A 110,186-nucleotide genomic window follows, 5' to 3' on the forward strand; every position below is an offset into this window, starting at 1 on the left:
AGTGAGGATATACTGGATGTATAAGCACCTTGATGAGTTAGGTGGGACAGAAATTAAGACGTCTCCACATTCTGAGGAGCTTCCAGTTCTGCAGGTCAGCGTAACTCCTCAATCAGGACAGGGCTATAAGGAGCTAAGGAATTTGAATTCCATGGGTCTGACCACCAACCAGATTCCCCATTTAGTATCATGATGTAATCACTCTCCAAGTCCACCTCCTCATGAGGATTTATATTACCAGCAACTTGCTACCCCAGATCCAGTTCCATTCTCCAACCTACGATTTATGGTAACTTTTATCTTAAAAAAATTTTTTTTTAAATGTGAACCATTTTTAAAGTCTTTATTGAACTTTTAACAATATGGTTTCCATTTATTATGTCTTTTTTTTTTGGTTGAGAGGCATGTTCGATCTTAGCTCCTTCACCAGGGAGCTGCACCCCCTGCGTCGGAAGGCAAAGTCTTAACCGCTGGACTGCCAGGGAAGTCCCTATGGTAACTTTTCTTACCTGGTTTTCCTCCAGTGGTGTCTTACCTGGTTTTCCTCCAGTGGTGCCAAGTCTTTTTCTAGATAATTTGGTCCCCGAAGCCTATATATTCTTCTTCCACAAACAACTAACTCAACATCCTCCATCCCTTCCTCCATGAACCAGAGGTCTCAACCTAGGCTGCATGAGGTTGCTGGCTGCAGTCTTCAAACTCTGTGGTTTCTCTGGAGTGGACCCTCCTGTAACTAGAATGCCTCTCTGAGAAAGACCAAGCCTTATGTGGACAGGTGCCAGCCTGTTAGCTTTCATTTTGGTTTTTAATTGTCATTGTGACTGAACTCTAAAAACGATGAAGTACTTCATCTGTAAGGATGTGACGCCCTCCCATCTGAACCCTACGGGAAAGCATTCTGGCTGAGATTAGAGAAGGCTGGCCACACACTAGTGACACGGGGTCTTCACAATGAGATTCTGGAAGCCTATCAAAGAAAGCACATCACTGTAGCTGAGTTTGACTGCCTAATAAAATGACCACAATATGGCATTCATATCCTTCCACTCAAGATATAAACAGTTTGTGTGGAGGTCTGGTTACAAGGTAATATCTCTACTAAAAGTTTACTAAAACTTTCTTTTAAAAATTGAAGTATAACCTCCATGCAGAAAAGTACACAAACCATAAGTCTACAGTCCAATGAATTTATCCCAAAGTAAACACACTCACCAAACCACCACCCAGATCAAGAAATTACCAAGATTCCAGAAGCCCCTCTGAGGCGCCCTCCCAGCCACTGTCTTCACCCTCTCCTTAAATGTAACCACGCTCCTTTTAGTCTTATGACCTCCATACTTTTTGTGTATCTGATGGCCCAGATAATTATCTCTGGAGGCCAGAGTTAATCAGAAGCTGGGAGGACTGTTTCCCCATGAGTCATTCCTCTTAGGGATAGTTTATCAGTGAGGATGCTTCCAGCTGCAAGTAATAGAAACCCCGACTCAAATGGCTTAAACAATAAGAAAATTTACAATCTCTGCCTAAATGGAAGTCTTGCTGCAGGGTGCGCAGGCAGCTGGCAACAGTCTCCTGTTCACTGTGCCAGCAGCTGGCAACAGTCTCCTGTTCTCTCCTCCACTCAGCCATCCTGGTGTGTTGCTCTCTTCTCAAGATGGTGCAAAACAGCCATAGCAGTTCTTTCTGTGACCCTTGTCTTTGGAGAGAAAATTTCTTCCACAAGTTTCATCCCACTGGTGAGAATTGGGTCATATGTAGAACCATGCGGGACAGAAGACAGGCCCAACTGTCCTAGACTTATCAGCTCGGGTGTGATTGATGTTGAGAAGCCCATGCCAGTGCTCCCTACAGCAAGCCACAGAATGAAAGCGGAAAAATGCCTGCCTCCACTCATGTATATACATGCTTTATACTGATCAGTGGTAGCAAGGGTCATAAACAGGGGAGATCTGTGGCTGAATCTAATGTTAAAGAGATTCAAGGTTAGAGGTAAGTAACTCTCTGGGAGGAGAGATTAAATTGACCGTGGCAAAAAAAACACAGCGGCCTTCTGCCCTCTCTCCCTCTGCTCTGAATGTCAATGATCCTTCCTCTTGGAATTGCCCATTTGGGCACTGAGTCATTAACATTTTTTGACGTTACTGGGATGGTGTCTGTTACCAGTGATGTTGAGCACAGAACATAATGCTTCAGTATACTCTTAGGACAAATCTTACCTCTTTACAGATCCCATGATGGCAGGCAGGACTTATATAGGTAATCAAGGCTGACCTGGTGATCAAGGACAACCTCGTCAATCATAACATCTTATTGATAGTATATACCCTTGACATGACACAATAATAACAAATTACATCTAGAGCTTCCCTGGGCCCCAACCAGACCTATAACCCCAGTCTAATCATAAGAAAAACATCAAGTTCCAATTCAGGGCATCCTTCAGTGTACCTGGTCAACACTCCTCAAAACTCTAAAGGTCATCAAAACAAAAGTCTGAGAAATTGTCACAGTCAAGCAGAGGCAAAGAAATGATGACTAAATTTAACAGTGGAACAGAAAAAAAAATTATGTAAAAATAGGAAGTATGAATAAATTGCAGACTTTGATAATAATGTATTGATAGTGGTTCATTAACTGTAACCAATGCACCATATTAATGCTTAAGCTGCTAGTAATAGGGGAAACCAGGTGCTGCTGCTAAGTTGCTTCAGTCGTGTCTGACTGTGTGACCCCATAGACGCAGCCCACCAGGCTCCCCCGTCCCTGGGATTCTCCAGGCAGGAACACTGGAGTGGGTTGCCATTTCCTTCTCCAATGCATGAGAGTGAAAAGTGAAGGTGAAGTCGCTCAGTTGTGTCCGACTCTTCAAGACCCCATGGACTGCAGCCCACCAGGCTCCTCCATCCATGGGATTTTCCAGGCAAGAGTACTGGAGTAGGTTGCCATTTATGTCAACTCTTTGTATTATCTTTGCAATTTTTCTAAATTTAAAACTGCTCTAAAAAATAAAGTTCAGTTAAAATATATCTATGAAACCAACAAATGCTGGCAGCTGAATTCATTTACAGAGAAGACAGAATCGATTTGTAGGGATGCAGGAGTGAATGGGATTCTTGGTTGTTAGTGATGTGGGAAGAATTAGAATTCATCTCAAAATTCTACCTGGGAGTCCTAGATACTTCTGCAACAAATTTGGATAGGTTGCTCATTTAGACACAGCATGATAAACCATACGGAATCTACTTAGTCCTTCCTATGGCCCAGTATAAAGCAGAACAACTTGAAGGATGCAGAAGATGCTTCCTTCAGGGGGCATATAGTCTATTAATGAAGGCACTCACACAAAATACACAAAGCATATAACAGTACCTGCCTTGGCTATCTGCTTCCCCCTGATCTTTCTCCCTTTCAAACCTGAGGAATGTGTCCCATTGTCTTTGATGGCACCAGAAATGGACACTCTGATACTATCTGGCTAATTACATTCTCACTTCTAAGAGTTAGTCTTCCTCACAGGTTTGGACTGGAAACCAAAACCTTGATTCCTACTGGTTCTAGCACACATAAGGTTCAGTTGTGCTCCTTACCCCTAGGTCCCATCAGATGCTCATTCATAACTGATTCATAACAAGTGAAGTTCCCTTTGCAACTGTTATCTTAAATACATTTATGTATCTTATTCTATGACAAAAATAAACTTGCATATATTTTTTGAATGTGTATCTTTTTAAAGTAATGAATAGTTCTTCTTTGCAAAGATACTTAAGACTTGGCACAGAATAAGAAAATGAGTCTCTGCCCTACAGGAGTTAGGTATACTTGGAGAGGCTGAACCTTTTCAAAGATGCTACCGAGGCAGGCATTTTAAGGTCAGGTAAGCTGCAGGGGCCACTGTATTCAAGATACGTTTTAGAAACCAAGTTTGAACTAGCTTGAGACAAAAACCAAACATACTGACTCAAACACAAAAGGTCCACAGGTAGAATTTAGCCCTGAGCAAGGTCAATCAAGATGTTCCAACAGGACTGCACTAGTTCACATGGATGGCCCAGCTTAGAAACAAATCAGCTTTATTTCTTCCAAATGTTTTCTAAGACAGGCTAGTGGGTATATTTTTGGACCATAATACGTAAAAATGAAGGGACGCGTAGCTGAGGTGTAACCTTGTCACTTATTAGTAAAACATTAGTTTAAGGGGGCCAGATGGAGCAGAATGAAGTGTAGAAAAAGTCTAAAAACTAAAAAGCTTTAAAAAAAAAAAGATTCAAGGAAAAAAAATCGGGGTGGGGGCAGTGTGTGTGTGTCAGATTGGGAGTCTTGGAAAACTCATTTTCCTGGACTGCTCTTGATTAGATTTCTTGGATAATTAAATCAGAGTGGACAGGTGTGTGAGAGTTCTTTTTATTGTGGACATCTATTGTTCTGTAAGGTAATGCCACCTTCCTTCCTGAAAAACTTAAATGAGGAAACTGGGGGGGAGGGAAAAAAGATCCCCAAAGTAAGCTTCTCGAAGAAGAAATGAAATTCAGGCTCCTGGGTTCTTAAATTTTTCTCTTACCAGGTCCATGTGGTTCTGAAGTTAACATCACATTGATGTCTCAGGCACAGAGCTCAGGACCAGGAGCAAACAATAGGAAACTGCTCTGAGACTGGCACTGATGAATCAAAAATGCCACTTGTCACACTTGGAACAAACAGTGTTTGTTTTTGCATTATGTTGTGCTTCCTCCAATGACCTTGAATCATCTTTTGCAATGATATAAGAAAAAAAGTCAGAAATGACAGCTTCCCAGTCTTGTGTGCTTCACGGCATGAAGTGGAAGACTTTCATTTTTCGGATTTCCTCATGATCTATAGTTTCAGAAGAGGCAAAGGTCAAGCCAACGTATTAACAATCACTCATCATTAATAATTGTAAGTTTACACATAAGTATATGTCCAAGTTAAATCTCATCCAGAACCCTAGACTGGGTTATAGGATGGAAGAAGTTACGTAAGAACTTCTCATCTCTGCTGCCTAAGGATTTCAACAGTCTTTAACTGTTTTACAGACTACCTTTTCTCCAGAGTTGACTCTAATAATACAGTTCAAATCTAAATTCTCATTAACTAGCATCAAGAAACTGTTTCGCAAGGAAGGGAGTGAGGGTCATTTTAAATTTTTCACACTGAACCAACAGGATTCTCTTCAACAATGAAGACTTTGGGGGTGGACTCCTAAGATAGTACCTACTTTCTGGTATCTACTGATTAAGAAAAATGATTGTATTATTCATGATTCTATTTTATTGACCATACACAGAAATATCTATATATATATATAAGTGATAATCAGTAGTAGAATACCAGGCATATTATTTCGGTACAGCTAGAGCTCAGTTTTGGGGTCTTTTTGGCCATGATGCATGGCCTGTGGAATCTTAAGTTCCCTCACCTGGGACTGAACTTGTGTCCCCTTGCAGGGGAAAGCGCAAGCAGAGTCTGAACCACTGAACCAACAGGGAAGACTCTAGAGCTTAGTTTTCATACGGGAACAACCAACACTAGAGATTGAGAGCTGTGGGGCTAGATTTGGGTTTAAAATCCAGCTCACCTCTCAGTTGTGTGGCCTCAAGTCACTGGTAAAATTTGGATATCCTCGATTTCCATGTAAAGACCCTGCAGAATCAGAAATGTGTGGAAGTCGTCTAAGATGCTGCACGGCAGATAGGTGGCACATACATGAGTGTTACAACTGTGTCCTCATGTTTTGCCTGAAATCCAACCCTAGTCTCTCCTGAATGCTTCATGTAAGAATTGTTTTCTAAAATGTTACGTTTGTGATTAAGCTGACTGGCCCTGAAAATGCAGTTCCAGGCTTAGCGTGGTTTAACTTATAGTTTCTCTACTTTATGACAGTGGAAGTGATATGCATTCAGTAAAAATCATACTTTTGAATTTTGATCTTTACCTGGGCCAGCGATATCCAGTACGATATTCACTACTGGGGTGTAACCATCTCATAAATGGAGGAAAACCTGCAGAGTATACAGATATCTATTAAGCTAATTAATGTTAGGTTACCTATGTTACCTGCAATTACCAATCATTTAGCAGTCTGTGTGGGTGCTTGGTCCCTTAAATTTACACAACTGAAATCACAATCTTCCATCTCAGGTTTTCAGGAATCAACCAGGATTTGTCAAATACCTGCCAAATACTCAGCATCAGGAACAGTGAATTATTAGGACTGAAGATGAAACATTAGACTCAAACACTAGCAACAAGAATGGGACTTTTCTATTAGTAATCCTCAATTCATATGATAGTGAAATAACTACACCCTAGAATGATGTCTCATGGTACTGTTAGAAGGCTATCAGTGTGTTTTAAAAGGTAATTGTAAAAATGGCTTATTTACCTTGTTCTATTGTCACTAGAACTTCGATCTCAATGCTTAATTTCCCCCAACAGTTTAGCTATTTCCAAGAAAAACAACCATTTGAAGACTGACATTATAGATAACAAATACTATTACCTTGAACTGGTTTCTCTTTATCAGATGGTTTCAGTAAAAACCTGTCTACCTCGTTGCCATATCATATCTGTTAACACAGCAAAAGTCTTGGTTTGTGCCTCTCGTGATTATCAAATGAGCAACACACATCAAGGGAAGAGCAACAGCAGCAAGAATCCTGAAGAACCATAGAACTCTCTTCAGTTACACTAACCCCACTATTAGCACAGATACCGGCGGCTTTTATGCTCTCCAGTTCTTTTCTTCCAGAACACCTGAGAACTACAGAACCAAAATTTCGACTAAAAAAAGAAATTAAAACAAACAAACAAAATAACTGTAGTCAGGGCAAGAAATGGAAAACAGTATCTTTATTGTGTGTCGTTCTAAACAAACACTCACTGTGTGCACATTCCAGCAGACAAAGATCTTTGTTCAAAATATGCTGATAAAATAGGTAAACAAACTCCATTTATTGAATACACAAAAGGAATGTTAATATTACTTGCTCAGAGTGGAGGGTAAAATCAAAAGAAAGAAAGTGAAATCATCGTGCTTTGCCTGAACAGCAAAGGGAGAATCAGGTGCAGGTGCCAACTGGGCCCTCAAGTTCATGAGTGAGAAGCTAGGTGTGGAGTAGGTCATCTGAAAAATACCTCTCTGCTTCTTGGAACCTCCCCTCTGAGATCACCCCCAACAAATTACAAACCCAGCTCTCTCAGAGCACAGCCGCCAGATGGGACTAAACTCATCACTTTCATGATATTTGGCAAAAGAACAAGATGGTTGAAAGAAAGAAAGAAAAAACAACAACCGTCTCTGTTGACACAAGACACATGTGAATCCATTTCTCCTGGGGAAGGAAGTAACCAGTATTACTGTTCTGTGTTTCTAAAATGGAATTTAATCAGACGGGTATCACTTGAGATTTTAAACTTGAGATACTCTGTAAGTAATGATATATCTGGCCTGAAAAGCATTTTTCTTTGCTCCACATGGGAACTGAGTGAGTGTAAACACAACAATGTTCTTATTTCACAACATGTGCATTCATGACAATTGCTGAAAGAACTTTACAGGGTCAAATTATAGGTTCCAATGGATTTTTGTTGCAGCTTAAGTGGTCACATGAGAACTAAACACAGTGTAAACTTTGTCCCCACCACTTTCCTGTCTTTACAAAAAGTAAGTCATTTGGAAACCAAAACCAACTCCTGAGAGAGAGAGGCAGGAAATCTTGGGACCCGGCACTAACATCCTTATTTGGGGGCACTAATTTCCCCTCATCTCCTCTCCTGTGATCTCCAGCCATTATGCTGACAGTATGGTGGGCGCCGGCGGTTAAGTCTTCCTTGGGAATAAACAACCGAACACTCCAGACACCCCAGGAGGCTCGGGACAACAGGGACTGGCTCCACTGGCTCTGCAGAGGGGTTTTTTACAACCCATCAACGTAGAGGCTGTTTCAAGAATTCCCATCTATGTCTTCAAACAAAAGTCCTTTTTGATAGATTTGGCTAATATACTGTATTACTTTATTGTTTAGATAAAAACCTCTGCAAGCTCTCACACAAGCTCTACCTTTCACCTGGCTGTTTATGTAGGCAGCAGAATAATAAGTGGACCCAAAAGTGGTTTTTATAACATAAAGTGACATCACATTAGCAGATCAAAAGAGAGCCCTGGGTATTGGATGGATTTCATGGCTGGCTGAGACAAAGTCTGAAAATCTTTTCCTCTGGCTCTGAATGAAAACAAGTCCAGATGTAAACAGGAAATGACAATCAATATGAAACAGAAAAACATACCTTTTGCAGTGATCTTCACCTTAAAAAATATCAAAAAACACAAATTTTACTGAAGAATATTGTTCTTTAATATTTCTTCTAAGCCAGATGTTTTCCATTCAATTTTGAGGACTGCCAACACATTTTTAATTGATCCAAGTTATCTTCTGGCTTAGTTTTAGCTTGAATGTTCCTTTTTCCAGCTCCTCAATACTCCTTTGTTCTTCATTTCTACCCCAGTGTGGGCCCATGTCATCAGGTGACTTAAATGATTACAGCAATTAAATATCAATTCTTATTCAAGGCAACCCTTCGTTGCCTTCAAATTGAGGAGTAATCAAGTCACACCACCCCTGTTACATAATCATCAAAGATTTTTCTTTCAGTAAATTGTCTTAAATTGGCATCTTATAATGCATACAAAATATTTTCTAAAGACGATAAAAATTTTAAAGTTAAGCCCACATCCCTGACATATAAAAGCTGGCCAGAAATCCCCTAAAATTACTCCATAATGTCATAACCAAGTGCACAATTACCAGGTTAATGTTATTTTTATGAATCCTGAATTTGCTCAACTGCTAAATCACAGGATACGAGACCTGGGCTGAACTTTTTCTTAAGCAGTTTGCATGGGCAGACCCTGGTTTGCTGTGTAGCTTCCTGTCCTGTCAAGTCTCTGGCAAGCAGGAAGAGGGGAGCAGACGCTGAGCAGTGACCATGGTCCTTCCTGAACCACGAGGTTCCCTGCTGTACGTGACAACGGCTCAGAGCAGACTGGTCACCCTCAAAGGACAGGGAGGAAGAATCACCACAGTCGTCAGCAGAAAACTACCAGTGGACGGTCTCCTCAGGTGCTTCCAGAGAGGAAGAGAGCAGCCAAATACGCCAGAGAAACGCCTGAACTGAGAAGAAACAGTAATATAATTCTGAATAATAACCTACTCCTCACGGAAACAGTTATCCAAGGGAAAAAAAAAAGTAACTACCACTTTTTTTCCCCCCCTCTCAATGGAAAAACAACAAAACCACAAATTGGAGCCATGGAGGTAAAATACAGATGAAGTGGAAAACACTCTTGTCCCACTCTCCTGCTTCCAAATGCTGCTTTACCATGGGAGTTACTTTACTGGGGCAAACAGAAGATCAAATACTGTATCTTTTATCAATTTGGAGTCTCTTACTTTTAAAAAATGGGGGATAAAACATTGCCAATTAATTAAAAAAAAACAGCAAAATCCTTCATAAAACTGTAAAGCTCTAAAGATACACTTACTTGCATTTTACCCATAAAAGATGGTAACTTAAAAAGAAGAAAAAAGATGGTTAGGAACTGGTGCCAAATCAAAATAAAGGATGAAAGTTTTAGTGCTTCTTCTGAACTCTTGCCCTTAAAGTAGTATTTTTCAATATTTTTCAAAAGAAAGATTACTGTGAATCCACTCTGTCACCCTAATTCATCTCTCCCTCTCCCTGTTTCTCTCCACTCCCAATGAACAAAAGGGAAGCAGCGTTCTGCCCAGCACCATCTGATGCCTTAGAGGGTGGCAAGGGCTCCTTGCTACACTTGGGCAGTTTTAACAAATACAAACAAGGAACAGGATAATTCTGCAGTTGCATTTTAAGTCACAGATGTGCAACCTGATGCCATGAATTAAAACCTCTTATGATAAATAATAAAATTAAGTCATAATTTAAAAAATAGGAACATTTACTTAAGAGAAAAAGGGAAAAATAAAAGCTTCAAAACCAGAACGTGACAAGCTGTTAAATATGTCTAGTGTGCGTTTGAAGCACTGGAAAGCAGGCCATTTTACCAAAGGGAATGCCACAATGACATGTGGACTGTAATCACAGAAGACAGTCCTGAAACATAAAGGCGCTCCTGGAAAAGAGTAAAGAGAGGAAACAAAGGCAAGGATACGGAAAAACGAGCAGGTGCTTTGAGAGTAAGGCTCTGAGAGATGACTTGGACACGGCCGTGGAGCTGAGGTGGACGTCTGGCCAACTGTCTGGGTTCCAAGGGGTAAGAATACAAATGGCAGGACTCGAGAAGAGGGCACCGCTGCAGGCTCCAAATAAGTCTCTAGTTCTTGCTCCCAAGTGGAAATGCTTTCCAGACTTCAACAAGGTCTCCTCAGGAGGACTTGCTCTCCGCCATGTAGTAACGATACAGAAAACCTAAGAGAATAGCACCCACGATGGGGAAGATCCAATACGACCAGTAGCTAGATGTTCAAGGGGGAAAAAAGCAATAAAATTGTGAACATTTCATACCAAATGTTCCCTATCATTCAACATTCACATTTTAATACTGAAGTATTTAAATACTTTAATATTTAATATTCTCCAAATCAAAAAATTTTGATTTGGAGAAATTAAAAAAAAAACAAGATTTTAATTAAAGTGAAAGTTCAACAATAATTTTAAAAGGACTAAAAATGGAACATATAGCATGATACCAAAAAAAGATAATACATACACACACACACTATGTTTTCACAAAGACATAAATGGTTATTTCTGGGTTATGGGATTACAGATAGTTTAAATTTTTCTTCAAGCCTTTTCACATATTCTACAATTAACATCCTTAAACAGGAAAAGGCCACCATTTTATGTATATAATTATCAGTGTAGAACCAATGATACCTAATACAATTGCTGATATTATATCTGCCCCAAATATATTTTTAAAATTTAATCCTCACAACAATCCTATGAAATGAGTACTATTATTATTCTCATTTTACACATAGAAAACACAAGGTCTGCACCCAAAATCACAAAGGGAAGTTGGTCAAGCAGCTTGATTCCTATCCTCCTTTGGACACTAATAAGGACAGACACACACACAGAACATACTGACAGTGCTAATGAAGTCAGGCAAATGGTAGCCGGCTTAAGAAGTCCTACAAAGAAATTTTCCTCAGTTTAAGGACAGTCATTATTCTCTTCAAAATAAAGAGAATTCCCTGGTGGCCCAGTGGTTAAGACGACACTTTCACTGCGGTGGCCCTGAGTTCAATCACTGGTTGGGGAACTAAGATCTTGCAAGTTACATGGTACAGTCAAAAAAAGAAAAAAAAAAAAAAATCCTTCTTCGCTATTAGAACTTAATTAACGCTGCTAGTTTTAATCCAAATGACCTGGCTGCCCCTCCACTTAAGACATATGCAGTCTTAGTATTAAAAGGCTTTGAAGTCCACAAAAACCAGCTGCCGTTCAATAATAAAAATTATTCTTTTTGCCTGAACATGCCAAGTACTTGTACATTAAAGTATGGCAGAAAGCTATTCTCCACAAGTTTAGAATGTCAGCCAGGTAGCTTTGCTTAAAGACACAAGCAAGTTGGTCAGTATGTACAACAGCTATATGGCACAGGGAAACATAAAAGTAATCTCCCCAAAAGAGTAATGATTTCAGGTACCTTTCAGGGCAGCCCAAGAGGCAAAAGAGATCAAAAGCAGGACCCTTGACAAAACCCAGAAGATAAAGCCTTCCGTGCAAAAGACTATGAGTGGTTGACCATCAGTCCTCAGATAATCCTCTGTAACTTTATGACCACTGAGAACAGAAGCAGAGGAAATGCATCTATACTGCAGCAAAGGAGATACAGGTTCAACAACAACCTCTTGCCCACAAGACAGAACTCTATTCATTCAGATTTATCCAGGTTATTGCCAGTAGCTGTGACTGTTATATTTTTGTTGGTTTGTAGTATTCCACTGTGTGAATATCCCAGAATGAATTCATTCATTTTACTAATGAATGGTTATCTAGGTCGTTTCCAATATTTTAATATCTTGAATAATGTTGCTATGAGCATTCCTGTAATGTGTTCACTGGTATATATGTATACACATTTTTCTTGAGTGTGTGTGTGTGTGTATATATATATATCTCCCTAGAAATGGAATTGCTGGATCAAAAGTTACTATATTATTAAATTTACTTGATATCAACTGTTTTCCACAGTGATTGTACCCATTTACATTTCCTCAAGACCCTAAAGGGCCTAAGAATATTGGTAATTCACTTCCTAAACAACTCTTCTTATTTTTAGAATTTTTAATTTTGGCCAATAGGTATGAAATATACCCTATGATTTTAATTTACATCTCTCTGATGACAAATGAAATCAAATTTTTTTTAATATGCTCATATTTGTGCTTCCTCTTCTGTAAGGTGCTTAAATCTTTTTCTCATATTCTATAAAGTTATTTTTTAATTGATTTGTAAAAATTCTTTATGTATTCTACATAATAATTCTTAACCAATTTTAAGTGTTGTAAAAGTCTACAGCAAGTTTATGGCCTATATTTTCAAATTCTTTATGGGACTTTGGGCTGAGTATAAATCAGCTGAATTTACTAACAGTTTCCTTTAATTTCCACTTTCTAAAAATATTCTGACCATCATATCAAACAAAAACGACATGGTACTTTTATAGGGGCGGGGTGGGGGAAGACACATTTTCTCTTTCTATGAAATGCCTTAAGTGTGATCTCAGAAAGATGAAACAGCTCTATATAATCTCTGTAAATTTTTATAAGCCAAGGATTCTACAATTATCTCAAGCAGAGACACTATTTAAGGGATGCCAAATGCATACTTTTCAGGGCTACCACTACTGTATTAGCAACATTACTGCAAGGGACATTACTAGGTAAACCTTTGAGAAAACTCAAACTCCTGAATATGACTGCAATACACAATTTTTTTCTTTTGTAAAATGTAATAATAGCACCCACATTATAGGTGTGTTGTGAGGATTAAAAGAGAATAAGTTTTTAGTGGAAACTGCATAGCTGGGCTGAGCTGCAGAGACTGTGGGTCTGACTTAGGAGTAATACTTGTCCGTGCACTCTTGCCTCTTACTACGTATAACTCTGATTTATGTCACAATGAGATTTAAAAACTACTCAAGGCAAGAACTTTTTTGAGATTATTCAAGATGACTGAAACTGGAAAAATTAATTTTGCTAAAGCTAAGAGATTACTGATTTGCAGTAATTCTGACCAAAAATAAAGAATGAGCTGTCGAACTACACTCTTAAGTTATGTTACATATGTATATTTATGGAAGGCACCTCTTTGCCACGTAGTATGTTGGAGCATAAAAAAGTCTATTAAGGGAATACCAACCTTTTGCACGTATTGCTTTTCGGAGGTTCCTGAAGAAGACGCATATTTAAAAACAAACAAAACAAAAAAAGATTAACACAGAGTATATAAAACTTCTCAAAAATATTCATGTAAACTATGAAACTAAAATAACAACTTCATCTTTCATGTAATTTGATGTTCGCAAGTATCCATATGTAATGGGAAGATGGGCAATTCTTTTTCTGATAATATACTGGCATTCTCTAGTAAAGAATCACTATGAAAGCACACAGAAATGACCTAAATTCTTTTTATTTATTGGAAAAAAAAATGCCATTGATACAAACTATATTACAATAAACTAATGAACTAATTTGCAGTCACAATGATATGCCTAGTTTAGCTGGGCTTGCCACTGGCAGTAGTTAAAATCACATTTCCCGAAAACATATTTAAAAAATAAAAACTCCTCTGTCGTAACATAGAGATCAACTGGGAAATGCTCAAAAGCATGCATATGACTGCTCTGTGACTTAGAGAAGCAAACTGGTTTACTCTCCGAAATCATAATAATTAAGATTAGAGATCTTAGGGCTTATTTCACACCGAAAACAGGAAAAATGGGGTTAGGGTTAAGAAAATACCAAAATAAATTAAAAAAAAAAAGTGGCAGCAACTAATCAAGAGGTACTGATACATCAGTGACAACACAGATGAACCCTGAAATTGTTACTTGACAAAACCAGACAAAAAGACCATGTATTACATAAGTCCATTTACATGAAATGTTCAGAACAGGCAACCAAAAGGCAAGAAAGTAGATCAGTGGTTTCCTAGGGCAGGGAGAAGAGGATCTGGAGGGACACGGAAAATGACTGCTGAAGGTTATGGGGTTTCTTTTTAGAGTGGTGAAAATGCTCAAAAATTGATTTGTGATTATGGTTGAACAACTCTAAATATACTAAAAACCCTTGACCTATACATCTTAAATAGGTGAATTGGATGAAATGTGAATTACATCTTAATAAAGCTGATACCAAAATTTTAAATTCAATTTATATAAACATCAAATGAACTTATGGATTTCATTAATTAGTTGTAGAGTACAAAAAAGCATGCTAACTTACCGCCAGAGGACAGTAACTCATTAGCATAGGTTACTGCTGCCCGAAAGATCATCTCTGCCAATAGTCAGCAGTATGCCAGGGTATGAACACATAATTACAGTTCTCCGTAATCTCCAAGAATTCCAACAACCCTACATACATATTGGCCTAGATACTTTAGAGCAGACCATGAGGTGAGTTTTAGCTTCCTATATCCAGAAGACTGTAATTCAAATAAGACCATGCCTCAAACCTGAAAGAAATTCACCTACAGCCAAGAAAAACCTCTAAAAAGTTTTAGATAAATCTTATTACTTTACTATTACATTTCTTTGCGATCCCGATAATAACAATCTGGGACATTTCTCCTTGAGTAGAATGAGTCAGGCTAGTTAAAACATGTTACTGTCAATCTTTGAGAAATACAGCAAATGTTTTGCATAGTTGAAAGGTGGGAGTGGTACTGACGGTTGTGTCTGCATCTCATTTATTACACTGCCTTTCAAAATATTCCACTACAGTAACCAAAAAGTGATTGAATTCTATGAATAAAATGTCCATGGTCTTTTATGCTTTCATTATCCACAAATATACCAATGATTTATAAAACAATGTAGAATTAGCATTTTTTTAAAAAAGAAGGTAATCTGAAAGGCTTACATGAGAGCATAATGAATAATATATGTATCACTTAGCTTAACCTATAAAAACATTAAAAGCCATTAGTCCATATAAAGGAATTCTCTAGAAGTTTTTAGCTTCTTTTACAACCACAAGCACTGGGTGTGTGCTAACTCGAGTGAACCTCAGACAATGCAGTAAGCAACCCAGAGAAGAAAGAGGGCGGGGAAGAGAGGAGACATACCGAGACTGTAATATACTGAAATGGTAATAGTTCCTAACAAGCAATTTTTAAAAATTTAAATATATATGGTTTCCATCCTTCCTTCCCACTGCTCATTCCTCCTTCTAACCAAGTACCTCAACCCGTTTTAAGATCAAGCTTTCCCTGAAGGCAAAAAGAACTACCACCCTAACACTGGAGGAAAGAGAAGAGAAAGCAGCATATCCTCTTTAGAATACTGACAGCCAAATAAATGCCAAAGGACAGTTACTCTGCTTTTAATCAACTATAAATGAAAGAGTTGTTTAAGGCCCACTGCTCATGGTAGCCAAGTGCCTCAGCCAACTTCAGAAAGAAGCCAAAAAAGTTATTTTTAATTTAACAAAATTAAAAAGAAAAAAGTTCTATTAACACAGAATCTTTCTTCGAGTCTACCTTTCTGTTCTCACCGTGCACAGTTCTCATTTCCACTCCAGAGCTCTGTGCTGAGTCTAACAGATGCTTAGGTGAAATTCCTACAGTTTATGATTGACTTTAATTTACCCCTGTGGGTGTTCAGGCATATCTTGGCTGCTTATGTTCTTGCCCACATGTTAATTTACATGCAAGATTGGTCAGGAGAAGGCACTGGTCTCCATCTTTGGCACAGACAGTAATAACTACAATACCCTATGATTTTAGTTACAAAAGAGCAGTTCAAGTCCAGAGTTTTTCTACGAAAAGCTTTCTCAAGTCATTAACATCCATGTTTTCTTTCTCCTCCAACAAGTCTGGAATATACTCCCCAACAACCACATCGTTCTAAGTCTACTCTAACTTTAATTCAAAATTAACAGAAATTAACTGTTTAAACAAGGTGGTTCCTCAAGTTCAAGATTCACTAAGGCTTTAATTCCCTCATAAAATAAATATGTAAATAAATACATGCACATACATATAAATACTAAACAAAGGAAATAGTTCATAATTTTTGAGTAACCTTTTAATTAATGCTGATTATAACTGAAATTACACCTGGTATCTTCGGGCTCCATGCTAAATCAGTTTCCTCACTTGTGAACTGAAAAGCTCAGATCAGATGAACCTGAATTCTAAAGTCATATTCAATTAACTCAACACATTTCTCTGAGCCAAGGGCATTGTAGCAAAACTTACAAGAGCAGACTTCTAAAGATTAGAGAAATGTTAATACCATGCTCCCACATCCAGGAAGACTGAAGGAGCACAACCACAAAGAGATGCTTCGATCTCACAGATGCTCTTCTGATATGCTTTCATGTGGTTAAAGGAATGATAAAGAAATCTCAAAACTGGCAAACATATGGGAACAGATTTAGGGATCAGTGGGGGGTGATTTCAATATGAATCCTGTTTAGAGAAAAAAACATAGGAGAACACATTCTTAAGGAATGGTGTATTTTGTCACCAGAATATACATAGGAAGCAATGAGTCAAAATTATGGTTATGAGGCATTCAAATATATAGACAGGGCATTATACATATACTTCAAGCCTAAATAGCTTATATTTAGACTTTCAGAGATTTAAATAAAAGGGAAACATAAGGTATATAAGAAGCTTATGTGTTAATTCCTAAATTGAATATTTGCCATTCCTAGAGGATTCCAAGTATTTAAAATGGGAAGAAGTGGATTTTAAGCCACAGGACACCTTCAACAACTTTAATGAGTATTTGGGCAGCCTGGTAGTTTTTGTAGCTTTTTATTTAGAATAGTTTGGTTTGTATGTGGCCAGAAACATGAAAAACAACTTGGGAACTTTGGGGTTCAAACTATTGCAAAGGGTTCTCCCCTCAGAACACAAAAGACTATGTAACATTAGCTATCACTATATGAATTCTAACGTTAGGTTCATTGTACAATCTAGGAAGTCTGAGTTTTGAAAGTACATGATGTCAATATATTCATGGGCATGGGGTATGGATCTTGAGGACAGCCTTCTCAGGAAGCTCCAATGTACTAAGATTTCTTTCTAGATGAGAATACAGTTGTGACAACTACTGTCTTGTGAAGCACAAATGCCTGGTCAGCCCAGTCATACAAAAAATAGTTCCCTGTACACAAGGGCAAATGCAAACATGAAAAACACCCGCTGAGGCAAATTTCTACGTGACTTTCTCAAGAACCCACTGTGACAAGATATAGAAGATAACACGGAAGGAAAAAATTAAAACACTCAGAGACTATTCTACTTATCACCACACTGGAGGGCTGATTTGAAAAAGATGTTACCCTTGTCCTTCTGACATCCTGCTTTGCAAAACTACCTGTCATTCCTAAATAAAGCATTACAAGGAGAGACACTAACCCTTGAGATTTCTCAAGAAGGGTGTTTTGTCTTTCAAGAGTGACCTTGCCACCATAGTCTGCTTTATTTCAAAAGATTATGTTACAAAATACAAATGTTAGGTAAACAAACAGTCAACAATGAAACAACCACACAAAATTCTTTGATAAATAGCAAGCACTACTCATCCAAAGGCATATCCATTTCAAATATTAATAAATTGGGTTGTACGTATGATAGGAATATTTAACAATTCTTAAAAGGAAATTTTTAGTATGATGCAACCAACTACATCACAAAACTATAAAGTACATGTTCTTTTTAGTTTCCCTCTCATAAAAGAGAAGGTAAACGGAACATTATGTATGTTCCTGCATGTAACTATAATACAAAACTCTGTATAACAAAAGTCTGTAATACCTGGGAAAGAAAAATGTACTTGCCTTTAAATGTAATTTACAAATTACTTCTAATATAGACAGAACTGACTAGATTTCAAGTTAAATTTCTTAAGTTGAAAAATGAAGTTTAAGAAACATGCTAAGCTTTTATAGAGACAACCTTACTTGCTTAAAAAGATGTTTATAAATTGATAGGGAACAGTCACTAAGGTAAAATGCTTTAGGAGAAAGAAGCAAGGCTCAGAACAGCATGTGCGAGATTTTTAAAGGATGGGGTAGTTGGTCTGTTGGTCAATCCATCTGCCTTCCACCCATCCATTTACATTTATGTATGCACAGAATCCCTTCAGAAGAGTAAACGAGAAAATGGCAGCTGGCTACCTCAGGAGAAGGGAACCCGGGAGACACAGCTGGCGATGGGAATCATTTTTATAGTATACTTTTTCGTACTATTTGAATTTTTAACCATGTACACCACAAACTTCCCATTCAAAAAATGGAAAAACGGTCAAGTTATTAGGTCTATTCACTGCAATGAGACTTGACTAGTGAAGCAGTTGGGAACTGTAACCTAGAAAATACCTTCTGAATAAATGAATGAAACAGTACCACATTTTTTGGTCAGGTTGCATATGTATGTTACCTCATCTCCTGAACTAAAGGTAGACTCTGACTGATCAAGGTTCTAGCCAAGAATTAAATGCATAATCAAGAGACATCACTGACCACAAATGTATCTTGGTTACTTGCAGCACAGTAGGCAGGCAAATGGGCACAGAAAACAGCTTCTAAGGTGAGTTTCCATAACTCAAAAGCAGACCAGAGAAATTTTAACTCAAATGTGAACAGAAGACTGGTAGCATGGGGACTAATTCAACTGAGGAGAGATTTAAGAGAGAAAAATGTTTTTAATTCTAGTTATTTTCAACTGAAGCAGGTAAGAAAAACATCCGCAGTCTCTAAGCTTTTAAGCTTTGGTATTATAACAAACACTTCAGGGTCTTGAACCTCAGGCATTACAAGGAAACAATGGTGACCATCAGTGTCAAAGCAAAAGTAGTATGAAGAGCAGTTTCTAAAAAACTGGGAAAGTTCCTGATTTGCAGTTGGGAATAGCATGTTTCAGGTGCTTTAAAAAAAGTTGTTTGTTTGTTTTTTTTGCAGGGGTGCGGAGGTAGTTTCAGACGGGGAAGAGGTATGGAGTTGTGGAGGGAAGAGAGAAGCAGAGAAATAAAGGAAGAAGGGAAATGAAAACTCTGTCCATAAGGCAGAAGAAACCTCTAAATGAGGCATTGTAAAAAAAAAAAAAATCAATTATTTACAGAGGTTCTGAAACCTTAACTGAAAGCACAGTAATGAAATGAACTTGACATTTACTTCTTCATGGTAAATGTAAAAAAAATTAAAAGAGATAGCTGGAGCCTAGATGCAGAAGGGCTTATTTAAAACCTATGTAAGAAATAAATCTGAAGGCTCAAGAATTTCTTTCTGGAACTAAAATCAGGCTGGACTATATAAGCTCTATGACAACCTATGTAGGTGGTCTTGAAATTTTTCCCAAAGGTTTCCCTTGGCTGGTCTGCCTGAAGTACAGCAGTGTGACTGGAAACACTCAATAATCAGACTCTCTATTTAAAGGAGACTGTAGACTTTGAGTACAGCAGACATGAGGAAAACAGAGTCTTGAAAACACTGCCCTTAATCACTGCTTAATTTAAGCTGGGCTAGGGCCAAACTACATTTGGAGACTTCTAAATTCTTACCAAATTTCAAAAAATCTCACCAGTTAAAAGCGTTTTTCTTTATTTCTTATAAAAAGTTCAAGGCTCAACAGTTTTACCTGAGACATCTCTAGTTACTTCTTTGGGCTACAGAAGGCAGACAGCGCTTTCCACAGACAAGAATTAAAAGCTCCCTAAAAGTTTTCACATGAAAAGATGGGCATGTCATTCAGCCAAATGTCTGGCGCTTGGCTACCTGGGTTACTTTAAATGCAAACTCCCACCTCCAGACAGCATGAATCAGTAGTAGTAATGGAAGCCCAGGGAATACGCACTTTGGAAAACATGCCAAGAGATTCCAATACAGGCGGTACAAGGAACAGAACTGGAACAACACTGCTCTCCATTCCTAAGGATGGTCCTAACTCCATACTATACCACCAAGGAAGAAAAATGGCAACAAGAAGCAATTTGTAAGACTTCTGGACACTGGAACTTCTCCCCTCACAGATTTTGTTTTAATATAGAAAGTGCTCTCAGGGTGCTATGAACAAGTGGGTTATGGTTCCTGAATTAAGGTACATCTCCTGTACAAACAGGCATATCCCTCAAATCGGATGTTGACCTCTGAGAGCAATGGTTTCTGGACATGTTCAATATACCAAACAAGTCATTGCTTAGTTCAAATTTTACCTTAATTACACAAATGAAGATTCAAGAATGGATAGTACACGTGTTAGGAGGGGAGGACAAACTACCAGAGCTCACAAAGCCTTTAAGGAACCACTTCACATCCCCTTCATAAACAATTCAACAGTTCAGAGTAGCAGAGTGCAACGAGATGGAAGAGTTAATTTACACAAACACTCTGGATGGTGGGGGCACAGGTGGCAGAATCTGTCAAGCAACCTCTAGAGTTGAAAGAATCCGTGTCTTGGCCAACTTTACTGTCACACAGGTTCAGTAATTTCAGCTCAATGCGGAAAGGGAAGCTAGAAGGAGGAAAAGGGGAAGGAGCATCGCCTCCAAGAAGTTCTGGTGACAACTAAGTGCTGCGTCTTTAAATTAAGAGAGTAGAAGAGTTGAGGAAGACAGAAAAAAAATGAGGGAATAAGGGAAGTGAGGCATCCCGCTTGTGGGAAACAAAAAGGCATTCAAATTTTCTTCCTGGTACATTATGCAGTACACATTAAAGTTTTCAAATATTTAATCTTCTACTTTTGTGGTAGAAGAATTCACCGAGTGAATGGGAAGGGTGTGTAGACCTATTTGAGCCCAGACAACAGGGTAATGGGGACAGAAAGGCCTGTTCCAGTCAGTTACTCAATTATTCCAGTCTACAACTTGTTCTAAGACTTGCAAGAATAAATCAACTTTTCAATTCTTTTTCCAACACAGAAGCAATTCTTATCACCTATACTATTGAATGTAAGAACACGAGTCATAGCTTTAGAGTTTCAATTTTTTAAAAAAATGAACAGGGGCCTGAACAAAATGTTCCTATTGTTCAAGTCTCCACTACTTTTTTCTGAGATGGTACTGGATGCAAATTCCTGAAAAATGAGATTTTTGCTTGGAGGGAAAAGTAAACATTGCTCGTTAAAATACTTCAAAAAAAAAAAAACAGTAATTCCATTTGAGTAAATAGAAATATAAACACTTGAAACACACAAGAGAAATAGAAGACTTCTTACCTTGCTACCACCTCCAGGTTTAAGGTCATTCTGTTTAAAGAGGAAAACAAATAATATTTTAAGACACATCCAAACAAACTCTCATTACGTACTTATTTCTAACTTTGGGACATGAGACTACCTTCTGGTAGCAATTCCCTAGGAGGTGCCAGGATCTATAGAAAGGCCCTGCCCACTACCCCCGACCTCATCCCTGCATCCCTGACTCTGAGCACATCACGGTCCCTTGTTAGAATGGCATGGTCCATAGTTACCACTTTTAGCAAAGAATTTGTAAGAACAATCAAACCACTATTTTAGATCATGATATTAACCTCATTACAAAGAAATTAATCAACTAAAAACCCACTTCCAAAATCAGTTCCTTTTCAGAGATACTCTATGTGCTGATTTACAAACAAGAAGCTCCAGCTTAGCACAGTAAGGCCGGATGATTTTGGAGAAAATTTAGCCTCATGGCTGGGCTGAATGAATCTCCACTTTAGTCATTCATTCCCTCATCACGACCTGTGGCTGCTAGATAGCTTCCTCTCTCTACAAGCACTCCTAGCTCGGCTGGTTCTTACCGGGTGCACGTCACCAATGTAGTACTGCTTGAGCATTTCTCTGGCGTCTGAGGAGTGGCCTACATCTTCAAAGCTTTCAGTTGCATCTCCTCCAGCTTGTTCCATCAGAACCTCTTCTCCACCAGGATGCTACAAGAAAAAGATATTTATTAAAGTAAGGGCTCTCTAAAAAGCTAACTGATATAAGCTCCTCCCCTGATGCCCTCCTCTTTTCCCTTTTCTCCTTTAAATGGCAGCAATGGGATGAACCAGCACTGTATACCCTGTGACAGGAGCAGTGGGGAGAACACTACGTAATTACTGTGTCTTCTGGCCAAAAATGCATACTGTGAGTTTATGAGGAAACCTAGGAAAATCGCAAACTGAGAGACATTCTACAAAATGATCTGCCCGTGATCTCCAAAAATATCAAAGTCAAGAAAGCCAAGGAAAGACGACTTTTCTATTCCTGGTCTGGGATGATTCCACATGCTGCGGGGCAACAAGCCCACGCGCCACAACTGATGAGCCCGCAATTACCGAGAAGCACAAGCTCTAGGCCCATAGGTTTCAGTAGATTAGTTATTGCCTAATGGTTATGAAGTTTGTTTGGGGAAATGAAAAAGCTTTAGAAATAGATAGCAGTGTTGGTTGTACAGACTGTGAGTGCAATTAATGGCACCTAATGGTACAGTTAAAAATGGTTACAATGGCAAATTTTATGTGTACTTTACCACACACACATACAAAGCTTGGTTTACATACCTATAATTAATGTAACCCAAAAATTTACTTTTGTCTGAATCATAGCAAAATAAAACAAGTAAGACCAAAAGAGTCTGGAGGTTAGTGAACTAGATTGGTTACCAGTGCTATTCAAATCTATCACACAATCATAAATTTCTCCCTGTTTTTATTAAGTAGACCTAACATAAGGTGGTACACATTTCCCATTTTTTTCTGCTTTACTTTTAAATCTCATATGAATCTGCAAAAAAGATTCTTCTGAATTTGACAGCCTTTATGTTTTAAGACTAATGGATCTTGTCTTAGCTTTTATTGTATAAGCAATTAAATAACATTACAAATATTTCAAATAAACTATATGGCAGTCAAGATCATAAAACTTTCAATTGATGAAACAATGCCTGTGATGGATTCATTTCTATTTCAGTCCAGCAATAATCAATTGAAATACTTCATAGATACAAAGGAAACTTTGTGATGTTCTTCTGTGAAGGGTTTTAGTAAATTCACGAAATATATGGCAGGGAGCAAGGGAAATCTTTCAGCTTTTCATTAAGTTCATGTACTAAGTATTATTGAAAGGAGGACAGAAAATTTATATTTTAATACAGAAAAGAAAGAGGACAAATTGCTAACATAAAATAATACTTCTAGATTGCTAATTCTATGGAATGGATAAGGAACAGACGGACATAAAAGAGAATGTGAAGAATGACAGTTACAGAATAAAAATCTTGTTGGGAAAAAAATTACACAAATTCTCTGTGAATGGAAAAAATCTCTGTGAATGGAATAGTGATGTAATAAAAATGTAACAATAGGATATGCTAAAGACCACCTGACTTGGAAAATGAAATCTAGAAACATTAAGATTACGGAAGCTGCAAAATTAGGCCAGGTTAGCCAAACAGATTAGCAGAATACTAATCATCAAAATAAGATATGGAGGTTAAAGTTTTGGAGAGGATAAAAACTACTTCATAAAAAATAGTCTGACAACTCAAAGAAAGATAAGAGACCTGGGTGGTGAACAGCAGGAAATGGTGCAGGTCCATAGGTATTTGCGTTTGGATTAGAAAGAACCTAGTAAGGCAGGGGTGTCACCTAGGAGAGGTTAACTTGATGGCTGCCAGAAAGGGTGTAACTCTGGCAGTTCCAACTGCTCAGGGTCTAAATATCAGGTCTGCAGATCCAAACGTAACTCATCCCCACCAGATGATACACCCGTATTCCCCACCATGTTAGGTCCTACTGCTACAGATTCTCACAGTTCCTTAGGCATCTTCATGGTGTTTATCACAACTGCAATTGTTTATTTAATATCTTCTTCCTGCACTAGACCATAAGCTCCCTAAGAACAGGAACCATGGCTGTCTTACTCATGGCCATATTCCTGAATATCACAGAACCTGAACACAGTGAGATCTAGGGGGCGCTCGCGGTGCCCTCCTCCACTCCCACCTGCCCCCTCTCTGCCTCGCTGGCATGTATGCCGCACAAATACACACGCCAAAGTCAAAGTGTCCATCAGGGCAGCTCACCTGGGCAGTGCTGGAGGTTAAATTTTGCCTCATGTTATTTCTAGCTTTCCCTAGGACTAGCCACATGGGCCTGTTTGAGAAAAGAGAGCATACTTTCTATAGATTTGTTAATTCCACAAGCTATATAACGACTGAATTGCACTTTCATTTGACCAGCCTTGGAGAAAGACAGTAAGAATTGTGCGTAGTCAAACTCTGAAGCTTTCAGGGGATGGCACCAAGCAGAGCCCACATTCTGTCTTTCCTAAAGCAAGACTACTCTACCACGCACAACAATTGCTTGTGCACAGATCTCATCTTCCTGGCAAGTCCAAAGCATCTGATTCACCTTTACATCTTCAGGGCATGTGCTAGTTACCATGCACTCAAAACCTTACTGAGCTTTTTATATCAGGTACCATGATAAATCTTTGTATGAATTACCTAAACTAACTGTCTCAACAACTCTGTGGAGTAGATACTATAATCTCCCTTGAACAGATGGAAAAAGGTCTTTACAGAGCACATTTTCCTAAAGTTATAGTTAAGTAGGAAACTGAACAAGACTTTTTAACCCCACAGCCCACATCCAGTCATTAGAATGTTTTATATACCAAATGTGTGTATATATATATATGTGTGTGCATGTATATATATACATCTCACCAAATTCTCTTCAAAAGACACCTAAGAAAACGAGAAGGCAAAATACAGACTGTGAGAAAATATTCACAATACATACTTGCATCCAGAATATATAAAGACTGCCTTCAAGTCAGTAATAAGAAAACAATACAATTAAAAATGAGCAAGACTGAACACACCCTTTATAAGACACACACAAGGCCAATCAGCCCTTGAAGATGCTCAAAATCATTAGTCATCAGGAAAAACAAGTTAAAACCATTGTTATGTACAGACACACATCTATCAGAACGGCTACAACTAAAAGCACTGAGAACACATCATGCGTCAGTGAAGATGGAGAGAAACTGGAAGACTGACACATTGCTGATGCGACTGTAAAATGAGGGGGCCACTCTGGCAGAAAAAGTCTGTCAACTGCTTCAGATGTAAAACAAAAACAATAGAAAACAAAAAATATGAGCTTTAGGAATTCCCTGGCATCCAATGGTTAGGACTCAGCTTTTACTGTCAAGGGATCCCTGGTTGGGGAAATAAGACCCCACAAGCCATGTGGTACAGTCAGAAAGGAAAAAAAACAGAACAGCAATCTCACTTGTAGGTATTTCCCCAAAAGGAATGAAAATGTATCTACACACAGATTTGTACATGAAAAGTTCACAACAGCATTATTCATAATAGCCAAAAAAAAAAAAAAAGAGGAAACAACCCAGCATCAGTCAACAGGTGAACAGCTAAATTTTAGTACAGTTACAATGAAATAATAAGCACTAAACAGGAACATGCTGCTGACACATAGAAAAAATATAGATGAATCTCACAGATACATTAAAAGATGTCAGGACAAAAAACAAAGTGTGAGAAATCAATCACTGGCTGCACAAGAACACAGATGGTAGAAATGTTCTAAACAGTGATGGTGACGCGGACTATACAGGTGAGACTTCTGTCAAAGCTCATGGAACTCCACATATAAAATCTCTACGTTCTGTTGTATGGACGTTAGATCTCAATAGAGTTGACTTAGATGGGGGAAAAATCTACACAGCAAAATATTACTAACAACCCAAATGCTTAGAAATAGGAGACTGCTTGAATACGTCAGAATCAGTTCAACGATTTCTATGAATAATAAGAAAGTGTTCCAGATGTGGATGTGGAAAGACTCTTGAGATATATAGTTATGTGAAAAAGGCATGTTATCAGTTACCTTATGGGGGAGGGGGCGAGAATGAGAGGAACTACATTCACTTTTGCTTACAGGCACAAAATAAAACTCTGGAAATATTCACAAACAGTAGTAGTTAACTTTAGGAGGAAGTGGAGGTGGGCAGATGGGAAGAAGGCTTTGCACAGGATACCTATATGACCTACTCAAAAAATTAAAAAATTACCTGGGTTCCAGAAAAAAGGTGCTAGTTCTAACTTCCCTCTAACACATTCCCACCCTTCCAAATTACATCTAAGATATCGAAGAAGGTGGCTGTAAAACAGACCTAATTCTATATTCTATAGCCATGAAAAAAACAAAAAACAGAGGCAAATCCTAATGTCATGGGCACAGGCTATCTGGTCAGACTGCTTGTATCAGTGAGCATTATGACTTTTTTAAAGTTATTTCTCTGCTCCTCAGTTTTCTCATCTCTAAAATGGGCTATTAAGTGGATTAAAAAAGAAATTATATGCAAGCTGTTAGAATAATAAGCACCTAACACATACTATTACTATTCTGAATCAATTAATAGACACTATAACTTGATTACAGAGAAGGCAATGGCACCCCACTCCAGTACGCTTGCCTGGAAAATCCCATGGACAGAGGAGCCTGATAGGCTGCGGTTCATGGGGTCGCTAAGAGTCCGACAAGACTGAGCAACTTCACTTTCACTTTTCATTTTCATGCACTGGAGAAGAAAATGGCAACCCACTCCAGTGTTCTTGCCTGGAGAATCCCAGGGACGGGGAAGCCTGGTGGGCTGCCGTCTCTGGGGTTGCACAGAGTCGGACACGACTGAAGCGACAGCAGCATAACTTGATTAAGGAATACTATGATTCTATTTCTGTTTATCAGTCAGTTCAGTCTCTCAGTCATGTCCGACTCTGCAACCCCATGGACTGCAGCACTCCATGGAAGATGGAGAATTCAAATTCTTGGGGTTTAAAGAGTTCCTTTCTTCCCTTCTGTATTGTTTTTCCCTTCAATCTAGTCTCAAAACCTCAGCAAAAATAATATATTTGAAATAAATTCCTTCAATGTCACCCCCATGTTAAAACACATCAGTGGTTTTCCATTTACCTATGGTATGGTTCACAAATCCATACCACCTACCCAGCCTTGCCTGTCCTGGCTCCTGCCAAGCTCTTCGGCCATTCTTGACCTTCACTGGATACACTAAAGCCACAGCTGCTTTCAGTCCCACCAACACGCCAAACTCTTGCTTGACTCTGCAAATGCCGTAGGAATGCTCTTTTCTTTCATCTTCCCAAAGCTAGTTCCCTCTCATCAACGAAAAGTCATCTTCACAGAAGCTTTCCCAGATCACTCTTATTAAAGTAGATTTCCCCACCACGGCCATTTTACTTTCTCAACTTCTTGCCTGTTTCCTTCCCAGGAAGGAAACATTTGGCTGTTTTTGCTGTGTCTCCCTTAGAAGGGTAGCTTCAAGAGGGCAGATCTATGTCTATTTTTATACTACCAGGACCTAGTACCACAGCACTTGAGAAGAGTCAGCACTAAACAAATGTTTGCTGAATGAATAAAATGCTATCCCATCTGTGAAGCAGATCCTAAAGCAGTATACCCACTCATCCCAACAGTCACTAAAAAAGTACATAGAAAGCTTTAAAACAGCATAATGGGTTATTTTAGGTTACTGTTGTCAGAAATGGTTAATTATACATAGGACAATGGTTTCCCAAATTTTCCCACTTATGATACAGTAATAAGAATATAAACTGAAACGAAGTTCACAAAATCATATTTACCTTTGCTAAGATGTACTTCGATATTTCAGTCAATGGCATAAGATATTGTAACCATTTCTACATAATTTTTTTCAAAACCACTAAGTAACAGAAATACAATGTGTACGATTGCAATGTTTTGGTTTTTCATTTGTGATTTCAATAAATTAAATCAATACCACTGACTGAAAACTATGAAATTAATCTATTAGAAGATAATTCAATTATATTACCAATCCTAAATTATCACATTCAAAGTCCAGAGTAACACTCTAACCATATTCATTAATCAAAAAAGAAAGCAATCTATAAATGCTATATACTCAAATGAGGACCCTCTTTCTGAGGAGGAGCCCCAAAGCGAATTCAGATTGGAAAGAAAAGGATGAAAATTGATGTTTCTTCCTGATCTGATCTAACAGCAACCCAGTTCCTCCAGACCTCAAGGCAAAAACCTCAGTCACCCTTGACTCTCAAATTTAAGGCATCATTAAAAAAAAAAAAGGCATCATTAAATTTATTGGCTCTACCGTCACAGTACATCCAAAATCTGACACTTCTCACTACCACTACCACCACCCTAGCCTAAGCCACTATCTCTAGCCCAAGTTACCGTCACAGCCTCCTAACTAGATTCCAGTGTTCCTTCAGTCTCTTCTCAACAGTGCAGCCAGTGATGCTTGAATAATAAACCATTAAGTCACATATTACTGGTCCTCTGCTCCACTATGCTTGGGAGAAGGCAATGGCACCCCACTCCAGTACTCTTGCCTGGAAAACCCCACGGCTGCAGTCCATGGGGTCGATAAGTTGGACAAGACTGAGCAACTTCACTTTCACTTTTCACTTTCACGCACTGGAGAAGAAAATGGCAACCCACTCCAGTGTTCTTGCCTGGAGAATCCCAGGGATGGGGGAGCCTGGTGGGCTGCAGTCCATGGGGGTCGCACAGAGTTGACACGACTGAAGTGACTTAGCAGCAGCAGCAGCAGCTCCACTATGCTTACCCATCTCAGAACAAAAGTCAAAATCCTTTCTAAAACCAGCAAAACTGTACTTGACCTGCTCCTCACCTTGATCATGCTGACCTCATCTACTACTCTCCAACCACCATAACCTCCCTCACTGTTCCTCAAACACACTGGACATACTCGCACTTCAAGGCCTTTAAATTTGCTTTGAACAAGCTCTTCCTGCTGATATCCACAAGGCCAGCTCCCTTAACTTCTCTCTGACCTTTACTTTAGTCATCATCTTAATAAAGCCATTTCTGGCCACCACACCTAAAATTTCAACCCCTCATCTTCATGCTGTCACTCCATACATGTCCATAGTCCTCTTCTCTGCTTCATTTTTCTCCTTAGCACTTGACTTGGAATGAAGAAGAACACAGGGACAGAGACTCTGGAACAGGGTAAGTGAGAATGGCGAACTGCAGGTAAAGATCTGCAAGTCAAGCTTGAGAGGCCATGCTGGCACACCTATGGTATCTCTGGCTTCATCAGCACGTGGTGAACCACGCTAGTAACTGTTCAAGATTAAACTAATGTCCACCACATACACTGAGTGTTCCTTCCAAGTTCATTATCTATTCTGAATTAATCAAGAAGAAACTGGAGGGGAATGAAACCACAAAAAACCCCATACTGGCTACCCATTTTGAACTATGCTTTACTGTGCTATAAGCCACACTGGAAACTTACGAGGCATACACCAAAGTACAGCTAAGACTAGAATTCCAAAGCACTGCTATGTAGACAAGAGAAACCAAGGAATATATCTAAGACACACCCTGCCACTAATCAGTTGCCTGACCAAAATCTTTCTGAACCTGTTTCTTATATTCTTGCTAAAATAAGGATCAATACTATCCAGTGAAAGTGAAAGTGAAGTCGCTCAGTCGTGTCGCACTCTTTGCGACCCCATGGACTGCAGCCCACCAGGCTCCTCTGTCCATGGGATTCTCCAGGCAAGAATACTGGGGTGGGTTGCCATTTCCTTTTCCAGTACTATCCAACTCACTCTCAATTAGTTACTTCGAGGCTGAAATAACAGGAAAGCACTTTTAAAAGCATTTAACTGCCATAAGCCCCACAAATACAAGAAGTTACTAAATGCTAAGATGTTAACTTCTTGGCCACTAGAAAGATTTATTAAAATCAATGTTATTTTGGGGGAACTAGGTTTAAAAATTTTTTTAGAGATTTATGAATCAGGATGAAGAGCTTTATGCCCTAGGCCCCAAATTAATAGAAAGAAAATTTTTTTTACTAGTATATTTGTTTCATAAAGAGAACTAAGAGAAATAAAACTTTTTCTCAGTGTTAGTAGGTTTGCTGCTGAGTCACTTCAGTCGTGTCCGACTCTGTGCGACCCCACAGACGGCAGCCCACCAGGCTCCCCCATCCCTGGGATTCTCCAGGCAAGAGTACTGGAGTGGGGTGCCATTTCCTTCTCCAATGCATGAAAGTGAAAAGTGAAAGTGAAGTTGCTCAGTCGTGTCCGACTCTGAGAGACCCCATGGACTGCAGCCCACCAGGCTCCTCCATCCATGGGACTTTCCAGGCAAGAGTACTGGAGTGGGGTGCCATTGCCTTCTCTGGTTAATAGGTTTATATTATACAAATATGCCCAAGAAATTAACCATTAGATTATTAATCTACTGCTCAAAATAAAAACATACACATCAAAAATAAACCACCAAACACATTTACACTTAAAATATCCCAAACCCTCAGGGATTGGGATTGAGAGGAATGACTGCAAAAAAGCACAAGGGAAATTTTTACTGTAATGAATATGTTCTTTCTCAACTGGAGTTGTGATTACATGGATGAATATATTTGTCAAAACTCATCAAACTGTACATTTTAAACATGCACGATTTATTGTATGTAAATTACACCTCAGTAGAGTTAAAAGTGTATTTCTTAAAAAAAAAAAAAAAAAATCAGTTGCAGCAGTCTCAAGGAGAACTTGTAAAACCTAATACACATGCTTGATTTACCAAAGAGGTAACAGTCTGAGTCAGAAGCCAAAAATAAAAAACCCCAAATCAGCTCATAACCTCTGGCCTCAAAGTCTGCTCAAAACAGGAAAAAGAAACGCAGCATAATGGTAAGAAAGGAGAAGGCATCTCAGCTCCTTCTCAAGAAAATTAAAACCAAACAGTGGTATTACTTCAGAAGGCACAGTGAAAAAAAATGAGTAGAGATTTTGCGCTTTCAGACCTAGGTTCGAATGACTCTAGGCTGTTAGGTGAGAAACTCTGAGGCTCGGTTTCCCTTTCCGTAAAATGGTGATACCGGTGACTCAAAAGTTTAGCCAAGCTAACAGTAAGTGCTCAATATGTGGCAGAAGCATAGTATTGAAGGTACCAGCACTTAACGGCGGAAGAAATCCACGCAGACCTAAGGTCCCCCCTCAAACCCACCAAACTCCGTCTCGAAGGGTCTCGGTCCCTTTTCGCACGTCTTTTCGTCCTCAGCTAGGCCTCACTTCCCTCCCACACACCCTACCAGCGTTTCGGGGCCCGTACCCCCTCAGCGCAGTCCACCTGCCGGGCCCCACCTCGTCAAGAAAGCGGCTGACATCGTAGACTCGCCCGTGGATCACCAGCCATATGTCCTTCGGGGAATTGCGCTTCGCCACCTCCTCCAGTCGGTAATAGGTGACGGAAGTCTCGACTCCTTGCTCTTTTCCATCGCCGCCGCTTGCTACCACAGTGGCCATTGGGCCTGAGATAACCTCTTTTCCACCGCTATTCCGGTTTCCACTACCAACTTCCTGGAAGTCGACCTCCCGCTCTGTCCTCACCAGCTTCCGTAACCGGGGCCAACCTGTCAACAGCCAATCACGCCTACTAATAGTTTCTGGTTCGTTTTCTTTTCACCAATGAAACGAGGAATTCTATTTCAAATCCCACACACTCCTCACCAGACCCTAGGGGCGTCGGCCTGGTTCGAGGTAAAACTAACCAATCTGGATCACCCATCCCCTCCAATCTCACCAATAAGATACCGTGATTTTGGAAAGGCGCCTAAGAGACACGTCTGTCTAAGAGGTTTCTTCTTCAGTCGGTTTATGTGTTGTGCTTAGTCGCTCAGTCGTGTCCGACTCTTTGCGATCCCATGGGCCATAGCCCGCCGGGCTCATCTGTCCATGGGGATTCTCCAGGCAAGAATAGTGGAGTGGGTTGCCATGCCGCCTCCTCCAGGGGATCTTACCAACCCAGGGATGGAACCCAGGTCTCCAGCATTGCGGGCGGATTCTTTACCGTCTGAGCCACCAGGGAAGCAGCTTACAGACCTGCAGAATTCTGGAAGACGAGGCAAAGTCACCTTTTTCCCATTTTCCTTCACCTTGTAAAGGATCCGTCTTGAGTCAAGAGTAACTTGTTCTGCCCCTACCACCACCCCAACTCCTGAACAGCTTCTGTTCCAGCCCCAGATGTACATTTTTACTTTGCACTCTCCGGGCTGTGACCTGTCTCTTTAAGGCTCAGTTTCCTCTTCACCAGTAAAACGGGCATGATAATCCCTACTTTATAGAGAAATTTGGCCGATTGAGAGAGAGAGAGCGTGTACCTGCAGAGCGCTTGGTGCCTAGTATTCAGTGTATAAATGACAGGCGGTGAACCGGCACTTGAGACAGTGTTTGAGGGTACGATATGGAGAATCCCAAGTTTGTGCCATTACTGAGAATCTGATTTTCTTGTATGTCAGTTATCTCTAAATAAGGCTCAGGGCGGGGTGGGGGGAGAGATCTGTTTTTAAGTGAATTATTAAGTAACCAGGACAACTACACTGTTTCTACGTGTCCTAAAATAAAATTTCGCCTCAACTGTGGCTGGTTAGAGGTCCCAGCATTTTGGAATTATAAGTATAGTTAATATGCAATATTGTGAGCTACGCATTAACTGCCATTACAAATGACAAACTGGTCATGGTGAGATGTTATTTTCATCATGTCACTCTCCCATATTCTCCATGCATTCATGTATGCTAAGTCACTTCAGTCATGTCATTACTCTCCATAATCCATCCCCAGCCATTCCCTTTTACAAGCCTTGTGCACCAGTCCCTGACTCCTAAACCAACTGGTATAAGCCCACATCTGTGATCATATCAGGTCCACCCACTTATGATACCCTCTTCCTTCTGATGCCTACTCACCTTTCAAGCTCCTCGAATTCCTTCTTTATCACAAACTCTGCTACCATCCTGAGCTCCAGTGATCCCATCTCCATATGGTACTTAAGCACATTACTATTTCAGAAATTTCTGAAAGGAACAAAAACATTTACATATATATATATAAATTTAAGTGCTAGCAATAGAAATTTGTAGCAAATGCAAAAGGACACAGTTCTGTAAACATATTTGTTAAATGATGATTCATACTTAACCCTGGTGTGCGTGAGTCAACTAGAAGGCTACGTTAAAGATGCAAATTCCCAGGAATTCCCTGGAAGTTCAGTGGTTAGGACTCTGAGCTTTCACTGCGGTGAAAGTTTGATCCCTGATTGGGGGAGCTAACATCCTACAAGTCACGAAGCTCAACAACAACAAAAAAGCAGATTCCCTCCAGTCTAGACTTAGAGACTTTCAGTCACTCAGTCGTGTCCGACTCTGCGACCCCATGGACTGCAGCACGCCAGGCCTCCCTGTCCATCACCAAATCCCGGAGTTTACTCAAACGCATGTCCATTGAGTTGGTGATGCCATCCAACCATCTCATCCTCTGTCATCCCCTTCTCCTCCCACCTTCAATCTTGTAGGTGAGACTTTTCCTCACCTTAAATCTTGGCTTTCCTTGTTACTTACTTTGGCCAATACATTGTGACAGAAATGGTACTGTGCAAGTTACAACATCTAGACTTCAAGAAACCTTGAAATTTCCATCTTCACCATCTTAGAACACTTCATGATGCTGTGAAGAAGTCTGGGATTAAAGATGTTACCTATATATTGGCACTTGCCACCTACCTCTGCTGCTGCTGTTGCTGCTAAGTTGCTTCCGTCGTGTCTGACTCTGTGTGACCCCATAGACGGCAGCCCACCAGGCTCCCCCATCCCTGGGATTCTCCAGGCAAGAACACTGGAGTGGGTTGCCATTTCCTCCAACGCATGAAAGTGAAAAGTGAACGTGAAGTCGCTCAGTCGTGTCCGACTCTTCGCAGTCCCATGGACTGCAGCCTACTAGGCTCTGCCCTGCAGGCTCCGTCCATGGGATTTTCCAGACAAGAGTACTGGAGTGGGTTGCCATTGCCTTCTCCGGCCACCTACCTCTACAAGGACCAAATTATAAGCCACTGCAGCTGCAGACCTTCAACACCCCATGAAAGGAGTTAAGGTGGAGATCAGGAATGAGGCACTCTGTGCTCTGGGAAAAACTGGCAGAACAAGTCTTCAGATAATTAGGGACTTTCAGGAGATGATTTTATGAGCCCAATTTTTGCATCTCCTTGAATCTAGAAATGCACTAAAATCCTTCATGGTGACACATGCTCCTCGTGACTATCAGTAATCTGCAAAAACTATGTGTTTCATTGCATGCACTCTCCCTTCACCAAAATCACATATATATATATTGACATTCCCCCCTACCTCTTTGTTGCAGTTTCTCAGAGCTATATGAAATGCTATCTCTTGGGCTATAGAAATGGTGTCTTTTTGGGCCTGCTGCTGCTGCTAAGTCGCTTCAGTCGTGTCCGACTCTGTGCAACCCCATAGACGGCAGCCCACCAGGCTCCTCTGTCCCTGGGATTCTCCAGGCAAGAATACTGGAGTGGGTTGCCATTTCCTTCTCCAATGCATGAAAGTGAAAAGTGAAAGTGAAGTCGCTCAGTTGTGCCCGACTCGTAGCGACCCCATGGACTGCAGCCTACCAGGCTCCTCCATCCATGGGATTTTCCAGGCAAGAGTACTGCAGTGGGGTGCCATTGCCTTCTCTGTTCTTTGGGCCTATTTTGCCCCAAATGAGACAAAACACAGCTCACACATTGTGCTTTTTTTCCCCCTAGTCGACAAAGATGAGCTACTTAGGGTGTCTCAGCTGAGACTGCCCCTTAATCAACTTAATACAAACCATGACTGTGTTCAGGCTATATCAGCAGGTCAGCCCCATCAACCCCAGCATTATGAGATAATAAAACATTGTTTTAAGACAAAAAATTTTAAAAAGCCAATTCCCAGCCCCATTTCCAGTGATTCAGGTCCAGCAAGTCTGGATATATAATCAGAAATTAACATTTTTAGCAAGTTATTTTGAATGACGCTGATGCATGTGATCTACGGGTAACTTTGGGAAACACTGAACTTTTTTACACAATTTTTAAAGGTTTCACTCATTTACAGTTATTACAACATACTTGGCTATATGCCCCGTGGTATACAATATGTCTTTGTAGCCTACCTTACACTCAATTATTTGTACCTGCCACTCCCCCCAGTACTGCCCCTCTCCCACCCACCTGCACCCACTGGTAATCACTAATCTGTTTTCTATTATCTGTGAGTCTGTTTTTGTTTTTTAAGCCATTCTATTTTGTTTTTCTTCTGGCCACACCTTGAGGTTTGCTGGATCTTTGACCTCCAACCAGGGATTGAACCCTGGCCCTTGGCAGTGAAAGCACAGGGTCCTAATCACTGGACTGCCAGGGAATTCCCTGTGAGTCTGTTTTGAAGCATATTTAATATGTGTTTATCTTTCATACAGTAAATTAGCAAAATCACATGGCATTTCCTTTACTACCTCCACCTCTAGGAAACTGAGTCCAATAGTGTTTTTGAAGATCCTAAGAAGCTAGCAGAGGATGAGATGGCTGGATGGCATCACCAACTTGATGGAGGTGAGACTGAGTGAACTCTGGGAGTTGGTGATGGACACGGAGGCCTGGCGTGCTGCAACTCATGGGGTCACAAAGAGTCGGACATGACTGAGTGACTGAACTGAACTGAACTGAAGAAACTAGCATGGAAGAAACTCTCCACCAAGGGAGGGGTTGGACAAATATATTTGGAGTACCACAAAAGCTAAATTGGGCTTCCTGAGTCTGGGAAGAAGAAAGCAGTTTGGGATTCCTCCAGTAGCAAGAACCCTATAAGCTTTGCCAAAGGGACCTAGGTTAGTGACAGGATTTTGAAGTGGAAGGGTTACATGATGCATGCAGAAAGGCTGGACCCTTGTTGCCAGTGCTCCCAGCTAGTAGACATATTTGAACATCAGTGCAGAGGCTGCCAGCTCTGCCTGGTCTTCAGGAAGTGACCAGTGTGGACTGAAGACTAGAGGGCCCCTCCTGAATGTTCTGCACTATGTAAAATCCCTGGGGCAGAGGAGAGAAATGTTCATAAATGACTGAGACTCAATTTGCCACCATCATGGCAACTGGAATTAGAATCAGATTAAAGTGGTTTTTAAAAAATTAGTATTTAAATTTCTTTTTTAGAATTTCAAATGGTTTTTCCAGTAGTCATGTATGGATGTGAGAGTTGGACCATAAAGAAAGCTGAGCGCCGAAGAATTGATGCTTTTGAACTGTGGAGTTGGAGAAGACTTTTGAGAGTCCCTTGGACTGCAAGGAGATCCAATCAGTCCATCCTAAAGGAAATTAGTCCTGAATATTCATTGGAAGGACTGATGCTGAAGCTGAAACTCCAATACTTTGGGCACCTGATACGAAGAACTGACTTACTGGAAAAGACCCTGATGCTGGGAAAGATTGAAGGCAAAAGGAGAAGGGGACAACAGAGGATGAGATGGTTGGATGGATAGCATCATCAACTCAATGGACATGAGTTTGAGCAAGCTCTGGGAGTTGGTGATGGACAGGGAAGCCTGGCGTGCTGCAGTCCATGGAGTTGCAAAGAGTCAGACACAACTGAGCGACTGAACTGAAGTTGAAATAATAATTTAATCAATTCCCACTTTAACTTAGATTCACCAATGGTTATTATTTTTCCATATTTTATTTCATTTATATTTATTTTTATTATTGTCATTAATATTGTTAAACCAAACCATTTCAGAGTTAAGTTGCAGACCTCATGACACTTTACCTCCAAATAATTCCGTGTCTTCTATGAAAAGCCCCTGTATGATTTTCAAGTTCAGAGAATTTAACATGCAGATAAAACTATTATCTAACAGGCTGTCCACATTATTTTCCAATCATTATAATACTGTTCTTTGTGAAATTTTGGTATATCTATGGGATCAAGGATCCAAGTCAGGATAATGTATTGCATTTATGTATGTCTCCTTGGTTTCCTTTAATCAGGCATGATTCTTCAGCCTCTGCTTTTTTTTTTCATGAAAATAGATATTTTTTTAAAGAATAGACATGACAATAGACATTCTTTTTTAAGAATATGGCTTCAAATTTAATTTGATTCAGGAAAATACTATGGCTTAAATAAATTAATATTCACAATGGTAGCCTGTGATAGCCAGAAAGTCTAGCTTGAAATCTGTGTCCCTGCTACTCACAAACTTGGTGACCTCAGCTGGCTTTCTCAATCTCTTTTTTCCAAGTGGATACTTAGGGTCTCAACACTATTTGATGAAAACAGTTCCCCACTGAATTCTTTTCATGTTTGTCGAAAACTGACTGACCATGTAAGTGTAGGTCTTTTTCTCAACTTGCTAGTCTGTTCCAGTTATTTGTCTAGCCTCATGCCAGTCCCACACTATCTTGGTTATGATCGCTTTGTAAGGCTGAGAGTCAAGCTTTTGTGAGTTTTCAAAATTGTTTCTGCTATTCTAGACCCTTTATGTTTTCACCAAAGTTTTAAAATCAGCTTGTTGAGCCACGTGATCAAGGTTAACATCACCAGTGACAAATCATGTTGATAGCATGTACTCCCTGGTATGTGCTACAAAAGCACTTCCCCACTCTGGCATTCTTCCCCCAAACCCATAATTCAGTCTAAACAGGAGAAAAACATTAGGCAAACCCTAATGTTTTAGGCAAACTGAGGAACATTCTACAAAATACCTGACCAATAGCAATCAAAACCATCAAACTTATTTAAAAAATAAAAACAAGGACACAAGGAGAAATTGTCACAGACCCACTTTGACTAAGGAGACAGACAACTCAAATGCAAAGTGGCAACCTGGACTGGATCCTAGAACAAAATAAAAAGGATATCAGGGGAAAAAACAGTAAAATTCAGATTAAAGTGACAGTAATGTACCAGTGTTGATTTCTTAGTTTTGACAAATGTACTATGGTATATTCAAGACGGTAACATTATTGGAAGTGGGGTGAGAGGTATATAAAAACTCTGTACTATTTTGCAACTTTTCTGTAAATCTGAACGTATCCCAAAATAATAAGGTTACTTTTAAAAATCAGCCTGTTAATTTCTGTAAAAGCACTTATAGATGAATTTACAAAGAATGAACACCTTAATAATCCTGAGGCTCACAATCCACCAACATGGTACACTGCTCCACTTATTTGAATGTTTTTTCAATTTGTGGTTTACAGCACCGAGGTCTTCTACATCTTTTGTCAAAATTATTTCTAAATATTTTATGGTTTTCTGCTATTACAAATGGAATTATTTCATCTTCAATTGTTTGCTGCTATAATAGAGAAATATAATTGATTTTGTACATTGACTTAGTATCTTATAACCTTGCTAAACTCACTTATACTTCTAGTGATTGTAAATTTCTTAGAAAACTCTACGTGGCAATCATATCATCTGCTAATAGGGATGGTTTTACTTGTTCCTTTCCAATCTATATGCCTTTTTCCTTGCCTTATTTCACTGGCAAGGAGTATTTCACACTAGCATTTCTAGTAGAACACTGAATAAAAACGGTAAAATGAGCATCTCTGGCTTGTTCCTAATCTTAGTAGGAAAGCATTCTGTCTCTGACAATTAAATATGATGTTTGTAGATTTGTCAGTAGATACTCTTCATCTGATAGAATTCCCCTACCTACATTGTTTCCTGAGGTGTCTTTTTTTTTCTCTTTAAATCATAAAAGGAGACTAGAGCCTGTAAAATATTTTGTCTGCTCTATTAGGATGATGTTTATATGATTTTATATGATCATCTAGATATGCTATGCTAAGTTGCTTCAGTCGAGCCCAACTTTTTGTGACCATATGGACTGTAGCCCACCAAGCTCCTCTGTCCATGGGATTCCATATGCAGATAAATAAATGTGTATGTGTCCTTACAATGAAATATAATTCAGCAGCAAAAAAAAGAGCATGCTAAAACATGAATGTACCTTGAAATCATCGTGCTAAGTGAAAGAAGCCCATCGCAACAGACCACATACAGTATGACTTCATATATATATAATTTCACGAAAAGGCACATCTAGAGACCTCCCTGGTGGCCTGGTGGTTAAGACTCTGCACTTCCACTGCCGGAGGTGAGGCCTCGATCCCTGGTCAGGAAACTTAAGATCCCACATGCTGCAGGGCAACGAAGCCCACCTGCCACAAATAAGACCCCACACAGCCTACTTAATTAATCAATTATTTTTTAAAAAGGCACATCTGTAGAGACAGAAAGTACATTTAGTGGTTGTACATGGCTGAGAGGGTTGGGAAAAATGGTGAATGACCACTAATGGGGATGAAGCTTCTTTTGTGTATGGTGACGATGTTATAAAATTAGATTGCAATGATGCCTGCACGACTCTGTAACTACACTAAAAGATACTGAATTGTATACTTTTGATAGATAATTTGTATAGTATGTGAGTTATAAAGCTGCTAAGGAAAAAACAGACAAAGTTAATTTAGTGGTTAGGGGAAGGGCATAAGGAGGGAATCAAAAAACATTAAAAGACTACAATACTTCCCAGACGTGGAGCCAATGAAAAAATGGATGTGAAAAGATGTTAACACTTAGAAATTCTTTACCCGGTAAAGGGTTCTTTTTGATAAAGATGATCCAGTTCAGAGATTGGATGATGTCATTGTTTTTACTACAATCTACTGAGCCAAAGGCCACTTTGAAAAATCATAATGTTTCCATAAACACAAAGTTTCCTTTAGGCAGGTTTTTGCCTTCAGAATGTTCCAAATGTCTTTGGTCAATGACCTTTATTTAATCTGTGGAGGATGAGGGGTAAAGCACAGAAATCTCCTTCGTGATTAGATTAATCTCTAACATGTTTTTTAAGTCAGCTTTTTAAAAATATATATGCACTAATGTACTTTTTATAACCATCATCCACATTCATTTAATGAAACACTTCCTCAGGAGAGCGGCTGGAGGAGTGAACAATGGCTATGGATTAAGTGATAAATTAATAAATTAAGATAAGAGGTAGTAAAGGGAAGAAGTTTTAAATTTAATTTTTAAGTCTTAATATATTCACATGGCTCCAAACTAAAAAAAAATTAAACATCTCAATAAAAAGTATCTTGCCCACCACCTTTCTACCTACTTTCCATTCCCTTCCACTCACCCACCACAGAAACCATTTAATAATTTTTATGTGTATCCTTCCTGAGTTTCTCCATGCAAAATGCAAGTAAATACACATATTTATACTTAGTTTTAAGGGCTTCCCTGGTGGTTCAGACAGTAAAGAATCTGCCTGCAATGTGGGTTCAATCCCTGGGTCCAGAAGATCCCTTTAAGAAGGGAATAGCTACCCACTCCAGTATTCCTGCCTGGGAAAACCCATGGATGGAGGAGCCTGGCAGGCTACAGTCCATGGGGTGGCAGAGTCAGACACAACTGAGCAACTAACATTTTTATACTTAAGTTTTCTTTACATATAAAAGGTAGTGAACATCACCCTTCTGCATCTTGCCTTTTTTACTTAATGACATCTTAGAAATGTTTAGATAATGATACATAAAGTACCTCCTCATTTATTTTTACATAGTTTTTACAGCTGCATAGTTTTCTACAGCTCAGTATTCAGAGTTTGGTATGAATATATCATAATTTAACTAGTCTGCTGATGGAGATTTGGGTTTCCAGTGTTTTGGAATTGCAAATAATGCTGCAATTAATACAACTCTGATCTTTTATCACTGTACACATGTATAAGAAGAAATGGGAATTCTAAGTCAAAAGCACATGCAATTGTAATGTTAGCAATTGCACCAATTTATATTCTCACTGGCGATGTACATGAGTGCTGGATTCCTCACAGTCTCAGAGTGTGTGTTAGCAAAGTTTTTGGATTATAACAGTGAGACATTTTTAGGACTTCCCTGGTGGACTTGGTGATAGAGAATCCGCCTGCCAATGCAGGAGACACAGGTTCAGTCTCTGGTCTGGGAAATTTCCACATGCCGTGGGGCAGCTCAGCCCATGCGCCACCACTATTGAGCCTGCGGCTCTAGAGCCTGGGAGCAGCAACTACTGAAGCCCAGAGCTCATGCTCTGCAACAAGAGAAGCCTGTACACTGCTCGCCGCAATGAAAGAAAAGCCAGCACAGCAACGAAGACCCAGCACAGCCAGCAAAACCAAACGATGAGACCTTTTAAAAATTATATCACACTGTGGTTTTGACTTGCATTTCTCTTCTTAAGAGTGAGGTCAAACATCTTTTTTCTATAGTTAAGAGTGACAGAGGAATTTATCAATCTTCCATCTAGATCCATATCTGAAGGAAAAAAAAAAAAAAACCAACCCTAATGGCCAAAAATTTCTTTTCTGAGTCAAGATGGTTTGATTTCTATATGCCAAGCACAAGCCTACTTTGGGGGTATTCTCTCTGCCCAACTTCACATTTAGATTTATCAGTCTAATCTCTGGTTAAATGTCAACCCCCGGGTGAGGCCTCGGTGAGCCTCCACATCCTGAGTGGCTGCTCTGTCCAAAACATCATTGTGTTTTCTTTCTATAGAGCGCATGGCTACATGATATTTTTCTTTCCTTTTTCCCTCTCAAAATCAACTTTATTGGCATTCTGGAAACTAAGCAAAAAATTACAACAACCAGGTGAACACTTAATCAAGGAAAAAAAAAAAACAGATGAATCTCAGTCAGAGAATTCTGTGATGTTTTAACTTGCCCTGTCTCCATCCCCTGCTCTCCAGTTCGGCAGAAAGCTTTGACCATGGCAGTCCCCATTCCTAGCACAAGTTCCTAGTCCTGGAGGTAGTAGCAGTGATCTCATTCTTCAAAAATTGTGGCTGTTCATTTCAACCAGTCTGGTGGCTCTCTGAAGGGCCAGCTCAAAAACTTTACCCTCATTTTGCTTAATTCAGAATTCCTCCAAGTACGAGGCAGCTATGGGGGGCGGGGGGTGCATTTGATAGATTTAAAGGCAAATGTATTAGTCGCTGCCTCCCAGAACAAGAAATAATGGTTGGGCAAACAAAAGACCAACCAAAAATAATAATATTTAGGTATAAGGCATTTCTTTGAGACCCTGATTTTAATTCTTTTGAGTACCTGGAAATGAAATTGCTGGATCATATGGTAATTCTATTTTTAAGTTTTTGAGAAACTGCTATACTATTTTCCATATAGCAGCTATACCATTTTACATTCCTATTCCTATCAATAGTGCACAAGGGCTCCAATTTTTCCACATTCTCACCAATACTTAGTATTTTTAAATTCTTCATAGTACTCATCTGACTTGGGGCGATGGGAAAGGAATCTGGCTTTGCTACTGGGCTGCTCAGGCAGCCTCAAACCCTGAGGCATTCTTAAAGCATTTAACTTCGTGCTAACTTTGAGCAGTGGACGTGAGATCCACCCCGGTTAAGTTCAGGTTAGCTTTGGGACATGGGGATATTTTCTTTCATCCATAATCATTGGATCTGGGCCTATAAATCAAATAGTTAAGAAACAAAACACAAACAAGGTCATAATGTGTTTCTTCCTGCCCTCTGTTTTTCTTGGCATGGAGAAACTCAAGCCTTTCCTGACTGGGGATGGGTAATGACACTGTTGGGGGGTGGGTTGTGATTCATTAAAAGTAGCCGGAGTAACTAGCCTTTTATTTCTTCTCATTCTTTTCCCTTATTGTCCCAACTCATGTAAGGAAACACATGGAATAAAATAATTCTCCTGCTGATAAAGAACTTTCCCTCAGCTCTTTGTTCATTTGCAGCTATATGCTCCCAGAATCAGAATCAAAATCCTGGGGCTCTGGAGGCAACTATGGTAGATGTGATGGGTATTTCAGAATAGAGAAGGAAGGTCAAGAACCCTGGCTTATGGAAGCCACCTTCTTCACTCGCTTTTCTCACAGAGGTATCTATTACGTTAGGAAATTGTATGTGTCCCCTGGGATCCTGGCCACACGGCAGGGGTTGGGTGTGGCTGTGGTGAAGTCACAGTTCCCTGTCTCTAGTGTGATGACACTCGCACTTTCCTCTCAGCTGAGGGCCACAGTGTCAACCTTTGCTGAGGCCACGAGAGGGAAAAGGAAGCAGTGAGCAATAGAAAATATTCACTTAATAGTATACATAGATCATAATACTAAGAGAAATAATATTATAAGAAATAGCATAATATTTTCCTCTTTTACACTACATGCTGCTATTTTGTTTGAAATATTTTTATAATCTTTTTTAAAAGAAATGAAGAATACATTAAAAAATATGTATAGAAAGAAGGGTGGACAGTAACAGACCAAAATCCTAACGATAGCTATCTTAGGGTTGAGGGCTTAGAGTGGATTTTAGTTTTCATCTTTATACTTTTATGTATCTTTTTCCATTCTTTTTACAGACTGCATATTATTTCTGTAATCAAAAAGAAATTATAGGGTTATTTTTTAAGTTGATTTGTGTGCCCCAGCTTCCCACACCTCTGTGGAATTGGAACAATTTATTTTCAAAGAGGTGGGCTTGGAAGGACCCTAGTGGGATGGGAGAGGTGAGAGACACACATGTGACCACACTCAGGGTCAGGGTGAGGTTGTGGAAAAATACCAGCGAAGCCACACCCTCAGTACGGTTTTGGTCAAGGCTACTATTTTTACTATTTTTTTAACCCGTGTTTTTTATTTTATTTTAAAAATTTTTACTTTTTGGCCACGTTATGCAGGATCCTAGTTCCCTGACCAGGGATCAGGCCCACATCCCCTGCATTGGAAGCATGGAGTCTTAACCACTGGACTGCCTGGGAAGGTCCAAGTTACTCCTGAATCACCCCTCCACTGGCTTTCCCCCCGACCCGCCCATGTGAAATAATCCCAGTTTACAACCTGCTGTTGTAAATCTAGCTTCCTTGCCTCTTATCATTTTTGTGGCCACCCTCTGAGCCTGCTCCCAGCACTCCACTGTCTCTGCGGACAGCTTCTCCTGTGGGGGACCCGGCCAGGAAGGGGAGCATGAAAGGATGAAATCTGTGGGTCCCTAATAACCGAAGTGGATGGTTCTTGTTGACTTTTGAGAAGGGGCTCAACAAAAAGGACACCCCTTCCCTATTCAGTCTCTGAATCAGCTGGGGGTCTGGGTGGTCAGGAGATGAATTATCTTCTGATAAGGCTATATGTTAAGAGATGTGGCTGATCATGTGTGCCCGGTAGGCTTTCTTGAATTCTAATTAAATAGACTTTCCCACAGTCCCAGGAAACACTGGACCAGGGTGCCCTCCGTGGGTGGAGGAATGCTGCTTCCCAGCATCTGGACCCTGAGAGCCCAGGAAGAGGACGACACTGGGAGACTCATATCCAGCTTCTCCTAATACTCCTTCTTCCCTAAGTGCAGGAGAAGGAAGACATGGAGAGGAGCTGTGAGCATTAACGCTAATTGATGACCCTCTACAGGAAGGAAATATCTAGAGTGGGGAAAAAGCATTTTCCTCTCCCAAAGTTTTACTATTTCTTGGATTATAGAATATTGGGAAGATATGAAGCAAGCTATAAACCACCCCCTCAAAAAGTGCACGTAAGTGCCCGTGGCTTTGGTATTAATGGTTTCTATCTGCCTTTCCCTTTCTTCTGGTCTCTGTACCCCATCTTCCCAGGAGGAACTGTTCCTGCTGTAGTGTATGCAAAGCTAGCAAGGGCTGCTAATCAGATGCTGTTGGGGCATGTGATCCAATCTGTCCAATTAGAGAAGCTCATTTCCCTGGCCCTACTGTTTCAGGAAGAGACACTTGATCTAAGGTACCCAATCAGGAAACAGGACTAAAGGCAGGAAGACTGCTTAATATGAATACTGGATTTGGAAAAAGAGTAAACCTCAGAGCTCTCCACAGCTATTTTGTCTGCAAAAGTAGCAAGAATCTAAAGAATAGAGCCCAACAAAGCAGAAAGGTGCCCTGGGGACGTTGTTGACCCTAGGATCTAGTCAGAAATGAAATCTGTCTAGTCTTGTGGTTACATGAGCCACTAAACTTGCCCATTTCTGGCTCAAGCTAGAGTCAGGTAGGTTGTCCGTTCCTTGCAATGTATGCGCACACACAGAATTTGGCCTCCACTTTCCAAGGGTGCTTAGGCTGTGAAGCCCAAACATCCATCGGACATTCAGAGCCCCTTCATGGTGCCCTTTATAAACTTGAAAATTGATCAAGTATTCCAAAAGATTCAGATAGCTCTGGTCACTGCATTGGGGCAGCAATACTTGCTTCTTCATGTTGGTGCCATTTCTGCTTGCCAGCAACCTGGACACACAGACTGGAGGGCCTATAGCTTGAGAGAAGACAAGTAATATGGGTGTGCTGGAATGCACAAAATGCTAGGAGAAAGTGACTGATTCTCTTTTCCTTTATATGTAATGAATGAGAGCTGGAGGTAGAAAGAAAAGCAAGACAACTCCAACCAAAAAGAAGAGGATGTGTGGGCAAGTTAACTTGCAAGATGGTGCTAGGATGCAGGGCAGTGTAGAAAAAACCATGGAAAAATAACAGCTAACACTTTATTTAGCATTTAATCAAGAGAGACATTAGGCACTTCACATGCATTGTAACAATTCTAGGTGGTAGGTACTATTGTTATTCCTACTCTACATACACTAACACTGAGATGAGATGGGTTAGGCACTTGTGAGAGGGTTCCACAACCCTGGAGCCAGGACTCTACATCATGGTCATGTGAACCCTGCACTTCCTAACCATCACATCCTCTTCTCAAGTTAAACACCTGAATTAGAACCTAGCCTCTGTCCCTTGCTTGTTGAGTGACAGTGGGCAAATCAGCCTCTCTGCGCATGTTGCCTCACCTGGAAAACTCATATTATACCAGATAGATAACCATTTTCTTAAAGCTCTTTTGGGACTTCCCTGGTGGTCCAGCAAGGGGCATGGGTCTGCTCCCTGGTCAGGGAACTAAGATTCCCACATGCCACCCAGGGCAGCCAAAAAGTGAAAACAAACAAAAAACCTCTTTCAACTCACAATTTCAGGAAAACAAAAACAAAAACTTTTAAAACACAACTCCCCAATCTAGGATTTATATTCTTGGCCTGAGCTTTGCCCTTCAAGATCATATAGATTGGTTTTTCCCATGGATTTAGGATCAAAGGGCTCCTTCGGGTTATGTGTTCCTTTGAAATGGATTCAAAGGCATGCTTTTTCAAAGTGCAGGGGAAACTGGAAAGCCTTCATCCTTGCTGAGTGAATCACCATCCCAGAGCACAGGTGACAAGTCCTGACCCATCCCTACACTGTCTGATAAACCCACAGGTCACAGGTCTAAAATCAACCCCACTTTTCCTTCTTCCTGGCTCCTTTGTGGGCTTTCTGATAAGGTGCCCCAAGTCAGCTGTGACAGTGTTTTCTCTCTCTGCAAACAACAGTCCCCAGGGCGTGCACTCTGCCTGCAAGCTCCCCAGCTGCTTCCAGCTCTCGCTCTGCCCAGAGCCCTTTAATTGCTGCATTCCAACAAATTAGCCATGTGACAGAAGATTATTTTTAACTTCAATAGAGCAGCTCCCTCTCTTTTAATATATCATGCTTGGCCCACATTCCCTCGGTGAAAAGGGCACCATCGGCTACTTCTGAGAACTTTTAATTACTTCAATTGTTTGCAAAATCCTTAGAAGCTTAAAAAAAAAGTTCCTTCTCCTTTTCCAGTTTTCCCATTTGCTATTTAATGAAAGCTGAGGCTGACTCCAACATGGGGATTTACCAGCTTTAAGGGGTCTCCCCAAAGCCACTCTATCTGCTGCCATTCTCTGCAGGACAGTTTTCTGAAGTGCAAACCCATTGGGGGTTGAGAGGAAGGCAAGCTCCAGAACAACAGAGGCTCGTTCCTCAGCCCCACATGGAACCCCAGAAGGAGGCAGGATGGGGATGGCTGGCAGCCTTAGGAAGACTGAGTGCTAAACACCTCCTAGGTCTTGGGACCCTCCAAGAGGCTCCTGATGATTGAGCTTGACACTATGCTGAGCCTTTCGCCTTCAAGTAAACCACACAGAACAATGAGCATCTCAGGGACCACCACGTGGACCAAAGACCATTTAATTTTTCTGAATTTCCTCAACTCCAGATATTTCTTGGCTCAGGTGGCCAAGTTGGCAGTGTGGCCAAAAAAGAGCAACATTGTGTCACCCACCATCACCTTTAAGTTCAAGTCTCCCCCAAATTGAGAAATGTACATTTTCTTATGCCTGAGTTTTATAAGGCAATTCATACAGGTTACAAAATAATTCATACAGAAATGTATCATTCCAGCCATTTTCTATCTAATCCCACCCCTTCCCCACGGTTTTGCTTTCTACCATTTCTGTCACCCACAGTCAACCAAGGTTCAATAATATATGGAAAATTCCAGAAGTAAGCAACTTATAAGTTTTAAATTGTGCACCATTCTGAGTAGCTTGATGATATCTCGTGCCACCCTGCTTCATCCCAACAGGGCTGTGACAAGTATCCACAATATATATGCTAACTCGATAGTCACTTAGGATTCTATTAGGTTATCAGACTGCCATCATATCACAGTGTTCAGATAAATCTTATTTTACTTAGTAACGTCCCCAAGGCTCAAGAGTAGTGATGCTGGCAATTTGGATATTCTCTTACTGTGCCTAATTTAGAAATTAAATTTTATCACCCTGAATATTCATTGGAAGGACTGATGCTGAAGCTCCAATACTTTAGATATCTGATGTAAAGAGCCAACTCATTGGGAAAGACCCTAATGCTGGGAAAGATTGAAGGTGGGAGGAGAAGGGGACGACAGAGGATGAGATGGTTGGATGGCATCAACGACTCAACGGATAAGCAAACTCTGGGAGATAGTGAAGGACAGGGAAGCCTGGCATGCTGCAGCACACGGGAGTCACAAAAAGTCAGACATGAATTAGCGACTGAACAACAAAAGTATGTATGTATAGGGGAAAACATAGTATATATGGAGTGTGGTACTCTCCGAGGTTACAGGCATCCACTGAGGGTCTTAGAACATACACCCCATGTGTAAGAGGGAACTATTTTATATATTTTTTTATATTTTATATTTTTGATGCACTGTGAATTATAAAAAGACAGATGTGCGTGTGCATGTGTGTGTGTATGGGTGAATGGGTGTGGTTATATGTTGGTAAAAAGGAAGGAGTGTTTCAGGCAGTGGGAACAGCATACATGCATGCTGACAGGTGAGAAAAAGCACAGTGCACGTGGGGAATGGAAAAAAGGCCAGCATGACTGGGATCTGCAGGGAGTAACATGTTATACCCTCAAACTCCAGTTCTTTCAAATTTTTTTTTCAAGTTTTTAAAATTGAGGCATGTTTTACAAAAATCAAATATCTACATTATAATGTGGGTCAGTGAGTTTTGACAACTGCAAACACTCATGTAAACCACCACCCAAATTAAGATATAATGTTTCCTTCTCTTCAGAAAGGTGCCTAGTATCCCTTTTCCAGTCTCTGCCCCCCAAACCTGGGGCGGCCGCTGTTCTGATTTCTGTTACCTAGATTTGTCTCGTTTCTTCTTGGAATCATGCAGTGTGCACTTGTCTTTCTACATTGTGTTTTTGAAATACATCTGTGTTGTTCCAACAGCTCCCACCTGGGTGATGGTTTTCTGTTGGGTTTGCAGGAGTAAGTGGAAGTCATAAATTCGGGCCTAACCAGAAAAATTTCATTAATGATGGATTTTCTTAGAACAGGCTTACATCAACTGCCATGGACCACCGTAGAACTATTTAGACGTGGCAAGGTGCTTCTGATTAAAAAGAAGCTGGCAAAATGTAACTCAAAGCTTATCCTTGACCTAGCTCTTTTACATTTAGGAGTTTCTCTTACATTTAAATATACTCACGCAAGTACAACATGATGTCTGTATAAGAATATGAATGCCAGGACTATATTTCATAGCTGAGGATTAGAAACAAACTAATGTCCATCAGTAGGGATCTGATTAAATAAATAATAATGAGTCCAGAAATGGAACCCTATCCAGTCATGAAAATAAGTGAGAAGGTTCCTTATGGACAGAAATGAGATGATTTCCTAAGGGCAAGAAGTGGAACAGTGTGTTCATTCACTTTATTCAATGAACATTTATGAAGAAACTACAGTATACCAGGTGCCATTCTACACGCTGAGGATATAACACTATACCATTAAAGTCCCTCTCCTCGTGCTGCATCCATTCTAGTGGCAGGAGTAGAAGGAAAAACAGACAGATGAAAAATGTATTTGTAGGGTGTGCTATCATTAATATAAAATAAAAGAATAAAAGCGGGGAAGAGGAACTTAACCCTGGTGGTCCAGTGATTAAGCCTCCATGCTTCCCCTGTAGGGGGCACGGGTTTGATTGCTTGGGTAACTAAGATCCTGCATGCTGCAAGGCACAGCCAAAAGGTAGGGGGAAAAAGGGAAAAGAAAACATAAACGCATTCTTTTATTTTTTATTTTTAAATAAATAATGCAATGCCTCGAGGCTTGCATGATCTTAGTTCCCTGACCAAAGAGTGAACCTGGGTCCGGGCAGTGAGGGCTCTGAGCCCTAACCACTGGACCACGAAGGGATTCCCAATGTGTTTTTTAAAAATACGCATAAAATCTCTATCTTGAAGAAGATACTCCAACTGGTAGCACTGGGGAAGAGAACTGGGAAGCTGGGGCACATGGACAGAGGAATAAATACCACTTTGTGTTCTTCGTACCCTCTGAATTTTAAAATTTTGAATGTTACCTAACCCAGAACTAATGGATATAATTACAATTTTTTTCTTTTAAGTTGGAAGAAGTTCTTGGCAGTAGTTCCAAGCACCTGGGCCCTCAAGTTGTGGGAAACGCCCAACTGCTTTTGAATCAGGGCTGGAGGAAAGGGCTAGCTCCAGGCTGTCACTCACTCCTGTCATGAACCAAAGTTATAGCATCACTCCAGGAAGATTAAAGAACCATCAGGGGGACAGAAGGAAATAAAATCAATCTTGAGTCACTTATGTTTCACGGGTATTTATAAAAGGCTTAGGAAGCTCCTTCCTAAATATGAATTAATGTCAAGAGCAAGTCATCTCAGGAAATGCAAGTTCCTTTCTTTAAACTTTCTGGGACCATCCCATTCTGGAATGAACTGCATAGGGCCAAGTTCTTTCACAGGGAACATCTGTGTGTGGGCAGGTGGAGGGATGGGAGCATAATAACAGGACCATCTAAAAAAAAAAAAAAAAGAGCGAGGGAGACCTTCTAACACTGAATTTGGACCTCATCTTTTTTCTCAGCTTCCTTTGAGTTCTCCATATGTTTGGTTGTATGGGAAGGAAGGTCTACAGGATTATTGATTGGGTTTATTCATGTGAAAGTGGCAATCTGTAAGAGGAGCCTGACTGAACTCTGTTATCTTTTTTTCTTTTTCTTAATATTTACTTGGCTGTGCCAGGTCTTAGTTACAGGATATAGGATCTAGTTCCCTGAAAAAGTGAAAGTGAAGTTGCATAGCCGTGTCTGACTCTTTGCGACCTCATGGACTGTAGCCCCCCAGGCTCCTCCGTCCATGGGATTCTCCAGGAAAGAATACTGGAGTGGGTTGCCATTTCCTTCTCCTGGGGATCTTCCCAACCCAGGGATTGAACCCAGGTCTCCTACATTGCAGGCAGACGCTTTAACCTCTGAGCCACCAGGGAAGCCACCCACGCCCCCTGCATTGGGAGTGTGGAGTCTTAGCCACTGGACCATCAGGGAAGTCCCTGAAATCTGTACTCTTTGTGAATGTTTGTGTTCCAGAAGCTTCCCAGAATTATTGCATGATGGCTCTGTGACTACGATCTCTGTGTGGTCTCCAGTCAACCAAAATGGGAAAAAAAGTTTGGCTTTGAATAACAGGTCTATAATTATCTTAACGCACAATAAATTACCCCTTTAAAAAATCCTATCATTATTTTTCTTATATTTTTATTAACTTTTAATTAGTAGTTAACATAGGAATCTAATTTTGAAAAAAGTAGATTGTTGGAGATAAAATTTTGGTTCTCTTTAATCATTTCCTACAATGCTAATTTAATTGGTCTGGAGTGTGGCTGGCAAGTATTACTTTCTTACAATGATTCTAATACTCAGCAAAGTATGAGAACCACTTGTCTAACTGATAAAGGACTCCAATATTTTTGAAAACTCAATACCTAGATGTTATGGAAAATATATACATACATTGAACATAATAAATGGTTTTCTTTCTCTAAGTGAAAGGTGAAATTTCCCTTTCAATACGGACTGCATTTTAGCAAAAGCACTTCCATAAACTTTTGGGTTTTGTAAATAAAAAGCCAATTTGTGGGACTTCCCCAGTGGCTCAGTGGCTAAAACTCTGCACTCCCAGGAGGAGGCCTGGGCTTCGATCCCTGGTTGGGGAACTAGATCCCACATACTGCAACTAAAGACCCAGCATGGTCAAATAAACAAATAAATATTAAAAAAACAAAAAAGCCAATTTGCAATCCTGGAATGAAACCTGAGGACAATGAGACCCTAAACTTGTATCAAAGTTATCACTGTTGGGGAATGTTGCACCTCTGTAGATCATCAACATGTGGCTTGAGACTGGGGACTGAGGAACCAATGAAGAAGTTTCTTGGCTAGAGACAGAGAAGGTTGTCCAGACCCTTCTGGAAGGTAAGGCTGAGACACTTAAGGACTGTGCTGTCCAATACAGTAGCCACCATCTGCATGTCGTTGCTAAATATAAGTGAATTAAAAATTAAATCAAATTAAAAATTCAGTTTCTTAGTCATAGTGGCTACATTTCAAGTGTTCAATAGCCCGTATAACTAGTGGCTACAATACTGGATGCGAACATAGAACATCCCCATCGTCAAAGATGATGACACAGAGCTGTCTTTGGGACAGCACTACTGTAGAAATCATTTTACATGGTCTTATCTGGTTGGTAGTTTAAAATTCCCTTTCCTGAAATGTAATTACGTGCTCTCATTACCAAGCTTTCGACACAGTTTTAAAGTGATAATAACAGCTAACGTTTATTGTACACTTAACATACCCATCAGTTCTCTTGGTTGCAGACAGCAGGTTTCTCTCTTGCTAATTTAAGCACGAAGGGACTTATTAAAGGGTATGGCTTTAGCGCACAGAATCGGTAAGAAAGTCAAGAAACAGACTCCAGGCTAAACATCCAGGAACCACTCCCAAAATGATACTGTGGAACTCGTTGACAAGCAAGCCACAGCCTCTGTCACCGTCCGGAAGCTTCAGAACTGCTAAGCTGCCACCACAGCTGCTGGTTCTAGAATCACGAGGCCTTGGCCATAAACGGCCTCAGCAAAATGGATGCTTCACACCTGCCTCTTCATCCACGTAGCTCCTAGTTCTAAAGACTCACACAAATGGAAACCAAGTCATAAACAGAACTGGAGCTGCAAGGGAGTTTGTGACATGTTATGCAGGTTTATCCCTCCAGCCTCCTGAAGTTCAGAAAGTGAGCTAAGACAGGGCTGGAATGGGTTTGGAGCAAACCAGTCAGTCTAAAGTAACTGCCATGACCTGCTGTATGCCAAATCCTGTGAACATGCCTGATGGCACTGCTTTCTTACAGAAATTCAGGGAGGAAGGACCTGTAATCAACCCCCTTTGACAGAGGAGGACACTACAGGAAATGGTGGGGCACACAGACAGTCTTAGCTGTGCTTTGCGAAGTTAGAAGGGGGCCCTCTGCCCACTCAGGGAGAGAAGGAAAATGGAGCGAGGAGGGGACAGCTGCCTTGAGAAGCAGGGATGGAAGATGACCACACAGGAGAAAAAAAGCAGCAGTTCCAAGGTGACAAAGGACAGCCAGAATGAATTTGAGAACTCATGAGTGCTGCTGCTGTACAAATTCATGCCAGATTCCAGAGTCCCTGCCCTCTCCACAAACCCACGCCGCCCTCAGTGGGAAGAACCATAACTTAACGCACAATTGAGACACAAGGACACTTGTCTGTCTACATCCCAACAACCCCAGTTGCATCTGTGGCACAGGACAGGAGTACAAAAGTAAAGAACTCAAGCAGGGAAGGCTTCCAGAAGGAGGTGAGTTTTTAGTGGGTTTGAGAGGAGATGTGTAAGCTTATGCACAGCTGTCAGAAGGCAGAGGGTTTCAGATGAAAGAGCGCATCCATCCTCATGCCAAGACTCATGCCAAGGCTGAAAGGGGGCAGCCACTGTAGCATATCAAAGCAGTGCCCTTGACTGAGGATGAAGGAGGTGAGTCAGTGTTTGGGAGAGAACAATAAATAAGCAGGGTTGGGAAGGGAGTTGATTTGCAGGATAAAATCATGTGAAACCCTTCCTATGATAATAATTAAATTCAAATATTAGTAAAGTATGTATTGAAACTGGACTTGAAGCAGAACGAAAATCTCGGGGAGTAGGTCCTAGACATTTTCTAACAAATACTCCTGGGTTAATTTTCCTGATCTGCCTGTCCTGAGGACTATTCTCAGTCTTAGCTTCTCTGTGATGCAGCTCAAGTTTTGGTGAGCAGGGGTTGGGGTCCCTTTGCCACATCATTCTTTTCTGGAGACATTATAGTAGGATCAAAAGACAACTACATCAGGGAAAAGAATACAGCTCAAGGAAATGGGACTCTTGGAGTTGGGCAACTCAGAAAAATTTAAGAAAGGGATGTCAACACCCCAGACATATGCTGGCAAGTTTGATTCTCACTGTGCTTAAGCTTTACCAAACAATACATTTTAATAAGTGTTTCCACCTGCCAAGTTCAATCTTAAGCCATTTAATAATATATTAAATCACTTAACCCTCACAGCAATTACCAACACTAAGCTTTCCTCATTTTACAAAAGAGAAACATGAGGCTTAGACGGTCCCACAGCTAAGAACTGGACTCCACAGCCCATGGATTTAACTATCCTGCTATGCTGCCTTGATTTCTTCTTCCTCATTTGTGTTTTCTTATTATTTTTCACGTGTTATGTTTATATACTTGTCAGCTCCAAAAACTAGAAGTTTCTTAAAGTGTAATGATCAAGTCTAATAATTCATCCTTTGATACCCTTACCCCCAGCACTTACCGGAGATGAGCACACAATGAGTGCTTAATATACATAAGCAAGACAGAGCTTTGTGACAAAGTGATCATTCACCTTATACTCATCAATTCTTGCAGACATTCACAGCTTCCAGAGAACAAGTAGAAGGAGAAAATCCTCATTCATAGAGGATCACAGTCAAGGCTCTTGGATCCTGACAGTCACAGGCTTAAATCTTAACTCAGACATTTTAGTGGTGTAATCTCAGGCAAATGTTAAAAGGAAAAATAAATTTAAATTACAATTTATAGGCACTTCCCTGGTGGTTCAGTGGCTAAGACTCTACGCTCCCAAGGTAGGGAGACTGGGTTCAAACCCTGGTCGAGGAACTAGATCTCACAGGTCATCTGAAGAGTCTGCATGCCACAATGAAGATCAAAGATCCCGCATACTGCAACTAAGATCCGGCACAGTCAAAAAACTAAATAAAACTAATTAAAAGAATTATAATTTATAAAGAATTATTCTTTAAAAAAAAAAAAGGCACTGCTGTTGGGACATGAAAAATAGCTAGGAAAGTTTATGATTCAGGATTTAAATACATATATTAAGTATGTGTTTTATAGAAGTAGTAGGTGGCTGTGTTCCCAGAAGAGCTCAGTGTCTTGCTAGCGGGCCTACAGACTCTCCTGGGCCCCTCCTATTGAGAAAGACCCAGCGGCAAGAACAGGGACTCATGGTTAAATGTTAACTTGTGTTTATTTCTCTACAACTGCCTGCTGTTTAATTTGGCCAACCCAGTGAAGATTCTTTCGTAAGCCTGTGTGTAATTTCTAAACACCAGACCTACGACCTTTACACACATGCTAAACATTTATAGAGTGGGAGAGTTCTTTTTCTCCATCAGTGGAGTGAGTAAATACCAACATCCTCCCCTCCCACCCCCTCCCAAAAAGTATTCTTTGATCTGCACTACAGATAAACCAGTAATAATTCATCCTGATCAGCTAAGAGCTATAAAGCAGATTCTTTGATAAGCCAATTAATTTCAGAGGGCACTGGGGCTTGTTTCTTCCTGATGCCGATTTAGATTCTTAAAGTCATAGAGTTTTAGAGCTGGGAAGAGATCTTTTAAGATTAGCTTGTCAAACTGTCTGATGTTAACAGAAGGTTGCTGCTGCTGCTGCTAAGTCGTTTCAGTCGTGTCCGACTCTGTGCGACCCCATAGACGGCAGCCCACCAGGCTCCCCCATCCCTGGGATTCTCCAGGCAAGAACACTGGAGTGGGCTGCCATTTCCTCCTCCAATGCATGAAAGTGAAAAGTGAACGTGAAGTCGCTCAGTCGTGTCCGACTCTTAGCGACCCCATGGACTGCAGCCTAACAGGCTCCTCGGTCCATGGGATTTTCCAGGCAAGAGTACTGCAGTGGGGTGCCATTGCCTTCTCTGTTAAAAGGAGATGAGAAAACTGAGCTTCAGAGAGGGGAAAAAGGCAGCGTAGACTCACTCACAGATGTTAAGGAAGAAAGAGCCCTATAGGAATTATTTGTCACAAATTTCTACAAAATTTTAAGGTTTCTTTGATATTGCTTTTTGTTTCTTTTGTAATCTGGTAATTCAAGTATAGTTTTGGGGCCTGGAATTGGAAATCTGTGGACACTGATCCTGTTTTACGCTGACATCAGAAATACGTGAGAATCATTGCTGCCCCCTGCTGGAAGTTTAAAATCTCATAGGTTTTCCAGGTTATAGGGAATTTTTTTTTAACCAAAAAAATTATAAAAGTAATGTTTCTTTAGGTTAAGAAGTTTAAACAGCATGAAAGGATGAGGGGAAGGGACAGTTAGAGAGTTTGGGATGGACATGTACACACCGCTGTATTTAAAGTGGATAACCAACAAGGACCTACCGTATGGCACATGGAGCTCTGTCTGCTCCATGTTTGTGGCAGCAGGATGGGAGGGGAGTCTGGGGGAGGCTGGATGCATGTGTATGCATGGCGGAGTCCCTTAGTTGTTCACCTGAAACTGTCACCACATTGTTAATCAGCTGAACCCCAATACAAAATAAAAACTTAAATAAAAAGCAGGAAAGGGTATAAAGAGAAACTAGAAATCTGCTTCCCTGCAGTCATACTTCCCAATGATAATTGTCATTAACAATTTTTGGGGAACATTCTTCCACATTTTTTCTACTTATGTATATATATATGCACATGTGTATATATGTATTACACACAAATTGGACAATACTATGCACACTGTTTTGCAACATGTTTTTCTTTTTTCTTTAATTTACTGATTTTTGAATAATACATTCAAACTAATGTTGTTTCAATTATACCTCAATTTTTTTAAAAAAAGAACTGTCTTGAACACCTTTCCAAAGCAGTATATATTGACAAACCTTGTTCCTACAATAATATTTATTTCACTGCTTGGGTGTATCACAAATTATTCATTCAGTACTTCTTTGATGGAATAAAACATAAATCTCTATAAAAGTAAGGATTTTATTATTTTCTTGTTAGTGCTGTCTCTCATAATGAGAATAAAGCTCAATAAAAGTTGTTTAATGAATGACTGACATTTTTCTAGTTTCAATTATTTTTCTGTTTCAAAAATGCTGCCCTGAATATGTTTGTGTCTGTATTTTGGGGCACAGGATAAAATCTAGGAAGACGAACAGGTTCAAAGGCAAGCAAATCTTAAATTTTGATTGATGGCCAATTTGGTACTTTTAATGATCCAGGAGTTTAATAATTCTATCATTCCCATCCCTGACTGAGCATCAAAATTCAGATTCTCCCAGAGAATTTAATTTAAAATAACTCCTTTCTGCACATACCTTTCCTGTTCTAATTCAGTTGTGTGTGTGTGTGTATGTGGAGGGAATATATATATTGAATAGCCCCTCCACAACACCGTGATTCCAGTGCATACCCAGGACTAGGAACACCTTACCCACTTCTTGCTACACTGCAGCAGATGGAAATCTGCTCTCCTATATCCTGATTGTAACATGGTTACTCATTTGTTATGCACCTGATGCTTATCGCGTGCCTACTGTATGCAGGACCCTGTGTTCCCTCTCCCAGAGGCACAGCTGTACAGGGGGTGTGGTATGGATTTCGCCACTCCCATGGGTGGTGGTGCTGGGTAAAGTGGGTGAGTCTGTTGGCTGTACTTGTGTTGGCCGGTGGCTGGGGTTTGGGGAGGGAGCAGCATGTGGGTGAAACTTAGGAATCCTGCAGCACTACAGTGGCAAGAATCTTTAAGAGGCCTCGATGACATGTCTGTGTGTCTGACAAACACGGAGCCAGTCCAGTTCTAGGTCCTCTTAGGCGACTGCTACTGGGGTTCCCTACAAGTGATGTGTGGGGTGGGGCACAGTCCTTTTCCTCTGGGCCCTTCTAAGGCAGATAAAATAGAATGCAGATGAAACACACATGGGAAATGCACTGTGGACAGCCAACAGATCGGGGTCATAAAAAAGGATGACAGATTCCACGTCATTCGTGACCCACCCAAATGTCACATCCTTTGGCAGTTCCTGCCACAAGCAGGTTTGTTTCCACATACTTCATAGCACTGGAAATATAACAATGGAAAGAAAAAAAATATATGGCTACTACTGTCACTTGAGGTTTATTATGTCAAAACTTCTAGTTGCTTTACTGGGCGACCCCATCATATTCCCCCAATAGTGCAGGAAACTCAGGGAAGTTAAATGACTAGATAAAAGCCACACAATTTGTTTAATGGAGTGGTCTTCATAGTTTTTCTGCTTGTAAATGCCATCACATGGGCTTCCCTGGTGGCTCAGCAGTAAAGAATCTGCCTGCCAATGCAGGAGACTTCGGTTCGATCCCTGAGTCGAGACGGTCCCTTGGAGAAGGAAATGACAAACCAATCCAGTGTTCTTGCCTGGGAAATCCCATAGACAGAGGAGTCTAGCTGGCAACAGTCCCTGAGTCGCCAGAGGGGGTGACATGTGACCCCATGTCGCCATGGGGTCACAAAAGAGTCAAACACAACCTAGTGACTAAACAACAACAAATGCCATCAAATAATTTTGAAAAATGGCGTATCCCTAGAAGCAGACACACTTCTATGGACGTTTAACTTAAAACAAAGGAAGCACTACAAAGAGTGGGAAAAGATCTTTTTAAAAAATAGCGCTAGGATCCCCGGATACCGAATGGAAAAAAATGAAATTGGACCTTTCTTCATTTCATATACAAACATAAAATCCAGGTGGATAAAGACTTAAATGTGAAAGGCAAAAATCTACAGTTTTTTTAGAAGATGATATTATCTATATCTTTATGACTTACGAATGAAAGGATTTCTTTAACAAGCCCTGTCAGCTCTCATGATATAAGAATGATAAATTAAATTATACTTAATACGTAAATTAAGATACCCAGTGGTTCTTAAGTATACTCTCTGAAGAGTATAATAATAGATAAAGCACAGAGTGAGAGAAGATATTTGCAATAGGTAACCATATAATCGGGGGAGCCTGCTGGGCTGCTGTCTATGGGGTCGCACAGAATCGGACACAACTGAAGTGACTTAGCAGCAACCATGTACTCAACAGACTGTTGCATTATTAAGCTTAGGCAGCATGGTTAAATGGATTTACTGGAAAACAGGCATTCTTTGAATGTATATTTCACAAGAAAAAAAGAAAAGAAATTACTGCCTAAGAATATGTATCCCCTTGTCAATTTTAAAGTTGATATCTGGGAGGGAGGCTCAAGAGGTGCAGATATATTATACTCAGAGCTGATTGACGTTGTTGTACAGCAGAAAGGAACATAATATTATAAAGCAATTTTACTCCAATTAAAAAATAAGTGGACATCTAAAAGTTTTTCATCTTATTTACATGTTTTAAACTTGTACAATAATGCTCACAGCAGCCTTATTTGTAACTCTCAAATTGGAAACAGCCCAAATATCTATGGAGAGTGAATAAACAAATTGTGGATTTTTGTACAACGGAACATTACTCAGCAATAAAAAGAACAACAGGGATGAATCTCAAAAACATGGTGATACAAAAGAAGTCCAGCAGAGAGCATCTATTATACTACATGATTCTGTTTATACGAAATTCAGGAACAGACAAAACCAAGGCATTGAAACCCAAAGAGCAATTGGGGATGGGGATTGGCTTGAAAGGGGCATAAGGGAATTTTCTGAAGTGGTTCATCATGTGTTAACTAGATACAAAAGATGTAACTTCTGCACATTACAGATCTTAACATTTAAAAATAAAACTATTATATTACTGTCATAAATATATCCAATGAAATATAAATGCAGTAGTGATTTGATATCTACCATCATCCATTTAAAAATAAAAAGATATGGGGATTTCCCTGGTGGTCCATTGGCTGAGACTTGGCATTACTGATGCAGAGGGCCTGGGTTCGATCTCTGGTCAGGAAACTAGATCCTGCATGCCACAACTAAAGATCCCCTCGATCGTGTCTGAATCTTTGGACCTCATGGACTGTGGCCCAGCAGGCTCCTCTGCCCATGGAATTTTCCAGGCAAGAATACTGGAACAGGTTGCCATTTCTTCCTCCAGGGGATCTTCCCAACTTAGGGATCGAACCCGCATCTCTTATGTCTCCTGTGTTGGCAGGTGGATTCTTTACCACTGGTGCCACCTGGGAGGCCCCAAAGATTCCTTCATGTGGCAACTAAAGATTCCTGCAGCTAGAGATCCCATGTGCCACAACAGAGATCCCTCGTTCCGCAATTAAGACTTGGCACAGCCATATCAATAAATATTTTTAAAAATTCAAACATATCTGATCTGAGATCTAACTCAAACATATTCATTATGGTATCTTGGGCAAGTCAACCTCCTAGAGACTCAGTTCACTCAACAGTAACACTGGCAAAATGAGACCTCTTTTGCAGCATTTTGGTTAAGATCAAATGAAATGGCAGATCTAAGTCATCTTAGCATAGTAAGTGATAAACAGTAAACATGCAAAAAATTTTTTATGAGTATTATTTCTATAAATTTGTTGTCACATTATATGTTTCTATCCTTTTTCTCTTATTACCTCTTGAGCATAAAATAATCTTTGGGTCCAAAATTATTATTTTATGGTTAGGTACAATTTTTATTACCAATAAAAATTCCTTACTATGAACACACAATGACTTAGTTAACAATTTTATTATCTTTTGAGTTCTGATTTTTTTTACATAACAAGTAATGTTGTGATGAAAATCCTTGTACTTAAATCTTGGTGCTCTCATTCATGATTATTTCCATAGAGTAAATTTCTGAACAAGGCAATTTGTATGGCTTTTGCATTTTTTTCCCCTTTTTCTTTTTCTGAGTTGCTCTCTGGAAAAGCTGTACTGATTTACTCTCACCAGCACTGGCTGAAACTGCTTATTTCACAGCACCCTCCCTGACACTGGGTATTAGTATTTGTTAAAATTTTACTATTACTATGATAATTTAACTGGAGTGTATCAGGCATTGTTTACAGGCCTTATCTCATTTCCTCTTCACTACAACCCTCTAAAGGGTCCATTTGGTAGTCTGGTGTCCTTAGAAGATTGGGAAAACAAGGCTTCCAGAGGTTAAGGTCCTAGCCAAGCTAGTACAGGCACACCTCATTTTATTGTGGGTCACAGACGTTGAGTTTTTTTTTTTAACAAATTGAAGGTAATTCGTGCGACTCACTTCATTGCAGTGGCCTGGAACCAAACTTGCACTATATATCTCTGAGGTATGCCTGTAACTTCATAGGGCCAGGATAAGCCTATTTGGTCCCTAACATGCTAACTATGGCACTTCCCTGGTGGCTCCGCTGGTAAAGAATCTGCCTACAATGTGGGAGACCTAGGTTCAACCCCTGCCTTGGGAAGATCCCCTGGAGAAGGGAATGGCTACCCTTCCATGGACTATAGTTCATGAAGTCTCAAAGAGTTGACCACGACTAAGTGGTCATGCTGACCATGGCTTCTCCCCTATATCACACTGCCTCCTGCTGGTGCCCATTGAGAGGGCAAGAAGTCCTGAAACTCCTCCAATCAGATTCCTTAGATGAGATTTGGGTATTTGTGGTCAGGAAGAGAGTGATGCTGGGACAACCACATAATAGTGGGACTCTGAAAAATGAGAAAGCTCATCAAGCTTTTCCCTTAATATTTATGCAATTTATGTGTTACACATTAACTTTAAAAAAGAGAAAACAAAAAATGAGATTTTTGATATAGAAGAAAAGGAAAGGCATTTCAGGCAGGCGGGCAATGAATGGATAAGTTAATAAAAGTAGCTCACACTTACTGAGCCCTCATACAAGTCAGACCCCCTCACCAAGGGCGCTGGAAATACTAATTCATTTAATTTTTATACAACCCCTATGTGGTACCTCTGTTATTTGTGCTTGACAGATGAGGAAACAGAGGCACAGAGATGGTTAAGTAACTTGCTCAAGGTTACACATCTAGCAAATCCAACAGTCAGGATTTGAGGCAGGTAATTTGGCTCCCGGTTAGAAGCAGATAGGCTGGAGCTTCTCTGGTGGTCCAATGGTTAAGAATCTGCTCTGCAATGCAGGGGATACCGGTCTGATGCCTGGTCCGATCCCTGGTCCAGGGAGATCCCACATGCTGTGGGGCTACTGAGCCCATGAGCTGAAACTACGGGAGCCTGCACATCTAGGGCCTGAGCTCCATTATAAGAGAAGCCAACGTAATAAGAAGCCTGTGTACCGCAACCAGAAAGTAGCCCCCATTTGTTGCAACTAGAGAAAGCCTGCGCAGCAATGAAGACCCAACTCAGCTAAAAATAAGCAAATAAGGCAGGCAGGCTGGGATCACAAAGCAGCCACAGTCACCAAAGATCTGACAGAATGAGAGGCCTCTTCCCCTATTCTGGAAAGTCCACCATAAGGAGATTTTGTCAGACCAGGATACTGAACAGTTTAAGGTCCAAGTCTAATTCATTCAAGGATCCAGCATGTCATGTCACATCCTCAATGATGCTGCCACTTGTCCTCCTGAGTTCTCATTTAGTGGCCCCAAAATAGATCTCTGCTGATTATGGTCCAGTGGCATTAGTGGAAAAGCGTTTGAAGTAGACCAAGTACTGGGACTCCCAGAGAAGGGGCACATACACCCACCAGAGCTGCGATTTCTCTGTTTAGTTCCGATGATGTGCCATGAATTCCAAGTGCATCAGAGACACCTATAGGTGGCTCACATCCTATATCCCCACTTGCTACCTACACCCACAGCCCACCTAGTCCTTTGGAAATGCCCCTTATTCACTAACTCCCTTGCCTGTGGAAGATATGGTAGATGTGGAAGACAGTGATACATGCAATGAAGAAGGCTCTCTAAGGTCAATGTGGCAAATCAAACACAGAAATGTAAAGAAGTAAGTAAAGCTCAGGAACCCAGTTCGTGTAACCCCAAGCTGGAAGTGGATTTGGAACTGGGATTGGACAAGACTTAGAAAAGGAGAGATGAAAAAAAAAAAAAAGAAAGAAAAGGAGAGATGGACCTCTCCAGGCCTATCTACAAGGATAGAAATGGAGAAAATAACTCAGGGTATGTATCCTGTAAAGTCATAAGATTATGCAGTCAGCGGCTCTGTAGCTAGAAAATCATAACACAAATATTTAAGAAAGGGGAGGCAGTTACAAGAATGTCCCTGTTTGAGTAAATATAGTTTCCTGGTGGACACAGAATTAAATTTCAGTAAAAATAAAACACTGGTGGTACAGTTTTCCAACATGTATCACAAGCCTTACTCATGTGCCTCCTCAATTCTATCCAACCTCACGTGGCAGGCCCTGGGCTAGGCTCTTGGATGCATGGCAAACAAGAAGACAGAGTGCCAGCCCCCAAATGAGCTGACTGTGGAGAATGTATTTCAGGAAGGGTGAAGTATGAGGTGCTCAGGACACAGCACAAGCAGGATTTAACCTAACCCAGAAAACCAAGAAGGGGTGAAATGTCTTTTCAGTGACACTTGAAGGACAGGAAGGATTTAGGAAGGCTAGAGTGGACAAGTGAAGTGAAAGTTGCTCAGTCATGTCCAGCTCTTTTCGACCTCATGGACTATACACAGTCCACAGAATTCTCCAGGCCAGAATACTGGAGTGGGTAGCCTTTCCCTTCTCCAGGGGATCTTCCCAACCTAGGGGTCGAACTCAGGTCTCCCGCATTGCAGGCAGATTCTTCAGTGAGCCACAGGGAAGCCCAAGTGAAGGCTCTGAGCAAACTGAGTAGTAGGTGAAAAGGAAAAGATAGAAGTTGTATACACACACACACACACACACACACACACATGAAACATGAGCCCAAAATCAAGTTGGCAATAGGCTCCTTCTTCAGGCTTTAAAAGCCATTTTAAAGGGTCTGCATCATGTTCAAAAGTAAAAGGGAAGAGTGATGAGTGAAATTCTGATCAGTGTTCTACTGTATATTCTTTGACTCAGTAATTCTACTTTAAGGAAATTATCCTAAGGAAATAATTATGAATTTATGCAATGATACATTTAAAAGGGTATTTCTAATATTGAGATAGTCTAGAATTACAAAATTTTGAAATAAACAGAATAACTTATGGTGGTGAAAGTGATAGTCTCTCAGTTGTGTCGGATTCTTTGTGACCCCAGGGACTGTAGCCTGCCAGGCTCCTCTGTCCATGGGATTTCTCAGGCATTGGAAGCAGATTCTTTACCACCTGAACCACCAGGTAAGCCCCCTTACAGTAGTTGTTTAGATAAATGAGACTTTGGTTCATTGGTAAAATGTTCAGTTCAGTTCAGTCACTCAGTTGTGTCCGACTCTTTACGACCCCATGAATCGCAGCACACCAGGCCTCCCTGTCCATCACCAACTCCCGGAGTTCACCCAGACTCACGTCCATTGAGTCAGTGATGCCACCCAGCCATCTCATCCTCTGTCGTCCCCTTCTCCTCCTGCCCCCAATCCCTTCCAGCATCAGTCTTTTCCAATGAGTCAACTCTTCGCATGAGGTGGCCAAAGTACTGGAGTTTCAGCTTTAGCATCATTCCTTCCAAAGAACACCAAGGACTGATCTTCTTTAGAATGGACTGGTTGGATCTCCTTGCAGTCCAAGGGACTCTCAAGAGTCTTCTCCAACACCACAGTTCAAAAGCGTCAATTCTTCGGCGCTCAGCCTTCTTCACAGTCCAACTCTCACATCCATACATGACCACTGGAAAAACCATAGCCTTGACTAGACGAACCTTTGTTGGCAAAGTAATGTCTCTGCTTTTGAATATGCTATCTAGGTTGGTCATAACTTTCCTTCCAAGGAGTAAATGTCTTTTAATTTCATGGCTGCAGTCACCATCTACAGTGATTTTGGACCCCAAAAAATAAAGTCTGACACTGTTTCCACTGTTTCCCCATCTATTTCCCAGGAAGTGATGGGACCAGATGCCATGATCTTCGTTTTCTGAATGTTGAGCTTTAAGCCAACTTTTTCACTCTCCTCTTTCACTTTCATCAAGAGGCTTTTGAGTTCCTCTTCACTTTCTGCCATAAGGGTGGTGTCATCTGCATGTCTGAGGTTATTGATATTTCTCCCAGCAATCTTGATTCCAGCTTGTGTTTCTTCCAGTCCAGCGTTTCTCATGATGTACTCTGCATATAAGTTAAATAAGCAGGGTGACAATATACAGCCTTGACGTACTCCTTTTCCTATTTGGAACCATGTTATGTAGCTGCTAAAGACACCATAGGAAAAAAAAAAGCAATGACGTGCAAAGATGTTCATTACATATTGGATGCAAACTGAAGTTTATATAAATATACATAGTATAATCTCAATTTTGTATATATACACACACATACATACACACACACAGCGAAATAGGTATACAAGATATTGGAAAGCTATAAACCTAAATTTCAACCTTTCTTTTCATGTGGGATAATGTTAATATTAATAGCTGATTTAAACTTATACTTTTTATTTTTTCTAATTGTTCTATATGTGCTACTTCTGTGATTTTAAAAAATTATGTCTTAGAAAAAAAATTAAAAAAAACAAAAAAATTAAAAAGAAAATTTATAAAAGAAAATAAAAAATTTTTAAAGATTATATGTCTCACATGTTTAGAGATTTCTGGGGTGCCGACCATATTCTATTTCTTGACCCCTGATGGGTTAACACTGGCCTTTTGCTTTACTTACTAAAACGTAAAACGTAAACTTTAGAATAAAGTTTCCTCCCTGCATATTACATTTCACGATTTTAAAAATGCTTAATAAGATGCACGCATTTTTCAATAGTTTACACATAGCCCCGTGTCTCTAACGTTCCGTAATTTCGGAGTTGGCAACCGCAAACCGTGGTTAGTGTATCCGTCTTGGCAACATAGACTTCAACTCCCAGCAGGCATTGCGGCCAGCACACTGGGATCTACGGGGTCCGAGAGGGAGGCTGGAAGCCTCCGGTTCTTTCCCTCCCAGAAGCCCGCGGGCGGCTCGGAACGCCGTCCGTATCATGGCCGCGGGAGCCGGGACGGCGGGCTCTGCTTCCGGCCCGGGCGTCGTGCGTGACCCAGCGGCGTCACAGTCGAGGAAGCGTCCCGGCAGGGAGGGCGCGCGGCGATCAGACGCGATGGCGGGAGGAGGCGGGAGCAGCGACAGCAGCGGGAGGGCGGCAGGCAGGCGGGCGTCCCGTAGCGGCGGGCGGGCTCGGCGGGGGCGCCACGCGCCGGGGCTTGGGGGAGCCGCGGAGCGCGGCGCGGGGGAGGTGCGGCTGGAGGAGGCGGTCAACCGCTGGGTGCTCAAGTTCTACTTCCACGAGGCGCTGCGGGCCTTTCGGGGTAGCCGGTACGGGGACTTCAGGCAGATCCGGGACATCATGCAGGGTGAGGGCCGGCCCTGGGGAAGGAGGCTGGGGGCTCCTGGGAAGGGGATCTGTGCACACTCCCCGCGCCCCCACGTGTCGCGGCTGGGGGTCGCCGAGTCAACGATGTCTTCTTTCCCAGCTTTGCTTGTCAGGCCCTTGGGGAAGGAGCATACCGTGTCTCGGCTGCTGCGGGTTATGCAGTGTCTGTCGCGCATTGAAGAAGGGGAAAATTTAGGTATGGCTATTTTTTTATGTTCTTCTCTTAGCTTATTTAGGGTTACATTGTTTTCAAACTTACATCCTGAAGGATTCGGGGTTAAGGTGGGCTCTTATGTTTCAGTCACAGTGGTCTTTTTCCTTCTAGGACGAGTTTATTATCTGGCTCTACTTTTCTCCACTTAGTATTCTCTTGGCTGCTTTTTTGTGTTTATTTCCTCCCACCTGTTTCTTGCTCGCCCCAACTTTGTTGCTATCTAAATTGAATTATGTGAAGATGGACATTTTTCCTCCATAGTAGAGGGTTTTTAAAGTATGAGCACCTTTTTTTTTTCTTTTCCTAAATTGATCTTGACAGCTGTTTAGCAAAATGATCTATAGTTTCTGTTTGTATCTGATTCTGATATTTAAGATGCATATGCATGTGTTAAAAAAAAAAAAAAACCAATTTTTTACCTGTCCTGAAAATTACTGAAGGTCACTTGAAATTCAGGGATTTGAATTTGGACCCTTAACATGTTTGTAAGCCTGTAGCCAGGATATCAACAAATTAAATGCAAGTCTTAACTATATTTGCATGTTTTATATATATATATATATAGACATAATTCTTCTGCTCTTTAGAAAACAGTTAAAGTGAAAACTGTGCTTTTTGTCCTAGACTGTTCCTTTGATATGGAAGCTGAGCTCACACCACTGGAATCAGCTATCAATGTGCTGGAGATGATTAAAACAGAATTTACACTGACAGAGGCTGTGATCGAATCCAGTAGAAAACTGGTCAAGGAGGCTGTAAGGCTCTATTTTTAATTTCTTTTTTCTTTTAACAAAGATAAGAGTTCTTTGAGGAATCAGTGCTTATCTTTCCTGTGTGGGGTGGAGGACAGACAGGGATGGAGAGAGAGCAAGTAAGCACACTCAAAACACATTAACTCACACACACAGGTGTTACTTCATCAGGTGACCCTTCTTCCTAGCCCAGTCTTGGAAAGGACTGTTGAGGCACGTGCTCAGCTTTTGTGATTTTTGATGGTCTTCCTTGTGGCCATGACAGGAGGGGCCACAGTACACAGGAAGTGAGTTGGCCTTGAAGAATGACATTTTGGAGGTTGTACCATTCAGAGCAGCATGTTGAAAGTGCTAAAAGTAACTGGCCTAGGATATGGTCACCCTTGTTTATTATAGACTAAGGAGAAGAGCTGGTGCCTTGGAAAATGTGGGACTGCATTGCGCTCTTTCATGCAATTACTGAGAGGCTTAAGAAACATTCCCTTTGAGCAGACAAAATCAGAGATGCTGAGATAATCAGCAAGTTAGAAAAACAGTAATGGTAGGAGGTTGGTGCAGGCAGCGTTCTTGACAAGAAAAAAGCTTGTAGAGTGTCTAGAAACTTGGGACTGGAACTATGTTATGGTTCAGTTAGCTTTAAGTAGTGGAACTTATTTATATTTAAAACACTGAAGTGGCCATGGAAACCAGTCAGAAAAAGCTTTTTCTTCTCCAATAACTAAGGCTGGGGGTATGGAAGCAGATGCAGAGATGGGGACTGAACAACAATAGCTCAGCATTGTCTTGGTGGTGAAAGTAAGGAAATTGGTAAGAAAAGAGCACCTCCTAAAAGGATGAGATCTCAAGAGCAGAGAGGTAGGAGATAAAACCTTGCTTAGCAAAGACTTTCGGACCCTTATGCTGTGTGCTGGGTACTCAGACACCCTGTTTAAAAAAAAAGTTAAAAAACTGTGTGGGATGCCGATACTTTATTTATTCAGTTAAGGACCTTGGGGCAGGATCTACTTTTGGTATTGCAAAGAATGCTGAGAAAATTCCCATTCCAAGGAGGAATGATTACAAGAATAGATTTTTAGTATCGGTGAGTCAGGTTTGTGTCAGAGATAAAATGCCAGAAAAGACATTAGCAAAGGAGAAATCCATGCCTACTTGGAAAATAGCTTAAGAATCTTTTGAATGGGAAGAAATGGTGCTAGTTCAGGGTAGGAATCTGGTAGTGATTTAGCTGTGTTTCTGTCTGGAAGTCTCTGATGAGATTATAGTGAAGCTGCCTGCTACGGTTGTAGTTATCTGAGTTTTGACTCATCCGGGGCTGATGAGTCCACTTCTGTGCTCACTCCATTGGTTGTTAGCAGGACTCACTTTCTTGCTAGCTGTTGGCTTGAAGACTTCAGGTTCTTGTCTCTCCTTTGGGCTACTTAGAGCATAGTAGCTTGCTTCCCCTAGAGCAGTAGTGATCGAAGAGAAGAGAAAGCTGTAGTCTTTTATAAACTAATCTCAGAAGTGACTTACCACTTCTGCCATATGCTCTTGTTCACGTAGACCTGACCAGCTGGATTAGTGTATGGAATGGGACTATGCAGGAGGTGGGGATCACTGGGAGCCATCTTAGAGGCTGGCTACCATAGTAATATCCAAGTTATTAAATGATGTTGTATCACTTGTCTCTCCAGTTTATTTATTTAAAAAATTTCTTATTTAGTCATAGAATCTGTTAGTGGTCATCTTTAGGAAAATATCTTGGAATGCCTAGGCTCACTGAGGCTTTTTGTTGTATTTTTAAGCTTTGTAAAGTTTATTAAATTTGTTTTTTAAAGTTTATCAAATAAGTTATTTGTTAAGTATGAACTTCTCCATGCATGGTCCAGGGATCTTTGCAGGTCTTTGGGACCCTGAAAGGGTTCAAAACTATTTTCATAATAATGCCAAAATGTTAATTGAGGTTTTCAGTGCACTGACATTTACACTGATGATGCAAAAGCAGTGATGGGTAAAATTTCTGGTGTCATAGCATGACCAAAGCAATAATAAAATGTATTAGTAGTCATTGTCTTCTTCATTGGCACATGCTTACAGTTTAAAAAAAAGCCAGTTTCAGTTAATGTCTTTGATGAAGCAGTAGAAATTAATTTTATTAAGCCTAATTAATTTTATTAATACACCTAAGAATGTCTGATGAAGCAGTAAAAATTATAATTTTATTAAGCCTTGAACAAAATGTTTTTTCAATATTTCATCTGACAAAATAGGAAATTTTCCTGTAGTATTTCTATTGCATACCAAAACATGATGGTTTTCTTCAGGAAAAGTACTTGTGTGATTGGGCTGCATGCTGACCTAGCTGCTTTTGTAATGGAACACCATTTTTGAAATTGACAAAGTTTGGTTTTTTGGATGTGGTAAATCTGGTAGTCATTTTCTTGAGAGAGCAGAGTGAACTTGTCATGTCAATGGAAACAATTGGGAGCATGTGTTGCCAGAGATAAAATTTAAGCTTTTCAGGTGAAAATTAGAATTTTGGAAAACCTACATTCATATGCTGGGTATCTTTCCAATACTTAATTCTGATATGATTGATAATAATATTAATAACTGTGATTTTGAAAATATTTTTAATGAATGTATCAAACACATGGAAGATCATAGCTCAGTAAACCAATATTTTCCAAATGACCAATGAATTGTATTGCAAAACCATTCAAGGGTAATAGATCCATTAAAAGTGCAAGCTAGGCTATCACATTTTAATATAATAATGATGAAAAGTTCACTTGCCAAAGTTTGGTGCAGAGTCAAAGAAGAATATCCACATTTTCTAAAAGAGCTCTTAAAATAATCCTCCCTTTTTCAACTTTGTGTGAGGCTGTAATTTTTTAATATCCTTCAACCAAAACAACATATCACAACAGAATGAATACAGAAGCAGAATACCATCTTTCTTCTATTAAGCCAGATTTGCAAAAATGTAAAACAATGCCACCCTTCTCATTAAACTTTTGTCTTAGAAAATAAGTAGTTTTCATGAAGATATGTTATTTATATTAACCTGTAATAGGTTTATTGTTATTTTTCAATGAATAAATATCTTGAATTTTTATGTTTTATATTTCTAATAACAGTAAATATCAATGGATATAACCCATGTAAACAAAAGTTCTTTGGGGGTCCTCATTAACATTTAACAGTATAAAGAATCCTGAGACCAAAAGTTTGAGAACTGCTTCTGTAAGCTGTTAATGATATTGACACTATGTTGGTTTTCTTTTTATAACTAAAAGAGGCCCCAGGTTTTTGTGAACACAGGAGAATAACATATATGGCATGTCCTTGGGGAAACATTTATGTGTTGCTTTTGCTGTGCACCTTTGGTGATACTACCTTGATTTTCTTTGGGGGGGAACTTACCCCATTTGAGGGACTGGTGCATCTCACACTGTCTTAAAATTTTAATTTCTTGAAACAGAAAGCTTTGTCAAGGCTTTTTGAGCATTTGTGGTTCCTTAACATCCAGGTTTCTTTCTGAGTTTGCTTCTTTAGCCTTTCTTCACTTCTGTGAGTTTGGCTTTCTCTTCTCAGGTCCTTTCTGGCATTTCCTCCAACATAAACCTATCTCAGCTATTTTGAAAATATGTGCTTGGAATTTTGCTTTTATTTAAGTTATCCAGAGACCATTGCTGTTGCTTACATGATAAGAACCTTAACAGATACATGAGAAGAAATTATCCTTATCTCTCAAAACTTCCAAGTTTTCAAAAAGCAAAGTTTCATCTCATAAAAAAACAACAGCAGCAAACAAAAACTTCCTGGGAATCAAATTAATGCATAGTTTTTAAAAGCTCATAGTACAAACTTTGGAGGTAGGCTTTCAATTTAGATTTTGAAAGCATTCACATTTCCTGTTTCACAAATTAAACACAGTCGGGCCTGTATTCCAGTTCTAGGGAAGATAGATAAGCATACTCTTCTGTCTTTCTTAATGCAAGTATAAATCTTGGACAGAATGAATGGAGCAGCTATCTGAGAACACAGAAATGTAAAGGGCAGTAAGCAAATGGAGAAGACCAGAGTATGAAAGTCTACCAAACTGCTGATGGGTAGATGACCATTTTTCCCCTTTCTAGTATCACCAGGCCTGGACTTGAAGGATTCTGAACCTGGAAGTACACTCCAGGTGTCGACAGAAATAACTCCAAGAGAAGCTCTCTCTCTGGTCTGAAGAGTAGGAAAGGGAATCAGCTAAGGGTCAGAGAGGGTGGAAGAAATCTCAGGGGGTTTTTTCCTTCCTTTTCCCCCCTTCTCTATCCTAGCACCCAGGCAGTATCACACTGGTGGCAGCAGTGACATAGTAATGATTACAGTGGCAGGGGGGCAGGCACCTAAAACCAAAGGAAGAGAACCTTTTTTCTTTAGCAGTGGAGCTGTAATTCCCAGAACTTGAAATGGATTCCACTTTTTTTTTGTCTATTCTGATGCTTAGTCCTGGATGCAGATACAGTTAGTATGTGGCAGAATGGGGAAACTAAAGCCCAGGAATGCAAGGCTGGTTCAATATTTGAAAATCAATGAATGTACTTTACCCTGCTGGTCCAAAGAAAGAATCATATGATTATATCAATTGAAGCAGAAAAAGCGTTTGACAAGATTGAACATCAGTTCATGGTAAAAACACAGACCAAACTAGGAACGGAAGGAAACTTACTCAACCTGACAAAAGGCATCTACAAAAAACCTACAGGGAACATCATAGTTAATGGCGAAGAACAGAATGCTTTGACCCTAAGATCCAAAATGAGGGAAAGCTGTCTGTTCTCACTTCCATTCTACATCATACTAGAAGACCTAGCCAGTACAGTGAAGTCAAGAAAAATAACAGATTGGAAAAGAAGGAATAAAACTGTCCCTTTTTTCAGATCACATGGCTATCCATATAGAAAATTCCATGGAATATATCAAAAAGCTATATAATAAATAGTTTAGCCAGACTGCAGGATATAAGATCAACACACAAAATCAGTGATATGCTAGCACTGAAATGAAATTATCAAAACAGTATCATTTATAATAGTTCCAAAGAAGAAAAGAAAAAATACTTAGGTATAAATCTAATAATAAAACATGCAGGTGGGACTTCCCTTGTGTTCATTGGTTAAGAATCTGCCTGCCAATGCAGGGGACATGGTTTGATCTGGGTCCAGGAAGATCCCACATGCTGCATGCCAACTAAACCCACGTGCCACAACTGCTGACGCCTGCGCGTCCTAGAGCCCATGCTCTGCAACCGGAGAAGCCGCCACAAGGAGAAGCCTGACACTGCAACCAGACGGTAGTCCCGCTCACTACAGCCAAAGAAAGCCATGCACAGCAACGAAGACCCAGCCAGCCAAAAACAAACAAACAAAAAATGTAGGATCTGTATGTGGAAAAATTACAAGATGCTAACGAAATCACAACCTAGTAAATGGAAAGAAATACCCTGTCTATGGATTAGAAGACCTAATATAGTTAAGATGTCAATTCTCTCCAACAGATCTATGGATTTACTATAATTCTAATCACAGCCTCTGCAGGATTTTCTGTTAGACTGATTCTAGATGACATATGGTAAGGTAAAAAAAAAAAACACTAAAATCACGACAGTTCTGTAAAAGAAGAACAAAGCTAGAGGACTCACACCCAATTTTAAGAATTACTATAAAGCTACAGTATTCATGACTGTAGACAGATGAGTGGAACAGAAGACAGAGTCCAGAAATAGACCCATACAAACATGACTGATCAATTTTTAACAAAAAAATGTGAAGGTGAACTTCCCTGGTGGTCCAGTGGCTGGGACTCTGCGCTCCCGATGCAGGGGGCCTGGGTTCGATCCCTGGTCAGGGAAGTGGATCCCACATTCTGCAACTGAAAGATCCTGCATGCCACAGCTAAGACCTGATGCAGCCAAATAAATATATATATTTTTAATGTGAAGGAATTTTAGTGGAAAAAGGATAGTCTTCCATAAATGGAATTAAAACAACTGGATGTCCATATGCAAAAATAAAGGAACCTTGACCTAAAGCTCCTACAAAAACTTGATTCAAAGTGGATCGTAATCTAAATGTTAAGCAATAAAACTTTTAGAAGAAAACAGTAAAAAAAAAAAAAACAAAACTATGTCCTAGACTTAAGGTAAAAAGCTTCTAGATATGATACTAAAAGCATGCTCCACAAGAGCATGAAATAGACTTCATCAAAATTAAAACTTGAGAAAAACACTGTTCAGAGAATGAAAAGACAAGCTATAGAGTGGGAGAAAATATTTGCAAATCACATATCTGACAAAGAATTTATATCCAAGATATCTAAAGACCTTTCAAAATGAACAAGAAAACAAACACCCCAAAGAAAACAACTAGAGAATATACTGTTGGCAAATAACATTAAAAGAGGCTCACCATTTAGACAGTGGGGAAATTCTGGCACATACCTATTAGAATGGCTAAACTTTAAAACTCCTCTAACACTAATAAGTGTGAGTGTGAATATGGAGCAACTGGAATCTTCATACATTGCTGATGGGGATGCAGAAAGGTATCTCAAGGGCATTATTGTACTAAGGGAAAGACACAGGTCTCAAGGGCATTACACTAAGGGGAAGAAGCCAGACTCAAGGCTATATCCTTTAAAAACTAAGCTGAGTGACTCCATTTATATGATACCATGTACATGACATTCTGAAGAGATGAAATGGTGAAAAGATGAGGGGTTAGGGGTGGAGAAGAGGTAACTATAGAGTGCAGCATAAGGGAGGTTTATTGGATCCGTGGCTCTGGCATCATTGTGGTGGCCGCAGGAGTTGACACGTGTTAGAACAGTACACCTAAAAAGAGCTAAAACATAATAGGACCTAAATGATTTATAAAAGGTAAAACCTTTGTATTCTTCAAGAAAGTAAGTATAGTCTTAGTATAGTTTTTCTGCTGATAATGATGTAAAAGTGAATATGATGATCTGATTAAAATGAAAAGACTTACTTCGTCCCCTCCCTGGCAGCAGGAACTTAGTGTTGTAACTGCTATTCAGAAGCATGTGATGCCAGTTTCCTTTGCCCTATATGGTTGTGCTCAGCCTGTTGAGGACAGAAGCACCAGAAATTTGTATTTTCTGAATTCCCTTGCTAGTCCTCCTTCCTTTGATCTGTATGTATCTCCTTAAACTCTTCCCTGTGAAGAACTGAAAATATCTGTGGAACAGTTTTCCTTCCTTTTTTTGTGTGTGTGAGGTATGTTTCTTTGACACTGTATTTAAATTAGCTACTTTATCCTATTAGATAACTCCAGGTGGTACCAATTTTTTCCTGGCTTTCCTCATTTTTAAAAAAATGTGCACATGTTTTTAAATATCCTTTTTAATTTTCAATCACTGTTATTTGCCCACTGTGTGTGTGCTCTTGGAACATAGAACATAGGTTTCTTGACTGACTCTCCTTTTTCTCTGTGACTGAGGAGACCTTCTCATCCTATTGGAACTTTGTGCTGTTTTCTGTGCTGCTTGTGGAGTTAGCCCCCTGGGGTTTATAGTATGAGAGGCTGTGCTGGTTCTCTTACTGAACTGGCCTGAGTTCCACTAGTGGACCTCTGGTCAGCAAGTCCCTCCCCGTCCACCCCGCAGTATATCCTCCTCTCGTTCCCCCGTTACATCAAAGCTTGTGCATCCCAAAAGAACAAAACCACCTGTTCCAGGGGTCTTCTGTCCATTTTGCCTTTCCATAGGAGGCCCTATTCAGATTGAGTAAATGGTCTGTAATCCAGTAGATCAGATTCTGCTGTTATCAGCTGTCTTTTTTTTTTAATTCCAATGTAATATTGAATTAGTGGAGGTGATGAAATTCCAGTTGAGCTAGTTCAAATCCTAAAAGATGATGTTGTGAAAGTGCTGCCCTCAATATGCCAGCAAATTTGGAAAACTCAGCAGTGGCCACAGGACTGGAAAAGGTCAGTTTTCATTCCAATCCCAAAGGCAATACCAAAGAATGCTCAAACTATTGCATAATTGCACTCATCTCACACTCTAGTAATGCTCAAAATTCTCCAAGCCAGGTTTCAGCAATATGTGAACCTGAACTTCCAGATGTTCCAGCTGGTTTTAGAAAAGGCAGAGGAACCAGAGATCAAATTGCCAGCATCTGCTGGATCATGGAAAAAGCAAGAGAGTTCCAGAAAAACATCTATTTCTGCTTTATTGACTATGCCAAAGCCTTTGAGTGTGTGGATCACAATAAACTGTGGAAAATTCTGAAAGAGATGGGAATACCAGACCACCTGACCTGCCTCTTGAGAAACCTGTATGCAGGTCAGGAAGCAACAGTTAGAACTGGACATGGAACAACAGACTGGTTCCAAATAGGAAAAGGAGTACGTCAAGGCTGTATATTGTCACCCTGCTTATTTAACTTCTGTGCAGAGTACATCATGAGAAACGCTGGGCTGGAGGAAGCACAAGCTGGAATCAAGATTGCTGGGAGAAATATCAATAACCTCAGATATGCAGATGAGAACTAAAGAGCCTCTTGATGAAAGTGAAAAAAGGAGAGTGAAAAAGTTGCCTTAAAGCTCAACATTCAGAAAACTAAGATCATGGCATCCAGTCCCATCAGTTTATGGCAATAGATGGGGAAACAGTGGAAACAGTGTCAGACTTTATATTTTGGGGCTCCAAAATCACTGCAGATGGTGACTGCAGCCATGAAATTAAAAGATACTTGCTCCTTGGAAGAAAAGTTATGACCAACCTAGATATCATATTCAAAAGCAGAGACATTACTTTGCCAATAAAGGTCCATCTAGTCAAGGCTATGGTTTTTCCAGTAGTCATGTACAGATGTGAGAGTTGGACTATAAAGAAAGCTGAGCGCCGAAGAATTGATGCTTTTGAACTGTGGTGTTGGACAAGACTCTTGAGAGTCCCTTGGACGGCAAGGAGGTCCAACCAGTCTAGCCTAAAGGAGATCAGTCCCGAGTGTTCATTGGAAGGACAGATGTTGAAGCTGAAACTCCAATACTTTGGCCACCTGATGTGAAGAGCTGACTAATTTGAAAAGACCCTGATGCTGGGAAGGATTGAGGGCAGGAGGAGAAGGGGACAACAGAGGATGAGATGGTTGGATGGCATCACCAACTCAATGGACATGAATTTGGGTAAAGTCTGGGAGTCTGATGGCCAGGGAGTCCTGGTGTGCTGTGGTCCATGGGATCACAAAGAGTTGGACATGACTGAGTGACTGAACTGAACTGAATACTGAAAATCTAGTACATTACACACTGTAGTACCTTACACAGTTGTTCATATGGTTGAAAAATAATTGTTAGTTTTTTATACAGGAATTTGATAGAATGTGAAAAGTTCTTGGATATATAAGACTCAGTTTTACTTTTCAGTAGAGCTTATTTTGATATTTGATATTCTGATTATATCTTTCATTATTACAACAGTTAAAAATTTTTTCCTCCTTTTTTAGGCAGTCATTATTTGTATCAAAAACAAAGAATTTGAAAAGGCTTCAAAAATTTTGAAAAAACATATGTCCAAGGACCCTACAACTCAGGTAAATTTGATATACTTTGCTTCCATTACCTATATCCAGCTCATTGCTTTTTATGGGGAAACAGGGAAAGGGTTCTCTGTCAGGAATGTTAATATTCAGTATCTTGAACATGTCTTTTATATCTAAGATAATTTACTGTTAGAATGGCTTTTCAAAAATTTGAAGAATTTACAGAAATCATTTACTTGACCATTTCTGCCAGGTGTGTGACAAAACTAGTGATCAGCACCGGTACTAACACATCTGACTTTATTTACATAAATGCTGATCCTGCAGACTTGAGAATCTGCCTTACTGAGGACTCAACGCCTGTTTTCTGGTGTCAAAAACTCTGCTGGTACCCCGCTCTTTTTTTAATATATAAATATAAATTTTATTTTTGAAAAGTTAACACATGTATATAATACAACATTCATAAATACAACAAAATAGCTTAGTGAAAATTCTCTCATCTCTGACTTGGCTATCTCATTCCTCTCCTTAGAGGGAACCAATGCTTTTTTCTCCTTAAGAGATTCTGTGCATATGTAGGCAAATAAGTGTGCATGTGTGTATGTACAGACAGACACATATATCCAGTCTTCCTGTTCTTCCCACATACATATGTGAGTGTATTCTACACACAAACTTGACCATTAAATTGCTATTTTCACTTAATGTATCTTGGAGATCTTTTTATACTAGTACATACGGAGCTTTTCATCTGTTTCGGTTATCTTTTTTGAAAGTTTAAAAGTCTTTATATGTAAAAGTAGAAAGGTACTTTAGATCCTAAGTTCTTCATCTTTTTTTTTTCCTTTTGTATAGCTACAGAGTAACCAACCGTGACTGGTCAGTAATTTTTGACCTGTTCTACACTGTGGTGGAGAAGGCAATGGCACCCCACTCCAGCACTCTTGCCTGGAAAATCCCATGGATAGAGGAGCCTGTTAGGCTGCAGTCCATGGGGTCGCTAAGAGTGGGACACGACTGAGCGACTTCACTTTGACTTTTCACTTTCATGCATTGGAGAAGGAGATGGCAACTCACTCCAGTGTTCTTGCCTGGAGAATCCCAGGGATGGGGGAGCCTGGTGGGCTGCCGTCTATGGGGTCGCACAGAGTCAGACACGACTGAAGCGACTTAGCAGCAGCAACAGTTACACACTGTGGTAGGCTTCCTTTTCTCCCAGTGCTATTCATTGACAGCACTGAGAAAGTTCTGATAGTGTTGTCTTAACTCATCACTGAATCTTTACTGGAGTTTTTCTTTCTCATGTTTCTACTATTGGTCCTTTGTGTAGAAGCTGAGAAATGACCTCCTAAACATTATCCGTGAAAAGAACCTGGCCCACCCTGTGATCCAGAACTTCTCCTATGAGACCTTCCAGCAGAAGATGCTGCGCTTCCTGGAGAGTCACCTGGATGACGCAGAGCCCTACCTCCTCACGGTGGGGCTTGGAAACATTGGTCATTCTAAGTTTCAAAGAAAACCAAAAGTCTGGCTTTTGCATGTGACCCCAAAGGTCTATGTAGGATTCAGAAACTAGATTAGGGGTGAGAGTAAAAGGACAGAAGAGGAGACATAAAGTAAAATCACTTAGTTTGTTGTCCAAAATAACTGTTTGGAATTCTTGCAACATCAAAATCCTTTTAGTACTACTCAGATTGAGTTCTCCTTTAGTATAGAAAACTATGAGCCATTGTGTGGGGAAGGAAAGAAGAAAGAAATTTAAGACAGTTCTTTAAGTTTTCTCCCTTTTTATGTCCTCCTGTAGTCTTTGCCTAAATTGGGTTTGTAAATGAAACATGCTTGCATATTGAATATGTTCATGGTAAAAGCAGAGAGTTAATGAAATTCTGTGACTTCCTCTTCTTGACGATATTTTTCCTTTCTCAGATGGCCAGAAAGGCTTTGAAATCTGAGTCCTCCGCCTCAGCCACAGTGAAAGAACCACAACCTCAGCCAGCACCAGAGCCTGTGGAAAAGCCACTCAGAGAACCTGCCAGGTAAGAGGGATGCACTTTTGTGATGTTGGGATGAAAAACAGAGGTAGTTGGAAGCATAGTCGTCATCTTAGAGCAGAGTCAGTTCTTCCTGGTGATTTGACCTCCTAACATGTTACTGAGCTACTCAAGGAAGGCACGGTGGGTTTCACAGAGCACACCCTGGGAAAATGGGAATATTGAAAACAGGAGGTTAGGTCTTAGGCAGAAGTTCCCGACTGGCTATTTATTCTTCAAAGGCTCTTTCCTTCTGTTTCTCTGTCTTTGCCTCAGTACTTCCCTGTTGATATGTTATCTCAATACAGCGTTTAGACTTGTGAATCAAATTCCTGAGACCAGTTAACAAAGCAGAGATCTCTTTGAGGGCCCTGTAGGAGATGTAAAGGAGCAAAGTGGGTCCAGGACAATACAGTTGAGGGCATGGGACTGCGACCCAGAGAAAGCATGCTTTCCAGCTTTGTGTGATAGTTGCAAAAAATATTTTTTGAGACTTCCCAATTTTTGAATGTTGGTAGTTAGTCTAATTAAGGGGAAAGAAAAAAAGGTTAGATAAGACACATCTGCCAGCTAGGATTGGCATGCCGGCTGCCAGTTTGCCTTCTCCTTACAGTGTTTACTTAAAACATACTAGTTATTCCAAATGCTCGATGAACTTTATTTTGAAAAGGCAGTTTCTTATTGTTCCAAGACTGTGGCATGCCCCTCACTGAGAATTCTCAAGATCCCATTTATAAGTGTATTGTAGGAGAAACAGGGAAGAATTGAGACCACTCTTTAACTAGTCTCACATGAGGGTTGGACTGGGACGGCTGGAAGAAGAGTTTAGACTTGAAGGTGAGATTGCTGGATTATCAGTTGGTCATCCAGATGGACTTATAGCTGTTAGACATTCTGCAGAGCTCTTGCATTAACGGAAAGCATTGCTTTAGTCCATGCAGAGTAACGGATTAGTGCACCCGCTGAAGAGGTCTCTGGAGGGAGTATCTTTGGCCCTAGTTCCTTTTAGGTTCTCTTGAAGTTTAAGCTTCATAATTCAATTTACATATCATATTTAAAACCTCTGCTTAACACTTATAAATGGAAGTGCTTATACATAAAGGCTGTATCACGCACTTTTCTTTTAAATGAAGAGTTCTCAACTTGAGTCTATAATTTGAAGCTTCACAGTTTGAAAAAGTTGCAGCTGCTTGGATAGGCCTCAGCAGTGATGAAACTGATTTCTCTGTGTTTGTGTTGTTTGTAGGCAGCTACAGAGCACACCAACCACCATTGGGATTAGGACTCTGAAAGCAGCTTTCAAGACTCTGTCCAGTGCACAAGATTCTGAGGCAGCCTTCTCAAAACTGGACCAGAAGGATATGGTCTTTCCTAATAAAGTGTGCCCACCATCACCAGCCCTCAAAAACAAGAGAACAAGAAAAGATGATAATGAAAGTTCTGCCCCCACTGAGGGTGAGGGTGGCTCTGAACTGCAGCCCAAGACCAAGCGCATGACAATAAGCAGACTGGTTTTGGAGGAGGACAGCCAGAGTACTGAGCCGAGCTCAGGCCTCGACTCTTCCCAGGAGGTCACACCGGCATCACCATCCAAGCCCACTGTCCTCAACCAACCCCTCCCTGGGGAGAAGAATCCCAAGTATGAAGACCTTCTTTGTAGAAGTTTGGGGGCTGGTTGGTGGTCCTGGTTAGGCCTGGTATTGCTTCCATGAATGAAGTAACTTTCAGCTACGTTATTCACCACCAAGGCTTGCTCAGACTGCTAGAGTGTGACTCAGGGTGGGGAGGGACATCATAGCCATTCTGCCAGTTCTGAAGCCCTGTGCTGGGCTTCCAGGCATTGCACTAGGTGGGAGTGGAAGGGTGTCAGAGCCTCCTACTCACCACTGCTTCCATTTTTAGTGAACTGCTGAGTGCCTTGACTACTAAATAGTAGTCTTCTTACAAGAAGTTTGTTTGAATTGGGCCACATTATACTCTGATCCTTAAAAGAGATTTATGAATATTTATAGTTTTGCATGTTCAATGGACATTTGGAACTTGGCAAATTCAGTAAATACTAATCTCTCACATTCTGCTAGACTCTGTGGGGCAGTGGTTAGAGTGCTTTCATTTCGCTCCACTTCATGACCCCAACCTGGCTTTCAGTTTTGCTACCTTTGTGCCCTCTTGTGGATCTTTCCTTTAGGCTGACTGGTCTGCTTGCTCCCCTTAACCCTGTTTCTGTCACTCTGCTCTTCTTGCTGCCTCTCATTCCCCAGTTTGGACTATCATTCTTCCATCGCTTGTCAGAACCCCATCTGTCTTTCAAAGGGAAGAGAAGCGATGTTAACTAAATACTTTCTGTGGGCCAAGCACTTTCAATTATCTTAATGTCTACACTCCTCACTCTGAGTGATTTATTAGCCCCATTTTATCAGTGAGGAAGGTTCAGAAATGTTACTAACTTATCGGAAGCCATACAGCTAAAAAGTGGCAAAATTGGGCTTTGGGATTTTTAAATCCTAGTTAGTCTTGACACAAAAACCCATGTTGATACACCATGTACACCAAGCTGCTTCACCTCCATAAACTTCCCCTGGTCAACCTGCTGTAAGTGATCACCTCACTGATCTAAGGTCACTGCCATCTCTACTTCTGCACTCTGTTGTAGATGTTTGGGGACCTATGCCCCAGCATGCTTGTGCTAGGTACTGTGTGGGGCTGTGGCATCTGATAAGTGATTTATACTCAGGCACAGTTCTGCACTATATACCACTATCTGCATTTAGAAGTGAGTCAGTCATTGGCTGGGCAAGCTGAATAACACACAATTATTCTCATTTGATACCTGATCTCTGCCTCTCACAGCAATTCTATGAAGTATAGGTGTTGCTCCCATGAACAGATGAGGAAACTGGAAAGAGTATGATTACAGTGGCTTTATAAATGGAAGGATCTGTCAAGGGTATGAGGAAGGATGGGTACTCTAAAGCAGAGGTTGGCAAATCATGGCCTCTTGGATAAGTCCACCTGTCGCCTGTTTTTGTAAATAAAGTTATTGGAACAGCCACACTTATGAATTATGTATTGTCTGTGGCTGCTACCTTGAGTTGAGTAGTTGCAACAAAGACAGTAAGGCCTGCAAAGCTTAAGATACTATATGCACTTTATAGAAAAAAGGGATTCCCTGACTCTGGTTCTAGAAGCAGCTTATGTGAGGTGCCCTGGGAGCTGCAGGGAAGAAGAGCTGACCTGGGCAGCAGAGTTGTGGGTGGGCAACCTTGCAGAGGGGCTAGCCTTGGAGAATGAGTAGGAAGTCATCCAGCATATTGGGAGCTGTGGGGTTCTGGGCAGTGGGAACCTCTTACAGCTCAAGAAAGCCTGGTATGCTCCAGAAACTGTCATGCAGTCTGTATGGCAGGAGAATACAGTGCACAGAGAGGATGAAGGGAGAAAGGTCTGGAAGGTAGATGGGCCAGATTTTAGCTCCTATTCTGTTCTATCAGGCAGAGATTCTTAAGAGGGGCTTCATATCAATAACCTGCAGTGTTGGGTTCCTGACTACTGAGTGAGAAGGGATGGGGAGTGCTCTCTAATCTGCTTTGCTGTGCCCCAAATAAATCTAATACACCTAATCTGAAAGCCTCTGAGCAGACATCACTGACAGCTTTTGTACCAACACTGAGGGAAAGGAGAGGAGGGTGGTGGAGCCTGCTGCCTGGTGCGCAATCAGGACTCAGGGGAGGCTGGGCCAGTGGAATCGGAGGCAGGGAAGGCAGGCTTAGGGTCTGTCACCTTGATGGGGCCACAACTATTAGGCTTTCATATCCCTCATGGCACTTGGCACAGAACTAGTGCTTAAGAGGTATTTTATCAACCAAACAAAGTAACAGTTCTTGGTTCTCGGAATTTAAGGGGCCACTAGCAAAACTTCTATAAAAGGGTAAGAAAGAAAGAAAAAAAAAAAAAGGGGTAAGGAAACATTTTAGCCTTTGTGGGCCATTTGTGTCTCTGTTGCATATTATTTTTTTTTACCACCCTTTGAAAAATATAAAAACCATTCTTAGTTCAAGGGCTCTACAAAAACCAGTAGCCACAGGCTATAGTCTGCCAACCCCTCTAAGACCATTAAGCTGTTCTAACTTCACCACTTAGGAGCGCAGTGAGCCAGGAGTCTGCACAGCCAGCTAGCAGTCAAGATGAGAACCAGGTCTGAGCCCCGTCTACAACATGAGAAGTTAGGAAATACTGAAACGTTTATACATGTAATAAATGCTGAGTTCAGAGGAGGCGCACAAAGTTACCAAAGTGATCTGCAAAGACAGTCTACAGAAGAATGACCAGCCACTTAGGTGAAAATGATGGACATAGAGGTAAAAACCAGTTTTATCCCAGGACTTGGATAAATTGATGGAAAACTTAAACTCTGATCCTGACTTTTATTTATGAGCAGTACTTAACACAGCTAACATCCTGAGATGGATAAACCTCATGTAATTTTTACTCTGTCTCAAATCAGTTATTCTTAGAAATACCTTTTGGAGGTTATGATCTAATTTAAAAACAAAAGAGTTCACTATTTGTCTCAGTTAAGTAACTGTATAGAAAACTTATGAAATTTTTTTCAAGTGTATGCATTTATTAAGCAAATTGCTTTCATTGCTCATTTGAAAAATACCCCCACAGGCTTTGCAACAAAATTTCATAGTGGGGAAGAAGACAGCAGTTTGTCTGTGCTCGCTTGTCAGGTTTTTCAGGTGATTTTGATCTCTATAAATTCTTCAAAACTTAGTTCAGATACTTTCCATGTTTGTTTTGTAAAGGATGTTATAATTCTGAGGTCGGATTTGTGCTATGTACGGTAAGACAATATATAATTCCATTTATTTAGCAACTTGGATTTTGGATTATTTTTTAGTTTTGGAACTGTTTTTGGTTGCAACTAGGTACTAAAAATTTCATGTTCACAGGGAGGATTCTTGTTTGCTTACTACTGTAATCTTTGATAGTATAATTCCTTTATGGCTCTTTGATAATACAATTGTTAGTTTAGTTAATCTCTCTCCAGCTTCTGTTAGGGTATGTGTTACGGTGCAAGGGTTTGGGGTAGACAAATGAGGATAATGGTCTCTGCTGTCAAGGTGCTTATGGTTACAGGTATGGCGTGAAATGGTTGTGTAGTACAGTGGAAGCAGAGGAGCAAGGGATTTTTGTATGTGTCGGGCAGTCTTCATTGAGAATGGTGGCCTTGAAAGACTTCACTTGGCAGGGAAGGGAATCCCAAGCAGAGAGAACTAAACAGAGGCAGGAAAGTAGAGCTCATAGGAGGGAGGAGGGTGAGGCTGTCCTGTTTGAGTGAGTGTGTGGGTGGTGTGGCAGGGATGTTGGTGGGGAGAGGAGGAACTGATGAGAAACTGATGGGCCAGACTGGATGATCTTGGCTCCCCTATATGGCCATTTAGTCTTAACTGTTTACACAGTGAGAAGCATCACTGAATAGAGGAGGGATCTGTAAGTTTAGGATGACTGTTCAGGTGGCTTTGGAAGGAGAAGGGGCTGGAGGGGAGAGATTCCAATTAAGAGGCTAGTATGATACTGGTGAAAGGTACTGGACCGTGGGCTTGGGCTTGAGGAATGGGGAGGAAAAGGAGAATACTCCAAAAAAAAAAAAAAAAAAGAACACTCCAGAGATAGGAACAGAGCATCTCTATGACAGAGGGGAAGGAATTTGCAGCTTCTAGGTTAGAATAACGCTGAAATCTTTAGGAGTTCAAACCAACCAAACAGAAAGCCCCAGGAAAATGAACAGGTTGTTGAAAGGGGATGGTGATGTATTCAGTGCTGAGTTTGGGATGATTTTGTTTTACACCTTGTCCTCTCATTGATTTTACCTCAGAGTAACTAAAGGCAAGTGGAACAGCTCTAATGGGGTTGAAGAAAAAGAGACTTGGGTGGAAGAGGACGAACTGTTTCAAGTTCAGGGTAAGCCAGAAGATTCTCACTGGTCTCTCTCCTTGACACTTGCTGAAGTACAGATGCATGCTACTGTCACATCAGTGTTCCAGAAACTGCCTGTCTCCAAAATAGAAAAAAGTTTAAAAGTTCCATATAGTGATTCATGAGGAATCAGTTTTGTCTTTTCCTATTAAAGAATGGAGACTATCAGAGCAACATTTTACAGTTAAAAGAAAATTCTTGGTTTGGTTTAATAAACCCTATATTTAATGGTAGTTGATATTCTTCCCAAAGTATTTTAATTAGAAAAGGTAGAAGTGGTCATTCCCTACATTTCTTATTTAACTAAATGGTCTCTTACCAGTTTCTGTATAGTAAATGTTTTTTTTCCAAGATGAGAAATGTTACTTTCCCTTAATGAATACTAAGCTTCATAGCATTTGCATTAGGATCCTCCCCCCCCTCCCACATACTTTGCACTCTAATGAAAATATCTACATGCTAAACCTTAGTCTTGTAACAAGGTTTACTGTAAAAAAGCTGAAGACTTTTGTAACACAGCAGCAACCAGTAATCTTTTGCCGGTCTCAAAGGTTTTGTCCTTAAGAATTACCTTTTGTTGGCAAAAACATAGTTGGCAAAATCAAGATTACACAGAAGATGGGAGAAATAACGGTTAATAAAAGTGGCATTAAATATGTTTAAAAACAGGATATAAAAGTTCTAGAAAACATCTACTTCTGATGCAGTCCAGATTTGTCAGTTTCAGAAATCTGCTTCTACTATATATAGTAGGAAATACTTCATAATTTAAAAATAATCTGCTCTTGTAAGTACCCCTTCTTCTGCGTTACCCTCCCTCATTCTTTAGGAAGCATACCTGGGACAGTGATGTCTGCTAAGGCAGACCCTGCAGCAGGTTCCACGTTTATGCAACTTTGCCTTACACAGCTTTTTAACTGGCTCTTGTTGGCTTGAGATGGCATGTCTGGTATACCCTCCTGTAGCCCTCTGGTCCTTTAAAAAATTATCTTGGTCCTTGTTTTATGAAGCCTGACCTATAGCCATAATGATGAAAAGGTAGAATCTGAATAGATCTTACATGGTCTGTTGGAGTGGGAAGCAATAATTACCCCATTCTTTTTGTTTGAGGAATTGAGCCAAATTTTACTTACATCTAATATTTTGGAAATTAAAAAACAATAAAACTGGGTTATTTCAAAGCAGTGGTAAACAAGGAGTTAACAAATTATACACACACACACACACTCATAGGTGTACGTATATACACAAATACATATATTACATATTCACACATATATGTATGTGTATATTAGGAGTATATACATATATTAATATATATATTAGGATTTTAAATACCACAGTTCTCAGTTAAGTTTAGAAAATGATACTGGTTTTACTAAAGAGCCTGAAATCCTGACCGTTTACTGAATGCCTGTTTGTGAAGTATTTGCTTTGTACAGATTCTCATGGACTCAAATGATTGGTATCTTGCAAGCAAAGGACAAAGACAAATTATCCTTTAGTGATATCCTTTATTCTCTCAAAGTTTGTAAAATCTGAATCAAGTTTTCCCTTCGGCGATGTTGTGTGTCTTTTTCTTGTGGGTTGTGCTGAGAAAGGTGAGCTCTGATATGAGTCTGCTTCTAATGTTTTCCAGCAGCACCAGATGAAGAGAGTGCAACCAATACAACAAAAAAGCAGGTAATTTTTTTAAACTGTCTTTTCTAATCTTTTCTGGTTGTAGCGGTAGAAGAGAGGTAAAATAATAAGTACCCACATTTCTCAGGCATAGACTACCCATGCACCTGGTAAAAAAATTTGTAGTTTTCAGATAATCCAAACTAAAGTAGTAGTTACTCTCTGGAAGAAAAATCTAGGTCAGAAAGCTGACAAATTTCCCAACCATAAACAATAGATGTTTAAAGTTCTAAATGCAGAAATGATTAGTTGAGGACACAACAGTAAGACAACTGAGAATTAGTAAATGTTCAAATCCATGGTGTTAACTTATAATCTGTATCATGTTTTAAGAGTATAAATCCTTTCTTTGGGTTCAGATTATTCTCCTAGACCTCTTCACTATATGAAAATGTAAGTGGAGTGAACAGGTGGTGATAAATCCTTTGCTTCTCTCTTTTCTTTCCCCTTGCAGAAGTGGACTGTAGAGGAAAGCGAGTGGGTCAAGGCTGGAGTGCAGAAGTATGGAGAAGGAAACTGGGCTGCCATTTCTAAAAACTACCCATTTGTTAACCGAACAGCTGTGATGATTAAGGATCGCTGGCGGACCATGAAAAGACTTGGCATGAACTGAAACAGGCTTTCATTTCCACAGAATTCACAGGAGCATGGTTCCTAATAATAGCCCCTGGTAGTCTGCTGTTTCTTTCAGAAGCTGGGCTGGGATGAGAATTTTGGGCATCCTTCTCTCATGTGGGAGAGGTCCCAGTTCCACTTCATCACAGTTGGAGATCATGGAGCTGAGAAACAAAGCCAAGTCCACCCCATGTCCTTGGCAGAGATGACAGGCACATAGCTTGTACAGTGCCAGAATACCATTAGTATTTCCCTTCTTTAGTGGTTTGCTTGAATTTCAATCCCTGGTAATCAGTAGAACCTTCTAGGAAATGGTGGAGTCTATTAGGAGCCACTTTTGACTCCATGACCTGTTAAAACCAGCAACATGAGCATTATTTGGAGTGAACTTCTTCCAGGTAAAGCTTTGGCCTTCTGATGCAAATGCAAAGGAACTTCAACTGTCGTGAGCCCAGGTTGATGACAGCCCAGTCCTGGTGGAATCAGAGTCCCTTTAAACATTGTTCAGCCAATTGTGACATCGACACCTAGAAATGTGACTGCCTTGGCATTTGCTCTATTTGCTGGCCTCTGTAGGCAGGTTTAACCTCCACTTCTCACGTGGTTGAACCAGTGTGTTTTTTGGTAAAATGGTGATTGTAGATAAGCTTAGCCCCTGTCCCCATCCACTCTTCCCAATTCCCTTCTTTATGCTGGACTTTTAAAGCTTAAAAAAATCCTGATTAAGTATAAATGCCTAATTCCATTCTTTGTGAAATGGTTGCTTCCGCCTGGTTCCCTAATTGTGCTGTGTTAGTGTCTTGCACTGGAATTCAACATTCCCTTCTCCTTTTGTACTGTGTTGTGCTTGCTGTCTCTCAGATCCTTAACGACTGTCTTTTTAGCAAAAAAAGAATTTCAGTAAAGTGTTTTCTGTAATCTTTTTTTAAAATGAGAACTAATTATTGTCCATAACTTGTAGCATTCTTCATTAAAGTCTTGCTTCTCTCAAATTTAAGTAGCTGTTTAATTGCAGCTGAAAAAACGGATAGCAAAATGCTGAACAAGCTTTGGTAAACCCTGCTGTTTGTGTTAAGAAACTAATGTCAAACTGTATTGAATGTTCTAATCCTTAGAAGCTGTGCCATACAGACATGTGGAAGTTCTTAATCTGTCTCATTTCTTCATATACCATACCTCTGAGGACAAAAGAATTCCCTTTTGTCCATTTCTTTTGACAAAACAAATGTTAAAGTTTAAAATTCATCTTGTAGTTAATATTTGGAAACTTTGTACAGCTTTAATACCTATTAACTACATGTTTGGGGGTTTGGTACTGCTGTTTTTCTAACAGTTAACCCCAAATTAAACTAGTAAGAAGGTGAGAACTTGGTCTCCACTTGATGTTGGTGGTAGCTAGTTGTGGTCTCCCTCCAAACCAAGCTTTAAGATCCAGTAGCTTCTTTATTTCCAACTCTCACATTGTTAGATGGCACACTCTAAGTAAAAGTGTGACACTGGGATATACTTAAGGAAGCAAAATATTCCATTAAATGTTTCTCCAATTTGAGAAATGCATAGATCCACTAGCCTCCCCTCCCCCCCCCACTTTTAATATAACTTCAATGTTATTTTTTACTATAATGTTACAGAATGTGTACAGAAAAACCTCTGCCTATAGTTTCTATGGGACTAGACAACTTACCATGAACTGATGACTGTTTTGGTGAATCTGTCACTGCTTACCACATATTGGTGAGCAGTGATAGGACTGGGGCAGTGGTGGGACTCCAGTGGAGGTGCTGGTCACTGTGCGTCACTGGGTAACGATCCCGGTGTCTCCTACCTTCACCTTAGCAGCACTGCAGCCACTGTGCCTCCAGATTGCTGTGATGTCATCTGGCCTTGGAACTGACCACAATTATGAAGTACATTCTTCATAACAGCACATACTTGGTGACAGTTAAAAGTATTACCACTCGGATTCATTGTGATACATTCTGAAGCAATACTTGGTTAGAAGGTACTCATGCTTAAGATGATGGCTGAGAGAAAAACATGTAGACTCTGTCAGAACTCAGAGACTGACAGACACACTGTCCTGAGGGGTAGGAGTGTGAGGCCTACTCAGGGCCCCAGCTGTGCTTGTAGATGGTGAGTTAGCCCCTGGACCCTGGATGTCCATTTCATTTCTAATGTAGTAGGTAATGGTACTTCCGTTGTAGGCTGATGTGAGAATAAGATGCAGGTAAATCTCTCCTCCATGAAGACAGTGGGTGTTCAATAAGTCTTTTTCTCCCTGTGGGTGCTAAAGAAGCCACAGATAAAAGAAGACATATCAAGTGTCTGAACAACGTAACAGTCTTTCAGTGGGTTTTGGATAGCTTTAGGGGTGACGGTTATCATTCAGGTGGATGGTAGCAGAATGAGGAGGGTTAGCTGGAGGAGTTTGACCACTGTCTCTTGCTCACTCTTCATCCATTTAAATGTTTCTACACACTTCCATGCTGTGCTTTGCTCTCCTATGCTGTAGCACTGGGCAGAAAGAAGTCCTGAAACAGGTTTTGCCCCTTGTATCTTACAGGAGCAACAGGTATCATCTAACAATTTGATATGAATAAAAAAAATCTCCCAGCGACTGTGTACTGAGAAATAAGTCCATACATTCAAATAGTTGGAAATAAACCTGCTTAATGTTTATTCCCAACAGGTAAAAACTGAAAAATGACAGCCCAAAGGAAGGGTGGAAATCGCTCTTCTGAAGTAATAGTCTATGTAGAAACCCACTAAATAGGTTTGGTAAGCCACTGAGTTTTCGATGTTAAAGCAAAAATTCTTCCTGTGAGCCAAATGTGGGTATCATGCCAATTCTATTCTGGAATATCTTATGCGTGGCCCTGAGACTGGCCTAAGTGTTACTTGTGGAGTTAATCATTACCCCAGCAGTGGTCTAAATTGCTTGATTCCGTGCTTGGTTCAACAGTACATACACTAAACTGCTTGATTCCACTGGGCTGCACACACAGGAGTCTCCAGGGAGCAGCATGTTCCCTTTGCTTTTTGTGGCTGGACTGGTGGTTCTGAACCTAGTGAGCTCTGCTAGGAGCCAGAAGACAGAACCCCTTAGTGGCACTGGGGACCAGTCCCTCTTCCGTGGAGCAGATCGACACGACTTTGCCATTGTGATCCCTCCAGGAGGCACAGAATGCTTCTGGCAATTTGCCCACCAGACTGGCTACTTCTATTTCAGTTATGAGGTGGGTACGTGGTCATACTGGGGACTTGTTTTTCTTGTTTGTTCATTTCCTTTTATAAAGGGGGTCAGGTTTTAAATAAACACAAGGTTCTAGTTGTCTTTATTATGCTATGACTCCCCACCTGTTAGTGAAATGGGTCTGCAGTTAAATGGAAACTTTATAGATGAATAATCACTAAAACATATGGTTTGGTTTCTCAAATTTGGGGCTGTGGCAGCGTGCCCGAAGTCATGGGACAAACTGGGTGCCTCTTCCTGGAGAGAGAATCATCACATTTACTTGAATTTGGAGATGAGAGGGGAAAGAAAGAGTCCATTTTTTAAATATTAAAATAATATGGATATGGTACCAAGCTGAACAAAAAAAAATCACACGGACTTTGGAGACAGACCCAGAGATTTCAAAGACGCTTCAGTTTATGAAGTTGGGGAAACAATATTACTCTCTTGCCTTTAGGGGTAATTCCCACAAATTGAAGAATCACCGACTCAAGGTTTCTCTATGTAATCAGTCCTGTTGCTTAAATACTTTAAGCCAAGTACTTTAATCCATGCTGTGCCCAAGGATGGTCTTGCTCACCAGTAACTTAGTTGTTCATTTCCTTTGTTCTTTACCTTGGAAACCTATTAACTTTCTAAATTTTGTTTACATATTAAAAAACTATATTAGTCTTATGCCAATGTAACTTAAAATTCATTTTATACTAACTTATCAGAGATTTTCCTTATCTCTGAATTAATAATAGAATAGTAGCTACCACACAGCTCACAGCCTGGGCTTGTCCAGCTTGGAGACAAGTGCCTATTGAATGCCTTACTTGCTGTCAAGTATCAAAAAAGCCCAAGTCTGGTATACCACTGGGGACGTCAAAACCAAGTTGAGTTCAGCCAAGAACTACATGGCCAGATTCAAGCTCTGAGACACGTTTTCTCACCAGGTGCTACTGGCATTTTGGACAATTCTTTGTCTTGCTTACTGTTTCTAACATGGCAGGATGTTCAGCATTGCTGCCTCCCGGCCCTCCCCTACTCGCATGCAACATCAATGCGATACCTCAACCCAAATTCAAGGTGGGGGTTGGGCAGTACCACCCCTGACTGAGAACCACCGTACTGATGGTCACTGGATGTCAATCTTACCATTCAGTTAGCTTCCTGATGATGTAGCACGGGCTTTCCTCCCTCTTTAATGTGTCTCGGCAGGTTCAGCGGACAATAGGAATGTCACATGACCGGCATGTTGCTGCCACTGCACATACCCCACAGGGTTTCCTTATAGAGACCTCTAAGAATGTTCGGGGACAGATTAACTTCTCTACCCACGAAACAGGTCTGTTTTCATTCTCACAGCTATTGTAATAATCATGTATTTCTTTGAAACTGGGAAAATAATGAGGAAATATTGAAATTAATAAGTACTGAGATGCAAAAGCCCTGACTTTTCCACATATGGATGGTGAAACAGTAGGGGAAAAAAATTAACCTTGAAAACCAGAAACCAGATTTCCTGTAGACTGCCAATGGCCAAGGACATTAATCAGATGTCCTTGATTGGGCTCCAGAAGCTCGATTTTATTTCATCATCTCCAGTGAACCAGATTATGGGAAAGTGATCAAAACAGGCAGATCCATTTATGATACAGAATTACAATTAATAAATTTATTATGGGATAGTACCCCAGTCATCGGAACAACTTGAGCCAGTTACCAAAAAGCAGACTCAGAATATAAGGAAAATGCATGGCCATGACAAATATCCACATTCTACAACAAAGCACTTCTCCAGTCGCCATAAAATTCCCACAGTCAGATCGAGCCTGTCCTCACTCCGGACAGCACTAGTCAGTATGAACTGTTCTCTGTACCAGCCAGGTGCACAAAAAAAGACAGTATTTCTCAACAGGTACATAAGACAATCCTTCAGTTCACAGCACAGGGTATCAGCATTATTATTTAACATCTTGGCCCCGATATGCCAGTAGTGCCTTCCAGTCGCTTAAGACGATCAAATACCCTGCCACATCTTTCGAACCCTGCTCCTCCCCACTGCTCCCCCACCGCCACGTGCAGGAGGCGACCTCAGTTGAGAATAAGCATCAGTACATACCCCAAACCAGCAGCCCCCATACAAACCACCTTGCAGGAAGTCACTCCCGGATAGCTTCTTTCATTCATACAGCATCCATCTTTTTCCTACTTTCAAGATCAAGATGATATCCCAGCTCTAATGGTGTACAAGCAGGCAAACAATATGCTCTTAATATGCTTGTGGTTAGAAATAGCTTAGAAGATGTGAGAATTACAGGTTGAAAAAGATGAAAACGTTTTCTATCCAATACAGAGCTCAAGTTACTAAAATCTGGCAAAACATTATAGTATTTAGTAAAATACATTTCAGGTAGGATCTTCCACATCAAAAACTGAATCTTTGCAGTTTTGTCTATAGTAGCACATTTAATTTTGGAGAACAGTTATCTCCAGGGAAATTTAGAGGGTTGGAGGGTAGGAGATCAAGAACTTGGTAATGATCTCGGAATTTGTACAGGTTTTTATCAGCTTTGTCTAGCAAACCAGCAAAATCGCTTTGCTTCCGTCCAAGTATACCTCAACTTTGGAGTCTTCTATGAGGGGCCTGAGATGGACCACAAAGAGAATGAAAGAAAACAACTGAATGATACTCTGGATGCAATTGAGGTAACTGTTCCATGGGAGAGAAACATCCATGGAAACTAAGTTTAAATTTGGAGGAAAGATTAGAATTAGTGGGAATAATATCATACTAGTAAAAGCTCATTTGGGTAGAAACCAAACAGGCGAAAAGATTTGAAGCCTTTAATTTTGTGACTTGGAGCTCTTGAAATTCCTCACTTGATGCCTCTACCAGGCATCAGCAAATAATGGCTCGCAGCCTTTTAATTTAGATATAATACACCACTTTTAGTGTACAGTTTAGTGGTTTACAAAGTCCTGCAACCATTACCAGCATCTAATTCCAGAAGTTTCATCACTCCAAAAATAAACTGCATGCCTGTTATTCACTCTCTGTTCTCCATGCCCCCCTAGTCCTGGGTAATCCCTCACTAATCTATTTTCTGTTTCTACAGATTTGCCTCTTCTGTACATTTCACATGAGGGGACTCATACAATGTGGCCTTTTGTGTTTGGCTTCTTTCATTGAGCATGTTTTCAAGGTTCAGCCACATTGTAGCATGTGTTAGTACTTCATTCCTTTTTCTGGATGAATAATATTCTATTGTATATATGCAATGTATTTTGTTTCTTATCAGCTGGTAGGCATCTGGGTTATTTCCACTTCTTGGCTATCATAAATAATGATGCTGTGAGCACCTGCATATAGATTTTTGTATGAACATACTTCTATTTCTGTACACATAAAAGTGGTATACTCTGCTAGTATGATAACTTTTTAACTTCAATGAGGAACTGCTCTTTTCCACTGTGGGTAACACATTTTACATCCCACCAGCAGTGTCTGTTGAGAGCTGCAATTTCTCTATATCCTTGCCAGTGTGTTTGTTATAGCAATCTAGTGGGTGTAAGTGGTATCTTGTGGTTTTTGAGTTGTGTCTCCAATGACTAATGACACTGAACATTTTTCCATGTGTTTTTTGGCCTTTTGTAATATCTACTTCAGAGAAACATCTATTTAAATCCTTTGTCCATCTTAAAATCTAGTTTTTTTAAATGGTGGAGTTCTAAGAGTCCTTTATATATTCTAGATAACAGTCCTTTATCAGATATATGGTTTGCAAATATTGAGTTGGCCAAAAAAGCTTGTTCAGGATTTTCTAGCCTATCTTCCAGAAAAACTTTTCAACCAATACAGTATTTTATCCCACTGTTTGGGATCTCTCTCCACTTTCTTGACAGTCTCCCTGATGCACAAAAGCCCAGTTTTTGTAAGTCAAGTTTTACTGGAACAAAACAATGCTCATTTGACAATTATAGTTGGTCCCCCTCTGTATCTGCAAGTGGAGAATCTGAAGATATGGAGGGCTGACAATGGGACCAGAGCATCCTCTGCAGGTCCTGGGACCAACCTCCCTGAAGATACTGGGGGACAGCTAACTGGGCACATGTCCGTGGCTGCTTTTGTGCCACAGTGGCAGAGTTTAGTAACCGCAACAGAGACTGTATGGCTTTCAAAGCCTAGAATATTTACTGTCCGGCCCTTCAGTAAAAAATTTGCAGGCTCTTATCTTCTACCATATACAAAGAACAGAAGACACTGCCCAGAAATCATTGATGTGCTGAGTATATGTCTACATCTAGACATACTCTGGAAGAGCTTTCTGGTTTCAGCACTGAAGTTTTTCATTGTAAAAATTATTTTTTAAAAACTGACGTCCAGGTAATTTTTTCATATACAACAAAACTAGCCATTTACCAACAACTCCAATAGCCCATTTTTTTTTGTTCTGCACCCTCAATAGCCAACTTTTACATATCATAAAATCACGTGAATATAGGAGGTTAGTGTTGGTGGGTGCCCAGGCGAGGCTAGATGAGAGGTAAAAAGGAACCCTTTCTGTATTCCACTTTCTGTCCCACAGGAGAGCACACGAAAGGTGCATTACAATATCTTTCACATGTGGCGACACTACAACTTCGCTCGCATGAGAAAAACAGCTGACTTTTTCCTTCTCCAATCAAACTATAACTATGTGAATTGGTGGTCAACAGCCCAGAGCCTTGTCATTGTTCTTTCTGGGATCCTGCAGCTGTATTTCTTGAAGCGTCTCTTCAATATCCCAATGACTACAGAAACACAGAAGCCAAGATGCTAACCTCAAATGACTACAGTGCCCTAGCTCTTTCCTTCTGGGCACAAGCTTTGTTAAATCTTTGTAAAGTTGGGAAAAAAATCAATTTTAGAAAGTTGTACTCTATGGCTCTCATCTACACAGGCAAAACAGCAATAAAATAATAAAATGTGTTAAGTTCTGACACTGATTATTTCTAAAGTATGCACTAAATGCTATCATCAAAATACTGCCCATCATATTGCAATCTCTTAACCTTCACTATATCTATTTAGAAATTAACAGAGAACCTTGGAAGAGAAAAGAGTTGAAACAAATGGGACAAAAATATATAAACTGGGGTTTATATGTTGCATACTAAAACAGGAGTTGTAGAGTGCTTTGCTATAACTGAAAAATGCTTTCTTTTTAGAGATGTCATCTTCAGAATTTAAAATAAGCAGTATATGCACTAAGGAAACTACAATGCTATGCTAAGTCACTTCAGTCGTGTCCGACTCTGTGTGACCCAATAGACTGCAGCCCACAAGGCTCCCCCATCCCTGGGATTCTCCAGGCAAGAACACTGGAGTGGGTTGCCATTTCCTTCTCCAATGCGTCAAAGTGAAAAGTGAAAGTGAAGTCGCTCAGTCAAACCGACTCTTAGCAACCCCATGGACTGCAGCCTAACAGGCTCCTCCGTCAATGGGATTTTCCAGGCAAGAGTACTGGAGTGGGGTGCCATTGCCTTCTCCGAAAGAAACTACAATACAGGGAGTTAAATTTTTTCTATGATATGCTTTTTTGCTAAAAAATACTTTAATAATTCTAAAAGTAATTTTGGAAGGCATGGGGGAGGACGGAAGAGCTGAATTATTATTGCAGGGTCTCTGATTAGTGCTTTTTGTCCAATCCAGTGAGGTAATTAAAGATTTATAAGAATATACATATAAATGAATCACTCTGCTGTACACCTGAAACTAACACAATATTGTACATCAACTATACTTCAAGAAAAAAAATTGAATTAAAAAACCAAAAGATTTATAATAGAAATCAAGGTGATAAAAATAACATTCAGCCAGGGATCATACCATTCAAGAAAAAGATCAAGAAAACCGCTTGCTAAAACCAGGATAATATAATCAGATTATGTTCATAATATCCTATTCTTAGTAACAGAAATACTCAGTATAAGTGTTATAAAAACAAGTCTTAGCATGTATTCAACACCATCATTTGCCAAGCGTTGTGTTAGGTGCTTTACAATCATAATTCTAAATTTTAAAAACTATTCTTAGGAAGATGGGTAAGGTATTTTCAAAGAAGAAGGAAATGAAGCTTATTGAAGTTTAATGACTCATCTAAGGCCATATAGCTGGTAAATGTGAGAAACGGTGTTTGAATCAGAGTTTTTTCTTCCATACCACACAGCACCTATCATATAGAAAAGCCACAGAATAAACTGCCCTTACTATTTTATCTAGATTTCATTTGTAAAATCCCAAACATGACCTACTATTTTGATATGGCAATATCTATTTTTCATAATATTAATAAATAGTTAAGAAAATTCATTATGTCCTTATCATGTGTTTGGAAAAGTGTTATCACAGATAACAATAACAAGCTATTCTTGTCCTCAGTTCCAACAATTTAGAACCTGTTACTCAAACAAGAAGCCCTCTGATTCAAATATAAAACAGTAATCTATTGAGTCACAATCACAAAGATCCAAAACCCCATTTTTAAGTCATTTCTGCATAGTAAGAATCCAGCCTGCATTTGTCGGTGATAGAGAGAATATTAAACTAAGAAGTCCCTGAAGAGGTCACAGTGTTGACAAAAATTCAACATGACGGTGGCGCCTACAGAGACACAGGAAACAAAACTAGGCCCTTCCACACAGCCACAAGTCCTTGCGACGATTTTGCTTTAAGTCAATGTCTCTTCATGTCGCACATATTCCCCAATGTCTGCTTGATGAAATACCACAATCGCCATGGGGTCTACTTTCCTGCAGTCTTGTGTGGACTTTGCTGCCACCCCAAAACCCTGGGATTCAAAAGAAGAGACACTGATTCACTCAAGTCATTCAATAAATACGCATTGAGGTCTGGAAACAACAAAGACGAAAAAATACAGTTTTTTGAAGAATTCAAAAGGTGCCAAGAATTTAGCCTCTCAAGAGCAGACTGAAAACACATTCTTCTTGAAAGAAAAGATACTTGATTATTTAACAGCCACCATCTCTACTCACCAGAGGGACATCTGCCATGGAGTACACCACGACTCCCTGGTACTGAGAAGTGTTTTCAGTGATTCGCCCAAGTCCAGATTTCAGCACATGGTTCCCATACAGAAAGGACTGCTCTGCTCCAGGTTTTATCCACACTTTATACTAGAAGAAAAAGAATTAAACCCAAAAGACATAAAAATGCTAACAGTTACACCCTTATAGATCAGCTAGCTACCACGTCTGTGGTTTATTCTTCTTATGAACTAAGCTTTTCTTACTTTGACATTGAATTATGTGCGTGTATGTGTATATTCAGTTGCTCAGTCGTGCCCGACTCTGTGACCTCAAAACTGAAGTACCTTGACCTATAATACTATGTCAGTTGGAGGTACAAAACATAGTGATTGTTATTTCCACACATCATTTATTTTGTCATATGAATTTTCAGGGAAAGAGGCCTGTTTCCCTTAAACCGTTCACTCCATGACGAGAACTACCAAGAGATTCTTTCCTCAACTCTTCAATTTCTCCCATGGGCTAAACGTTTAACAGCTCTTTTTCTGTACCCCAATGGGCTCCTCTTCATAGCCACCTATTTGCTTTTCAGTCTCGAGCTGCGTCTGCACAGGCTTTTCCATTTTTGCTGGAGATAAGACCACTACGCAGCCCCACAGGGTTAGCTCCTAGCCCCCAGCCCCAACGACGCCCAGGTAGCAGATGTACAGCTTCAGGTGCTGGCACTGACCCTAGGCACGGTCAGCAACTCCGCTGCATAGCAGATGTGCCTAATTCTGCGTTCTGACGTGGCCCTCGGCCTACACTGACTCCATCCCTAGCGGCGAGCTGAAACCACCCTACAAACCTTGGCATAGGGTGCTAGGTAATCCAGAGCCGTGATGTGCAACCGAAACTTATGGGTCTTGGTGAATTTTCCGAAGCACGTCCCCAACGACACCAGCTTGTCACCGGAGATATTGGCGGCCAACTTCAAAATCTTCTCACTGAAGGGATAGGGAAAGAGGAGGTGAGGGAGTACGGTGGGACCCAGACCCGAACCCACTCCACGCTGCCTACCTGGCCCCGCGCCGCCTCACCTCACGTAGTACACCCGGTCGTTGTGCAGCCTGAAACAGTAGGTGCCGTCGGGCCTGTCGACCAGCAGCTGAAGATTCTCCCCGATGCTGAGAGAAAATGAGGACTGGAGACCGCGCCCGGAGTCGTCCACGCACCGCGACCCCCGCCCCACCCACGCCCGTCCCCGCCAACCACACACTCCCTCTTCTGCTCCAGCGCTCTTACTATTTTGCTATCTTCTCAAACATTACTCGGGTCTCCTCTTCAGTAAGCGGCCTCATTTTCCCGCTGGGTTGCAACGCCGGATCCTCGTGCCTCAGTTAGCGGAAACGGAAGCCCAGCCGCCGGGCTCTCCTTGGCAACCCCAAAGCCGGCCTCTCTAGCTGCTTTCTAATCGTTCCCCACGCTAGCGCCCGGTAGTCTGGAGGACTCTCGGGAAAAGAAAGCCGGCCTGACGAGAAACCATAGAGACCGTGACCGCCCCCCCCGCCGCTTCCGGTTCTAGATAAGAAAGTCAGCGCCCTCCCTGGACGGGAGAGGAAGTGACGCTGTTGCCGAAAAGATGGCGGCGACGGCGACTATCCCATCTTCAACTACGGCCTCGGCCACGACGACAGCCACCGCGGCTGCTCTCGGGGAGGTGGAGGATGAAGGGCTCCTGGCATCGCTGTTCCGGGACCGCTTTCCGGAGGCCCAGTGGCGTGAGCGGCCTGACGTGGGACGCTATCTCAGGGAGTTGAGTGGCTCAGGACTGGAGCGGCTGCGGCGGGAGCCCGAGCGCCTGGCCGAGGAGCGAGCGCAGCTGCTGCAGCAGACGCGCGACTTGGCCTTCGCCAACTACAAGACCTTCATCCGCGGCGCCGAGTGCACCGAGCGCATCCACCGCCTCTTTGGGGATGTGGAGGAGTCGCTCGGCCGCCTGCTCGACCGCTTGCCCAGCTTCCAACAGAGCTGCAGGTGCGACGGGCCTGGAGCTAGAGGGGCTTCTAATAACTGTAATAGCTGTCTTTATGATGATAGAAGTACTTAACACTTAGTGCTTACCATATTCCAGCTTCTCCTCTGAGCATTTTATTAATCTTTTTAAGCATAACAGCAGCCTTCGAGGTAGGTATGCCATTCCCATTTTGTGTATAAGGAAGTTGAGACCTCCCCAGGATGTTTCGAAGTCAGAATTGGAACCCAGCAAGCACGTCCCTCTTATAGGGCTGTTGTGAGCACTAAATGGAATGCATACAAAGCACTTATCATTGGGTCTGACATATCATAATTAACACCCTACAATTGTCAGTTTAATGTATGTGCATATTTACGTAAACATACACACATCACACATATACACAACACACACGTACATAACGATAGCTTTCAGAGATCATCTGATCCAAAACTTTCATTGACAGGAGACTGACGGGGAAATCCCATTTGGGAGCAGTAATACTCAAAAAAAACCCACAAAAACCCCACCAAACTTCCTTTTTGAACCATATTCTGCCTCTCTCCTTCATAATCCCTAATTCTGCCTTCCGGCCTTTCATGAGAAAAGTGTTTTCTTTAGAGTCTTTCAATATTTGAGAATAGCTTTCATATTCTTCCAGTTCTCTAGAATAGAGAGGGGGCTTCACAAAGCAGGCCTCTGCAGTTACAGAGAAGGGAGACTGTAGCAGGAACTAAGGTTGGACAACAGCAGAGAAGATTAAGAGGCTGGGGGAACTTGAGGATTAGGTTGTAGTTCAAAGCTACTAGGGGCATCACGCAAATAACAGCTGTTATTAAAGGAACATTTACTCCATATCAGATTCTGTGTTAAATGGTTTACACCCATCAACTCATTTAATCCTCACGTCCTTATGAGATGGGTCATAGTACTATTTTACTAATGAAGAAACAGTTCAGAGAGACTTAAGTACCTTGCCATGGCTTGTTAAGTGGCATATCTGGATTGAAATCTTTTTTTTTTTTTTAATCACTTACTAGTTGTGTGATCTTAGACAAGTTGCTTAAAATCTCTGGGATAAAAGTACCTGATGAGTTTGGTGTGAAGATTAGATTACATTAATCGTCTAGCCTGGTGTCAGTTCATAGTAAGTGCTTGGTAACTGGATGCACAGTAGTGAACTACCAAATGTTCTCCTGACTTGCTAGGAATTTTGTGAAAGAGGCTGAGGAGATCAGTTCCAATCGCCGGATGAACACCCTGACTCTAAACCGGCACACAGAAATCCTGGAAATCCTGGAGATCCCTCAGCTCATGGACACCTGTGTCCGGAACAGCTATTATGAAGAGGCCCTCGAGCTGGCAGCCTATGTACGCCGACTAGAAAGGAAATACTCCTCCATCCCTGTCATCCAGGTAGCCAACTTGCCCAGAGAAGACTCAAACCGATGTTCTTATGGTCAGTAATTCTGTGGTCATCACTGACCCTTTAGGCATAAATCTTGGGGAAACTCCTTGCATATTTCACATCAGTTACTGCAAGGCAAGCAGGCTTGCTCATAAAACATACATTCATTATTCAGTCAATTGATAAATATTAACCACGGGCTAGACAGTGATCTAGGTGCTGGGGAAGTAGTGTGAACAAAGGCAAGGCTGTGCCTTGTGTGACTATAAGCTGTTAACTGGCAAATAAATAATATCCTTTCAGATAGTGAAATACGCCAGGGAGCGGGCTAGAAAACTAGGTGGGTTGCTCCAGGAAGAGTGGTCAGGAAAGGCTTTTCTAGAGAAGTAACATTTAAGCTGAGATCCAGATTATGAGAAGCCAGCCTGATGATGTAGGGAGACACCAAACCAGAAAGTGTCCAACCAAGTATAGCAGGCTAAGGAGAGAAGAAGTTGGGAGTGTTTAGAAGTAAACAAGACAGCCATTCTGGCTGGTATGCCGTGAGCAAGGGGAGAGCGTTAGGACGCAGGTGAGGGAGGAGAACCAGGCAGGGCCTGTAGGCCACAGTGAACCAAATCTTTGTTGGTGAGCCTGGATGCATCAGTTGTAGGAGGTCTGTCTCATACATCAGGACAGCAGTGGGAATATTGATTGGCAATATTCAGGGCTAGTGGAATGGACTGTGGGGAGTGTCTTCCCCAACGTACTGACTCACCCTGTGTTGTCAGGGCATTGTGAACGAAGTGCGCCAGTCCATGCAGCTGATGCTGAGCCAGCTGATCCAACAACTGAGGACCAACATCCAGCTCCCTGCCTGCCTCCGTGTCATTGGCTTTCTACGGCAAATGGATGTCTTCACCGAGGCTGAGCTGAGGGTCAAGTTTCTTCAGGCCCGAGATGCTTGGCTCCGTTCCATCCTGACTGCCATCCCCAATGATGATCCCTATTTCCACATCACAAAAACCATCGAGGCCTGCCGTGTCCATCTCTTTGATATTATCACCCAGTACCGTGCCATCTTCTCAGATGAGGACCCTCTGCTGCCTCCTGCCATGGGTGAACACATGGTGAATGAGAGTGCCATCTTCCATGGCTGGGTGCTGCAGAAAGTCTCACAGTTCCTGCAGGTGCTGGAGACCGACCTTAACCGAGGGATTGGCAGCCGTCTGGACTCTCTGCTGGGCCAGTGCATGTACTTTGGGCTGTCCTTCAGTCGAGTAGGGGCTGATTTCCGGGGTCAGTTGGTGCCTGTTTTCCAGCAGGTGGCTATCAGCACTTTCCAGAAAGCAATTCAGGAGGCTGTCGAGAAGTTCCAGGATGAAATGAACTCTTACACCCTCATCTCGACTCCAGCCGTCCTGGGCAGCAGTGCCCTGCCGGCTGCTGCTCCAGTCACTCAGCCAGGGACCCTGCAGCCGCCCATGGTGCTCTTAGACTTCCCGCCTTGCCTGCTTCCTCAACAGCATTCTGGTCGCTTTCAATGATCTGCGCCTCTGCTGCCCTGTGGCCCTGGCGCAGGAGGTGACCAGGGCCCTGGAGGACGCCCTTGACAAGGTGAGCGCAGACTGTTGGCTCTCTACTGGGGCCTCCTTTTTTTTTTTTTTGCCGGGTCGGGGGGGCGGTGGGGGCGCTCCTTTCGTTACAGGTGGCAACTTTTGTAATACACCAGTCCGTGTGACAGGGTGTCTGTTGACTTAGGTTTAGTGTGGTTTTAGAGGTTTTTCTAGTTGAAAAGGTCTGCTTAGTCCTCCTTCGTGAAGTGGCTCACTTGTAGTAATTTTTCAGTGATGTATTGGTTTTCTGTTGCTGCATGACAAACTCACACAAACATAGCAGAAACAATACATATTTATCATGTCTCAATTTCTGTGGGTCAGGAGTCCAGGCACAGTATAACTGGGCTGACCTGCTCACAAGGTTGCAGTCGAGTTGTTGGCCCGACCGACCGTGGACTCATCTGGGTCTCAGGATCCCCTCCTTTCAGGCTCATTCACGGTGGCGTATTCCTATTCCTTACAGTTGTAGGACTGAGGCCCTCAGCTCCTAGAGACCACCCCACTCCATGAGCAGTTCACAGCTTTTGATTCTTCAGAGCCAGTGGGAGAGCATCTCTCCTGCCTGAGTCTCTTCCTCAGTCCTCTTTTTAAGAGGCTCATCTAATTAAGTCAGGCCCACCCAGGATAACTTCCTTTTTCATTAATTCACAGTCAGCCGATTTGGGATGTTAATGAAAACTGCAGAATCCTTCACCTTTGCCATATCCTGTTGGTTCTGCCTGTGCTCAAGGAGGAGGAGAAAACACAAGGGAGTGGGTACCAGGAGGTGGGGATCACAAGAGCCATCTTAGAATTCTGCCTAATATAAGTAACACTACTGATCCCACTAATATCCGAGTATGGTGCACATTTTTAAACATTAAATCTTTAGATGTTGAGGTGCTTCTTATAATTGATGGCATCTTATAGTCCCTGTCAGCCAGGTGGCAGTTGTGACGTGGTTGCATCAAGTCTTTCTGTTGATGTCCTCCGGTAAGAAACAGCAAGAAAGCATGAGCAATGAAACTTTATAGGGTCAGTGAAATTCAGATAATAGTAATTACCTAATATCCATCTAGAGCTTACCTCATGTCACATAGATCATCATACTTTATACATATTCAGCCTTTATCCTCACAACTCTATGAGGTTAGGTCCTTCTGCTGGCTCTGCTTTATAGATGAGCGAACTATCAGACACAGAGGGCTTAATAATCACTTAGAGGCCACAGAAGCACTGAGTACACAGCTGGAACTAGAGCCCAGAACATCTAGCACCAGAGGCTCTGTTATTTACTTGTTTGTTTGGCAGTACATTGCAGCTTGTGACCAGGGATTGAACCCAGGCCCTCGGCATCCTAACCACTGAACCACCAGGCAATTTCCCAGAGTCTCTGCTCTTAACCCTGTTACAGCTGTCTGTAATGTTAGCTAGGCTTGCTCTGTTATTTGTATGTGGAAATAGTGAATGTTCTTTGTATGTGGAAATAATGTATGTTCTTTTCCAGCTCTGTTTTCCTTCTCCTTTACAATTTTCTAGTGGTTCTAGCATTCTGGAACGTCAGAGGCCTTACTCAGTAAAACGCTGGTATTTTCCTGGATCCATCAGAGTTCTAGTCCATCTCCCATGGGAGCCAAAAATGATGTATTCTGTGTATTTCATGATGTTCCTGCACTGGAATTGGAAACTGCACCAATAATAAAACTAGTTGAGTAAGAAATACATCATTGAAGTAACAGAATTGTGAAGACTGACCACAATTGTGAATTTAAACAAGATAATGATGTACTGTTTGGAAAGACTGTTCTTTTGGAAAACTTGAGGGCTGCACATCTTTGTCACTGCTGATGGGGATAGATTAACAGGTAATTGGTGGTGCCCTTTTCTCCTAGGTAACTAAAGTAATCCTGGCCTTCCATCGTGCGGAAGAGGCTGCCTTCAGCAGTGGGGAGCAAGAGCTCTTTGTCCAGTTCTGCACTGTCTTCCTGGAAGACCTTGTTCCTTACTTAAATCGCTGTCTCCAAGTCCTTTTTCCTCCAGCTCAGATAGCACAGACCTTAGGTAAGAGATGAGAAGATAAGATTTTTAAAACTATTTTATTGACATAATTCACATACTAAATAACTTACCTATTTTTAAAATTCAGAGTTTTTAGTAAAAATGTACAGAGGTGTGTGCAACCATTGGTATCATCTAACTTTAGAACATGTCCATCATCCCAAAGATCCCTGGTGTTCATTCCCCAATCCCACCCTTGAGTGAGTGAGTGAAGTCGCTCAGCCGTGTCCGACTCTTTGGGACCCCATGGACACCAGGCTCCTCCGTCCATTGGATTTCCCAGGGAAGAATACTGGAGTGGGTTGCCTTTTCCTTACCCAGGGAACTTGCTGACCCAGGATCGAACCCGGGTCTCCCACATTGAAGACAGACGCTTTACCGTCTGAGTCACCAGGGAAGTCTCTAATCCCACCCTTAACCCCTGGCAACTACTAACCTACTTTCTGTTGCAGTAGATTCTCCCTTTCTGGACATTTCTTATCAGTAGACTCATTCAATATGTTTATATCTGGCTAAGGGAAAGAAGCCAATCACAAAAAACCACTATGATTCCACTGCCATGAATGCTTATAGACGGTGTTTATGAAGTATTTTTTTGTAATTTGCCTTCGTATCCCTTTGTCCACTGTCTCTGTGCGGTGAAGGGCATGTGGGAGAGCAGTGGGCAGTGGTCCCACCAGCAGAGTGGCTGCTCTTGGCTCCTCCAGCTTCTCTTTGGCCCTGTCCGGGGAAGCCGATGCCTGTCCTGGCTCTCCTGGCACTGTCTATCTCCATCCGCCCTGCACTGAGCTGTTCCGATTACGTTCACAGTCTGGCTTTACGGCACAGCTCCCTGTCCCCTGTCACAAAGGTGACTTACTGTACTGAAATGTGGTAACTGTGTTCGTTACTCCCAATAAGTATTTTGGGTTTTTTCCCCTTGTGACACATAAATATTTAAACTTATTAAACGCTTTTTTCACTTATGTTCTTTACCTTCTGTGTCAGGCATTCCACCCACTCAGCTCTCCAAGTACGGAAACCTGGGGCATGTGAACGTCAGCGTCGTCCAGGAGCCTCTGGCCTTTATTCTGCCCAAGAGAGAGCCGGTCTTCTGTCTGGACAAGGAGCTAGTCCCTGAGCTCCCGGCTCCAGCGCCAGCACTGCCGCCCAAGGCGCCAAGCCCCGAGCCCATCACCCCGGTCACCCCGGCTGTCCCTGACGCGGGGCAGGAGGAGGTGGAGTCCGCGGGGCCCCCGCAGCCCGACGAGCCTAGTGCGGGCATCTGACCGGCGCTGCCTGCCCCCCAGGCTGATGCGGCCGGTATCTGGACTTGGGGCCGGGGAAAGTTAGGCAACCCCGGTGGGAACGGGTGTTGCCGCGCGTGGGAGAGGCTGCAAAAGGGGTAATTCAAGAGAGAACCCCCAATACTGTAAAGCAACCATATTCCAATTAAATTTTAAAAATAGTGAACCTTTTGGCTATTCTTGAAAATGCTTGGTTAAACTATCATAAAAGGGACTTAATAAGGCTGAAAGCCGCCGCGGAGAGGCAGGCTGCGTACGGGGAGCGGCGCCGGCGCTCCCGGAAGGGGCACGGAAACTTCACTTCCCGGCGTCCCTGGTGGCGGAGCCTCGGCTACGGGGGCCGGCGAGGGACGCGGCCGGCCGGAAGACTGCTCCACGCGCCATGGGTCTCCTGGGGGCTGGGCTGCTGCTGCGGTGGCTGCGGGCGCCGCGCTGCGTTGGGTCAGCCCTGCTGTGGGGAGAGCGGGTAGCGGTCGGCGGCGCCCGGGCCTACAGCTCCACGCCCACCCGGGATGGACTCGAGGGGCCGGCGCGCCGGCGCTCCTACTGGCGCTACGTGCGGCGTCTGGTGCAGGGAACGCCGGAGCCGCCGTACCCGCGCGTGTGCCAGGTTGGGGATCCGGCGCTGCGGGCCGTGGCGGCCCCGGTAGAGCCCGCGCAGCTGGCGGGACCCGAGCTGCAGCGGCTGGTGGAGCGGCTAGTGCAAGTGATGCGGCGTCGGCACTGCGTGGGCTTGAGCGCGCCGCAACTCGGAGTGCCTCTGCAGGTATTGGCGCTGGAGTTCCCTGAGACGCTCTTCCGCGCTTGCGCGCCGCGTGTGCGCGAGGCCCGTCAGATGGAGCCCTTCCCCCTGCGCGTGTTCGTGAACCCCAGCCTGCGGGTGCTGGACAGCCGCCTGGTCACCTTCCCTGAAGGCTGCGAGAGTGTCGCCGGCTTCCTTGCTTGCGTGCCCCGCTTCCAGGCGGTGCAGATCTCAGGTGCGGAGAGGTGGGGTCCCTGGGGCGGCGACTGGGTGCCTGTGTGCTCCCCTTCAACCTATGTAGGCGGCGGGCTCGGATCCCACGAAACAGTTTACCCCAAGTTGCAGTTAAAGTGTAGACATGTTGATGGCTGATCTCAGGAGCCTACCGACATGAACAAAGAGCAGACCCTAGAGTGGACGAAATTCAGGACTGATGGGATGGGGCAGGAGGTGCCTGTGAGAGCAGAGCCAGCTCAACCGGGGCACAGGGGTGGGGACTGGAAGAGTGGCCTGGTTCCACTGTGAGCTCTCACCCCGTCCTCTGCCCTGTCGCTCACCCTGTGTCTCTTTTCTCTCTCTCTCTCTCACACACACACACACATCTCTGCTGCTATTAGATCTGTCGTGGTGGCTTGGGAGAAGTGGAACCCAGCTTTGCCTAGCTCAGGGTGATAAGCCAGTACCTGTCTGTCATACCACAGGATATTCTGCAGAATGTGATTCTTTGCTGGAGGGTTGGGATGGTGGTTCTTCTTGAGCAAGCCACTTGGGAAGATCATGTCTCATTTTAGCCCCATAGTGAGCCTAGCAACCCCCCTGTCAGGGTTGGGAACCTGGTTGAATACTTGGTAGAGTCACAGTTCAGACTTCATTTTTTAGGATGGAGAGGCGCTGCCGTCTGCATTCCCTTCCGATGTTGCCTCTTGTAAACACAGCCAGGGGCAGGGAAGGTCTTAGTAGGTTGAGAATGACGCAGTTCCAGCATGTCCTCACCCAGGCTGTACCTTCCTTTGCAGGGTTGGACCCTAGAGGAGAGCAGGTGGTGTGGCAGGCGAGTGGGTGGGCAGCCCGCATCATCCAGCACGAGATGGACCACTTGCAGGGCTGCCTGTTCATTGACAAAATGGACAGCAAGACGTTTACAAACATCCACTGGATGGAGGTGAATGACTGACCAAGACACACACACTCCAGCTTTGAGCTGGGCACATCTTCCTTGCTGGACTTGGTGCTGGCTCTGCTCTGACAGAAAACAACAGACTGCCAAAGCTGCCGAACTGAGTTGGAGGAGGATGCTAAAAATGTGTACCCTGAAATGAGCTATGGACAATATATCTTCAACTTGAAAAGAGAAACATCTCCCCTAAAGGAGTGGGCATTTCCTAGCAATTTTGTATAGAGATGGGAGGTGAGGGGTGCAAATAAATAGCCACTCTCAGTAGACGTGATTTCAGAAGAGTGTAGCCATCTATTCCCCAAGCCAAGATCAGATTACAATGTAACCCCCAAACGTCTGAAAGCTATGTTTAAAATGCAGATTAAGGCTGTGGTTGCTCGTCTTCACCAATGTCTTATGTTACAAAGGGTCCATGTGTGTTACTTGCACAGTCTCTGTTTGTTTTGGATACCAGTCTGCCTGTAGAAGCAAAACACAGGACAGAATATCCCCAGTTCAATGACAGTCTTAACGTAACTGAGTGGTCATACATTTTTCAAGGTTCAGATACAGTTTAGGTCTCGGGCTTTTGCTTTCCACCTTTAACAGGCCTGGGGAAGGTTTTCCTGCTGAGATCTCTTAGGTAGCTGGTACGTGGCTCATTCTTTGGGTGGAGGCCATGGAGCAGGGCATGGAGCGATACAGGTTTCCCTGTGATCTGAAAGAACGTTCTGACGAAGCCTTTCCTAAGCTGAAACAGCACACAGGGAAGAAGCAGTTACGGAGGACACATCATGCTAACAGATGCACAGAATAAATCGAGATGCAGCACAGACGCTCACAGACACGGTGCAAAGCGATGACGGCTGGATGCTGAGATGCTGAGTGTAGCTCCTGGGGAAGGAGCTTGGTGGTGCCACTCTGGCTGCTCTGAGTGCTTGCTGCTTCTGTAAGAGCTTGCTGCAAAACAGAAGTGGAATGCTGTTTTGGCTTTTGCCTTTTTTGTTAAAGTGAAAGTCCTCTTCAAGTTTCTTTCCATTAGTGAAAACAGGTACTAATGTAGGTCTTTCAGAGAAGCAAAGCAGTGCAAAGTGGTTTCAATAAGTGGGGACTGCCTGTAGTTGAGAAGGAGCAATGAGCCTTTTCCTGTCACAGTCAGGGCAGAAACAGAAAGCAGGACATCTATTTCCTCGTCACCACACTTATTCTGAAAAAATAAACCAGCATCATGGCGACAACGGTTTTAGCTTTAACATTCTGTCAGAGCTTTGTCAAGAGGTGAAGGAGCTCATTTTTATGTTGAGTTTTGCCATGCAGGTACTCTTACCGAAGTCCTCCAAAATCCAAATACAGGTATAGTAAGAAGTCCAGTAAGCTGTTTATAGAGAAAATGTATCTTAAACAGTAGTTAATCAAACGACCCAGGAAAGACCCATTCTTCCCAAGTGCTTTCTCTAAACAGCCAAGTCTGGGGTGTGTGAGGCCACGCAGGCCAGCCAAGTCTGGCTTTGCGTCCCTCACACTTCAGGGAGGAACAGGGCCAGCGCTGCCCTGAGCTAAGGACAGACTCAGCCCTCTCGGAATCTGTAGTAAGCTCTCATTTATATTGAAAACGTGGCCCCTTAGGAAAATTAGGATTCAGTGAGCCTCCTTTCCCTTGCAGGATGGCATTAAAACATTCTGAAGGTTCCTTACAGGCCCTGAGGTTGACAGTCCTTAATCATGCCTTTGTCGTACAGATTGGTAGTATCTGCTGGACACTTCCTGACTTAAGGCCCAAAGAAAATGACTGCTCAGTGTGGACCTCGGGGAAAGCCTGAGATTCTGTTGCTGACAATAGATAAGATTTATGGTTGTAATAAACAAGGATGGATTCGATCAATTAACCCAAGACAGTACAACCCAAAGACAACAAATCCTTGCCTTTACGAGGAAGAAACTCTCTTCCATCTTGGGCACATAGATCAGCTGCAAAACCAAACACATGATTCAGCACCTTGAGCTAATGAAAGTTTTAGAAGTCAACTTCCACAGTGTAAATCAATGTAGGCAGAGGGTTAAGAATGGAATCCCCAGGTAGGGAGGAAGTGAATTTCAGAGTAAGCACTTAGGGAAGGAAGTTCCTCTGCACTTATTAGCCATGTTGAGCATCACCACTGTGCCAGGCTCAGCAGCGAACAAGACAAGTGTTTGCCCTGTCACTCAGGGTAAAGAGAGAAGTGGGAAGGCAGGGCAACTGTGATGAGAACTGTGGCGATGAGCCCCAGCAGCCCTCCGGTTTCTGCTAACCCCTGTGACTTGCCAATGTGTTCAAGCAGCGGCAAGAAGGAAGCAGGTTGGGAGGGAAAAAAAAAGGCAAGGGCCTTCCGTTTTAAATAAAGGTAACGAAACACAACTGACTAAAATGAAGCAGTACAGGGAGGGGGTGGCCAGTAGTTTTTGAACGGTATGTTCAAATGGTAACTGGTGGCTGAGGGTCCATAACTAACTAATCAGGAACATGATGTGGAAACTCTCCAGCAAGTGATACAGCTCCCCCGACCCAGCACAGCACCATCTGGAGGTCAGGCCTGTTGACACTCCAGGTAACAAGAGCGGGGCTGACCCACTGCACTGGAGAGGAGCACTGCGCCTACGTCTTCAAGGAACCAAGCAAAAGCTGGCTCAATTCAGCAGACACCCCTACCCAGATCAAAGAAACACCACGGTGCAATGCTAACAACGTGGGCCATTCTGGTTGAAGGCACTGACA

At 41.5% G+C, this 110,186-nt stretch overlaps 6 protein-coding genes across 9 annotated transcripts; 4 read left to right on the top strand and 2 right to left on the bottom strand.

The window, feature by feature from the left end:
- Positions 1-6,849: 6,849 nt before the first annotated feature.
- Positions 6,850-31,698, bottom strand: CYB5B (cytochrome b5 type B). Its single transcript, XM_005896504.3, has 5 exons — positions 31,457-31,698; positions 22,032-22,160; positions 21,466-21,495; positions 13,432-13,460; positions 6,850-10,511 (listed from the first exon to the last, which is right to left on the bottom strand). The coding sequence occupies exons 1-5, from the start codon at positions 31,616-31,618 to the stop codon at positions 10,421-10,423; spliced, it is 441 nt and encodes a 146-aa protein (XP_005896566.1). The 5' UTR covers positions 31,619-31,698; the 3' UTR covers positions 6,850-10,420.
- A 1,440-nt stretch (positions 31,699-33,138) lies between these two features.
- On the bottom strand, positions 33,139-98,691 carry NIP7 (nucleolar pre-rRNA processing protein NIP7). Of its 3 annotated transcripts, none has more exons than XM_070388093.1 (5): positions 98,496-98,691; positions 98,291-98,377; positions 98,059-98,197; positions 97,218-97,358; positions 33,139-33,168 (listed from the first exon to the last, which is right to left on the bottom strand). In XM_070388093.1, the coding sequence occupies exons 1-5, from the start codon at positions 98,549-98,551 to the stop codon at positions 33,154-33,156; spliced, it is 438 nt and encodes a 145-aa protein (XP_070244194.1). In that variant the 5' UTR covers positions 98,552-98,691; the 3' UTR covers positions 33,139-33,153. The 3 variants fall into 3 exon arrangements, with proteins under 3 accessions (XP_070244194.1, XP_070244193.1, XP_005896568.1); XM_070388092.1 differs by lacking the exon at positions 33,139-33,168 and adding an exon at positions 88,897-89,246; XM_005896506.3 differs by lacking the exon at positions 33,139-33,168 and adding an exon at positions 91,822-97,012 and having other exon boundaries at positions 98,496-98,684.
- TERF2 (telomeric repeat binding factor 2) lies at positions 65,743-87,854 on the top strand. Of its 2 annotated transcripts, none has more exons than XM_070388087.1 (10): positions 65,743-66,131; positions 66,252-66,347; positions 66,990-67,120; positions 76,617-76,703; positions 77,986-78,132; positions 78,582-78,691; positions 79,932-80,324; positions 84,564-84,649; positions 86,307-86,347; positions 86,799-87,854. In XM_070388087.1, exons 1-10 carry the CDS (start codon positions 65,762-65,764, stop codon positions 86,955-86,957), a joined length of 1,620 nt encoding a protein of 539 aa, XP_070244188.1. In that variant the 5' UTR covers positions 65,743-65,761; the 3' UTR covers positions 86,958-87,854. The 2 variants fall into 2 exon arrangements, with proteins under 2 accessions (XP_070244188.1, XP_070244187.1); XM_070388086.1 differs by having other exon boundaries at positions 65,744-66,131; positions 86,304-86,347.
- On the top strand, positions 89,242-95,002 carry TMED6 (transmembrane p24 trafficking protein 6). The gene is made up of 4 exons (XM_005896505.3): positions 89,242-90,195; positions 91,398-91,524; positions 92,740-92,888; positions 94,769-95,002. The coding sequence occupies exons 1-4, from the start codon at positions 89,983-89,985 to the stop codon at positions 95,000-95,002; spliced, it is 723 nt and encodes a 240-aa protein (XP_005896567.3). The 5' UTR covers positions 89,242-89,982.
- A 102-nt stretch (positions 98,692-98,793) lies between the features above and the next one.
- On the top strand, positions 98,794-105,702 carry COG8 (component of oligomeric golgi complex 8). The gene is given in 6 exon segments (XM_005896508.3): positions 98,794-99,227; positions 100,416-100,623; positions 101,386-102,101; positions 102,103-102,211; positions 104,085-104,253; positions 105,238-105,702. Coding segments are annotated over 6 exon segments (1,878 nt in total). The 5' UTR covers positions 98,794-98,832; the 3' UTR covers positions 105,519-105,702.
- An 88-nt stretch (positions 105,703-105,790) lies between these two features.
- PDF (peptide deformylase, mitochondrial) lies at positions 105,791-107,726 on the top strand. The gene is made up of 2 exons (XM_070388091.1): positions 105,791-106,513; positions 107,295-107,726. Exons 1-2 carry the CDS (start codon positions 105,919-105,921, stop codon positions 107,450-107,452), a joined length of 753 nt encoding a protein of 250 aa, XP_070244192.1. The 5' UTR covers positions 105,791-105,918; the 3' UTR covers positions 107,453-107,726.
- Positions 107,727-110,186: the final 2,460 nt, after the last annotated feature.

This window comes from Bos mutus, chromosome 18, assembly GCF_027580195.1.
Source record: "Bos mutus isolate GX-2022 chromosome 18, NWIPB_WYAK_1.1, whole genome shotgun sequence".
Taxonomy (NCBI): Eukaryota; Metazoa; Chordata; class Mammalia; order Artiodactyla; family Bovidae; genus Bos; species Bos mutus.

What these genes read in the sequence shown, in the direction of transcription:
- CYB5B (XM_005896504.3), bottom strand. Translation starts at nt 31,618, where the DNA reads ATGGCCACTGTGGTAGCAAGCGGCGGCGATGGAAAAGAGCAAGGAGTC. An exon ending in TCAGCCGCTTTCTTGACGAG is followed by an intron (nt 22,161 to 31,456) that starts GTGGGGCCCGGC and finishes TTTTTCTTGTAG; the next exon opens with CATCCTGGTGGAGAAGAGGT. An exon ending in ACATTGGTGACGTGCACCCG is followed by an intron (nt 21,496 to 22,031) that starts GTAAGAACCAGC and finishes CTCTTTAAACAG; the next exon opens with AATGACCTTAAACCTGGAGG.
- TERF2 (XM_070388086.1), top strand. Translation starts at nt 65,762, where the DNA reads ATGGCCGCGGGAGCCGGGACGGCGGGCTCTGCTTCCGGCCCGGGCGTC. An exon ending in TGAAGAAGGGGAAAATTTAG is followed by an intron (nt 66,348 to 66,989) that starts GTATGGCTATTT and finishes TTTTTGTCCTAG; the next exon opens with ACTGTTCCTTTGATATGGAA. An exon ending in CCTGGGGAGAAGAATCCCAA is followed by an intron (nt 80,325 to 84,563) that starts GTATGAAGACCT and finishes ATTTTACCTCAG; the next exon opens with AGTAACTAAAGGCAAGTGGA.
- TMED6 (XM_005896505.3), top strand. Translation starts at nt 89,983, where the DNA reads ATGTTCCCTTTGCTTTTTGTGGCTGGACTGGTGGTTCTGAACCTAGTG. An exon ending in CTTCTCTACCCACGAAACAG is followed by an intron (nt 91,525 to 92,739) that starts GTCTGTTTTCAT and finishes GAATTTGTACAG; the next exon opens with GTTTTTATCAGCTTTGTCTA. An exon ending in ATACTCTGGATGCAATTGAG is followed by an intron (nt 92,889 to 94,768) that starts GTAACTGTTCCA and finishes TCTGTCCCACAG; the next exon opens with GAGAGCACACGAAAGGTGCA.
- NIP7 (XM_070388092.1), bottom strand. Translation starts at nt 98,551, where the DNA reads ATGAGGCCGCTTACTGAAGAGGAGACCCGAGTAATGTTTGAGAAGATA. An exon ending in ACCTAGCACCCTATGCCAAG is followed by an intron (nt 97,359 to 98,058) that starts GTTTGTAGGGTG and finishes TTTTTCTTCTAG; the next exon opens with TATAAAGTGTGGATAAAACC. An exon ending in CCATGGCAGATGTCCCTCTG is followed by an intron (nt 89,247 to 97,217) that starts GTGAGTAGAGAT and finishes TGGCTTCTTTAG; the next exon opens with CACCCACAGGGAGAAAAAGA.
- PDF (XM_070388091.1), top strand. Translation starts at nt 105,919, where the DNA reads ATGGGTCTCCTGGGGGCTGGGCTGCTGCTGCGGTGGCTGCGGGCGCCG. An exon ending in CCAGGCGGTGCAGATCTCAG is followed by an intron (nt 106,514 to 107,294) that starts GTGCGGAGAGGT and finishes CTTCCTTTGCAG; the next exon opens with GGTTGGACCCTAGAGGAGAG.